General features: G+C 43.2%; 7 protein-coding genes and 1 long non-coding RNA gene across 16 annotated transcripts; 4 read left to right on the top strand and 4 right to left on the bottom strand.

Moving 5' to 3' along the window:
- Positions 1 to 1,038: 1,038 nt before the first annotated feature.
- Positions 1,039 to 2,304, bottom strand: opn4.1 (opsin 4.1). The gene has a single exon (XM_041993296.1). It carries the CDS (start codon positions 2,233 to 2,235, stop codon positions 1,039 to 1,041), a length of 1,197 nt encoding a protein of 398 aa, XP_041849230.1. The 5' UTR covers positions 2,236 to 2,304.
- Positions 2,305 to 6,398: 4,094 nt separating this feature from the next.
- si:dkey-154p10.3 (histone-lysine N-methyltransferase PRDM9) lies at positions 6,399 to 18,373 on the bottom strand. Of its 2 annotated transcripts, none has more exons than XM_041991552.1 (8): positions 18,254 to 18,373; positions 15,708 to 16,222; positions 10,121 to 10,652; positions 9,979 to 10,039; positions 7,546 to 7,677; positions 7,028 to 7,161; positions 6,824 to 6,947; positions 6,399 to 6,722 (listed from the first exon to the last, which is right to left on the bottom strand). In XM_041991552.1, exons 2-8 carry the CDS (start codon positions 16,125 to 16,127, stop codon positions 6,569 to 6,571), a joined length of 1,557 nt encoding a protein of 518 aa, XP_041847486.1. In that variant the 5' UTR covers positions 16,128 to 16,222; positions 18,254 to 18,373; the 3' UTR covers positions 6,399 to 6,568. The 2 variants fall into 2 exon arrangements, with proteins under 2 accessions (XP_041847486.1, XP_041847487.1); XM_041991553.1 differs by having other exon boundaries at positions 18,291 to 18,343.
- A 23,678-nt stretch (positions 18,374 to 42,051) lies between these two features.
- Positions 42,052 to 46,519, top strand: ccr9a (chemokine (C-C motif) receptor 9a). Its single transcript, XM_041991557.1, has 3 exons — positions 42,052 to 42,408; positions 43,748 to 43,813; positions 43,922 to 46,519. The coding sequence occupies exons 1-3, from the start codon at positions 42,406 to 42,408 to the stop codon at positions 44,999 to 45,001; spliced, it is 1,149 nt and encodes a 382-aa protein (XP_041847491.1). The 5' UTR covers positions 42,052 to 42,405; the 3' UTR covers positions 45,002 to 46,519.
- An 11,435-nt stretch (positions 46,520 to 57,954) lies between these two features.
- Positions 57,955 to 60,037, top strand: LOC121643934 (high mobility group nucleosome-binding domain-containing protein 5-like). The gene is made up of 2 exons (XM_041991561.1): positions 57,955 to 58,042; positions 58,698 to 60,037. The coding sequence occupies exons 1-2, from the start codon at positions 58,035 to 58,037 to the stop codon at positions 59,353 to 59,355; spliced, it is 666 nt and encodes a 221-aa protein (XP_041847495.1). The 5' UTR covers positions 57,955 to 58,034; the 3' UTR covers positions 59,356 to 60,037.
- Positions 60,038 to 60,606: 569 nt separating this feature from the next.
- bfsp2 (beaded filament structural protein 2, phakinin) lies at positions 60,607 to 84,250 on the top strand. Of its 3 annotated transcripts, XR_006011190.1 has the most exons (8): positions 60,607 to 61,533; positions 61,713 to 61,795; positions 64,801 to 64,957; positions 65,104 to 65,265; positions 65,341 to 65,472; positions 65,547 to 65,791; positions 77,664 to 77,831; positions 84,173 to 84,250. XR_006011190.1 is itself a non-coding variant. In XM_041991555.1 (7 exons), the coding sequence occupies exons 1-7, from the start codon at positions 61,093 to 61,095 to the stop codon at positions 77,740 to 77,742; spliced, it is 1,296 nt and encodes a 431-aa protein (XP_041847489.1). In that variant the 5' UTR covers positions 60,607 to 61,092; the 3' UTR covers positions 77,743 to 78,327. The 3 variants fall into 3 exon arrangements, 2 of the variants coding, with proteins under 2 accessions (XP_041847489.1, XP_041847488.1); XM_041991555.1 differs by lacking the exon at positions 84,173 to 84,250 and having other exon boundaries at positions 65,344 to 65,472; positions 77,664 to 78,327; XM_041991554.1 differs by lacking the exon at positions 84,173 to 84,250 and having other exon boundaries at positions 77,664 to 78,327.
- LOC121643938 lies at positions 62,228 to 62,598 on the top strand. The gene is made up of 3 exons (XR_006011200.1): positions 62,228 to 62,299; positions 62,462 to 62,497; positions 62,564 to 62,598. It is a non-coding gene; the product is annotated as an uncharacterized LOC121643938 (long non-coding RNA).
- A 647-nt stretch (positions 84,251 to 84,897) lies between the features above and the next one.
- klhl18 (kelch-like family member 18) lies at positions 84,898 to 100,398 on the bottom strand. 4 transcript variants are annotated; one of them, XM_041991540.1, is made up of 10 exons: positions 100,199 to 100,398; positions 98,768 to 98,898; positions 97,358 to 97,498; positions 97,047 to 97,245; positions 96,733 to 96,893; positions 88,751 to 88,887; positions 88,446 to 88,668; positions 88,070 to 88,174; positions 86,456 to 86,567; positions 84,898 to 86,371 (listed from the first exon to the last, which is right to left on the bottom strand). In XM_041991540.1, the coding sequence occupies exons 1-10, from the start codon at positions 100,325 to 100,327 to the stop codon at positions 85,985 to 85,987; spliced, it is 1,725 nt and encodes a 574-aa protein (XP_041847474.1). In that variant the 5' UTR covers positions 100,328 to 100,398; the 3' UTR covers positions 84,898 to 85,984. The 4 variants fall into 4 exon arrangements, with proteins under 4 accessions (XP_041847474.1, XP_041847477.1, XP_041847475.1 ...); XM_041991543.1 differs by lacking the exon at positions 100,199 to 100,398 and adding an exon at positions 99,928 to 100,174; XM_041991541.1 differs by lacking the exon at positions 100,199 to 100,398 and adding an exon at positions 99,460 to 99,516.
- A 3,526-nt stretch (positions 100,399 to 103,924) lies between these two features.
- On the bottom strand, positions 103,925 to 113,196 carry puf60a (poly-U binding splicing factor a). 3 transcript variants are annotated; one of them, XM_041991549.1, is made up of 11 exons: positions 112,687 to 113,196; positions 112,056 to 112,148; positions 111,823 to 111,909; positions 111,698 to 111,748; positions 111,430 to 111,621; positions 111,242 to 111,334; positions 108,086 to 108,299; positions 107,787 to 107,977; positions 107,000 to 107,111; positions 105,944 to 106,167; positions 103,925 to 105,113 (listed from the first exon to the last, which is right to left on the bottom strand). In XM_041991549.1, the coding sequence occupies exons 1-11, from the start codon at positions 112,705 to 112,707 to the stop codon at positions 104,814 to 104,816; spliced, it is 1,578 nt and encodes a 525-aa protein (XP_041847483.1). In that variant the 5' UTR covers positions 112,708 to 113,196; the 3' UTR covers positions 103,925 to 104,813. The 3 variants fall into 3 exon arrangements, with proteins under 3 accessions (XP_041847483.1, XP_041847484.1, XP_041847485.1); XM_041991550.1 differs by having other exon boundaries at positions 111,430 to 111,591; positions 112,687 to 113,188; XM_041991551.1 differs by lacking the exon at positions 112,687 to 113,196 and having other exon boundaries at positions 112,008 to 112,133.
- Between the last annotated feature and the right edge of the window lie 1,962 nt (positions 113,197 to 115,158).

The following is a 115,158-nucleotide window of genomic DNA, read 5'->3' as shown; positions in this document are numbered from 1 at the left end:
TTTGTTCATGTCGGGATCGGATTCTGTAAAGAAACAAATATTTGAATCCAACTTTATTTACAAACAAATCAATAATAGTGCTTTACCATCAGCTCCTCCTGATGCCGATCATCACCATCATCACCATCATCATCATCATCACCATCATCACCATCATCATCATCATCACCATCATCACCATCATCATCATCATCACCATCATCATCATCATCACATCATCATCATCATCACCATCATCATCATCATCAATCAATCAATCACTCATATGAAACTCAGCAATCAGGATGTAACCATGGTAACCACAATTAGCTGCAGAAAATTTACAACTCTGAATGTCATGATGTCATCACCCCCCTCCCCCCAAAATCCAGCTCCAAAGTCCTGATCCAGACTCCCCAGCATTCTGATCCGGTCCTCATTTTCGAAAGTGGTCTTTAAACTGGTCCCGCTCCAAAGTCCTGATCCACTGCATGTTGAAAGCAGCTGAAGAAAGTCTGGTATTTCCAGTCTCGGTACTGGACCATTTCCAGTCCAGTCCCAGATCCTAGAGAACGATTCTTGGAGACTACTGAAAGAAATGGCAGAAAGCTTCTCTGAGGGTCTGGACGGGTGTGGAGAATAATAATGTTCATTTCGTAGAAGTGGACCTGGTTCTGACTCAGTTTTAGGATTCATGCTGGAGCATGTTTCAGCTGTTCCTGTTTCGCTTAAAATATTAAAAAGTGAGAAATGGAACAGAATCTGATCTGAACTGGATCAGAACCGGTTCAAAGCAGGATCAGAACTGGGTCAGGACCTGACATTAACTGGATGCAGGATCAGAAACTGATCGAAACCAAATCGGAACTATAATAAATTCAGATTAAAACTGTATCAGAAGCAGAACAGTACCAGATTAGATGTGGATCAGAAACAGATGAGGACCGGGTCAGAACTGGATAAGAACTAGGCCAGAACCAGATGAGAATCTGATGAGAACTGGATCACAAAAAATGGAAAACCTCGGTGCGTGTTGGTGAGTTGTAGGAGCAGCAGGTGTCACGGAGGAAGCAGCAGAGGTTTGGTCTCCATGGCAACACCTCCATCAGGTACGTCCTTCTCCATCACCTCGGGTTGCTCCCTCTGCTTGTCAGTGGGGGGGGGATCAGAGTTTGAAGTTGGCTGCCGATTGAAAACGTTGGATCCGGCGCTGGACCCGTTGGCTTCGCTCTCCGTCCAGCAGGACTCCGTGTCTGAAGCGGAGGATAGCCGGCTTTTCCCCCAGCGACCATTGGTCCGCATCCCGGTGCCAAGGCGAAGTCCCAGTGAGCTGGTGAGGGTGGTGCGACGTGACGAGGGGGCGCTGGAGCCGAAAGGCGACCGTTGATCCTGGTCGTGAAGCTGGAACACGGAACGCAGCAGCGGGAAGTAGAGACTGATGGCCGCTCGGTACTTTGGGTGTGTGATGGCGTAAATTATTGGGTTGTGGATGGCGGAAGCCTTGGCGATGACGGCAGGGACTGAGTTCATGTAAGGAGTCAGCAGGTGGGCGTAGCCGGCGGTGGCCGTCAAAGCCACTGCAGAGTACGGCGACCAGGACAGGATGAAAAGCAGAATCACAGCCAGAGCTACTTTAGCCATCCGCCACTCGCTGCGTAGCCGCTCAAACGCCTTGTTGGTTTCTCCACAGTTCAACTTTGCCACCTCCTGCCCCGCCTTCCGGACTGCCCTGAAAATGGCGAAGTAGCAGCTGGCGATGACAGCTAGCGGGAAAAAGAAGACAAAGACGAACAGCAGGATAGTGTAGGTACGCACGGCAGCTGTGAAGCTCATGTAGTCCCAGCTACATGAAGTCTGCAGGCCTTCGGGGACGTAGGCGCTCCACCCGAAGAATGGAGGCAGACTCCAGCCCAGGGAGTACAGCCACAACCCCACTACCACCGCGTACACCCGCTGGTGGCCAGCCCCACCTACCACTACCAGCGGCCGAGTGATTGCCAGGCAGCGGTCTGCGGCAATGGCTGTAAGTGTCATCATGGAGGTGATGCCGAACAGAGCGCCACAGAAGGCGTAAAGTTCACAGGCTCGCTCCCCGAACACCCAGCGGCGGTGCAGACTCGCCACGAAGAAGACCGGGGACTGCGTCACTGACATAAGGAAGTCGGCAGCTGCCAAGTTGACCACCAGAACGTTGCTAGGAGACCGCAGCGTCCGACTGCGACAGAACACGTAGATGACCAGAGCGTTTCGCAGCATGCCCGTCACCCCCACCAATAAGATGACAGAACCAATAATATAATGGGCATGGTCAGGGACATCCACAGTGGGCAACAACTGTGGTTGTAGATGGGTGCTATGTGTGGAGGACTGGCCAGGCGGCTGGAGACGCTTAGACATCCTGATGTGCTGATGGTCATTCGTACAGTTTTCTCCCTGAGAACAGAAAGACACCATCTCACTCAGGATCGGTGATGGTCAAACGGTCGAGATGAGGGCCAGACAACAGATGGACGTGGTTGGTTGAATGTGAGATGAAAGTTGGATAAAGGTTGGCTGGATGCTGGCTGAAAGTCGGCTGAAGGTTCCTTGGATGTTGGCTGAAGGTTCCTTGGATGCCAGCTGAAAGTCGGCTGTAGGTTCATAGGATTTCGGATGAAAGTTGGCTATATTGGAAGCGGATTTTGCAGGAAGTTGGTTGGTGAGTTTGAGCTGGCTCAGCTCTGTTGGCCGTCTCTGCGGTGTCTCCATCCTGCTGGAACTCTTTATATTGGACGGATCAATGGGTGACGTGGAATTATTGAGTCGGCTGTCGTCCAATCCAATAATTTCCAGGGAATAAATCAAAATCTGGACCAAATGCAACCTGATTGTTGTAGGATAATGGGGATTCTTTTGTACACTAATGAGTTTCAAACTCACAACTTTGGCAAAAACAGGGTCAGACGGTTTTATAGGTCAAGTCCCAGATACAAAGTGAAGCATGTAATTAGGGACTGCTTCTGCTGTGCAGACAAATTATAGGCCAAAATGAGGGAAATGCTGAGTCTCCATGACAATGAGTAGCTAGCAGGAAGACTTCTGAAAAGGATGTCAAAACGTCAGATTCACCTACCGTCATTATTGGGCTTCAGGTGGAGTTCGGGTACAGCGGTTATAACGTGGTCATTTTTGGATCGCGCTGAAATTGATGTGACAGACTCATGGGGGCGGGGGGGGGGGGGGGGGGGGGGGGGGGGGGGGGGGCTAGGAACATAAATCTGGAGTTTCATCCGTTTTGGTCCAGGAATAATAGAGTTATTAGCCCAAACGTGACGGCCGCCATTTTGTAATGAGTATAGGTCGAAAATACACACTTGGCTATCTTTTTCTGCTTGTCTGATCCACCCCAAACTTCTCACACTTGTGGTACATGGTATAAGGACCCCCATATTATCAGTACATTTCTGAAATTAAGTTCTACTTCTAACTGAAATACAACCTTCCCTTCTCCACCTGTACTCTCTTCACACAAAATGTGGAATTGACCATTCTGTACTTAGAAATGTTGTTAAATCTGAGGACGTGTTGGACCTGCGTATGTACAGAATCTAGCGGTGGAGCATCTCCGACTTGCATATGTACAGAAGCTAGAGGCAGACTAGGGTGGCCCAGAGACCTGACGATCAGCAGCAATCCCGGAGCATGAACCCAAGCCACCGCACCACGATGACTATCCGACCGAGAGCGGATGGGTCCAGGGTGGGAGAGCCCCCAGCCAGAGACTCCCGTGATCACGGGGCACAAGCTCCGATGGGCCAAGACCGGCAGTCGCCGACCCCACCAACAGAATAAAACGATGGAACATCTCCGACCTGTGAATGTACAGAATCTAAAGGTGGAACATTTCCAACCTGCATACGTACAGAATCCAGCAGTGGAACGTCTCCGACCCGCATACGTACAGAATGTAGTAGTGGAACGTCTCCGACCCGCGTATACAGAATCCAGCAGTGGAACGTCTCCGACCCGCGTACGTACAGAATGTAGTAGTGGAACGTCTCCGACCCGCGTACATACAGAATCCAGCAGTGGAACGTCTCCGACCCGCGTATGTACAGAATGTAGTAGTGGAACGTCTCCGACCCGCGTACATACAGAATCCAGCAGTGGAACGTCTCCGACCCGCGTACGTACAGAATGTAATAGTGGAACGTCTCCGACCCGCGTACGTACAGAATCCAGCAGTGGAACGTCTCCGACCCGCGTACATACAGAATGTAGTAGTGGAACGTCTCCGACCCGCGTACGTACAGGGTCCAGCGGTGGAACGTCTCTGATCTGCGTACATACAGAATGCAGTGGTGGATCAGAGAAACTTCTTCATTTCAGCAGGTGTTGCAAAGATATCAGCATCAACATCTTTTATTTAATTAAAGCAATAATTACTTAATTAGTAAGATTGTAGTAAAAAATACACAGATGTGTTGTTTCATTGCTTATAAAACTTACTAGGAAACCTTTGACAGATAAGTGGGAACTGAGCATCATTAATCTGATGTTATCAAAAAATATTGGTTGAATGGCTCATCGGCCTTGGGAGAGGATCGGATGCTGTTTCTTTAAAGGTGCAGCAGCTGATTTTCTCCTTTTTTGTTTAGATTTGATTGCATTTGTTGTGGTCTGGGGGACATGGGGTTCATCAACCCCGCCAGGCACCTGACCCCCAAACATCAGTTAGGGATATAATCCTGGAGCCCGCGTTCCGCCCACAGTTCTGCGAAGACCTGGACCAACACCCAGCAGGGTAGGGCCAGCCTAGACAGCCACATCAGCCATGCACAACCCCACCTCATCCATTCTGTCCATCCATATCAACAATAAGACACATGCAGCCCTTACCTGTATTCAAAATAGATGCCCAGTAGTCTCAGTTTTAGCCTGTCTCCGTATTTATTGTTTTATTGTTAATTAATTCATGTATGTATTTGTTGTGTATTCCAACGACCTCATGGCTACTGATGATGTCTGACACATAGCACTCTGAATGCTGACTGGTGCTGAGCTAATGGATTACCCGTATGGGACGAATAAAGTTTTCTTAATGTTGTTTATCTTCTACTGGCAATAAAAAAAAGTTGATGAAATTCTGGTTAATTAATATTTTACACAGAAACAAAGTTGCTGGATTTGGGTTTGTACATAATAAATATTAGCTAATAATTCTTTGAGGTTCGATGGTTGAGTTATTTACAGCTGTTAAAATGTGGAGCAGAAATTGACTCTTTCACACAGGAAGCTGTTTTTAACTAGAGTTTATCAGCTTTCCATCCATCAAGTCATGGATCGATGGAGTGATCTCGGGACAGGAACGCGAGCGGAACATTTCCTTCACAGCAGTGACCTCCATTTACGTCATGAGGTGTCCTATAGGGGACAGTTCTGGGACTGGCCTGCTTTTTGCCTTAAATAAACTCTATTTCTTTATTTTCTGTAGGGCTAGAGGTGTCTGGAACTGGAACTAAATGGTCTTTTAAAGGTTAAATAGAAGATGGAGGCTAAACTTTATTGGCATGTTACAGGGAAATAAAAACCAACCAAATGTCACCATGAGACCTAACATTCTGACCTGTCATCACGTAGAAAAAAACCATCAACATCCAGGTGGACTCAGGTCTGGAGAGCAATTTTGAACCAGATCACTGACTCAGACTCGACTGATCTGGTTTCAGAGCCAACGTCCCATGTTTCCAGGTCTGACTGCAGATGTTTCATCACATCAAACAACAAAGGACAATCTTTCAAATCCTGGTGGCCCACAATCAAAACAGAGAGAGCCTGGGACGTCCAGTCCTCTCGGGGACGTCCAGTCTTGGATATGTTCTCCTCTCTGGGACCAGTTCTCTTCTTTTGGACCAGATATCTTCTCTGGGACTGGTTTGTCCACTCTTGGGAAAGTTTTCCTCTCTGGGACCGTTCTCTTATCTGGGACATCCAGTCCTCTGTAGGACAATCAGTCCTCTCTTGGACCCATATCTCTTCCCTGGGACCAGTTCTCCTCTCTGGGACCAATTCTCCAATCTCGGACCAGAGCCCCTCTCTGGAACCAGTCAACAACCAGTCTGATCTGGGACTGGTTGTCTGTACTGGGACCGGATGTCCACATTGGGACCAGATGTCCACCATGGGACCGGGTCTCCACTCTAGGACTGGTTATCTGATCTGGGACCGGATGTCCACTTTGGGACTGGTTTTCCGACCTGGGTCTGGATGTCCGCTCTCAGACTGGTTGTCCGATTTGGGACCAGATGTCTGCTCTGGGACTGGTTGTTTGATCTGGGACCGGATGTCTGATCTGGGACCGGGTGTCCGCTCTGGACTGAGTTCAGGACTTCATTCTTTGCATCACCACAGCAGCAAAAAGAAGCTCTTTGAGAAATTAAAATTTTAAATTTTTTTTAATAAATCTCAAGAAAACTGAACCATCACTGGAACATACTGACAGATTAACTGGGACAAAGCAGGGTCCAAACCGCCACCCTTTCAGTTATTGGACGACCTGCTGTGCTGCTGCTGTCCCAAACTTCTGACGTCGTCATCACTAACAGGCCAATCAGAGCCCGGCCTGCTGGGAGGGGCTGTGGTGTCTGCTGATGTGCTTCAGCAGCAGCTGGCGGTCTGGGCTCGAGTACTCACACTGCTGGCATGGAAACACCTCACCAGTGTGATGGCGGCGAGCGTGGAGGTCCAAACTTTTCTTCTGGATACTGCAGGGAGAAAAAAACAGCATCATCATCATCTGTTACTACGGCAACCTGCAGCCACCCTACAGACAGCATGGGATCAGCAGCTGCATGTCGTCAGTTACCTGCTGTAGTTACAGAGCTGGCAGCTGTACGGTTTCTCCTGACTGTGCGTCCTGCAGTGTCTCAGCAGAGAGCTGCGATCTATGGACGCGTATGGACATTCAGAACACCTGTATGGCTTCTCACCTGGACACATGCACAGTCAGTCACATTGATCTGGATGACAAATTTACTAATACATGTGTGATTCCTCAGGTGTCATCTACCTGTGTGAGTCCTCAGGTGCTGCAGCAGAGAGGCCTTTAGTCTACTGTTGTAGGGACAGTGAGGACAGGTGAAGGGTTTCTCTCCTCCGTGTACGCCCCGGTGACGTCTCAGAGTCAGATTAGAGGAGAACTTCCTGTAGAGAAGAGACAACAGTTGAGTGGTTGGATGGGCTTGTAACCTGTAACACCTGCTATGATTGTGATCTTTAACCTGAGCTGACAGACCTGTGACTACTTAGGTGAAGATGATAATAAATCTGCTTCAGGTTTTTATCACTAGTTTACTGACCAAAGAATAAAACTCATGTTTCCACATAGTCTTCATGTCTGACACAAACTGACCATTTTCTACAATTCTCACCTGTCCTCCCTTGTCCTAAAGTGTCTTCCTGTTTTCCTCTGTCCTGACTACAGTTCTTGTCATGTGATCCGTTTGTGTTCTGCAGTACTGGAGACATATCTGAAACCATCTGCATCAGCTCAGGTGACCTGAGTGCTGAGGCATTGTGGGTAATTACCTGTAACACAGAGAGCAGCTCAGACTCTCAGCCTCCACTTCTTCATTCTTCTTCCTCCTGGACTTCTTCATCATCTTTGAGACACTCTGAGGAGGACCAGTTTGAGGTTTACTGGTCAAACTGGGAACCAACCTAATGACCACGCACGTGTGCACACACACACACACACACACATACATTCACACACAGAGCTCAGCCACATTTCACTTCTTCATCACTTCATCACATTGCTGCACGATAAGGCCCAGCAAATGTTTGCAGACAGCAGGAAGCAGCAATGCTAAAATGTAGCAATGCTAACATGTAGCATAGCAACATGACTAGCAGGAAGCAGCAATGCTAGCATGTAGCACAGCAACATGACTAGCAGGAACCAGCAATGCTAGCATGTAGCACAGCAACATGACTAGCAGGAAGCAGCAATGCTAGCATGTAGCATAGCAACATGACTAGCAGGAAGCAGCAATGCTAAAATGTAGCAATGCTAACATGTAGCATAGCAACATGACTAGCAGGTAGCAGCAATGCTAGCATGTAGCATAGCAACATGACTAGCAGGAAGCAGCAATGCTAGCATGTAGCACAGCAACATGACTAGCAGGAAGCAGCAATGCTAGCATGTAGCACAGCAACATTACTAGAAGGAAGCAGCAATGCTAGCATGTAGTACAGCAACATGACTAGCAGGAAGCAGCAATGCTAGCATGTATCACAGCAACATGACTAGCAGGAAGCAGTAATGCTAGCATGTAGCACAGAAACATGACTAGCTGGAAGCAGCAATGCTAGCATGTACCACAGAAACATGACTAGAAGGAAGCAGCAAGGCTAACATGTAGCAATGCTAGCATGTAGCACAGAAACATGACTAGAAGGAAGCAGCAATGCTAACATGTAGCAATGCTAGCATGTAGCACAGAAACATGACTAGAAGGAAGCAGCAAGGCTAACATGTAGCAATGCTAGCATGTAGCACAGCAACATGACTAGAAGGAAGCAGCAATGCTAACATGTAGCAATGCTAGCATGTAGCACAGAAACATGACTAGAAGGAAGCAGCAAGGCTAACATGTAGCAATGCTAGCATGTAGCACAGAAACATGACTAGAAGGAAGCAGCAAGGCTAACATGTAGCAATGCTAACATGTAGCACAGCAACATGACTAGCAGGAAGCAGCAATGCTAGCATGTAGCACAGCAACATGACTAGCAGGAAGCAGCAATGCTAACATGTAGCAATGCTAGCATGTAGCACAGCAACATGACTAGAAGGAAGCAGCAATGCTAACATGTAGCAATGCTAGCATGTAGCATAACAACATGACTAGCAGGAAGCAGCAATGCTAACATGTAGCAATGCTAACATGTAGCACAGCAACATGACAGGAGAAACTCAGCTAAAAGACTCTAGCAAGCATCGGCATCCAGACCAAACACAGTCCAGACCCCAGTGGTTCTACGGTAATGTAGAAACCAGGAGAACAGCTCTGTCTATTTTAGAGCTTTTTCTAAACACAAACCAGGAGTCACATGACAGCAGAGACGCTGCTGGCTCCAGAGACGTCTGTCTCATCACGGTGGGACTGAAACTCTGGAGCTAGCAGCCAGAACCAGAAACCAGGTCTTACTGTTGCTGTTTGTGGTGAAAAGTTTGATTCCAGCTCTAAAAACTCTGCTAATGTGTTCTCCTATGACTCTGCCTTTGATTGACATGAACCTGCTGGTTTCCATGGAGATGAAGGAGGTTTGTAGTGAAGGATTCCCTCTTCCTATCAAAGATTATGTTGGACTTCACTCCTATCAGGATCCTCATGCTGGTTCTAAGGTGAATGTGGGGCTATCCCTGGATCCTCCTGACTCTGACCATTGATTGAGGTGTCCATCATCATCATCATCATCGGCCAATGGCTTTATGAGATATTTACTTGTGTAACACCTTTATTCCTTTATTAACACCTGGAAACCTGCTCGGGTTAACTTTTACCTTTTACTGTAGCACAGTTCCTCACCAGATATTACTTCACTCATTCCTAGGAAAACTTGATTCATTCCTAGGAAAACGTGACTCATTCCTAGGAAAACTTGATTCATTCCTAGGAAAACTTGATTCATTCCTAGGAAAACGTGACTCATTCCTAGGAAAACTTGACTCATTCCTAGGAAAACGTGACTCATTCCTAGGAAAACCTGACTCATTTCTAGGAAAACGTGACTCATTTCTAGGAAAACGTGACTCATTTCTGGGAAAACGTGACTCATTCCTAGGAAAACGTGACTCATTCCTAGGAAAACTTCACTCATTCCTAGGAAAACGTGACTCATTCCTAGGAAAACTTCACTCATTCCTAGGCTTACTCTACTGGTTTCTGTAAAGGCCAAGATTATACATAGAGCCCTTGTGGTTGTGAAGATAACAGCTGATTTCAGACTCACCTTTCAGGAAGCTCCACCTCCTTTTCTTTTACTTGTCCAATCACAGGGCTCCTCCACTGCTCTGAAACAATCAATCGTCAGTTTTCAGGTGAGTTCAGGTGAGACTAAAAAGTAATGATTACAATCATAAGATTAGGCTGACCTAAAGACCTGGTAGCTGTCCTCCTCTGTGAGACCTCCTGCTCCGTCCTCCTCTTTCTTCTCTGTGAGACCTCCTCCTCCTCCCACCTCCTCCTCCTCCTCCTTCTCCTGCAGTGTCTCCTCCAATGAGACTCCAGTTCTTCCCAGGTGTCGGATGTCCAGCTGCACCGGATGCAGCTGAACCCCCCCGCCCTGTGAGACCGGACATGGACGTCCAGCAGGCGACGGGATGGCAGCGTCAGAGGACACAGGAGGCAGAGAAGGCGGCGGCCTGTGTTACGCTGCAGGTGGGCGGGGTCAGCCGGTGCAGGCGGGCAATAGTCAAGTGGGGATGCAGCCGGGGGAGGAGGAGGTTTGACGGCAGAGGTTCTACACAATCCCAGAGTCATGAGGTGAGCCGACTGATCCATGTCTTCCTGGATGGAGGCTGTCTGGACAGGACCGGACAGATCCATGGCATCCTGCTTTAGAGGGAAGATGGAGGCGTGCTCCTCTTCCTCCTCCTCTTCCTCCTCCTCAAACAGAGTGCTAACCTGCAGAGAGAATCAGGAACGGGTCAAATGTGGAACGATCCAGATGTCAGATTCTTCACTTTTCATTTTAACCGATTCCTGACAGACCCGATCACCTGGACCCTCAGTTCGGTTTTATGTGTCAAACCAGAAACTGAGCATCAGAAACTGGGTCAGAACCAGACTGGAGGCTGAAACCCAACTGTAAGAAGAACCATCCTATTCTATTCTATTCTATTCTACAGTCATGTAGCAGACGCTTTTCTCCAAAGCGACTTACATCTGAGCAGAACAACACCAGCAGAAACCAGCCAGGAGGGACGTCGTCATTAAGTGGTAGTCAGACTGCTGGAGTCCAGGTGGACCAGGTGCTGCATGTAGAGCTGGAGGCGGGGCTTTATCTTCCCTTCCCTCCCTACAATAGTCCTTTGTTTAAATACAAGATCATGATTTCATCAAACAACATCATCTTGGACATAAGTGCAGCAGCTTCTTCAGTACCAACTTCAGTTGAACCAAAGATCTGGACAAATCTTTCTACCTCATTCTGAGTAGAAGAGTTAAGCTAAGTGTGGAAATGCTCCTTAAACAACGGAGTCTTTAGCTTGCATTTAAAAGTGGATAAGGACTCTGCGGATCGGACGGAGTTTGGTAGATCGTTCCACCACCGGGGAACAACAGAGGAGAAGAGTCTAGCTCAGGCATGTCAAACTGGTCCAGCAAAGGGCCGTGTGGCTGCAGGTTTTTGTTCCAGCCAGCCAAGAGCACACAGTTTGACCAATCAGCTGTCTGAAGACTGAGATCAGTTGATTGAATCAGTCAAATCTGGTGTGCTGCTGCTTGGTTGGAACAAAAACCTGCAGCCACACGGCCCTTTGCTGGACCAGTTTGACATGCCTGGTCTAGCTACTGATGTGGCGCCACCTTGTGGTGGGAGCACTAGGCGTCTTTCACTGGCAGAGCGTAACCGTGGAGAGGGAGTGTAGCTCTGGATTAAGGCAAATTTATTTGTATAACACATTTCATGTACAAGACAATTCAAAGTGCTTTACATAAAACATGAAGTTTTGAGTTAAGATAAAATGCAGGAACTAAAGTTCCAGTGTGGATAAAAACAGAATTAAAACATGATCCAGTTTAAAATTCCAGCTTAAAGAACCAGATCCAGATCTGGACTCTAAATAAAAACTTGTCCATTTTTAACCTGGATCTAAATAAACTGAGTGTCTCAGCTGATCTGAGGCTTTCTGGGAGTTTGTTCCAGACATGTGGAGCATAGAAGCTGAATGCAGCTTCTCCATGTCTGGTTCTGACTCTGGAACTGGTAAGAACCTGGATCCAGATGACCTGAGGGTTCTGGTAGGTTCATACTGGGTCAAGAGGTCACTGATGTATGTTGGTCCTAAACCATTCAGAGCTTTCTAGACCAGCAGCAGAACTTTAAAGTCTATCCTCTGACGGACCGGCAGCCAGTGTAAAGACCTCAAAGCTGGACTGATGTGGTCCACTTTCTTGGTCTTAGTGAGGACTGGAGCAGCAGAGTTCTGGATCAGCTGCAGGTGTCTGACTGATGTTTTAGGTAGAACCTGTAAAAACACTGTTACAATAATCAAGCCGACTAAAGATGGAAGCTGGACTAGTTTTTCCAGGTCCTGCTGAGACATCAGACCTTTTACCCTTGATATGTTCTTAAGCTGATAGTAGGCTGACTTTGTGGTTCCCTTCATGTGGTTCTCAAAGTTTAGGTCTGAGTCCATCACTAGACCCAGATTTCTGGCCTGGTTGGTGGTTTTTAGGGGTATAGACTGAAGCTCTGTGGTGACCTTTAATCATTTCTCTTTGGCTCCAAAGACCATCACCTCAGTTTAGTTTTTGTTTAACTGGAGAAAGTTAAGACACATCCAGTCATTAATCTCCTCAATAATTCATAATTCAAGTATTTATTGTCATTGTCACAGAAGAACAACGAAATTACGTTTGGAGCATCCACATGCATAGTTTATAACGTGAAATACCTATGTAACCCCTAAATACCCTAGTGTAAACATTTAGCACAGTATGACATTAGTACAGCAGGTACATTTACCAAGAACCTGTACGGGGTCTCGGTCTCCTGGTGACATTATAATATAAACCTGTGTGTCATCTGCGTAGCTATGGTAACTAATGTTGTTCTTTATGGCCTGTGCCAGTGGGAGCATGTAGATGTTAAACAGAAGCCCCAGGATGGAACCTTGGGGAACTTCACATGTAATTCTTATCTGCTCAGATGTAAAGTTACCATCCATCCATCCATCCATCCATCCATTTTCTGCTGCTTATCCGGAGCCGGGTCGTGGGGGCAGCTGCCTAAGCAGGGAAACCGAGACTTCCCTCTCCCCGGCCACATTCACCAGCTCATCGAGAGGGATCCCGAGGGTTCCCAGGCCAGCCGAGAGATGTAGTCCGTCCAGCGAGTCCTGGGTCTTCCCCGGGGCCACTTTCCGGTGGGACATGCCTGGAACACCTCACCAGGGAGGCGTCCAGGAGGCAACCTAACCAGATGCCCGAGCCACCTCATCTGGCTCCTCTCGATGTGGAGGAGCAGTGGCTCTACTCTGAGCCCCTCCCGGATCACCGAGCTTCTCACCCTATCTCTAAGGGAGAGCTTGTGATCTTGTTCTTTCGGTTACTATCCACAGCTCGCGACCATAGGTGAGGGTAGGAACGTAGATTGACTGGTAAATCAAGAGCTTTGCCTTTTGGCTCAGCTCCTTCTTCACCACGACAGACCGATGCAGAGTCCGCATCACTGCAGACGGCGCACCGATCCGCCTGTCGATCTCCCGCTCCATCCTTCCCTCACTCGTGAACAAGACTCCTCCACTTGGGTCAGGACCTCATTGCCATCCCGGAGAAGACACTCCACCCTTTTCTGGTTGAGGACCATGGTCTCAAACTTGGAGGTGCTGATTCTCATCCCAGCCGCTTCACACTCGGCTGTGAATTGCTCCAGTGAGAGCTGAAGATCACAGCCTGATGAAGCCAACAGAACCACATCATCCACAAAGAGCAGAGACCCAATCCTGAGGCCATCGAACCGGATCCCCTCAACGCCTCGGCTGTACCTAGAAATTCTGTCCATAAAAGTTATGAACAGAATCGGTGACAAAGTGCAGCCTTGGCAGAGTCCAACCCGCACTGGAAACGATTCTGATTTACTGCCGGCAATGCGGACCAAGCTCTGGCACCGGTCGTACAGGGACCGGACAGCTCTTATAAGCGAGTCAGGCACTCCATACTCCCGGAGTACCCCCCACAGGAGTCCTCAGGGGAGATGGGAAATGAAACTCTTTCTGACAGGGGACTCTGCCAGACGTTCCCAGCAGACTCTCACAACACGCTTGGGTCTGCCAGGCCTGACCGGTATCCTCCCCCACCACCTGAGCCAACTCACCAACAGATGGTGATCAGCTGACAGCTCCGACCCTCTCTTCACCCGAGTGTCCAGAAAATGCGGCCGCAAGTCCAATGATACGACTACAAAGTCGATCATCGAACTAGAGTGTCCTGGTGCCAAGTACACATGTGGACACTCTTATGTCTGAACAAGGTGTTCGTTATGGACAGTCCATGACGAGCACAGAAGTCCAACAACAAAACACCACTTGGATTTAGATTAGGGGGGGCCGTTCCTCCCAATCACGCCCCTCCAGTTCTCGCTGTCATTGCCCACATGGGCACTGAAGTCCCCCAGCAGAACGAGGGAGTCCCCGGAAGGAGTACTCTCCAACACCCCCTCCAAGGACTCCAGAAAGGGTGCTGTTTGGTGCATAAGCACAAACAGTTAGGACCCGTCCCCCCACCTGAAGAGAGGTGACATTCCACGTCCCTAGAGCTAGCTTCTGCAGCCAAGGATCAGACAGCCAGGGTCCCCGCCTCTGGCAGCCACCCAGCTCACAATGCACCCGACCCCTATGTCCACGTGAGATGTAAAGTTACCTACTGACACAAAGTACTTCCTGTTCTCTAAATAAGATTTAAACCAGTGCAGCACCAGAGAGGCCACCCAGTTCTCCAGTCGGGAGTAATATATTGTGGTTGACTGTATCAAATGCAGCACTGAGGTCCAGTAAGACTTAGACTGACATTTTTCCATCGTCTGTATTCAAACATATGTCATTAATGACTTTGGTCAGAGCATCTCGGTGCTGTGGTGCCGTTTAAAACCTGACTGGAAGACATCGTAGCAGTTGTTCGTGTTAAAAAGTCGTTTAGTTGATGAAAAACAGCTTTTTTATGATCTTACTTAGAAACAGAAGATCTGAGATCGGCCTGTAGTTGCTCATTTGTGTCTAGATTTTCTCATGGAAGACGCCCGAAATTAAAGACCAGTTCACAACCTGGACCAGATCCAGAGTCTTTGAGACCTTTCTGAAGAAACCTGTGGGCAGGATGTCCAGTCAGCAAGAGGAGTTCAGCTGACGTAAGATGTCGTCCAGATCTTTGCTGTTATTGGATTAAACTGTGTCATGTGGTTAAACTGGTTTTCATGGACCAGTATGTCTCCTGAACCTGCTGCTGATGAACCTACTGCTGATATTCTGGATTTTTCTGTGAAAAATTTGGTGAACTCATTGCAGCCTCAGTGAAGTTCAGGTGCTACTGACACAGGAGGGTTTGTTATCCTGTCCACAGCAGCCAATAAGACCCGAGTTTTATGATAGTTTTTGCTAATAATGTCAGAGAAACAGGACTTCCTGCTTTCCTCAGGTGTAAATTACAAGAGTGAAGTTTCTCTTTAAACATGTCATAATAAACCTGTAGATGTGTTTTTCTCCATCTGCGCCCGGCTTTCCGACACTTTCCATTTTTCACAGTGTGGAGTTTCTCCATGGAGACTTTTTCCTCCCAGAGACAACTTTCACCTTAACAGGAGCAGTAGCATCCATAATATTTAGCATGTTAGCATTAAAACAACGTTGCACTGAAAATGGATAGAATGATGGATGGATGCATAGATAGAGAGATAGATAGATGGATGAATGGACGGACAGGTTGTACTGAGAATTTGGTGTATGTGCATGTGTGTGTTACCTCACAGGTGTGTGCTACATGCAGCCCCTCTTGGCTGCTGATGTCACAGGTGGGCGGGCTCATGTTGTCCAGCATGTTGTAAAGCAAGAAGTCCTCATCTTCATCGCTTTGCTTTGTATCTGCATTCAGCTCCAGCTGATAGGGTGACATGTCCTCCTGAAGCCCCGCCCTGTCCCTTCCGTTGGTCCCCAGGCAGGTGAGGGTGAGGGGGCGGTGCCTGAGCAGCATGTGGCTGTTAATTGCGGTCATGAGGCCACATGTGAACTTACAGAGTTTACAGCGATACAGCTCCACCAGGTAGGACTCCACCAGGGACAGACCCTCCACCTCCCCACAGTACAGGCTGGAGCTCATAGCTCCGCCCACTACCTGGAGGGTCACAGGGCTGATGTTTTGGTAACGCTGCTGCACCCACGACATCGTCAGCCACTGCTGTCATCTGACTGGATGTCCTCTGTCTCCAGGTGAAGTGCTGCAGGTGTCCAACTCTTTGACCAGGTAACTGTCTTCCACACCTGTAACCATACACAAGCCCGCCCACTTATTTCAGTCCACGCCCACTTCTCGTTCCACCATCTGATCGAGTTCAAAGAGAAAATCTGAAGTGAATGTTCAACTAGCTGAGACACCGTCTCCATCTGACCCACACTCCCCACTTAAAACGACAGAATAAAAACTATTACATTTTATTTTAAAAAGATGGAAATCTATTTTAAAATATGAGCTAGCATGAAAGTAGAAATTCTAGCCAGTCACATGAAACAAAGTAGCAACGTATGCAGACAATGCTTTGCTATATACGTCATCCATAAAACCGCCTTCCTATCATGTCAGACCCCATATTACTGCCCTACCATCATTTCAGACTGGAAATAACTGCCTTTCTGTCCTTTTAGAACCCGGGACTCGGTTGTTCAAAAGATTTAATCTGGATAAAAGTTTTCTGGATTGGATCAAGCTGTTAAAAAAAAAAAAGGATTCTGTAATCCGATCCGATCATGTAATCCAGATTTTATCTGGATCAAACCTTCATCGGTGCTCTCATGACAGCACCTGGTCCAACTGGACTCAAAGCAGTCTGACTACCACTTAATGATGACGTCCATCTTGTTTGAATTCATGCTTGTGTTGTTCTTCCTCTCAAATGTAAGTCGCTTTGGATAAAAGCGTCTGCTAAATGACTGTAGAATAGAATTGTGTTCTTCGAAACTTTCTGGTAGGACTGGGACACATTTGATCCTAAAAACCCTGAATTATTCTGATGACAGGATCCAGGTGGATCCAGGTGGACTCCAGGTGGACTCAGGTGGATCCAGGTGGACTCCAGGTGGACTCAGGTGGATCCAGGTGGACTCCAGGAGCAAAATGTAATCAAATGAAGTGAAAACTGGTCCAGTAACATATTGTATCATAGTGTTTATACACACATTCAGTTTTAATCTGCAGCTGGGTCGTTCAGTCGTGACAAAGACTAATTAGATGGAGGAAGAAGGCGGATCCTCCCTGGGAGAGCCAGTTGTCATGGCAACAGGACCCCTGAAAAGATGCTCAAAGAGTTCTTAACAATCAAACATGATGATGATGATGGATGACGGACGGGCAGACAGACAGACGGACAGTTCTGCTCTGGTGAGCAGCATAGAAGGTAAGTTAAGGCATCAGACTCCCGACAGAAAGGACATGGTAGATAAGGTTTGTCCTGAAGCTGCCGCTGATGCCGGGACCTGCATGATGAAGCCGACATGAACGACATGAACGACATGCTGTTCAGGGGTGAAAAGTCTCTGCTGGTGCTACTGTAATGGATGGGTAGTAACGCAGCAGCTCAGCTGGAACCACTGCCTGACACACATTAATTTTATTTCATTTTCTTTTATTTACTTTCTAAAACTTCAGGAAGTTATTATGGATTGAAATGTTCAGTTTGCTGCTGACCCAGAACTTCCTGCACTTTGTCTCTGTTAAATAAACGTATGCTTAAAGGCATTTAAACCAAATGTTGGAATTTAATATATAATAATATAATATTTTCTTTTTTAAATATCTCTTATCAGCCTTGACTACTAATGATCGCACCGTCTCCTCTAAACGTTCCCAAAGCAGAACCGTCTCCATTCAGGAAGCATAAGAACGGACCCGGTGAGACGTTAGCGACTCCGGTTCAACATACGGATGGCGCTGTGGAGCGTCATTTATTCCCAGCGTGAGCCGGTGTTACACCCTCTCTAGATGAGCAGCTACAGCCACCAGGGGGCGCTCCGCTCGGTGGCTTCCAGATGGGAGCAGACTGCCTCCACATCTCCACCAGCTCACTCCTCTCTGATGTCAATAAAGTTTGGCGTGAACAGGAAAAGATGAAATGTGCATGTGTAGACCCCCGAGCAGATCTGGTTCCTGCACCGGATCTGGCCCAGACTCAAGGACTGTCCTCGTGGACCAAAAACGGTATAAAACCTGTTGTGGTTCTGATTCTGCTCCAGCTCATAAGGCTGGTCGGAAGCAGAAGCTACGAACGCTGCGAGGGGGGTGAACACACGAACAGTTACCATGGTGACGACGCAGGTGAAACGGACCGGTACGTACGTCTCAGTCAGCACCGAACCGGAACTGAGCGTCGGAGGACGAACCAAGCTCCGCCGGTGCGCTCGTGCATGTGCGTGTTAGAAGAAAAGAAAGCGCTTACCTGCTAGTTATTTACTAGTTCACTTCCTCTCTCCTTCTCCTCCCTCCACTTCCTCTGGAGCCTCTGGTTGGCGCCCTCTGCTGGCCGGAGTGTGTACTGAGCTGAACTCAGTCTGAGCAGGAAAACACAAACAGGACCATTAATCTTTCATTCCACAGATTCCATGGAAACCAATATAAATACAGACCATTATCAACATAAACCCATGATGATAATGATAATAAAAATAATAATAATAATAATAATAATAATAATAATGAAATAAAAGGGCTTCTTTTTTTTTCTTTTTTTTTTTTTACAGAACTTGTCCTGTCCAACACGGTGGGGGCAGAATGATGGTCTGGCTGCTGTGTTGTGCAGAACAAATTTGCTTTGCCAAGAGGAGCTTTATGGGTATAAGGCTCCTCTTGAAAATCTCATTTTTAAATTTCTTTATTTGTTTAAATATATTATATTATATTATTAGTTTAATCTTATTTATTTATTTTAAATTATGCAGATTATGTAGTCTTGCTGGACCTGACTGGAAAAGACAGAAACAAAAGGAGAACAATGAAGAGACGTAATAAGGAAAGTAGAAACAGGAAGAGGAGACAAAGATCCAGGAGATATAAGAAATGAGCTTCAATCCAACCTAACACCAGACCACCAGCTGCTACACCTGTACAGAGACACAGCAGAGAATTTGGAGGGATCAGAGATGAAGCCACGCCCCCACAAAAGATGAGGAATAAGGAGGGATCAGAAATGAGACCACGTCTCTAAGGAGGCTAGAGGCAGACAAGAATTTGTAGTAAGAAAAAACAATGTATTTATTACCTGATTGTGTACCTTGTGTATTTTAGATAAGATTACTTGACTGACAGACTGTTTTATGGCTTTCTGGTTTAAAAATGCGTGTTATCGTTGTTATCGTTGGTGTAAAAATGCGTGTTATCGTTGTTATTGTTACTGTGAAAGGTTCAAAGGTTCAAAGAGGTTTTATTTGTCACATGCACAGTTATACAAGTACAATTGTACAGTGAAATGTGTTTTCCAGTACAACCCATCCAAGACTAGACAAAACAACATATAACACAAACAGGAACAGGCAGCCCGTCGGAGCAGCCATTTAACAGCGCTCCTTGTCTTAGATATAGGTGAAAGGTAACATTAGGGGGGTAAGATGTAGCTGGAGAGGATAAAAAAAGGCATCTCCACACTGGGCCTAAGGGCCCACTATTGAGATACAAAAAACACTCCTCAGTACATAAAGAACAAAACTCAGACAATCACAACATCAGAAACACGTGGCGGGGGGGGGGGGGGGGGGGGGGGGGGGAGAGGGGTCTCCCATCACAGCAAGTCCGGACGCAGCTGACACGAGCGCAGTCCAGTCGACCCGCCGCAAGGGAGTGGAAGGAGCGGGGTAAGGAGCAGCCCCAGGCAGTGAATCACGGGGGGATGTATCTGTAGTGGTGTACTTGAGTGTGGTGCATGTATGTGTGTGCGTAGAAGTGAGCATATGAACTATGCCCCAGTTCTCCCTCACAGTCTCTGCCACCTGATGATAGTGGGGCATCCTTGAGGGCTGATCCAGGTTGAAGTCCATCGCCCATGAAGAGGGTGAGGGAAGGGTGGGGGGGTGGCTGAGCATCCATCAACAAAACATTCCAGGGAGCTTTCAACCAGCCATCCAAGGCCAGCACAGGGAGCCGAATTTCATAACAGCGAAAATGCGTGTTATCGTTGTTACTGTTGGTGTAAAAATGCGTGTTATCGTTGGTGTAAAAATGCGTGTTATCGTTGGTGTAAAACTGTGTGTTATCATTGTTATCGTTGGTGTAAAATTGCGTGTTATCGTTGGTGTAAAAATGCATGTAATCGTTGTTATTGTTGGTGTAAAAATGCGTGTTATCGTTGGTATAAAAATGCGTGTTATCGTTGGTGTAAAAATGCGTGTTATCGTTGGTGTAAAAATGCGTGTTATCGTTGGTGTAAAAATGCGTGTCATCGTTGTTATCGTTGGTGTAAAAACGCGTGTCATCGTTGGTGTAAAAATGCATGTTATCGTTGGTGTAAAAATGCGTGTTATCGTTGGTGTAAAAATGCGTGTTATCGTTGGTGTAAAACTGTATGTTATCATTGTTATCGTTGGTGTAAAAATGCGTGTTATCGTGGGTGTAAAAATGTGTGTTATCGTTGTTATCGTTGGTGTAAAAATGCGTGTTATCGTTGTTATCGTTGGTGTAAAAATGCGTGTCATCGTTGTTATCGTTGGTGTAAAAATGCGAGTTATCGTTGGTGTAAAAATGTGTGTTATCGTTGTTATCGTTAGTGTAAAAATGCGTGTTATCGTTGTTATCGTTGGTGTAAAAATGCGTGTTATCGTTGTTATCGTTGGTGTAAAACTGTGTGTTAACATTGTTATCGTTGGTGTAAAATTGCGTGTTATCGTTATCGTTGGTGTAAAAATGCGTGTAATCGTTGGTGTAAAAACGCGTGTTATCGTTGTTATCGTTGGTGTAAAAACGCGTGTTATCGTTGGTGTAAAAATGCATGTTATCGTTGGTGTAAAAATGCGTGTTATCGTTGGTGTAAAAATGCGTGTTATCGTTGGTGTAAAAATGCGTGTTATCATTGTTATCTTTGGTGTAAAATTGCGTGTTATCGTTATCATTGCTGTAAAACTGCGTGTTATCATTGGTGTAAAAATGCGCGTTATCGTTGTTATCGTTGGTGTAAAACTGTGTGTTAACATTGTTATCGTTGGTGTAAAATTGCGTGTTATCGTTATCGTTGGTGTAAAAATGCGTGTAATCGTTGGTGTAAAAATGCGTGTTATCGTTGTTATCGTTGGTGTAAAAACGCGTGTTATCGTTGGTGTAAAAATGCATGTTATCGTTGGTGTAAAAATGCGTGTTATCGTTGGTGTATAAATGCATGTTATCGTTGGTGTAAAAATGCGTGTTATCGTTGTTATTGTTGGTGTAAAAATGCGTGTTATCATTGGTATAAAACTGCGTGTTATCGTTGGTGTAAAAATGCGTGTTATCGTTGGTGTAAAAATGTGTGTTATCGTTGTTATCGTTGGTGTAAAAATGCGTGTTATCGTTGGTGTAAAAATGTGTGTTATCGTTGTCATCGTTGGTGTAAAAATGCGTGTTATCGTTGTTATCGTTGGTGTAAAAATGCGTGTTATCGTTGTTATTGTTAGTGTCAAAATGCGTGTCATCGTTGTTATCGTTGGTGTAAAAATGCTTGTTATTGTTGGTGTAAAAATGCGTGTTATCGTTGGTGTAAAAATGCGTGTTATCGTTGTTATCGTTGGTGTGAAAATGTGTGTTATCATTGTTATCGTTGGTGTAAAAATGCGTGTTATCGTTGGTGTAAAAATGTGTGTTATCGTTGTTATCGTTGGTGTAAAAATGCGTGTTATCGTTGTTATCGTTGGTGTAAAAATGCGTGTTATCGTTGTTATTGTTAGTGTCAAAATGCGTGTCATCGTTGTTATCGTTGGTGTAAAAATGCTTGTTATTGTTGGTGTAAAAATGCGTGTTATCGTTGGCGTAAAACTGCGTGTTATCGTTGTTATCGTTGGTGTAAAAATGCGTGTTATCGTTGGTGTAAAAATGCGTGTTATCGTTGGTGTAAAAATGCGTGTTATCATTGTTATCGTTGGTGTAAAACTGTGTGTTATCATTGTTATCATTGGCGTAAAATTGCGTGTTATCGTTATCGTTGGTGTAAAAATGCGTGTAATCGTTGGTGTAAAAATGTATGTTATCGTTGGTGTAAAAATGCGTGTTATCGTTGGTGTATAAATGCGTGTTATCGTTGGTGTAAAAATGCGTGTTATCGTTGTTATTGTTGGTGTAAAAATGCGTGTTATCATTGGTATAAAACTGCGTGTTATCGTTGGCGTAAAAATGTGTGTTATCATTGTTATCTTTGGTGTAAAATTGCATGTTATCGTTATCGTTGGTGTAAAACTGCGTGTAATCGTTGTTATCATTGGTGTCAAAATGCGTGTTATCGTTGTTATCATTGGTGTAAAAATGCGTGTTATCGTTGGTGTAAAAATGCATGTTATCGTTGGTGTAAAAATGCATGTTATCGTTGGTGTAAAAATGCGTGTTATCGTTGTTATCATTGGTGTAAAACTGCGTGTTATTGTTGGTGTAAAAATGCGTGTTATCGTTGTTATCGTTGGTGTAAAAATGCTTGTTATTGTTGTTATTGTTAGTGTGAAAATGCGTGTTATCGTTGGTGTAAAAATGCGTGTTATCGTTGGTGTAAAAATGCGTGTTATCTTTGGTGTAAAAATGCGTGTTATCGTTGGTGTAAAAATGCGTGTTATCGTTGGTGTAAAAATGCGTGTTATCGTTGTTATCGTTGGTGTAAAAATGCGTGTTATCGTTGTTATCGTTGGTGTAAAACTGTGTGTTAACATTGTTATCGTTGGTGTAAAATTGCGTGTTATCGTTGGTGTAAAAATGCGTGTAATCGTTGGTGTAAAAATGCGTGTTATCGTTGTTATCGTTGGTGTAAAAACGCGTGTTATCGTTGATGTAAAAATGCGTGTTATCGTTGTTATCGTTGGTGTAAAAATGCGTGTTATCGTTGTTATCGTTCGTGTAAAACTGTGTGTTAACATTGTTATCGTTGGTGTAAAATTGCGTGCTATCGTTATCGTTGGTGTAAAAATGCGTGAAATCGTTGGTGTAAAAATGCGTGTTATCGTTGTTATCGTTGGTGTAAAAATGCGTGTTATCATTGGTATAAAACTGCGTGTTATCGTTGGTGTAAAAATGCGTGTTATCGTTGGTGTAAAAATGTGTGTTATCGTTGTTATCGTTGGTGTAAAAATGCATGTTATCGTTGGTGTAAAAATGCGTGTTATCGTTGGTGTATAAATGCGTGTTATCGTTGGTGTAAAAATGCGTGTTATCGTTGTTATTGTTGGTGTAAAAATGCGTGTTATCATTGGTATAAAACTGCGTGTTATCGTTGGTGTAAAAATGCGTGTTATCGTTGGTGTAAAAATGTGTGTTATCGTTGTTATCGTTGGTGTAAAAATGCGTGTTATCGTTGGTGTAAAAATGTGTGTTATCGTTGTTATCGTTGGTGTAAAAATGCGTGTTCTCGTTGTTATCGTTGGTGTAAAAATGCGTGTTATCGTTGTTATCGTTGGTGTAAAACTGTGTGTTAACATTGTTATCGTTGGTGTAAAATTGCGTGTTATCGTTATCGTTGGTGTAAAAATGCGTGTAATCGTTGGTGTAAAAATGCGTGTTATCGTTGTTATCGTTGGTGTAAAAACGCGTGTTATCGTTGGTGTAAAAATGCATGTTATCGTTGGTGTAAAAATGCGTGTTATCATTGGTATAAAACTGCGTGTTATCGTTGGTGTAAAAATGCGTGTTATCGTTGGTGTAAAAATGTGTGTTATCGTTGTTATCGTTGGTGTAAAAATGCGTGTTATCGTTGGTGTAAAACTGCGTGTAATCGTTGTCATCGTTGGTGTAAAAATGCGTGTTATCGTTGTTATCGTTGGTGTAAAAATGCGTGTTATCGTTGTTATTGTTAGTCTCAAAATGCGTGTTATCGTTGTTATCGTTGGTGTAAAAATGCTTGTTATTGTTGGTGTAAAAATGCATGTTATCGTTGGTGTAAAAATGCGTGTTATCGTTGTTATCGTTGGTGTGAAAATGTGTGTTATCGTTGTTATCGTTGGTGTAAAAATGCGTGTTATCGTTGGTGTAAAAATGTGTGTTATCGTTGTTATCGTTGGTGTAAAAATGCGTGTTGTCGTTGTTATCGTTGGTGTAAAAATGCGTGTTATCGTTGTTATTGTTAGTGTCAAAATGCGTGTTATCGTTGTTATCGTTGGTGTAAAAATGCTTGTTATTGTTGGTGTAAAAATGCGTGTTATCGTTGTTATCGTTGGTGTAAAAATGCGTGTTATCGTTGGTGTAAAAATGCGTGTTATCGTTGGTGTAAAAATGCGTGTTATCATTGTTATCGTTGGTGTAAAACTGCGTGTTATCATTGTTATCATTGGCGTAAAATTGCGTGTTATCGTTATCGTTGGTGTAAAAATGCGTGTAATCGTTGGTGTAAAAATGTATGTTATCGTTGGTGTAAAAATGCGTGTTATCGTTGGTGTATAAATGCGTGTTATCGTTGGTGTAAAAATGCGTGTTATCGTTGTTATTGTTGGTGTAAAAATGCGTGTTATCATTGGTATAAAACTGCGTGTTATCGTTGGTGTAAAAATGCGTGTTATCGTTGTTATCGTTGCTGTAAAACTGTGTGTTATCATTGTTATCTTTGGTGTAAAATTGCATGTTATCGTTATCGTTGGTGTAAAACTGCGTGTAATCGTTGTTATCATTGGTGTAAAAATGCGTGTTATCGTTGTTATCATTGGTGTAAAAATGCGTGTTATCGTTGGTGTAAAAATGCATGTTATCGTTGGTGTAAAAATGCATGTTATCGTTGGTGTAAAAATGCGTGTTATAGTTGTTATCATTGGTGTAAAAATGCGTGTTATTGTTGGTGTAACAATGCGTGTTATCGTTTTTATCGTTGGTGTAAAAATGCGTGTTATCGTTGTTATTGTTAGTGTGAAAATGCGTGTTATCGTTGGTGTAAAAATGCGTGTTATCGTTGGTGTAAAAATGCGTGTTATCTTTGGTGTAAAAATGCGTGTTATCGTTGGTGTAAAAATGCGTGTTATCGTTGGTGTAAAAATGCGTGTTATCGTTGTTATCGTTGGTGTAAAAATGCGTGTTATCGTTGTTATCGTTGGTGTAAAACTGTGTGTTAACATTGTTATCGTTGGTGTAAAATTGCGTGTTATCGTTATCGTTGGTGTAAAAATGCGTGTAATCGTTGGTGTAAAAATGCGTGTTATCGTTGGTGTAAAAACGCGTGTTATCGTTGATGTAAAAATGCGTGTTATCGTTGTTATCGTTGGTGTAAAAATGCGTGTCATCGTTGTTATCGTTGGTGTAAAACTGTGTGTTAACATTGTTATCGTTGGTGTAAAATTGCGTGCTATCGTTGTTATCGTTGGTGTAAAAACGCGTGTTATCGTTGGTGTAAAAATGTGTGTTAACATTGTTATCGTTGGTGTAAAAATGCGTGTTATCGTTGTTATCGTTGGTGTAAAAACGCGTGTTATCGTTGGTGTAAAAATGCATGTTATCGTTGGTGTAAAAATGCGTGTTATCGTTGGTGTATAAATGCGTGTCATCGTTGGTGTAAAAATGCGTGTTATCGTTATTGTTGGTGTAAAAATGCGTGTTATCATTGGTATAAAACTGCGTGTTATCGTTGGTGTAAAAATGCGTGTTATCGTTGGTGTAAAAATGTGTGTCATCGTTGTTATCGTTGGTGTAAAAATGCGTGTTATCGTTGGTGTAAAAATGTGTGTTATCGTTGTTATCGTTGGTGTAAAAATGCGTGTTCTCGTTGTTATCGTTGGTGTAAAAATGCGTGTTATCGTTGTTATCGTTGGTGTAAAACTGTGTGTTAACATTGTTATCGTTGGTGTAAAATTGCGTGTTATCGTTATCGTTGGTGTAAAAATGCGTGTAATCGTTGGTGTAAAAATGCGTGTTATCGTTGTTATCGTTGGTGTAAAAACGCGTGTTATCGTTGGTGTAAAAATGCATGTTATCGTTGGTGTAAAAATGCGTGTTATCATTGGTATTGTTGGTGTAAAAATGCGTGTTATCATTGGTATAAAACTGCGTGTTATCGTTGGTGTAAAAATGCGTGTTATCGTTGGTGTAAAAATGTGTGTTATCGTTGTTATCGTTGGTGTAAAAATGCGTGTTATCGTTGGTGTAAAAATGTGTGTTATCGTTGTTATCGTTGGTGTAAAAATGCGTGTTCTCGTTGTTATCGTTGGTGTAAAAATGCGTGTTATCGTTGTTATCGTTGGTGTAAAACTGTGTGTTAACATTGTTATCGTTGGTGTAAAATTGCGTGTTATCGTTATCGTTGGTGTAAAAATGCGTGTAATCGTTGGTGTAAAAATGCGTGTTATCGTTGTTATCGTTGGTGTAAAAACGCGTGTTATCGTTGGTGTAAAAATGCATGTTATCGTTGGTGTAAAAATGCGTGTTATCATTGGTATAAAACTGCGTGTTATCGTTGGTGTAAAAATGCGTGTTATCGTTGTTATCGTTGGTGTAAAACTGTGTGTTATCATTGTTATCTTTGGTGTAAAATTGCGTGTTATCGTTATCATTGGTGTAAAACTGCGTGTTATCATTGGTGTAAAAATGCGCGTTATCGTTGTTATCGTTGGTGTAAAACTGTGTGTTAACCTTGTTATCGTTGGTGTAAAATTGCGTGTTATCGTTATCGTTGGTGTAAAAATGCGTGTAATCGTTGGTGTAAAATTGCGTGTTATCGTTGTTATCGTTGGTGTAAAAACGCGTGTTATTGTTGGTGTAAAAATGCATGTTATCGTTGGTGTAAAAATGCGTGTTATCGTTGGTGTATAAATGCATGTTATCGTTGGTGTAAAAATGCGTGTTATCGTTGTTATTGTTGGTGTAAAAATGCGTGTTATCATTGGTATAAAACTGCGTGTTATCGTTGGTGTAAAAATGCGTGTTATCGTTGGTGTGAAAATGTGTGTTATCGTTGTTATCGTTGGTGTAAAAATGCGTGTTATCGTTGGTGTAAAACTGCGTGTAATCGTTGTCATCGTTGGTGTAAAAATGCGTGTTATCGTTGTTATCGTTGGTGTAAAAATGCGTGTTATCGTTGTTATTGTTAGTCTCAAAATGCGTGTTATCGTTGTTATCGTTGGTGTAAAAATGCTTGTTATTGTTGGTGTAAAAATGCGTGTTATCGTTGGTGTAAAAATGCGTGTTATCGTTGTTATCGTTGGTGTGAAAATGTGTGTTATCGTTGTTATCGTTGGTGTAAAAATGCGTGTTATCGTTGGTGTAAAAATGTGTGTTATCGTTGTTATCGTTGGTGTAAAAATGCGTGTTGTCGTTGTTATCGTTGGTGTAAAAATGCGTGTTATCGTTGTTATTGTTAGTGTCAAAATGCGTGTTATCGTTGTTATCGTTGGTGTAAAAATGCTTGTTATTGTTGGTGTAAAAATGCGTGTTATCGTTGTTATCGTTGGTGTAAAAATGCGTGTTATCGTTGGTGTAAAAATGCGTGTTATCGTTGGTGTAAAAATGCGTGTTATCATTGTTATCGTTGGTGTAAAACTGCGTGTTATCATTGTTATCATTGGCGTAAAATTGCGTGTTATCGTTATCGTTGGTGTAAAAATGCGTGTAATCGTTGGTGTAAAAATGTATGTTATCGTTGGTGTAAAAATGCGTGTTATCGTTGGTGTATAAATGCGTGTTATCGTTGGTGTAAAAATGCGTGTTATCGTTGTTATTGTTGGTGTAAAAATGCGTGTTATCATTGGTATAAAACTGCGTGTTATCGTTGGTGTAAAAATGCGTGTTATCGTTGTTATCGTTGCTGTAAAACTGTGTGTTATCATTGTTATCTTTGGTGTAAAATTGCATGTTATCGTTATCGTTGGTGTAAAACTGCGTGTAATCGTTGTTATCATTGGTGTAAAAATGCGTGTTATCGTTGTTATCATTGGTGTAAAAATGCGTGTTATCGTTGGTGTAAAAATGCATGTTATCGTTGGTGTAAAAATGCATGTTATCGTTGGTGTAAAAATGCGTGTTATAGTTGTTATCATTGGTGTAAAAATGCGTGTTATTGTTGGTGTAACAATGCGTGTTATCGTTTTTATCGTTGGTGTAAAAATGCGTGTTATCGTTGTTATTGTTAGTGTGAAAATGCGTGTTATCGTTGGTGTAAAAATGCGTGTTATCGTTGGTGTAAAAATGCGTGTTATCTTTGGTGTAAAAATGCGTGTTATCGTTGGTGTAAAAATGCGTGTTATCGTTGGTGTAAAGATGCGTGTTATCGTTGTTATCGTTGGTGTAAAAATGCGTGTTATCGTTGTTATCGTTGGTGTAAAACTGTGTGTTAACATTGTTATCGTTGGTGTAAAATTGCGTGTTATCGTTATCGTTGGTGTAAAAATACGTGTAATCGTTGGTGTAAAAATGCGTGTTATCGTTGGTGTAAAAACGCGTGTTATCGTTGATGTAAAAATGCGTGTTATCGTTGTTATCGTTGGTGTAAAAATGCGTGTTATCGTTGTTATCGTTGGTGTAAAACTGTGTGTTAACATTGTTATCGTTGGTGTAAAATTGCGTGCTATCGTTGTTATCGTTGGTGTAAAAACGCGTGTTATCGTTGGTGTAAAAATGTGTGTTAACATTGTTATCGTTGGTGTAAAAATGCGTGTTATCGTTGTTATCGTTGGTGTAAAAACGCGTGTTATCGTTGGTGTAAAAATGCATGTTATCGTTGGTGTAAAAATGCGTGTTATCGTTGGTGTATAAATGCGTGTCATCGTTGGTGTAAAAATGCGTGTTATCGTTGTTATTGTTGGTGTAAAAATGCGTGTTATCATTGGTATAAAACTGCGTGTTATCGTTGGTGTAAAAATGCGTGTTATCGTTGGTGTAAAAATGTGTGTCATCGTTGTTATCGTTGGTGTAAAAATGCGTGTTATCGTTGGTGTAAAAATGTGTGTTATCGTTGTTATCGTTGGTGTAAAAATGCGTGTTCTCGTTGTTATCGTTGGTGTAAAAATGCGTGTTATCGTTGTTATCGTTGGTGTAAAACTGTGTGTTAACATTGTTATCGTTGGTGTAAAATTGCGTGTTATCGTTATTGTTGGTGTAAAAATGCGTGTAATCGTTGGTGTAAAAATGCGTGTTATCGTTGTTATCGTTGGTGTAAAAACGCGTGTTATCGTTGGTGTAAAAATGCATGTTATCGTTGGTGTAAAAATGCGTGTTATCATTGGTATAAAACTGCGTGTTATCGTTGGTGTAAAAATGCGTGTTATCGTTATCGTTGGTGTAAAACTGTGTTATCATTGTTATCTTTGGTGTAAAATTGCGTGTTATCGTTATCATTGGTGTAAAACTGCGTGTTATCATTGGTGTAAAAATGCGCATTATCGTTGTTATCGTTGGTGTAAAACTGTGTGTTAACATTGTTATCGTTGGTGTAAAATTGCGTGTTATCGTTATCGTTGGTGTAAAAATGCGTGTAATCGTTGGTGTAAAAATGCGTGTTATCGTTGTTATCGTTGGTGTAAAAACGCGTGTTATCGTTGGTGTAAAAATGCATGTTATCGTTGGTGTAAAAATGCGTGTTATCGTTGGTGTATAAATGCATGTTATCATTGGTGTAAAAATGCGTGTTATCGTTGTTATTGTTGGTGTAAAAATGCGTGTTATCATTGGTATAAAACTGCGTGTTATCGTTGTCATCGTTGGTGTAAAAATGCGTGTTATCGTTGTTATCGTTGGTGTAAAAATGCGTGTTTTCGTTGTTATTGTTAGTGTCAAAATGCGTGTTATCGTTGTTATCGTCGGTGTAAAAATGCTTGTTATTGTTGGTGTAAAAATGCGTGTTATCGTTGGTGTAAAAATGCGTGTGATCGTTGTTATCGTTGGTGTGAAAATGTGTGTTATCGTTGTTATCGTTGGTGTAAAAATGCGTGTTATCGTTGGTGTAAAAATGTGTGTTATCGTTGGTGTAAAAATGCGTGTTATTGTTGTTATCGTTGGTGTAAAAATGCGTGTTATCGTTGTTATTGTTAGTGTCAAAATGCGTGTTATCGTTGTTATCGTTGGTGTAAAAATGCGTATCATTGGTATAAAACTGCGTGTTATCGTTGGTGTAAAAATGCGTGTTATCGTTGGTGTAAAAATGTGTGTTATCGTTGTTATCGTTGGTGTAAAAATGCGTGTTATCGTTGGTGTAAAACTGCGTGTAATCGTTGTCATCGTTGGTGTAAAAATGCGTGTTATCGTTGTTATCGTTGGTGTAAAAATGCGTGTTATCGTTGTTATTGTTAGTGTCAAAATGCGTGTTATCGTTGTTATCGTTGGTGTAAAAATGCTTGTTATTGTTGGTGTAAAAATGCGTGTTATCGTTGGTGTAAAAATGCGTGTTATCGTTGTTATCGTTGGTGTGAAAATGTGTGTTATCGTTGTTATCGTTGGTGTAAAAATGCGTGTTATCGTTGGTGTAAAAATGTGTGTTATCGTTGTTATCGTTGGTGTAAAAATGCGTGTTATCGTTGTTATTGTTAGTGTTAAAATGCGTGTTATCGTTGTTATCGTTGGTGTAAAAATGCTTGTTATTGTTGGTGTAAAAATGCGTGTTATCGTTGTTATCGTTGGTGTAAAAATGCGTGTTATCGTTGGTGTAAAAATGCGTGTTATCGTTGGTGTAAAAATGCGTGTTATCATTGTTATCGTTGGTGTAAAACTGTGTGTTATCATTGTTATCATTGGCGTAAAATTGCGTGTTATCGTTATCGTTGGTGTAAAAATGCGTGTAATCGTTGGTGTAAAAATGTATATTATCGTTGGTGTAAAAATGCGTGTTATCGTTGGTGTATAAATGCGTGTTATCGTTGGTGTAAAAATGCGTGTTATCGTTGTTATTGTTGGTGTAAAAATGCGTGTTATCATTGGTATAAAACTGCGTGTTATCGTTGGTGTAAAAATGCGTGTTATCGTTGTTATCGTTGGTATAAAACTGTGTGTTATCATTGTTATCTTTGGTGTAAAATTGCATGTTATCGTTATCGTTGGTGTAAAACTGCGTGTAATCGTTGTTATCATTGGTGTAAAAATGCGTGTTATCGTTGGTGTAAAAATGCATGTTATCGTTGGTGTAAAAATGCATGTTATCGTTGGTGTAAAAATGCGTGTTATCGTTGTTATCATTGGTGTAAAACTGCGTGTTATTGTTGGTGTAAAAATGCGTGTTATCGTTTTTATCGTTGGTGTAAAAATGCGTGTTATCGTTGTTAATGTTAGTGTGAAAATGCGTGTTATCGTTGGTGTAAAAATGCGTGTTATCGTTGGTGTAAAAATGCGTGTTATCTTTGGTGTAAAAATGCGTGTTATCGTTGGTGTAAAAATGCGTGTTATCGTTGGTGTAAAAATGCGTCTTATCGTTGTTATCGTTGGTGTAAAAATGCGTGTTATCGTTGTTATCGTTGGTGTAAAACTGTGTGTTAACATTGTTATCGTTGGTGTAAAATTGCGTGTTATCGTTATCGTTGGTGTAAAAATGCGTGTAATCGTTGGTGTAAAAATGCGTGTTATCGTTGTTATCGTTGGTGTAAAAACGCGTGTTATCGTTGATGTAAAAATGCGTGTTATCGTTGTTATCGTTGGTGTAAAAATGCGTGTTATCGTTGTTATCGTTGGTGTAAAACTGTGTGTTAACATTGTTATCGTTGGTGTAAAATTGCGTGCTATCGTTATCGTTGGTGTATAAATGCGTGAAATCGTTGGTGTAAAAATGCGTGTTATCGTTGGTGTAAAAACGCGTGTTATCGTTGGTGTAAAAATGCATGTTATCGTTGGTGTAAAAATGCGTGTTATCGTTGGTGTAAAAATGCGTGTTATCGTTGTTATTGTTGATGTAAAAATGCGTGTTATCATTGGTATAAAACTGCGTGTTATCGTTGGCATAAAAATGCGTGTTATCGTTGGTGTAAAAATGTGTGTTATCGTTGTTATCATTGGTGTAAAAATGCGTGTTATCGTTGGTGTAAAAATGTGTGTTATCGTTGTTATCGTTGGTGTAAAAATGCGTGTTCTCGTTGTTATCGTTGGTGTAAAAATGCGTGTTATCGTTGGTGTAAAACTGTGTGTTAACATTGTTATCGTTGGTGTAAAATTGCGTGTTATCGTTATCGTTGGTGTAAAAATGCGTGTAATCGTTGGTGTAAAAATGCGTGTTATCGTTGTTATCGTTGGTGTAAAAACGCGTGTTATCGTTGGTGTAAAAATGCATGTTATCGTTGGTGTAAAAATGCGTGTTATCATTGGTATAAAACTGCGTGTTATCGTTGGTGTAAAAATGCGTGTTATCGTTATCGTTGGTGTAAAACTGTGTTATCATTGTTATCTTTGGTGTAAAATTGCGTGTTATCGTTATCATTGGTGTAAAACTGCGTGTTATCATTGGTGTAAAAATGCGCATTATCGTTGTTATCGTTGGTGTAAAACTGTGTGTTAACATTGTTATCGTTGGTGTAAAATTGCGTGTTATCGTTATCGTTGGTGTAAAAATGCGTGTAATCGTTGGTGTAAAAATGCGTGTTATCGTTGTTATCGTTGGTGTAAAAACGCGTGTTATCGTTGGTGTAAAAATGCATGTTATCGTTGGTGTAAAAATGCGTGTTATCGTTGGTGTATAAATGCATGTTATCATTGGTGTAAAAATGCGTGTTATCGTTGTTATTGTTGGTGTAAAAATGCGTGTTATCATTGGTATAAAACTGCGTGTTATCGTTGTCATCGTTGGTGTAAAAATGCGTGTTATCGTTGTTATCGTTGGTGTAAAAATGCGTGTTTTCGTTGTTATTGTTAGTGTCAAAATGCGTGTTATCGTTGTTATCGTTGGTGTAAAAATGCTTGTTATTGTTGGTGTAAAAATGCGTGTTATCGTTGGTGTAAAAATGCGTGTGATCGTTGTTATCGTTGGTGTGAAAATGTGTGTTATCGTTGTTATCGTTGGTGTAAAAATGCGTGTTATCGTTGGTGTAAAAATGTGTGTTATCGTTGGTGTAAAAATGCGTGTTATCGTTGGTGTAAAAATGTGTGTTATCGTTGTTATCATTGGTGTAAAAATGCGTGTTATCGTTGGTGTAAAAATGTGTGTTATCGTTGTTATCGTTGGTGTAAAAATGCGTGTTCTCGTTGTTATCGTTGGTGTAAAAATGCGTGTTATCGTTGGTGTAAAACTGTGTGTTAACATTGTTATCGTTGGTGTAAAATTGCGTGTTATCGTTATCGTTGGTGTAAAAATGCGTGTAATCGTTGGTGTAAAAATGCGTGTTATCGTTGTTATCGTTGGTGTAAAAACGCGTGTTATCGTTGGTGTAAAAATGCATGTTATCGTTGGTGTAAAAATGCGTGTTATCATTGGTATAAAACTGCGTGTTATCGTTGGTGTAAAAATGCGTGTTATCGTTATCGTTGGTGTAAAACTGTGTTATCATTGTTATCTTTGGTGTAAAATTGCGTGTTATCGTTATCATTGGTGTAAAACTGCGTGTTATCATTGGTGTAAAAATGCGCATTATCGTTGTTATCGTTGGTGTAAAACTGTGTGTTAACATTGTTATCGTTGGTGTAAAATTGCGTGTTATCGTTATCGTTGGTGTAAAAATGCGTGTAATCGTTGGTGTAAAAATGCGTGTTATCGTTGTTATCGTTGGTGTAAAAACGCGTGTTATCGTTGGTGTAAAAATGCATGTTATCGTTGGTGTAAAAATGCGTGTTATCGTTGGTGTATAAATGCATGTTATCATTGGTGTAAAAATGCGTGTTATCGTTGTTATTGTTGGTGTAAAAATGCGTGTTATCATTGGTATAAAACTGCGTGTTATCGTTGTCATCGTTGGTGTAAAAAATGCGTGTTATCGTTGTTATCGTTGGTGTAAAAATGCGTGTTTTCGTTGTTATTGTTAGTGTCAAAATGCGTGTTATCGTTGTTATCGTTGGTGTAAAAATGCTTGTTATTGTTGGTGTAAAAATGCGTGTTATCGTTGGTGTAAAAATGCGTGTGATCGTTGTTATCGTTGGTGTGAAAATGTGTGTTATCGTTGTTATCGTTGGTGTAAAAATGCGTGTTATCGTTGGTGTAAAAATGTGTGTTATCGTTGTTATCGTTGGTGTAAAAATGCGTGTTATCGTTGTTATTGTTAGTGTCAAAATGCGTGTTATCGTTGTTATCGTTGGTGTAAAAATGCTTGTTATTGTTGGTGTAAAAATGCGTGTTATCGTTGGTGTAAAACTGCGTGTTATGGTTGTTATCGTTGGTGTAAAAATGCGTGTTATCGTTGGTGTAAAAATGCGTGTTATCGTTGTTATTGTTAGTGTCAAAATGCGTGTTATCGTTGTTATCGTTGGTGTAAAAATGCTTGTTATTGTTGGTGTAAAAATGCGTGTTATCGTTGGTGTAAAACTGCGTGTTATCGTTGTTATCGTTGGTGTAAAAATGCGTGTCATCGTTGGTGTAAAAATGCGTGTCATCGTTGGTGTAAAAATGCGTGTTATCATTGTTATCGTTGGTGTAAAACTGTGTGTTATCATTGTTATCATTGGCGTAAAATTGCGTGTTATCGTTATCGTTGGTGTAAAAATGCGTGTAATCGTTGGTGTAAAAATGTATGTTATCGTTGGTGTAAAAATGCGTGTTATCGTTGGTGTATAAATGCATGTTATCGTTGGTGTAAAAATGCGTGTTATCGTTGTTATTGTTGGTGTAAAAATGCGTGTTATCATTGGTATAAAACTGCGTGTTATCGTTGGTGTAAAAATGCGTGTTATCGTTGTTATCGTTGGTGTAAAACTGTGTGTTATCATTGTTATCTTTGGTGTAAAATTGCATGTTATCGTTATCGTTGGTGTAAAACTGCGTGTAATCGTTGTTATCATTGGTGTAAAAATGCGTGTTATCGTTGTTATCATTGGTGTAAAAATGCGTGTTATCGTTGGTGTAAAAATGCATGTTATCGTTGGTGTAAAAATGCATGTTATCGTTGGTGTAAAAATGCGTGTTATCATTTTTATCGTTGGTGTAAAAATGCGTGTTATCGTTGTTATTGTTAGTGTGAAAATGCGTGTTATCGTTGGTGTAAAAATGCGTGTTATCGTTGGTGTAAAAATGCGTGTTATCTTTGGTGTAAAAATGCGTGTTATCGTTGGTGTAAAAATGCGTGTTATCGTTGGTGTAAAAATGCGTGTTATCGTTGGTGTAAAAATGCGTGTTATCATTGTTATTGTTGGTGTAAAACTGTGTGTTATCATTGTTATCGTTGGCGTAAAATTGCGTGTTATCGTTATCGTTGGTGTAAAAATGCGTGTAATCGTTGGTGTAAAAATGCGTGTTATCGTTGTTATCGTTGGTGTAAAACTGCGTGTTATTGTTGGTGTAAAAATGCGTGTTATCGTTGTTATCGTTGGTGTAAAACTGCGTGTTATCTTTGGTGTAAAAATGCGTGTTATCGTTGGTGTAAAAATGCGTGTTATCGTTGGTGTAAAAATGCGTGTTATCGTTTGTGTAAAAATGCGTGTTAAAGTTGTTATTATTGGTGTAAAACTGCGTGTTATCGTTGGTGTAAAAATGCGTGTTATCGTTGGTGTAAAAATGCGTGTTATCGTTGGTGTAAAAATGCGTGTCATCGTTGTTATCGTTGGTGTAAAAACGCGTGTTATCGTTGGTGTAAAAATGCGTGTTATTGTTGGTGTAAAAATGCGTGTCATCGTTGGTATAAAAACGCGTGTTATCGTTGGTGTAAAAATGCATGTTATCGTTGGTGTAAAAATGCGTGTTATCGTTGGTGTAAAAATGCATGTTATCGTTGGTGTAAAAATGCGTGTTATCGTTGGTGTAAAAATGTGTGTTATCGTTGTTATCGTTGGTGTAAAAATGCGTTATCGTTGGTGTAAAAATGCGTGTTATCGTTGGTGTAAAAATGCGTGTCATCGTTGTTATCGTTGGTGTAAAAACGCGTGTTATCGTTGGTGTAAAAATGCGTGTTATTGTTGGTGTAAAAATGCGTGTCATCGTTGGTATAAAAACGCGTGTTATCGTTGGTGTAAAAATGCGTGTTATCGTTGGTGTAAAAATGCATGTTATCGTTGGTGTAAAAATGCGTGTTATCGTTGGTGTAAAAATGTGTGTTATCGTTGTTATCGTTGGTGTAAAAATGCGTTATCGTTGGTGTAAAAATGCGTGTAATCGTTGGTGTAAAAATGCGTGTTATCGTTGTTATCGTTGGTGTAAAACTGCGTGTTATCGTTGGTGTAAAAATGCGTGTTATCGTTGGTGTAAAAATGCGTGTTATCGTTGGTGTAAAAATGCGTGTTATTATTGGTGTAAAAATGCGTTTCATCGTTGGTGTAAAAATGCGTGTTATCGTTGTTATCGTTGGTTACCTCATCCCACTGCGTGCATAGAGCCCATTGGTTACACATTTGAATTCTTTTAAAGTGTTTAAACATATTTGTGACCATTTATCTTTATTAAAATTACTGGATAAGTCAACCTCCCATTTTGAAGTTGGAAGACAGATTGAGTCTTCTAGTTTGGATAATAGTCTATATGTTTTTGATAATAGCTTTGGGGCATTGAGATTCATGAATTCTGCCACCCTAATAGGTAGCTGTAAGTTTAATTGATTAATGGTATATTTTTTACATATAATAGATTTAAGCTGGTGATATTCTAAAAAATGTTTTGCTACTGATTCCATATTGTGAAGTGAGAATATTAAATGATAAGAAGTTTCCATTTTCTATTATATGTTCTAACTGTTTTATTCCTTTATTTCTCCATTGAGTGAAATTGATCAGCTTTTTGCTTTGCAGGATGTCAGGGTTGTTCCAGAGGGGTGTAAACTTACATGGAAAGAGTGAGGATTTGGTTATTTTTAGAAAATCCCACCAAGCCACTAAGGAGGAACTGATATTGATGCTTTTAAAACACTTATGTGTTTTGATGGTTGAGCTGATGAATGGCAGGTCAGAGATAAACAGATCCTCACACAATGCTTGCTCTACATCTAACCATGATTCATCCAGACTGCTAAGTTTAAGCCATTTGGAGATATACTGCAGCTTGTTAGCTAAGAAAACATGATTAAAGTCGGGTAGCTCCAATCCGCCTCTATCTTTAGTCTGTTGTAAAGTTTTTAGACTGATATGTGATGGCTTATTTTTCCATAAAAATTTAGATATATGTGAGTCCAGGCTGTATGTGTGTGTGTGTGTTCTATTCGAATATTAAACAAAGTCTCTCTGTGTCTGTGTGTGTGTGTGTGTGTGGGAGTCTGCTGTCTGTCCTGCAGCTTCAAGGCTGACAGATAAGTATTCTCTTCTGTCCCTCCACTCCCCACCTCTCACTACACCACTCGTTATTGATGATTTATATATGATTACACCCTTCCTTTACCTGACTCCGTACGTCTCACCTGTCTAATTTTTCTCATCCTCACAACATCAGTTTTGGGGGAGCGTCTGGGATGAAAGGAATTTAGAGGTTTAGAGGTGATCAGCCAATTTATACTCATCTGGAACTCCGCGGGGCGGTCCAATGTCATCTGTGTATGTAGAGCTACTCAGGGTGGGGTCACCTGCACCACCTCTACACAATGCATGCCTCCGTCTTCAAGATTCAAGAGTCTTTATTTGTCATTATACAAGTGCAGGACACAGGAAATGTCTTCAAGTACAACCCATCCAAGAGTAGACAGCAACGACATGTAAACACAACCAGGATCAGGCAGACTGAGGCAGCAGCTACATCAGGGTTAGATATCGATGGAAAAGATAACATGAGGGATAAGATGGGGCTAAAAAAAATGGCATCTAAGGGCCCAGCATGGAGACACAAAAAAAACACACCTCAGTACACACACGGGGGGGGTCTCCCATCGCAGCCAAGTGTGGACGCAGCTGAACATGAGCGCATCCAGTCGACCGCAACCAGCTTGCTGTTCTGAGCTAGAATAGCCTCCAGTTTACGATTAAGCTCCTGCAACGCCATAGTCTGATTGTTCACAGCTTGACACACACCGGCTTGCCAGGGGCCGCCAACAGTGTCCGAATGTTACGATACGCCAGGAAACCGCCCGCTCCAAACAGCAGAAAACCCAGTTATCATGAATCCGAATGTGTAGAAGTCCTCTGCATCCTCAACAGAAAGAAGCGACAGAAACATGACCTTCCGCACCCCCAGGAGTCCATCACGTATCCTGGTCGTCAAAGTTCTGCCAAGTCCAAGCCAACCCGCACAGGAAAATCCCCCAGTAGAGGACAAACTTCGGCGTCCCTGCGTCCCACCACTGTGTTTGATGTTACTAAGAAACTGATCAATATTCTGCTGTGTTAAAAGTGTTATTTATCTTGTCAGGGTCGTGGCTGATGTTTCCTTCTGGATTGCTGGCAAACAGGAAAATGTTTTACAGATTATCCATAATTTAAACCAATAACCTGCTATGTCAGTATTACAAAATTACCAGCATCACATCACAATATCACATTTCATACAGGAGACAATTTAAGGGTTAGGGCTTCAATAAAATATGCAAACATTACAGCAGCGTGCAGGAGACATTAACAGCAAGACACATAGAGACAGACAGACAGACAGCGAGACAGACAGAGAGAGAGACAGACAGGCAGAGAGAGAGAGAGACAGACAGACAGAAAGACAGACTGACAGACAGATAGAGAGACAGACAGGCAGAGAGACAGACAGACAGATAGAGAGACAGACAGACAGAGAGAGAGACAGACAGGCAGAGAGAGAGCCAGATAGAGAGACAGACAGACAGATAGAGAGACAGACAGGCAGAGAGACAGACAGACAGATAGAGAGACAGACAGGCAGAGAGAGAGACAGATAGAGAGACAGACAGACAGAGAGACAGACAGACAGAGAGACAGACAGAGAGAGAGACAGATAGAGAGACAGACAGAGAGAGAGACAGATAGAGAGACAGACACCCCTGGCGGGGCGATCCCATCGTGGTGGGTTTCATATCAAACAATGATGAGACCACTACAGAGAAGAGGTCCAGAGTTTCACAGAATGTTGGTCCAGGAACAATCTGGTTCTTATCAACAAGACCAGGGAGGTCCTAGTAGATTCCAGGAGGTCCAGGAAGACTGAGCATGCTCCTCTCTGCATCATGAAGTTCCTGGACATCCACATTTCCTCTGACCTCTCCTGGACTGAACACTTCCTACCTGGTGAAGAAGCCCAACAACAGCTCCTCTTCCTCGGGAAGGTGAAGCGACGGGACTCTCTTCTCAGCTGCTGGTGAACTTCTACAGAACCTCCATGGAGAGCTTCCTGTGTCTCAGAGTGACGGTACAGCAGCTGCACAGGACCAGAGGAGCTTGTCCTGCAAATGCAGCCATCTTTACTTCTGCTCACATGATCTGTCCTTCATGTCCAACCCACGCTCAGCCAGAAGCTCATCAGCTGGAGAAGCTCCGAGGACACCACTCAGAGAAAAGATGAAAAACTAGTCAGAAACTCAGGAAAAGATGGTTCCAACATGGAGGACCGATCCCACTGTTTTTCCCTTTTCACTGACTGACAGGTGAGTGTTGGGAAGTACTTCCTGTGTCTGTTATCGCTGATTGGTGTGCTGCAGTGTGTCCTGCCAGGAGGAAGCAGTAACCATGGCAACTGTCATCTGAATGACAGCAGCAGTCGGGTCACATGACCAGCTTGTTTTGCTTTTCTGACAGGAAGTGGTGTTGCCACATTGCGTGACAGCGTGTTAACACCGCGCAGTGTTGCATGTCAAGCTGTAACCGCACACACACACACACACGTCTGTAGCTGTATCTGTGAGGATCACAGTGTTCTGTGTCTGACTGATTATTGATTTATTGACAGCTTATTGATTCTGGCTGTTTCACCACAGAAAGCTTGTCCTCCTGGTTTCAGATCTCTGCAATGCACATCATGTAGCCAGACTGGAAGTTTGTCCTACCTGCTTCTGATCATCTTCATGAGACATTATTAATTATTAATAATGCTGGAAACAGTTGGATGATAAACCTACTTTTTTTCTGTAAATCAGTTCACACCATGCACCATCTACAGAACAAACAGATTTAAACTTCAGCCATCTTCCTGGACCGGTTTCTGAAACACAGGACGAGATGTAAACCAGCCATGAAGAGCGAGTACGTACTGGACTCTGCTGACACAGTTCTAGTTCTTAAAGGGCACTTTCACATGGAGGGTGATTTAGGGTACACATCTTCAGTAGTAAACTCCAGCTATTATTGGACTTTTCGGCCATGACAACTATACACCCTCGGCTGAGAAAGGCCCTACTGGGGTGATCAAATCCCAGCAATGTGTCCCCAGATCACCCTCTCAGCCAGGGACCCAGGATATTGTTCACCATGGAGCGTTGAGGTTTATAATCTCAGAGCTCTAACTCATCGATGTATTTTATATGAAAGAGCAGGCTGGCCCTTGCTGTGTATTCGGAGACGAAACCATTGGCACATCTTTATTTAAAAGGCAATATTAAATCTGCTTCCCTCATACTTATGTAATGCTGTCCAATCTAAAAGAAACAGTAGCTTCAATCTTCGTTCTGTGACTCAGGATTTATTTTTGCTCTCTACCCAAAGATAAGCTGCTCCAGCAGCTTGGAATTTGCTGCAGGATCAGCTGTGTCTCCTTACACCTTTATAAAAGTAAGTTAAGAGCATTAAATGAGGAGTCTTTAGGTTGTAAATGTTTTGACTAATATTATTTTGTGACTTGAAATGTTGATGCATGTTTGTAATTTCGTTGGTGGTTTGATTGACTTGTAACTTGGGTTGCTGTCTTGGCCTGGACACTCATGTAAATGAGATTCTTAATCTAAATGAGGTTTTTCCTGGTTAAATAAATAAAATAAAATAAAGTAAATAAATAAAGGAGGAGTCTTGCCTTTTAATGCAGAGCCATTGGCTACCTCTTGCCTCTCTGGCCTGTACTTCACAGCGCTCTCGCTAGCCTGATGGTGGACGCTGCTACCAACCCTCTGGGCAGACGTTAGCGTAGCTGCCCCGCTGTTAGCATCAGCAGCTACGTCTCTGTATCTGAGCTGCTTCTAAGCCAGAGACTGCTGAGAAAGAAGAAGAGAAACACAAATCAATGACAACAGTGTCCGATGTTTCTACATGGAGAGTAAAGACAGCCAGGTGACGTCCCCCTGCAGCCTCGGCCTATAGCAGCAGGACTAAAAGCTGGATCAGGGTCACCAAGCCAGACCTGCTATAAGACTTATCAGGAAGGAAAGTCTGAAGATGATCTGAAGGTAGAGAGGGGGTCTGATACCTGGAGTTAAATTAGGAACTGGATACACAGAGAGGGGTCTGAGAAGTGAAGGTTCTGGTTCCCGGGGCCAAACCGGCGAGCCGGTTCCACAGAGAGGGGTCCGAAAACTGAAGGTTTTGGTTCCCGGAGCCAAACCAGGATCCAGTTCCACAGAGAGGGTTCCGAGAACTGAAGGTTCTGCTTCAGCGTGCAGATTGTGTGAGGGCATTGAAATGACCTGATCCAGATCTGGAGGGACGGCTTTAGTCCAGCAGTTTAATAAGTGAATTTCTGGAATGATGGTGTTGAACCACAAGCTCCTCCATTATTGCTACTCTGTCTGGTTTCGGTAGATCTAGGACTCTGGGATCTGGAGGAAGACCGACTCTGATGAACACTTTGTTAGGGACCGTTTCTGGTTTTAGATAAAGGTGAAAACTCACCTGCTGCAACTCAGCTTGACTTGAGATTTATTTAATTGATCTGGTGTTGCTGTGAGAGAAGGTGTGTGTTGTAAACACATCAACGTTTATGGCGGAAAGACAGCAAACAAGACACTGTGTGTGAACAGGAAGTGGTGTGTGTGAACAGGAAGTGGACTCAGACTGAGAACACGATGTTCAGACTGTAACCACCCACACCTCGGTACGCTGAAACTACTCCAGTAGCTTCTGGTCTGACTGTAGAGAGCAGTCAGGGTGAATCCCAGCAGAACTCTGGACCAGAACCTTTTCTAGACCAGAACCCGTTGCTGGTACTACAGGCAGTAAGACTGGACCTCACTCACTGGTTCTGACTTCAGTAACTAATGAGCAGCATGATGATCAGAAGCAGGTGGTTCTGCAATGTTCTAATGGAGGGAAGCTGTTTTACTGGTCTGCGTGGTTCCTGAAGCCTCTGTCTCCTCCCCCGACGGCTTACGTAATGTCTGCGTGCCTTCTTCCTCTGACGCTTCACTTTGTGGTTTAACGGACAAAAACTGAGACAAGCAGCAAACAGAGAGACACTGCAGAGACGACAGGACATCTGATGGTGAGTCTGTCTTCGGTCCGTACAGTCTCATGTGCTGGACCCTTCCTGGTCCTTTCATTTCCGTCTGTAATGACCTGCTGTTAAACCGCTCTGCTGCTATAGAACACTTGATGCAGATGATGCAGTTTTATATCTATATGCAGCCACGAGACACCACATCACGCTGCTGGCATCATGTCTGTGTGCATGCTTGATATCCAAGAGCAATTTTTCTGAATCATCCACTCCTGAACTGAACAAGCCGTTTCTATGAGTTTCTCAGCTTTTTAGGTCAATATTAAAAATGAAGATATCAGTTCAAGATCCAAAGTATGTTGGAGTCGTGTCGTCAGCTCAGTTTAAACCACCATATAAAGATTTTTAAACTATTCTAACAAATCTCAACCATCAGAATTAAGTATGTAGATATATTGTCATCCTGTCCTCAACACCAAGTCTCATTATACAGCCTAATTTATTCTCATCACCATCATTTACCAAAAACTTTCATCTATTAGTTTCTAAAGCTTCATTTATCTTACTGGTATTTTCAGATTATTTACTAATGAGCACCCCTATGGTAACCTAAAACCAGCAGAATCCCCGGGAAAACCTCCTCCTGTAGACCCACAGCGTTTTCCTTAACTTTGATATAAACTTCAGATTACTTTCAGATTACTTTCAGATAACTATTACATTCATATAAATTCAGATGAACTTCAGATTCGTTACCAGAACTTCTCAGACGGTTCCAAACAGAACGGTTTTAAACTGAATCTGCTAAATTCTTGAGAAGTATAACTTGCTAAATTTTGTAAGTTTTGGTGATTTGTGCTTTCTCAAATTATTGTACAAATGTGTAAACGATTTAGCAGCAAAGCCACTCAGTTCATCTGTTCAGAGGCAGAATAGCAGGAGATTCACCAGAACTGGAAGCTTCCACCCTGCAGAACTTCGTCTGGTCCGATCTGAGCTAGAAAACTTCACCTCTAGGCTTCAGTCTTGGCTGAAAACAAACCAAAACTATTTGTAAATAGCACTGTGTGTGTTTGATTGAAAGGTTTATAGATTTTGTATTGAGTTTTGTACAGGTTTGTAATGTATTGTTGTATTTTAATGTGGTGTAGAGCGGCCCAGCTGGGAATCTGCCCTGGCTGCTGTTTGCATGGATCAGCTACTAACTGCTGTGATTATGTGCAAACGCAGAAAATAAATAAAGTTCCTGTATTTCCCGTCAGTGAAAAAGCAGCATGACTTCATTCAAGCACAATCAGTCAACAGGAAGTGATGTAATGTCCCCACCATGTGACCATCGTGTGACACCAGCAGCTCTAAACATGTTTGTATTTATGTTTTAAAGATGGAAGACCTTATCAACATGAACACGACTTCAATGGACGACATTGTGTTAGCGGGGACGACTGAGGTAATCAATAATTACTGACACTTACTGATTAGCTATTCGTCCAGCTGTGTGTTCCGGTATGTCCAGGTGATATCAGGTGTGTGTTCAAGTGTGCCTTCTCTCTTCCAGGACCCGTTCAACAGTTCTTACTTTACCACAGAAGAAGACTACTCCTACTCAGACTTCCCAAATCTGATGTGCGACCGGCAGTCAGTACGGGAGTTCCGAGGCCAGTACGAGCCGCCACTCTTTTGGATGATCGCTATTGTGGGCGGAGCTGGAAACCTGGCGGTGGTGTGGATCTATCTGAATTTCCGCCGCCGGCTGAAGACCATGACAGATGTGTACCTGCTGAACCTGGCGGTGGCTGATCTGCTGTTCTTGGTCACACTGCCTCTGTGGGCCGCTGAGGCGTCTTATGGCTGGATATTTGGCCCCGTCCTCTGCAAGCTGAACTCCACCCTCTACAAGGTGAACCTGTTCAGCAGTATGCTACTCCTCACCTGCATCAGTGTGGACCGCTACATCGTCATCGTGCAGACCACCAAGGCTCAGAACTCAAAGATGGAGCGCCGGCGCTGCAGCCGGCTGGTATGTGCAGGAGTGTGGCTGCTGGCGCTGCTGCTCGCCACTCCTGAGCTGGTGTTCGCCACACCTGCCCAGGGGGACCTCAAGTCCTACTGCAGGATGGTGTTTCCAGCCAACCTGGGGAACCGTACCAAGATCCTGGTACTGTCGCTGCAGGTGAGCATGGGTTTCTGCCTCCCCTTCATCATCATGGCCTTCTGCTACAGTGTTATCGTCGGTACTCTGCTCAAGACCCGCAACTTCCAGAAGCACAAGGCCATGCGTGTCATCCTGGCGGTGGTGGTGGCATTCGTCGTGTCGCAGCTGCCCTACAACGGCATGCTGGTGATGGAGGCCATGCAGGCCTCCAACATGACCCAGACGGACTGCGAGAAGATGAAGGCAATCGACAAGGCGGGGCAGGTGCTCAAGAGCCTGGCCTACACCCATGCCTGTATCAACCCCTTTCTCTATGTGTTTGTGGGTGTGCGCTTCCGCCGCGATGTGATGCAGCTGCTGCGCTGCTGCCGCTGCCTGCAGCTCACCGGCAAGAGTCCACTGGGGAAGACCAGGAGTCCTCTGAACTCCACCAGGGCCTCAGTTCTGTCCGACAGTGACACCTCGCAGGCTCTGTCACTGTAGAGACACTTCTTCCTGGTTAAGTGGACAGACGGGTGACAGAAAGAGCTGCTTTCATGGGTTATCGAAACGCAGGCAGCTGGACCTCAATGTTCAAAAGATCTTCAAGCAATTCAGTTCTGATGAATAACAAACTTTAAAGTCATTCAGAGACTTCCAGGTCGTTTCATCTTCACTTCACTGTGAGAGGAAAAGACCTCATCCCTTCCTCGCTTCAAAGATCCGCTTTGTTCAGACTAATGTCCGGGTTGACGTGCCGTTGAGATTGGACCTCCAACCTGGACCTCCAGCCGTGGAGAATGTGTCCACAAAGGGTCTGAACGCACTCCAGATATTTCAGAACTTTCTGAGGACAAGTGAAGGTCTGAACTACGACTTTTCACAATGTTTGATGAATGTTTCTGAACCTTTCAGATAATTGTTATCAGGACTGCAGAACTTGGTTTTAAACCAGAAAATGGGATTCTTTAGCTGCTTGTCAGAAAAACGTGTTTCTGTTTTTCTCACATGACCACTGAGCATTTGATCACAAGACCTGTTAAACTGAGCCACAAAATTAAATAATTGTTTTCCTACACCACTGCTAAAACAGGCTAAGACATGCTAAAACAGGCAAAGACATGCTAACACATGCTAAGACATGCTAAAACAGGCTAAGACATGCTAAAACAGGCAAAGACATGCTAACACATGCTAAGACATGCTAAAACAGGCTAAGACATGCTAACACATGCTAAGACATGCTAAAACAGGCTAAGACATGCTAACACATGCTAAGACATGCTAACACAGGCTAAGACATGGCAAAGGATTATGGGTAATTGTCAGAGCAACAGAGGATTTATCATCGAGAAATGTGTCTAAGAATGTATAATTGTTGTACAATCACTTTAAAAGTAGAACTGGCTTTGTCTCATTATATTGGGTATGCCATAGATTAATCTCTGACATGTTTTGCATTAATTTTATGTTTAATATGTTTCATTGCCATTGAAGAATTTTGTAGCCTAGCTACCTAGCCTAGCCACAGAGTGATTGTCTTTTCTGACAATGTGTTTTCCACATTAACTGACGATCCACTCTGTTGTACATTGTGAAAAGCAGCGTATCAGTGTGGTAATATGTCAGTGCTCTGTTCGCTTTTCCTGTGCTCTGTATGTTAATGGTTGGCATAGCAGTTTATTTTGCTTTCTAAAATGGTGAAAAGGTAATGTGTTGGAAAGGTAAAAGGTAAGGTGTGTTTTAGGTGAAAGTGTATTTCTTTGTATTCTGTGAAACCCTTAGCCTTTCCTTCATCCCATGCTGACTTAAAAAATGTGTTTTTGTTTGGTGCCTTTTTATTTTATACTGTACGATCACAATTAGTCACAATTTATTGTACAGGGAACGCTGTTATGGGTAATCCTGAGAGCAACGTTGGATTTACTGCTGAGATAGACCATTTGCTGTCGACTCTATTGTCCTTTGTTATAAATGCAGATGCTGTTTGTTACTGGAAATAAATTGTTACTCCAGATCTGATTCAAGTGTCCTGTGAGTGAAAGATGTACATTTCAAGTTATACTAATGCAGGTTAACACATGCTAACACAGACAAACAGAGGCTAACACATGCTAACCCAGACAAACAGAGGCTAACACAGGCTAATGAAGGCAAACCGAGACTAACAGAAACAAACAAACTAACAGAGGTTAATACTGGCTAACAACGGCAAACAGAGAGTGACGCAGGGTAACAGGCAAATAGAGGCAAACAAAGGTTAATGCAGGCTAACAAGTGCTAACACACAAAAACAGAGGCTAATACAAGCTAAAACAGGCAAACAGAGCATGTGTCTCAATCAGCGCCCTGTTTCAAACACTATGTATTCACACAAAAACCTGGATGCTGCCCTAAACTCAGCCAAAAATCTAGGGTGAAATGATAAACAATACCCACATTAAACGGACACCATCTTGCTGGCGTAGCGGAAGGGGAGGGACTTTCTACTACTTTTCCAGAGCAGAATAACGGCGGCCAACAACTCGGCAGTGTTGGTCCAGGCGGCTGTTTTGTACAGATGTAAGTATGAAGTTATTGGATCATAATTCTAATGTCAACGGCAGCATGTTTCCTATTTCTTCTATCCCTCACCACAGTGATGAATCTGATCGTTTGTTGGAGGCTGCGGTTATAGCGAATCAGGAGAGTTCGCACATGTAAATGTTAGCAGGTTTTTAGTCAGTTTCATGGACGTAGATGGGCTATAAGTGTTACAAGATAAAACAAGATGAGATAATCCTTCATTTGTCCCACAGTTGGGAAAATTCAGTATGAAAACAGCAAATGTGATAGTGTAAAACCAGTGTAAAAAAATAGCATTAGAGATGAGAACGAGAACAAACAAAACTATAAAAAAAAGTCTATAAAATCTATATAGACGTTTATATAAAATCTATACAGAAGTTTCTATGAAATCTACATAGAAGTCACTATAACATCTATATAGAAGTCGCTATAAAAACTACATAGAAGTCACTATAAAATCTATATAGAAGTTTATATAAAATCTATGTAGAAGTCTATAAAATCTATATAGAAATTGCTATAAAATTTATATAGAAGTCTCTACAAAATCTGTATAAAAGTCTAAAATCTATATAGAAGTCTCTATGAAATCTATATAGAAGTCTCAATAAAATCTGTATAAAAGTCGCTATAAAAACTATATAGAAGTCACTATGAAATCTATATAGAAGTCTATAAAATCTATATAGAAGTCTCTATAAAATCTGTATAAAAGTCTAAAAACTATATATAAGTCTCTATAAAATCTATATAGAAGTCTATAAAATCTATATATAAGTCTCTATAAAATCTATATATAAGTCTATAAAATCTATATAGAAGTCTCTATAAAATCTATATAGAAGTTTATATAAAATCTATATAAAAGTCTATAAAAAACTATATAAAAGTCTCTAAAAAATCTATATGGAAATCTCTATGAAATCTATGTAGAAGTCTCTATAAAATCTATATAGAAGTCTCTTTAAAATTTATATAGAAATCTCTATGAAATATATGGAGAAGTCTCTATAAAATCTATGTAGAAGTCTCTATGAAATCTATATAAAAGTCTGTTTAAAATCTATATAGAAATCTCTATAAAATCTATATAAAAGTCTCTAAAAAATCTGTATAAAAGTCTAAAAACTATATATAAGTCTCTATAAAATCTATATAGAAGTCTCTAAAAATCTGTATAAAAGCCTAAAAACTATATATAAGTCTCTATAAAATCTATATATGTCTCTTTAAAATCTATATAGAAGTATATAAAAACTATATAGAAGTCTCGATAAAATCTATATAGAAGACTCTATAAAATCTATATAGAAGTTTATATAAAATCTATATAAAAGTCTATAAAAACTATATAGAAGTCTCTATAAAATCTATATAGAAGTCTCTATAAAATCTATATAGAAGTCCTTTTAAAATCTATATAGAAGTCTATAAAAACTATATAGAAGTCTCTATGAAATCTGTATAAAAGTCTAAAATCTATATAGAGGTCTCTATAAAATCTATATAGAAGTTTATATAAAGTCTATATAAAAGTCTCCATAAAATCTATATACAAGTCTCTATGAAAGCTATATAAAAGTTTATATAAAATCTATATAGAAGTCGCTATAAGATTTGTTTAAAAGTCTAAAATCTATATAGAGGTCTCTTTAAAATCTATATAGAAGTTTATATAAAATCTGTATAAAAGTCTATAAATACTATATAGAAGTCTCTATAAAAACTATATAGAAGTTTATATGAAATCTATATAAAAGTCTATAAATACTATATAGAAGTCTCTATAAAAACTATATAGAAGTCTCTATATAATCTATATAGAAGTCTCTTTAAAATCTATACAAAAGTCTATAAAAACTATATAGAAGACTCTATAAAATCCATATAGAAGTCGCTATAAAATTTGTATAAAAGTCTAAAATCTATATAGAAGTCTCTTTAAAATCTACATTGAAGTCTCTATAAAATCAATATAAAAGTTTATACAAAATCTGTATAAAAGTCTAAAATCTATGTAGAAGTCTCTTTAAAATCTATATAGAAGTCTCTATAAAATCTATATAGAAGTTTATATAAAATCTATATAAAAGTCTATAAAAACTATATGGAAGTCTCTATAATATCTGTATAAAAGTCTAAAATCTATATAAAAGTCTCTTTAAAATCTATATAGAAGTCTATAAAAACTATATACAAGTCTCTATAAAATCTGTATAAAAGTCTAAAATCTATATAAAAGTCTCTTTAAAATCTGTATAAAAGTCTAAAATCTATATAGAAGTCGTTATAAAAACTATATAGAAGTCTCTATAAAATCTATATAGAAGTTTATATAAAATCTATATAGAACTCTCTATAAAATCTATATAGACGTTTATATAAAATCTATATAGAAGTCGCTATAAAATCTATATAGAAGTCTCTATAAAATCCATATAGAAGTTTATGTAAAATCTATATAAAAGTCTATAAAAACTATATAGAAGTCACTAAAATCTATGTAGAAGTGTCTATAAAATCTATATAGAAGTCGCTATAAAATTTGTTTAAAAGTCTAAAATCTATATAAAAGTCTCTTTAAAATCTATATTGAAGTCTCTATGAAATCTTTATAGAAGCTTTTATAAAATCTATATAAAAGTCTATAAATACTTTATAGAAGTCTCTATAAAATCTGTGTTGAAGTGTCTTTAAAATCTATATAGACGTTTATATAAAATCTATATAGAAGTCGCTATAAAATTTGTTTAAAAGTCTAAAATGTATATAAAAGTCTCTTTAAAATCTATATAGAAGTCTCTTTAAAATCTATATAGAAGTCAATAAAAACTATATAGAAGTCTCTATAAAATCTATATAAAAGTCTATAAATACTTTATAGAAGTCTCTTTAAAAACTATATAGAAGTCTCTATAATATCTATATAGAAGACTCTATAAAATCTATATAGAAGTCGCTATAAAATCTGTATAAAAGTCTAAATCTACATAGAAGTCTCTTTAAAATCTATATAGAAGTCTCTTTAAAATCTATATAGAAGTCAATAAAAACTATATAGAAGTCTCTATAAAATCTGTATAAAAGTCTAAAATCTATATAGAAGTCTCTTTAAAATCTATATAGAAGTCTCTTTAAAATCTATATAGAAGTCTATAAAAACTATATAGAAGTCTCTATAAAATCTGTATAAAAGTCTAAAATCTATATAGAAGTCTCTTTAAAATCTATATAGAAGTCTATAAAAACTATATAGAAGTCTCTACAATATCTATATAGAAGACTCTATAAAATCTATATAGAAGTCGCTATAAAATCTGTATAAAAGTCTAAATCTATATAGAAGTCTCTTTAAAATCTATATAGCAGTCAATAAAATCTATATAGAAGTCTCTTTAAAATCTATATAGAAGTCTATAAAAACTATATAGAAGTCTCTACAAAATCTGTATAAAAGTCTAAAATCTATATAGAAGTCACTATAAAATCTATATAGAAGTCTCTATAAAATCTATATAGAAGTCTATAAAATCTATATAGAAGTCGCTATAAAATCTGTATAAAAGTCTAAAATCTATATAGAAGTCTCTTTAAAATCTACATTGAAGTCTCTATAAAATCAATATAAAAGTTTATACAAAATCTGTATAAAAGTCTAAAATCTATGTAGAAGTCTCTTTAAAATCTATATAGAAGTCCCTATAAAATCTATATAGAAGTTTATATAAAATCTATATAAAAGTCTATAAAAACTATATGGAAGTCTCTATAATATCTGTATAAAAGTCTAAAATCTATATAGAAGTCTCTTTAAAATCTATATAGAAGTCTATAAAAACTATATACAAGTCTCTATAAAATCTGTATAAAAGTCTAAAATCTATATAAAAGTCTCTTTAAAATCTGTATAAAAGTCTAAAATCTATATAGAAGTCGTTATAAAAACTATATAGAAGTCTCTATAAAATCTATATAGAAGTTTATATAAAATCTATATAGAACTCTCTATAAAATCTATATAGACGTTTATATAAAATCTATATAGAAGTCGCTATAAAATCTATATAGAAGTCTCTATAAAATCCATATAGAAGTTTATGTAAAATCTATATAAAAGTCTATAAAAACTATATAGAAGTCACTAAAATCTATGTAGAAGTGTCTATAAAATCTATATAGAAGTCGCTATAAAATTTGTTTAAAAGTCTAAAATCTATATAAAAGTCGCTTTAATATCTATATTGAAGTCTCTATGAAATCTTTGTAGAAGCTTTTATAAAATCTATACAAAAGTCTATAAATACTTTATAGAAGTCTCTATAAAATCTGTGTTGAAGTGTCTTTAAAATCTATATAGACGTTTATATAAAACCTATATAGAAGTCGCTATAAAATTTGTTTAAAAGTCTAAAATGTATATAAAAGTCTCTATAAAATCTATGTAGAAGTCTCTTTAAAAACTATATAGAAATCTCTATAATATCTATATAGAAGTCTCTTTAAAATCTATATAGAAGTCTCTTTAAAATCTATATAAAATTCTATAAAAACTATATAGAAGTCTCTATAAAATCTATATAGAAGTCTCTTTAAAATCTACATTGAAGTCTCTATAAAATCAATATAAAAGTTTATACAAAATCTGTATAAAAGTCTAAAATCTATGTAGAAGTCTCTTTAAAATCTATATAGAAGTCCCTATAAAATCTATATAGAAGTTTATATAAAATCTATATAAAAGTCTATAAAAACTATATGGAAGTCTCTATAATATCTGTATAAAAGTCTAAAATCTATATAGAAGTCTCTTTAAAATCTATATAGAAGTCTATAAAAACTATATACAAGTCTCTATAAAATCTGTATAAAAGTCTAAAATCTATATAAAAGTCTCTTTAAAATCTGTATAAAAGTCTAAAATCTATATAGAAGTCGTTATAAAAACTATATAGAAGTCTCTATAAAATCTATATAGAAGTTTATATAAAATCTATATAGAACTCTCTATAAAATCTATATAGACGTTTATATAAAATCTATATAGAAGTCGCTATAAAATCTATATAGAAGTCTCTATAAAATCCATATAGAAGTTTATGTAAAATCTATATAAAAGTCTATAAAAACTATATAGAAGTCACTAAAATCTATGTAGAAGTGTCTATAAAATCTATATAGAAGTCGCTATAAAATTTGTTTAAAAGTCTAAAATCTATATAAAAGTCGCTTTAATATCTATATTGAAGTCTCTATGAAATCTTTGTAGAAGCTTTTATAAAATCTATACAAAAGTCTATAAATACTTTATAGAAGTCTCTATAAAATCTGTGTTGAAGTGTCTTTAAAATCTATATAGACGTTTATATAAAATCTATATAGAAGTCGCTATAAAATTTGTTTAAAAGTCTAAAATGTATATAAAAGTCTCTATAAAATCTATGTAGAAGTCTCTTTAAAAACTATATAGAAATCTCTATAATATCTATATAGAAGTCTCTTTAAAATCTATATAGAAGTCTCTTTAAAATCTATATAAAATTCTATAAAAACTATATAGAAGTCTCTATAAAATCTATATAGAAGTCTCTTTAAAAACTATATAGAAGTCTCTATAATATCTATATAGAAGTCTCTTTAAAATCTATATAAAAGTCTATAAAAACTATATAGAAGACTCTATAAAATCTATATAGAAGACTCTATAAAAACTATATAGAAGTCTCTATTATATCTATATAGAAGTCTCTTTAAAATCTATATAAAAGTCTATAAAATCTATATAGAAGTCTCTATAAAATATATATAGAAGTCTCTATAAAATCTATATAGAAGTCTCTTTAAAAACTATATAGAAGTCTCTATAATATCTATATAGAAGACTCTATAAAATCTATATAGAAGTCGCTATAAAATCTGTATAAAAGTCTAAATCTACATAGAAGTCTCTTTAAAATCTATATAGAAGTCTCTTTAAAATCTATATAGAAGTCAATAAAAACTATATAGAAGTCTCTATAAAATCTGTATAAAAGTCTAAAATCTATATAGAAGTCTCTTTAATATCTATATAGAAGACTCTATAAAATCTATATAGAAGTCGCTATAAAATCTGTATAAAAGTCTAAATCTACATAGAAGTCTCTTTAAAATCTATATAGAAGTCTCTTTAAAATCTATATAGAAGTCACTAAAAACTATATAGAAGTCTCTATAAAATCTGTATAAAAGTCTAAAATCTATATAGAAGTCTCTTTAAAATCTATATAGAAGTCTCTTTAAAATCTATATAGAAGTCTATAAAAACTATATAGAAGTCTCTATAAAATCTGTATAAAAGTCTAAAATCTATATAGAAGTCTCTTTAAAATCTATATAGAAGTCTATAAAAACTATATAGAAGTCTCTACCATATCTATATAGAAGACTCTATAAAATCTATATAGAAGTCGCTATAAAATCTGTATAAAAGTCTAAATCTATATAGAAGTCTCTTTAAAATCTATATAGCAGTCAATAAAATCTATATAGAAGTCTCTTTAAAATCTATATAGAAGTCTATAAAAACTATATAGAAGTCTCTACAAAATCTGTATAAAAGTCTAAAATCTATATAGAAGTCACTATAAAATCTATATAGAAGTCTCTATAAAATCTATATAGAAGTTTATATAAAATCTATATAAAAGTCTATAAATACTATATAGAAGTCGCTATAAAATCTATATAGAAGTCTCTTTAAAATCTATATAGAAGTCTATAAAAACTATATAGAAGTCTTTATAAAATCTATATAAAAGTCTCTTTAAAATCTATATAGAAGTCTATAAAAACTATATAGAAGTCTTTATAAAATCTATATAAAAGTCTATAAAAACTATATAGAAGTCTTTATAAAATCTATATAAAAGTCTCTTTAAAATCTATATAGAAGTCTATAAAAACTATATAGAAGTCTTTATAAAATCTATATAAAAGTCTCTTTAAAATCTATATAGAAGTCAATAAAAACTATATAGAAGTCTCTATAAAATCTGTATAAAAGTCTAAAATCTATATAGAAGTCTCTTTAAAATCTATATAGAAGTCAATAAAAACTATATAGAAGTCTCTATAAAGTCTGTATAAAAGTCTAAAATCTATATAGAAGTCTCTTTAAAATCTATATAGAAGTCAATAAAAACTATATAGAAGTCTCTATAAAATCTGTATAAAAGTCTAAAATCTATATAGAAGTCTCTTTAAAATCTATATAAAAGTCTATAAAAACTATATAGAAGTCTTTATAAAATCTATATAGAAGTCTCTTTAAAATCTATATAGAAGTCAATAAAAACTATATAGAAGTCTCTATAAAATCTGTATAAAAGTCTAAAATCTATATAGAAGTCTCTTTAAAATCTATATAGAAGTCTATAAAAACTATATAGAAGTCTTTATAAAATCTATATAAAAGTCTCTTTAAAATCTATATAGAAGTCTATAAAAACTATATAGAAAACTATAAAATCCATATAGAAGTCGCTATAAAATCTGTATAAAAGCCTAAAATCTATATAGAAGTCTCTTTAAAATCTATATAGAAGTCTATAAAAACTATATAGAAGTCGCTATAAAATCTGTATAAAAAAGTCTAAAATCTATATAGAAGTCTCTTTAAAATCTATATAGAAGTTGCCATGAAATCTATATAGAAGTCACTATAAAATCTGTATAAAAGTCTAAAATCTATATAGAAGTTTATATAAAATCTATATAAAAGTCTATAAAAACTATATAAAAGTCTCTATAAAATCTATATAGAAGTCTCTATGAAAACTATATAGAAGTCTCTATAAAATCTATGTAGAAGTCTATAAAATCTATATAGAAGTCTATAAAATCTACATAGAAGTCGCTATAAAATTTATATAGAAGTTTATATAAAATCTGTATAATAGTCGCTATAAAATCTGAATAAAAGTCTAAAATCTATATAGAAGTCTCTATAAAATCTATATAGAAGTCTCTATAAAATCTATGTAGAAGTCTCTATAAAATCTATATAGAAGTCTATAAAATCTACATAGAAGTCGCTATAAAATTTATATAGAAGTTTATATAAAATCTATATAATAGTCGCTATAAAATCTGAATAAAAGTCTAAAATCTATATAGAAGTCGCTATGAAAGTATACAGAATGACTTTACAGTAATGCACGTCTGTGTTTTTAGTTTTTGGCTGTGTGGCGACTGGCAGCAGTGCAGATTGTAGAGTGTGAAGCAGCAGGAAGGAAGGACTCGGCTATCTACGCTGAACGTTCTGTATGTTCATTCCTGGTGGTTGAACCTTCGGATTAAGCATTGTGGTGCTTGCTGACATGTTTTCTAAGACAGCATGGAAGCAAAACATGGAAACATCATGAGATGAAATAATGTGTTTGCTTGACATGAAGGCCAATACAAGACACATGTTCACTTTATGACATTATCTGGAGTCAGATCTGAGCTGAAAAAATAGAGATGAATGTACAGGTAGCTCTTACAGTATTGATTAATAACTGTACTAAAGTGCACTAGTATAATTACTGTTAATGTGTAAAAGGTTGAGTTGTGTAATTTTCTTCTACGTGGCTCCACCAGGTTTATTTATGTATTTTGATTTTTTAGGTATTTAGGGAATTTTTTTATGGCATTTTACCGAACCATACATAGCCAACCATGCCAGGACAAAAGATCCAGCTCCAATCCTTGCCAGATTATCTCTCATGACTGCATGGTAATCAGGTCTCTGGTAATCTGGTAATCTGGTGGTCCCCCTCGTCAAAAAAGGGGGATCGGAGGGTGTGCTCCAACTACAGGGGGATCACACTCCTCAGCCTCCCCGGTAAAGTCTAGTCAGGGGTGCTTCAGAGGAGGGTCCGTCGGATAGTCGAACCTTGGATTGAGGAGGAGCAGTGTGGTTTTTGTTATGGTTGTGGAACAGTGGACCAGCTCTACACCCTCTTCAGGGTCTTTGAGGGGGCATGGGAGTTTGCCCAACCAATCTACATGTGTTTTGTGGAATTGGAGAAGGCATTCGACTGTGTTCCCTGGGGACTCCTGTGGGGGGGTACTCTGGGAGTATGGAGTGCCGGACCCCTTGTACAAGTACAAGCTGTCTGGTCCCTGTACAACCGGTGTCACAGCTTGGTCCGCGTTGCAGGCAGTAAATCATTAGTTTCGGTGAGGGTTGGACTCCACCAAGGCTGCCCTTTGTCACCGATTCTGTTCGTAACTTTTATGGACAGGGTAAACAGTGGTTAACGCAAGGTAAATAGAGATTAAGGCAGGGTAAACAGAGGCTAGCACAGGGTAAACAGAGGCTAACGCAGGGTAAACAGAGGCTAGCACAGGGTAAACAGAGGCTAGCACAAGGTAAACAGAGGCTAGCACAGGGTAAACAGAGGCTAACGCAGGGTAAACAGAGGCTAGCACAGGGTAAACAGAGGCTAACGCAGGGTAAACAGAGGCTAGCACAGAGTAAACAGGCTAGCACAAGGTAAACAGAGGCTAGCACAGGGTAAACAGAGGCTAACGCAGGGTAAACAGAGGCTAGCACAGGGTAAACAGAGGCTAACTCAGGGTAAACAGAGGCTAACGCAGGGTAAACAGAGGCTAATGCAGGGCAAATAGAGGTTAGCACAGGGTAAACAGAGGCTAACGCAGGGTAAACAGAGGCTAGCACAGGGTAAACAGAGGCTAACGCAGGGCAAATAGAGGCTAGCACAGGGCAAACAGAGGCTAACGCAGGGTAAAGAGAGGCTAGCACAGGTTAAACAGAGGCTAACGCAGGGCAAACAGAGGTTAACAAAGCGTAAACAGAGGCTAATGCAGGTTAACTGGCAAAACAGTGGCCTGTAAGCTGGATTTTCTCTTATCAGGGTAACTTTAGGGTAAACTCTGGGTTTTCTGTACTACGACGCTGGTTCACTTCTTACCAAGCTGTATCACCGCAGCAACAGACGCTCCAGAGCAGGTTATGTTCTGGATAAGAGATCAGCGAGTATAAAAGCTCCACCTCCTGACCAATCAGATCTCATGAAAAATGGCCTGCCCATTTTTAGAAGATCCCGTTGACACTGGTGCACGGGTAGTAAAGGAGAGAAAGAGTTTAGGGACAGATCCAACCTGTTGGACTTTCCTGATGACATACTGCAGCAAAGGTGGAGATTTTCAACAAATGGGCTGAGATACACGTCAGCTGGAGCCGTCTGTAGTAAACATCGTAGTCGGGCTCTTACTGTCCCACAGACAGTGTTCATCACAGATGAACCGTGCTCCTTTCATCCATACAGCAGGTACAGTAATAAAGCCTGGTCACCGACCGCTCTGAATTATGTTTTTATATTTCTTCTTTACTTGCTCCCAAGTCCTTTCAGCTCCACCAGGGTTGCTTCTGACATGGAGGTTAATAATAGAGATAATTCCTTTTCACACATAAGGACAGAAGCATTGAGTAATGGAACCTACAACTATCCGTACGTTCATGGTGGAGGAATTGATATCCCAACATATAACGCGCTCACATGGGATCCTTTAAAGAACTGGGAAATATGACGTAAATGAAGCATTCCCAGGAATGTTGGTGCTGTAATACAGGGATCTGAGTGCTGTCAGTTTATATCGTCCCATTAATTAATATGAATAATCTGACGAACTTACGCATTAACGGAGTCGGGAGTTTCCTGCCTGCATTCCTTCCTGCTTTTGCTGCAGCAACCGTGTTGCTTTTAGCCTGAATTTTATGTTTAAATTCTTCGTATTTTAGAAGAAGAATAATCTGCTCCTCCACGATAAAACACGGCTCTGCAGTTTCGTCCATGTTTGTGATTGGTCAGAACCTCCAAACACCACCCTTTTATGTGAACGCACACTAATCTTAACTGGAAAACCCTGGGTGGAGTTACCAAGTTGATAACCAGCTTCCTACTACAACTTATCCAGATCCTGAATGTCTGGGTAAGTCAACCAGGTACGGAGAGAAATCCGGGGCATGTTTACCCGCTTCGTGGTGCAGGCCTCTGGTCTCTGTTGGCTTTTCACGCCTCTCTCATGTGTGTGATTGTAAACATGTTAAACTTGGTGAATAAAGTGTCTCAAGTGTATTCTGAGTGTTAAAATCAGGAGGAAGTTGAAACGCAGCCACATGGTTTTCTTCACATCCTGTTTGTGTTTTCATGCTGAACTTTGTTCTGTAAAATCATCTGAACACCTGCAGAACTTCATTCAGTCTTTTATTGTTTTTGTTTCACACAGAAAAATAAATAAATGCATTAAAGGTTTAAAGGGAAACGTGTGGAAAGCTTTATGGTGAACTTTTTATGAAAAGCACGTCATAACATTAAAAAGAAAGAACATATTTTTACATTTATTATATTTTATATTTTAGTTATGAAGATGTTTCTAACTAGTTTTTGTGGAAAAGGTCTGGACAGGGTTGTTAATAAAACTGGACCATGAGGACCAGAACTGATTTGGACTTGGAGTCTGGACGGAGACAACATGTCTCTTTTCATCATATCACCTCTGTGATGATTGCCATGGTAACAAAACAGAAAGAGGAAACTGACCTCAGATCTGTGGTTTGATCTTTTCTGTACGTCACTAAAAACAGACAAAACAAGAGACGTCCACACAGAGACAGCAGAGAGGACATCCACACAGAGACAGCAGAGAGGACGTCCTTACAGGGACAGCAGAGAGGACGTCCTTACAGAGACAGCAGAGAGGACGTCCACACAGGGACAGCAGAGAGGACGTCCTTACAGGGACAGCAGAGAGGACGTCCTTACAGAGACAGCAGAGAGGACGTCCTTACAGAGACAGCAGAGAGGACGTCCTTACAGGGACAGCAGAGAGGACGTCCACACAGGGACAGCAGAGAGGACGTCCACACAGAGACAGCAGAGAGGACGTCCACACAGGGACAGCAGAGAGGACGTCCTTACAGAGACAGCAGAGAGGACGTCCTTACAGGGACAGCAGAGAGGACGTCCTTACAGAGACAGCAGAGAGGACGTCCACACAGAGACAGCAGAGAGGACGTCCACACAGAGACAGCAGAGAGGACGTCCACACAGGGACAGCAGAGAGGACGTCCTTACAGGGACAGCAGAGAGGACGTCCTTACAGAGACGGCAGAGAGGACGTCCACACAGAGACAGCCTGCAGAGGAAGCTGATGTTTGTGTAACGATACTGACGTCTGGTTCTGCCACATGTGGACCCGTCAGACTGGAACCAGCAGAAAAAACCTCGTGTGGCAGCAGCTGAGAAAGTTTTCACTGCTGTGTTCACCACTTCCTGTTGGTGCACTCAGCACTTCCTGTTGAGATTGAACACAAACAATCTGAGCGTGCGTGACGGTAAATCTGCAGACACGCCACCTCAACGACTCAACAAGGGGGTTTCAGAAAAAAGATCTGCTGGAGCTCAGTAAGAACAAACATGACGGTTGTCATGGTGACGTCAGGGGAAAGTTCTGGACTTTTTAACAAAACTTTAATTTCTCAGGAAACTGAACAAACCTGTTTGTGTTCTGGTTCCTGGAGCCAAACTTGAATCCAGACCATCTGGAATCACACGTAGTGAAACTGTGACACTATATTTACCAGCAGCACTGAAAGTGGAAAATAAATAATAAATAATAAAATAAGGGGACTGTTGGTGACTGACGTCTGAGCATCCAGCAGTTTTTATAAAGAGGTGGATTAACTCAGCTGAAGAAAACCGTCGTAGTGACTGAAGAGGCTGCTCATGCATTTAAAAGAGGATTAATGGAACAAAATTAGGACGATGTTTATGTGGATAGCATAAAAATGGCTAATGAAACATTCCTGAACATCTTTACTGCTCTTTATGGAAACGTTGTCCTCTTGTTTAGAAAGAATAACACAGTAGCTGAAAAACAAGAAAAAGATCGACTGTACAGAGATTTCCTGAAAAAGAACAACAGAGCCTGAGTGTATTTAGAAAAGTAGGATCACATCAAGTCAAAGGAATTCTTTTAATGCTGCTAATAGAAGTTCTATTAAAAACACATGAGGTGTATTAAATAAAAGAATCACAAAGTAAATCAAACTGCTGATTGTTTTACTAATACGTAGCGACCTCCGTCAGGCAGGTGATGCTCGAAGTAACACACTGAATTCTGGTAAAACCATATTCATTCAAGCCCTGATGAAAATGAAATGCTGCAGATCAAAGTCAGCTGACTGGGATAGGGACGTGATGTCAGACCAGCCACCTGTCCCTGACTCAGGTGTGTGATGAAGATCGCTAAAGTGTTTCCTGTTCACAAGGCTGGTGATAAACAGCCATTTACTAATTATACATGCTTACACAGAATCACACACCAGCAACATGGCGGCAGCGTTGGGTCCGTTATTTATTTTGAATATAAATTTCATGTTTAGTTTAATAAAGTTACATTTTGTCTTATTTGCTGATGATACTAATAAACTTTTCTGTGGTCACAACTTCAGTCAGAAAAGAGTTTAAAAATGGTTTGGAGCTGGTTCCACAGAGGGGGTCCGAGAACTGAAGGTTCTGGTTCCAGGAGCCAAACTCGGAGCCGGTTCCACAGAGGGGGTCCGAGAACTGAAGGTTCTGGTTCCTGGAGCCAAATTGAGAGCTGGTCAGTCAGTTTCTGGTTCAAATTACTGAAGTGGGGCCTCTGGTTTTAGCATCAGCTCAGAGGAACTGAGTCAGACCAGAACCAATTATTGTGTGTGTGCGAGTGTGTGCATGTGCGTGCGTGTGTGTGTGTGTGTATATGTGTTCATTGTGTGCTGAGTGTGTGCAGGTGAGCTCTGGGCTTCAGGACCCTTCCTGAGCCCCTCCCCCCCTTGCTGATTCAGCTGAAATGCTGCTCTGTGTTTCCACGGGAACAAAAGCTTCCAGGACAAACAGCTCCAGAACAAAGCGGCCATGTTTCCAGAACTCCGTCCGCCCATAAAACCCGGCTCTGAGCGGCTCTGAGCGGTTTCACACTGGGACCTGCTGAGCGTCATGCCTCTGCCCCGACGCCGCTCATCCCTGCTGGGACAGCCGTCCACCGAGCGCACAGCCTCCTCCTCCCCCTGCGGGAGGATGACTGCGGCCAGCACCGCCTCCCCCCGCGGGGTCTTCATCAGCTCTGCACCCTCAGTGGGTGTGGCCTATGGGCTGGGGACACGGGTGTCCCGCAGGGCTCTGGGAATCAGCAGCGTGTTCATGCAGGGGATGAGGAGCAGCGCAGCGCCGGTGCTGCCCCAGGCTGGGGATCGAACCACCGGAGTGGCAGCTGCCAGCCTGAACAGCTGCCTAATGGAGTACCGAGACAAAGTGAGAGCGTTGGAGCAGCTGAACCAGCAGCTGGAGGAGCAGATCCGGTTCTGTCTGGACCGCAAGGCCTCCAGTGCCGGAGCCTGGGGGGGGCTCAGGAGAGAGTGGGAGGATGTTTACAGACAGGTGAGGATGGGGGGGGGACACAGTCAGGTGGGGATGTCTACAGACAAGTGAGGATGATGGGGACAAGGACAGGTGAGGACGGTGGGGACATGGACAGGTGAGGACTGTGAGGACATAGACAGTAGAGGACGTGGGGGAGACAAGCCTCCTGATGCTGTGGTTTCCTGCGGTCTGTGCAGGTCAGTGAAGCCATCCTGGACAACGCTCGGCTGATGCTGCAGACGGAGAACATTCAGGCCAACGCAGAAGACTTCAAAGAAAGGTCCTGATGATCACTTTTACTGAACCCATCATTGATCAAGTTCTGGACGTGGTTCAGGCCTTGATGTTGGATCTGGATCTGGTTTTAGACCTGGTTCTGGTTCTAGTTCTGTTACTGATGATGTGGGTCAGAAAAGAAGCTGAAGATACTATAAGTTCATCTTTATTAACTCCTCCTGAACGTTTCCATAACAGCAGTGAGATCTGCAGATCATGGTCCATCAGATGGCGCCCCCTGGTGGCCATAAGGAGTTTAGACTGGAACTAATGGAGCCAGACAAAGAATGAGGAGGTGCAGTAACTCTAGCTCCACCTGTAGCAAGAGGAGGTGCAGTAACACTAGGTCCACCTATAAGAGGAGGTATAGGAGGAGGAGGTGCAATAACACTAGGTCCACCTGTAGGAGGAGGTATAGGAGGAGGAGGTGCAGTAACACTAGGTCCACCTGTAGGAGGAGGTATAGGAGGAGGAGGTGCAGTAACACTAGGTCCACCTGTAGGAGGAGGTATAGGAGAAGGAGGAGGAGGTGCAGTAACACTAGGTCCACCTATAAGAGGAGGTATAGGAGGAGGAGGTGCAATAACACTAGGTCCACCTGTAAGAGGAGGTAAAGGAGGAGGAGGTGCAATAACACTAGGTCCACCCGTAGGAGGAGGTATAGGAGGAGGAGGTGCAGTAACACTAGGTCCACCTGTAGGAGGAGGTATAGGAGAAGGAGGAGGAGGTGCAGTAACCCTAGGTCCACCTGTAGGAGGAAGTAGAGGAAGAGGAGGTGCAGTAACACTAGGTCCACCTGTAGGAGGAGGCAGAGGAGGAGGAGATGCAGTAACACTAGGTCCACCTATAGGAGGAGATGGTGCAATAACACTAGGTCCACCTGTAGGAGGAGGTATAGGAGGAGGAGGTGCAATAACACTAGGTCCACCTGTAGGAGGAGGTATAGGAGGAGGAGGTGCAGTAACACTAGGTCCACCTATAAGAGGAGGAGGAGGTGCAGTAACACTAGATCCACCTGTAGGAGGAGGTATAGGAGAAGGAGGAGGTGTAGTAACACTAGGTCCACCTGTAGGAGGAGGTGCAGTAACACTAGGTCCACCTGTAGGAGGAGGAGGTGCAGTAACACTAGGTCCACCTGTAGGAAGAGGTGCAGTAACACCAGGTCCACCTATAACAGGAGGAGGTGCAGTAACACTAGGTCCACCTATAAGAGGAGGTAAAGGAGGAGGAGGTGCAGTAACACTAGGTCCACCTGTAGGAAGAGGTATTGGAGAAGGAGGAGGAGGTGCAGTAACCCTAGGTCCACCTGTAGGAGGACGTAGAGGAAGAGGAGGTGCAGTAACACTAGGTCCACCTGTAGGAGGAGGCAGAGGAGGAGGAGATGCAGTAACACTAGGTCCACCTATAGAAGGAGATATAGGAGGAGGAGGTGCAATAACACTAGGTCCACCTGTAGGAGGAGGTATAGGAGGAGGAGGTGCAATAACACTAGGTCCACCTGTAGGAGGAGGTATAGGAGGAGGAGGTGCAGTAACACTAGGTCCACCTATAAGAGGAGGAGGAGGTGCAGTAACACTAGATCCACCTGTAGGAGGACGTATAGGAGAAGGAGGAGGTGTAGTAAAACTAGGTCCACCTGTAGGAGGAGGTGCAGTAACACTAGGTCCACCTGTAAGAGGAGGAGGTGCAGTAACACTAGGTCCACCTGTAGGAGGAGGTATAGGAGAAGGAGGAGGAGGTGCAGTAACACTAGGTCCACCTATAAGAGGAGGTATAGGAGGAGGAGGTGCAATAACACTAGGTCCACCTGTAAGAGGAGGAGGTGCAGTAACACTAGGTCCACCTGTAGGAGGAGGTATAGGAGGAGGAGGTGCAGTAACCCTAGGTCCACCTGTAGGAGGAGGTATAGGAGGAGGAGGTGCAGTAACACTAGGTCCACCTGTAGGAGGAAGTAGAGGAAGAGGAGGTGCAGTAACACTAGGTCCACCTGTAGGAGGAGGCAGAGGAGGAGGAGATGCAGTAACACTAGGTCCACCTGTAAGAGGAGGAGGTGCAGTAACACTAGGTCCACCTGTAGGAGGAGGTAGAGGAGGAGGAGGTGCAATAACACTAGGTCCACCTGTAGGAGGAGGTATAGGAGGAGGAGGTGCAGTAACACTAGGTCCACCTGTAGGAGGAGGTATAGGAGAAGGAGGAGGAGGTGCAGTAACACTAGATCCACCTGTAGGAGGAGGACGTGCAGTAACACTAGGTCCACCTGTAGGAGGAGGAGGTGCAGTAACACTAGGTCCACCTGTAGGAGAGGGAGGTGTAGTAACACTAGATCCACCTGTAGGAGGAGGTAGAGGAGGAGGAGGTGCAGTAACACTGCGTCCACCTGTAGGAGGAGGCAGAGGAGGAGGAGGTGCAGTAACCCTGGGTCCACCTGTAGAAGGAGGAGGAGGTGCAGTAACACTAGGTCCACCTGTAGGAGAAGGAGGTGTAGTAACACTAGATCCACCTGTAGGAGGAGGAGGTGCAGTAACATGAGGTCCACCTGTAGGAGGAGGAGGTGCAGTAACATGAGGTCCACCTGTAGAAGGAGGAGGTGCAGTAACATGAGGTCCACCTGTAGGAGGAGGAGGTGTAGTAACATTAGGTCCACCTGTAGGAGGAGGAGGTGCAGTAACATGAGGTCCACCTGTAGGAGGAGGAGGTGCAGTAACACTAGGTCCACCTGTAGGAGGAGGAGGTGCAGCAACATGAGGTCCACCTGTAGAAGGAGGAGGTGCAGTAACATGAGGTCCACCTGTAGGAGGAGGAGGTGCAGTAACACTAGGTCCACCTGTAGGAGGAGGAGGTGCAGTAACACGAGGTCCACCTGTAGGAGGAGGAGGTGCAGTAACACTAGGTCCACCTGTAGGAGGAGGAGGTGCAGTAACATGAGGTCCACCTGTAGGAGGAGGAGGTGCAGTAACATGAGGTCCACCTGTAGGAGGAGGAGGTGCAGTGACATGTTTCTCTCTGCAGGTACGAGAACGAGCAGCCCTTTAGGAGGGCTGTGGAGGAGGAGATCAGCTCCCTGTACAGAGTAATTGAGGAGGCGAACGTGACAAAGGTGGAGCTTGAGGAGCAGATGGACAACATGAGGGCGGAGCTTCGCAGCCTGGAGTTTAACCATGAGCAGGTCCCACATGATTTTAGAGTAGATGCCAGCACACAGCTGTAGAGGAGAGCAGCTCCTCCTCCTCACACTTGTCTTCATAGCGAAGTCTGACTGCGAACTCACTGACTAGCATCCAGTCATGTGACCTAACAGCCGTGTCCCTGCAGGATGTGCGTGTCCTTTACAACCAGATGGCAGGACGGGAGGTGGATGAACCTGACGCCCCCATAGAAACAAGCCTGGAACAGATTCTGGCCTACATCCGGAGCCACTGGGAGAAGGTGATGGAGAGGAACCGAGCAGAGACCGACAGTTACATGGAGTGTAAGGTGGGGAAGCACTACCTTCAGGTGTCCTCACAGGTGTGCTAGCTCGATGTCTGAGCTTTTTGTGTGTGTGTCCAGCAGGAGGCGCAGTGTGTGAGCAGCAGGCTGAGTCCTGAGGAGGAGCAGGTGGAGGCACTGAAGGTGGAGTGCAACGACGCCGGCTGTAAGATACAGAGCCTGCAGGCTGAGACCGAGTCCATCAGAGCGCTGGTGAGGTGTGGAGGAAGAGTTCATTCGGCTGGTCGGGACCTAACAAACTGACCGCAGCATCCTGTTCCCCACAGAAACGTGGTCTGGAGAACTCGATGAGCGACGCCCGCCACTGGCACGACATGGAGCTGCAGAACTTGGGTTCTGTAGTGGCAAAGCTGGAAACAGAGCTGGCGGATGTGCGCGGTGAAATTGAGCAACAGCGCCGTGACTACGACACGTTGCTTAGCAACAAGCAACGGCTGGAGCAGGAGATTGGCCTGTACCATGGGATCCTGGATGGAGAGGAGAGCCGTTTTCAACCAGCCACCCAAACACCGTAAGTCTCTAACACAAGACAGCTCACAGTGCATGGTAAGCCATGACCCTGACATCATCACCTTCATCATCATCATCATCATCAACAACACCATCAACACCATGAACATCATCAGTTCAACTCAATTCAGTTCAGTTCAGTTCAATTCAATTCAATTCAATTTAATTTAATTCAATTCAATTCAACTGGAGAACTACGATCTTTCTGCCAGTTCTCATCAGAACCCTCGCTGCAGCATCCTGGATCAGTTGGAGACTTTTCAGGACATATCTGGGACAGGACAATAATAAGGAACTGGAGTAGTCCAGTCTGGAAGTAACGAAAGCACGGACTAGTTTTTCCTCGTCACTGTGAGACAGGATGTCCCTGATTCCAGCAATATTATGTAGGTGGAAGAAGGCGGTTCTAGAAACCTGCTTTATATGCGAGCTTAGGGACAGATCCTGGTCCTGAATAACTCCAAGGTTCCTCCCTGTAGTGCTGGAAGCCAAATTAATGCCATCCAGACTAATTACATAGCTGGACTGTTTGTCCTGAGTTCAGTCCAAAGACAACAACCTCAGTCTGTCTGAGAAACTCCAGAGTCATCCTGGTCTTTATGTCTTTAAGACATCTCTGTAACGTAACACACTAATTGCTTTCACCAGGCTTCATGGAGAAGAAATCTGAGTATCATCTGCATAGAAATGAGAGCTTATACCACGCTGTCTAATGATAGCACCAGGGAAGCATGTATAAGGTGAGACGTATTGGTCCAGGTACAGAACCCTGAGGAACTCCATGACTTACTCTGGTGTGTGAGGAAGACTCATCGTTGACATTAACAAACTGAAATCTATCAGATAAATGTGGCATAAACAGTGTTGGGAACGTTACTTTATAAAAGTAATTAGTTATAGTTACTCACTACTTTTTCAAAAAAGTAACTGAGTTAGTTAAAAAATTACTTGATAATAAAAGTAACTAGTTACCAGGGAAAGTAACTATTGGGGTTACTGTATGTTGCTTTATCTCGAAGAGTTTTTTTTTTCTGAGTAGTTTTCAAAATTTACTTGAAATGAGTCCGGGTTTGTTTGTTAAAGCACTGGCTCTGATTAGCTGCCGTGAAACATGCCTGCTTTAACTGACAATGACATCAGCCAATCATTTTGCTTATCTCGCTCCAGTTCATCCAACCGGAGCTCTCCCAGTCCCAACCAACAGCCTTGTTGTGGAGCCGAAGCGTGTTCTGATTTTGCAGTTCAGTCAGTTTATTGTAACGCACTGCCTTTACTGTACAATAACTATAACGGCGTTACAAATATGGGGAAAATAATTAGTTAGATTACTCCGTTAGTGAAAAAAATAACGGCGTTACGTAACGCCGTTATTTTAAACGCCGTTATTACCAACACTGGGCATAAATCGGCCTGATCCGGTTCCTTTAATCCCAATAACATGTTCCAGCCTCTGTAGCAGAATGTTGTGATGAATGGTGTCGAATACAGCGCTGAGGTCTAACACCTTGAGTCCAGACCAGAGTCCTTTATCTGAGACCATGAGGAGATCACTGGTAACCTCCACCAGGTCTGTCTCTGGGCTATGATGAGGTCTAACACGATGAGTCCAGACCAGAGTCCTTTATCTGAGACCATGAGGAGATCACTGGTAACCTCCACCAGGTCTGTCTCTGGGCTATGATGAGGTCTAACACGATGAGTCCAGACCAGAATCCTTTTTATTTATATATTTTATTAACGCTTTTACCCAAAGAACTTGATATCATTCACACACACGCATGGCGGAAGCTGCCATTCAAGGCGCTCAACCACGACCCATCAGGAGCAATTTGGGGTTCGATGTCTTGCTTAGGGACACCTCCACATGAGCTCTCTGGCCGGGGATCAAACCAACAACCCTTGGGCTGTGGGGGCGACCACTCTACCCACTGAGCCATGCCTCCCCCCTTATCCAAAAGGTCTCATAACATCTGCATCTCTAAACAAGTTTTATTTAGCTGGGCTGAAGGAAAAATGGTTCTTTGGATTGGAAGGTCCAGCTGCTTCCTTCTAAACACAGAAGGAACAATATGTGATGAATATCAGCATCAGGTGAACAGACAGAAAGCAGGATGAGAATCTCACAGCTTCTAGATGGTGAGGAGAGAGAAATATTCACAATATGCACAATAACTTCCATCCATGCACCTTCACTGCTTCATTATCCACATTTCTGGATATAAATTCTCTAAACTTTCATTCTTAGCTTGACTGTTTAGCTTCACCTCTGCACCTGCAGCCTCCGCTACCGGGAGTTAAGGGTTAACATCTCATTTCCGGGTGTAGCGTCAGGTCTGTAGATGTAACTATAAACATGTGTGGTGTCCACAGAAAGTCCAGAATCTCAGCTACCAGCTCAGCAAAACCATTTCTATCACCAACAAACACAGTTAAGACAACAATAGTTAAAAGACCATTATCAACATCATCATCATCATTATCATCACTATCCTCATCCTCACTATCCCTTGAAGGCATAGAAAGCCACGCCCACCAATGTAAATGAAGGGATGTGAGCTTATCTGGTCTAGATCTGCTAGTTTCAGGCTTCTGTTCTTCCACAGAGTTGCTGATAAAATCTTCCTGCAATGGGACGGATTTGTGCTTCTGAGGGTGTAAAAGTAACACCGGACTTTATTCTTTACCTGCTGATCCTCATCTGGCGACAGACAGCAGCTCAAATCGTAGCAGCAGCAACTTCCACCAGCTCTTCCTGCAGCTGCAACAACCTGCCGCGAGTCTCCACAGCTTTCCAGAGCTGCTGGAGCTGCTGACAGGCAGCTAACAGCTAACAGCGCTAACGGCTCACACTGATGCGTTCAGGACCACCTGGTTCATGTGTAGCTGAGGAGGTTCAGGAGGGAAAGTCTTCCTCATCAAAGATGCTCTGTGGCGTAGCTGCTTTGTGAATCTGGCTTTTCATCTTCCCAGTGAGCTGAGCGGCTGTCTGTCAATCATTTCTTCCTGTATGTCCCGCCCACTCTCCGCCCCCTGATCCCCCCACACCTCCCACCCAACCCCTGCAGTTTCTGGCATTTTTCAAATTCAGCAGTGAGCAGAGTTATGCAGAAAGTAGGGGGTGGAGCTACACTTTAAAGTGGTTGGAACACAGCCTGAAGACCGGCAGGTATTAAACAAGGACAACATAACAGGCCCGATGGAGCTGAAGGTACTTTCAATTAGCGCGGTGAGAGCTGTCAAAGGGGCAAAAAGAAGGTTTTAAGTAAAATAACACGTTTGAGAGTTCACAGTGACACCTATTCTATTCTATTCTATTCTACAGTCATGTAGCAGAAGCTTTTCTCCAAAGCGACTTACATCTGAGCAGAACAACACCAGCAGAAACCAGCCAGGAGGGACGTCGTCATTAAGTGGTAGTCAGACTGCTGGAGTCCAGGTGGACCAGGTGCTGCATGTAGAGCTGGAGGCGGGGCTTTATCTTCCCTTTCCTCCCTACAATAGTCCTTTGTTTAATTACAAGATCATGATTTCATCAAACAACATCATCTTGGACATAAGTGCAGCAGCTTCTTCAGTACTTGGTTGAGCCAAAGATCTGGACAAATCTTTCTAACTCATTCTGAGTAGAAGAGTTAAGCTAAGTGTGGAAATGCTCCTTAAACAGCTGAGTCTTTAGCTTGCTTTTAAAAGTGGATAAGGACTCTGCGGATCGGACGGAGTTTGGTAGATGGTTTCACCACCGGGGAACAACAGAGGAGAAGAGTCTAGCTACTGATGTGGCGCCACCTTGTGGTGGGAGCACTAGGCGTCTTTCACTGGCAGAGCGTAACTGTGGAGAGGGAGTGTAGCTCTGGATTAAGGAGTGGAGGTAGACCGGAGCCGTTTGGGTTATTGTTTTGTAAGCCAGAAGCAGAGCTTTGAATAAGTTTGGTAAGGCTGAGTTGGTCAGGCTCAGTGAATTGGTTACTGATGGTAGCAACCTTTTCAGTGAAGTAGGAAGCAAACATTTCTGCAGTCAGCACAGTGGGAGGCTGAGCAGGTGGTGGAGATAGAAGAGAGTTAAACACCATGAACATGTCGTGTGTTGGGAGCATTGCGGATCTTGTTCTGATAAAAGGCCATCTTGGCCGCCTTTAGGCTGGATGTGAAAGTTTCAGGTTTTTGCTGGTACTCAGACAAGTCAGTGTGTTCTTTAGATTTGCGCCACTTTCTTTCTGCAGCCCTGAGTCCGGCTCTGTGCTCCCTTAGGACCTCAGTGAGACATGGACTGGGAGAGTTTTGTCTGGTTGGTTTTGACACCAGAGGACAGAGTTTGTCCAGAGAGGAGGCGAGAGAGGAGCAGAGTGTTTCTGTAGCCTCATTAACAGACAGTAAGGAGAAGTCTGAGTGGGAAGGGAGGGTAGAGTAAACCTCATCAAACAGCTGTGTAGGTCTGAGGGAGCTCAGGTTTCTGCGGTAGGACACCATTTTAGGAGCCGCTTGATTGACATGAGGAAGGAAGACAGAGAATTTAACCAGGAAGTGGTCTGAGAGGTGCAGCGGGGTGACAGACAGGTCGGCTGTGGAGCAGTTTCTGGTCAGCACCAAGTCAAGAGTATTACCAGCTTTGTGTGTTGGAGGAGTCTGAACCAGTTTGAGACTGAAAGAGTAGATGAGAGCCAGAAAGTCCGTCGCTGTGGTTTGTCAATGTGAATGTTGATGTCTCCCATGACAATTAGTGGTGTGCCATCATCAGGAATGTCAGAGAGAATCATGTCCATTTCAGAGACAAACTCATCTATACTGCCACCTGGAGGCGGTAAATGACCAGAATGTATGCAGTGATGGTGTAGAGACCTTTACTGGTGATACTCAGGTGATGAGCAGGTAGCCATAGGATGGAGAGGTAAAGTTCCACTTTTTAGAAATAAGAAAGCCTGTTCCACCTCCTCGTCCAGCTGAGCGAGGTGTTTGGGTAAATTCTGCATTGACAGAAAGGGCAGCTGGTGTAGCTGTGTTTTCTGGACGGATCCAGGTCTCAGTCAGGGCTAGGACCTGAATGTCAGAGACATTTATCAATGAACTGATAAATTCTGTTTTGTTCACCGCAGACTGAAGGTTCCAGAGACCAAAGGTAACAGAGGGTGTAACAGACGTGCATGCCATTGGAAAGGACGGGTTTTGTGGATTGCAGTTTCTATGGGTGACACGTCTTGGTCTGGACCACGTCTGACAGGGATGGTTTGAAGCACATTGTGCATTGACTTTGTAGTGAGGGGGTTTAGGCTCGTGCCCTTGCTTGGTGGACTTGGACAGGTAGACACGCAGGTCTTTACCCTTTGTGGTCTTAACCCAACTTGGGCTGACACATCATGTGTGGTAAGCTCACTTTGCTTGACTGAAACCGGCTGAAATCGCCTCTATCTGCTTTACCTGAGCACACAGTGGGTGTGGCCTGCATCACGGCCTCAACTGGTTGTAGAGAGAAAGACAGACCCCACACAACACCATCATCATCAAAAACATCATCACTATCCTTAACACCATCATCATTATCATCATAAATACCATCATTGTCATTATTTTAAACATCATCGTCATCATTATCATCATCACTGTTATCAACACCTTCATTACCAACATCATCATCATCATAATCATCATCAATATCCTCAAAATCACCAGCGTCAACACCATCATCATTAAAAACATCATCATCATTATTAACATCATCATCAGCATCACCAACATCATCATCATTGTTATCAACATCATCATCATTATTAACACCATCATCACCATCACCAACATCATCATCATTGTTATCAACATCATCATCATTATTAACATCATCATCACCATCACCAACATCATCATCATTGTTATCAACATCATCATCATTATTAACATCATCATCACCATCACCAACATCATCATCATTGTTATCAACATCATCATCATTATTAACATCATCATCACCATCACCAACATCATCAACATTATAACACTATCATTATCATCACCATCATCGTTATAATCACCATCACATCATCATCATCAGCATCATCATCATAATCATTACAGACACCACCATCATAAGCAACATTACCATTAACACCATCATCATTAAAAACATCATCATCAATATTATCATCATCATCAGTATCATTGTTATCAACAATTCATCATCATCATCAACAACATCATCATCAGCAGCATCACCATTAACACCATCATCATAATAATCATCATCATCACCATCACAGACATCATCATCATTGTTATCAACACCTTCATCATCATCATCATCATCAACAATATCCTCAAAATCATCAACATCATCATCATTATAAACACCATCATTATCATTACCATCATCATTATAATCACCATCACATCATCATCATCAATATCCTCAAAATCACCAGCGTCAACACCATCATCATTAAAAACATCATCATCAATATTATCATCATCATCATCATCAGTATCATTGTTATCAACAATTCATCATCATCATCAACAACATCATCATCATCAGCATCACCATTAACACCATCATCATTAAAAACATCATCATCAATAACATCATCATCATTATTAACATCATCATCACCATCACCAACATCATCATCATTGCTATCAACACCTTCATCATCATCATCATCATCATCATCAACAATATCCTCAAAATCATCAACATCATCATCATTATAAACACCATCATTATCATCACCATCACCATCATCATTATAATCACCATCACATCATCATCATCAGCATCATCATCATAATCATTACAGACACCACCATCATAAGCAACATCACCATTAACACTATCATCATTAAAAACATCATCATCAATAACATCATCATTATTAACATCATCATCACCATCACCAACATCATCATCATTATAAACATCATCATCATCATCAGCATCATCATAATCATTACAGACACCACCATCATAAGCAACATCACCATTAACACCATCATCATAATAATCATCATCATCAGTATCAAAATCATCAACATCATCATCATCAACACCATCATTGTCATCATTATAATCATCATCACATCATCATCATCAGTTTCATCATCATAATCCAAATCATCAACATCCAACACCATTATAATCATTACAGACACCACCATCATAAGCAACATTATCATTAACACCATCATCACAATAATCATCATCATCACCATCACAGACATCATCATCATTGTTATCAACACCTTCATCATCATCATCATCATCATCAACAATATCCTCAAAATCATCAACATCATCATCATTATAAACACCATCATTATCATTACCATCATCATTATAAACACCATCACATCATCATCATCAACATCATCATCATCAACACCATTATTGTCATCATTATAAATACCATCATTATCATCACCACAATTATTGTCATCACTATCAACACCAACATCATCATCAAAATCATCAACATCCTCATCATCACCATCATTGTCACCATCATCAAAATAATCATCATCATAGACACCATCATCATCACCAACATCATCATCATTAATATCCACACCAACATCCTCATCCACACCATCGTTATCTTCATTAAAACATCATCATCATTAACACATCGTCATCATCATCACCAACACCATCATCATCAACATCATCATCATTCTCATCACCATCATCATCACCATCATTATCATCATTATCATCATCAAAAAATTCACCATCATAGACACATCATCATCAACATCATCATCATTAATATCATCACCAACATCATCATCATCATCATTAACACATCATCATCATCATCAGCAACACCATCATCATCAACATCATCATCTTCTTCACCATCATCATCAAATTAATCATCATCATAGACACATCATCATCACCATCATTATTATCATCAAAAACATCACCATCATCATTATAATCATCATCATCACCATCATCATCATCAAAAACATCATCATTATTAACATCAATGCCATTAACATCACCATCATCATCTTCATCACCATAATTAACACTATCAACAAAGTCATCATCATCATCATCAAAACCATCATCATAATCATTAACACCATCATCATCATCATCATCATCAACATCATCATCATCAACACCATCATCATCATCACCAACACCTTCATCATCAACATCAACATCTTCGTCACCATCATCATCAAAATAATCATCATCATAGACACATCATCATCATCATCACCATCACCATCATCATCATCAACATCATCATCATTAATACCATCATCATCATTAACACCATCATCATCAACATCATCATCATTAACACCATCATCATCATTAACACCATCATCATCAACATCATCATCATTAACACCATCATCATCAACATCATCATCATTAACACCATCATCAGCAGCAGCAGCAGCAGGAAATCCACAATAACATTATCAACATTATCATTAACACCATTAACATCATCATTAAAATCATCATCATAGACACCACCATCTTCATCAACATCATCGTCATTACCATCATCATCATCGTCACCATCACATCATTGTCACTATCATTATTATTATCACCATCATCATCAAAATAATCATCATCATAGACACCATCATCATCATCAAAATCATCATCATTAATACCATCATCGTCATCTACATCATCATCATTAACACCATCATCATCATAATCATTACCATCATCATCATCATCATCATCAACATCATCATCATTAACACCATCATCATCATCAGCAGCAGCAAATCTGCATCGTCATCAATAACATTATCAACATTATCGTTATCATTAACACCATTAACATCATCATTAAAATCATCAACATCATCATTTACACCATCATCACCATCACTAAAATCATCATCATCATCATTACTATAATTCATCATGTCATGATGAAGATATTATGATGCAAATGATGATGTGATGATGATGATATTGATGTGACAAAGACAAGGATGTGATGAAGATTGCCATATGACGATGAAAATATGGGTTTGATTTTAAAGATGTGATGATGATGATGTTATGAAGAATCGGATATGACGATGAAGCTGATATTTTGATGATGATGATGAATGACTTAGATGTAATGATGATAATGTGGTGATGTTATCGATTAAGAGAGGATGATGCTGTGGGTATGACAAAGAGGATGCGATTATGCGGTGAGGATGAAGAGGATGTGAAGATGATAATAATCAAATCAAATTTTATTTATAAAGCATTCTAGAACAACCATGGTTGATCAAAGTGCAGGACAGAGATGAACAGAAGAATGAAAACATAGCACACTTATAGATTATAACCATCACACGTTTCTCAGGTGACACCATCATGTGTCAAAGGCTGATCTTTCTGATCTGTAGACGGTGCAGAGAGGCCTGGTTTACTGTGGGGGACGTTGCAATAGTCCAAGCATGAACTGATAAAGACGAGGATTGTTTTTTCAAGGGCAACAAGGTGAAGCTGAAAGAAACTAGCCCTGACCACTCAGTCTGTTTGGTATTGAGTTTGAGATTATTGTCCAAAGTCACTCCAAGAATCCTGACTGCATGGCTGAGGTGGGTGGTTGTTACGTAAGGACCCCTTGAAGACAGAAGACACGTTAACAAACTTTATTTTCATAAGGATGCCAGGAGCAAAAGTCTTACTGCCCATGTGAGAAGACGAGAAGTCCTGGAACCATGGAGCTGGGAAGGGAGAGAGAACAAGTCTTTACAGGAGCAAACGTTAAGGTCCGACAGGGAATGACTGCGGTGCTGGAGTAAATATGGATGGGGAGAGGAGATTGGGTGCAGGTGTGGCTGATCAGGGTGTGGTTAGATGAATTATCCAAATCGTGGTGGCTGTGGTACCTGGCTGGACCAGGTGAGGATGTGACAGTGGTCAGTGGTGTGATATCTGGAGCTGTGTTTGTTGAGCTGGAGGCACCAAATAAGATGAATTCAGTCACTGACTCATTCAGAGGAAGTTCTGTGGCAGCCAGTGTTTAATGTCACACAGACACATTTGGATGGACTGTGTGTCTGGGGAGTTCTGGACAACCGGCAGATAGATTTGTAGATCGTCTGCATACAGATATCACACAACCTAAGGGCAGCTTGTAGAAGGAAAAAGATCAGGGCTTTACAGAGAAAGTTATATCTATTAGGTAAGACCTACCCACTGCAGCACAGGTCCCTGAAGGCCCATCTGCAGGGCCAGGTGGGTCAGGAGGATGGAATGGTCCACTGTGGTGTAGTGAGGTCCAGCATTACCAGCAGCACGGGTGTTTTAGCAGATAATGATGGCTTGATGATGAAGAGGATGTTATGATGACGTGGTGATTATGATAAACAGGATCTGAGAATGATGATAATGATGAAGGGGATGTGAAGAAGATGATGATGTGGTGGTGATGATGATGAAGAAGAGGATGGGAAGATGATGAGGATGATGTGATGAAGATAAGAACTTACCTGAGTGTTTATGTCAGTGAAAACCACAGACTGTATATAAAAGATGGGCGGAGCCTCCATGACGTCACTTGTAGGTCTCTGAAATGCTAAAGTGAAGCTCGTTGGGCATTCCCACCGTTTCCATCTTTGTAGTATCAAGTGTGTCGTCACACCTGGAAAATCCACAAATTAGCAAAAAGGCGGAGCTGAGAGGGGGACTGTAAAGGTGGGGGTGGATGATTGACATCCATCAAACTCCGAGCTGCCTGTAGCTAAGAGCTAACCAGAGTGCGAACCATACCGTGGGCTTAGGGGGAGCCGCTTTTTTGCATTTTCTATCTTTTTTCGGCAAGTAAGAACATGATGCCAGCTGATATTACAGCTTGCCCCACAGAACATAGGCGTACCAATACATAATGGTTAACAACTCTTATGCAACAATAATACATAACAGGTGCAAATGTCCCTTGCAAAAAAAAATTTTACCACTCTTTTTGCGAAGATCAACTTACATAGTTAATATTCCCCACATATCACACACGTACACAGCAATGCTTGCCATACACAATATAATGAGCAATGATAGTTTCCCATATTGTAAATAGTTAAAGCAGGTCTTACCTTACCTTTTACGCATTTACTTCTTTTATTTTGTATTTAACGTAGATCTACACGAAGTTTAACTTGGAGCACCACCACGCTTCAGTGGTCACAATAATTATAGCATCCATAGTCATACTTTAGGCTACAGTGAATTTGTGAGCAATCAGCATACATTTTATTGTCAGTATTATATAGCTCCCCCAACATTTCATAAATCCTGTTTCTAGGGGAGCTCATGTTTCATTAAGGGGAGCTATAGCTCCCCCAGCTCCCCTGTGGTTCGCACCCTGGAGCTAACCAGGAGCTAACAGTAGTTAACAAGCAAATTAAGGTAGGCAGGCTAAAGCTAAGGCGCGCTGTTAGCCGGCTAAAAACCGCGCTTGTGCTGCACTCTCCCTTCTTTCCACGGATACTGGATACCTGTCAGTCAAAAGAACACACACCTAATTATGCTGAGATTCAAGGTTAAATAACATCCGACCGGATGAGTTAAAAAGAAAATCATTCCCCTCACAGTTGTCCTGAAGGTAAACTTGACCTTTTAATCCTAAAATGGATTTTTGTACCAGGCTTTAAACATGTTTATTTCTGCTGTGAAGTTGGTTTTGTTAACATGGGAGTCTATGGGGATTTGCTCTGTTTTGGAGCCCCTAGTGGACGAGGTGGGAACTGCAGTTTTTGCACTTCTGCACAGGCTTCACATTTCACCGCCGAGGTTTCAGCTTGGTGAAAATGTGCACCTGTCCTGAAATCAAACATGTTTGAAAAACACCAACCTGCAAGTCGTTGCTGAATGGTCTGACCTCAACCCTCTCCTTCCTCCTCAGGGTTTCAGGTCTTCATTCAGATCTTGAAGGACCTGCTCCAGACTCCAGAACTGATGCTCCAGGTTCTCCAGGACAATGATCTGGGTGCAGGATGTTGGTTGACTGAGCCAGCAGAGGTTTTATGGATCTTTGTGGTGGACCTGAACAGCATGTGCTAGAGCTGTACAGGTAAACTAAACCAGAACAGGACCACCTGGACCAGGTCTACACTGTACAGAGTTCTGGATCTGTTTCAGATTGGAATCCGTTTCTAGTTAAATTACAAATATTTTCTGATTGGTATTTATAATAAAACTAAATGAAAGTGAAGGTGATGGTGCGTTCAGGTGCTTCTTATTCCACAGTTTGTGCTTGGAAACATCAGAGATAAGAGACAAGGTCTCCCTGAGGCCCTACACATGACCTTACTTTACCCATGCAGGGCTTTAGCTCTAGATCCAGATGTTTCCTCAGACTCCAGGGCTGACGCTCCTGGACCTCCAAAACCTTCCTTTGGACCAAGAGTTTTTGTAATCATGATGCATTTGTTTCCCTGCAAACACGAGGCATTCAAAGATACCTTCACCAGATGAACATGAAGATTTTTACTTTCAGATCCTGAATAAAGACGAGGACGTCCACAGGCCAGAGACGTTGGTTGGTTTCATTCTGATTACTGATTAAAGGAAATGCAACATGAAGCAGATCCGTGTGGCTCATTGGATATGAATGAACGTGTGAAACAAAATGAAAAAGACAGAAAAACCACAGCTCTCTTAGTTTCTGTTTTCTGGCGACATGAGGCAGCAATCGAGTTTCTCAAGACTGGGTTCACTTTTTACCTGAAGGTATGAAGTCGTGATTTCTGGTCCTCATCAGATCTTTTCATTTTTACTGCACAATAAAATCTTTATTTTTATTTAAAATATACACGGGGTTGTTCAAAGATGAGGAGTTTTCTGAATCAGAGGTGCAACCAGCCGCTGTGCTGGTCCCTCTGGTTCTGCTGGAAGTCAGGGTCATCCATTCTCTCTATGGGGAGCCAAGGTTCAAAATTCAGTCTGAAAGTTATAGTCATCACACTTTCATCAGCTTTAGCATGTTTCTCATGTTTAGGATGGAAAAGATCTAAAAATAAGATTTAATATTTATAAATAACTTTAAGGGTTTAGATATTCTATTCTATTCTATTCTATTCTATTCTACAGTCATGTAGCAGAAGCTTTTCTCCAAAGCGACTTACATCTGAGCAGAACAACACCAGCAGAAACCAGCCAGGAGGGACGTCGTCATTAAGTGGCAGTCAGACTGCTGGAGTCCAGGAGGACCAGGTGCTGCATGTAGAGCTGGAGGCGGGGCTTTATCTTCCCTTCCCTCCCTACAATAGTCCTTTGTTTAATTACAAGATCATGATTTCATCAAACAACATCATCTTGGGCATAAGTGCAGCAGCTTCTTCAGTACCTGGTTGAGCCAAAGATCTGGACAAATCTTTCTACCTCATTCTGAGTAGAAGAGTTAAGCTAAGTGTGGAAATGCTCCTTAAACAACTGAGTCTTTAGCTTGCTCTTAAAAGTGGATAAGGACTCTGCGGATCGGACGGAGTTTGGTAGATGGTTCCACCACCGGGGAACAACAGAGGAGAAGAGTCTAGCTACTGATGTGGCGCCACCTTGTGGTGGGAGCACTAGGCGTCTTTCACTGGCAGAGCGTAACTGTGGAGAGGGAGTGTAGCTCTGGATTAAGGAGTGGAGGTAGACCGGAGCCGTTTGGGTTATTGTTTTGTAAGCCAGAAGCAGAGCTTTGAATCTGATGCGCTGCAACTGGAAGCCAGTGGAGAGCGATTAGCAGCGGAGTGACATGAGCTCTTTTGATATAAAATCTAAGATTTAGATTTAAACATATAACTGGACAACCATAGCGATCATGAGAGACCTACATGAAAACCTCTAGAGAACATAAAGAGAAAAATGACCTTGTGATAACTCAGGAAACATCCTCAGGAGGTGAAAGTCCGAGAAGCTGCTGGTCCTGGCGTCTTCTGTGACATCACAGCTGATGTCACAGCTCAGTGGTTACACATCTCTTTGCAGTGGGATGAGGGATGATGAGGACATTTTTATCCTGGAAAATGCAGATTTCTCTTCTGTCTTAAAATGCAACAACGTGGAAGACCTAGCATCTTATTTTAGCCTCTGAGCTGATCTTACCATCACTTTTAAATGCTTTACCAGGTTTTAGAGAAAGAACACATGTCTGACTGTCATCTACAGCCCAGGTTCGACCATCTCGGGTTTGGCCAGCAAATCAAATCAAATCAAAATTTATTTGATAGGGACAAGTATGTTTCATGAGTCGTGTCACACACTACAGCATTTTAGCCAAAGCTAACTCTCAATGCCCGTCCCTAGTTAGGCTTTTACACAAACCACAGACAACAGTGGCTGTACACAATACATTACAATGCAAAACAATAAAACATCACAAAAACAACATGAGATGTTCACATGTCTCACCCCTCTATAAAAAACTATAAGAAAAATAGGCTAGGCTCTAGGCTGCAGGTTATCTGTCATTCATTCATTTAACACCCACACAGGAAATTACAATCCTCCCTGAGCCGCAACCTTTTCATGGTGGAGGAGTTTGCGCATCATGATGACTCTAGTGGCTATGTTGTCGGGGGCTTTATGCCCCTGGTAGGGTCACCCATGGCAAACAGGTGTCTAGGGGAGGGACCAGATGAAGCGCAGCTCAAAGAACCCCAGTGATGATGACAAACCGTGGACCAGGGTTTCCCTTGCCCAGAGTTAGGTTACCGGGGGCCCCCTTTGGAGCCAGACCTAGAGGTGGGGCACGGAGGTGAGCGCTTAGTGGCCGGGCCTTTGCCCATGGGGCTCAGTTGAGCTCAGCCCGAAAGGGTGACATGGGCCTCTCCTTCTGCACCACCTGCAGGAGGGGCCAAATGAATCAGATGCAGTTTGGGCTGGGTGGTGGCCAAAAACGGGGACCCTGGCGGTCTGATCCTCGGCTGCAGAAGCTAGCTCTAGGGACATGGAATGTCACCTCTGGTGCGCAAGGTTGAGTGGTTCCGGCTTGATATAGTTGGACTCAGCTCGACGCACGGCTTGCGCTCTGGAACCACTATCCTTGAGTGGAGCTGGACCCTCTTCCATTCTGGAGTTGCTTTCGGTGAGAGACGCCGAGCAGGTGTGGGCATGCTCATTGTCCCTCGACTTGGCGCCTGTACGTTGGGGTTTACCCCGGTGGATGAAGGGTAGCCTCCCTCCGTTTTCAGATGGGGGGGATGGGTCCTGACTGTTGTTTGTGTTTATGCACCAATTAGCGGTTCAGAGTACCCACCCTTTTTGGAGTCCTTGGGGAGGGTGTTGGAAAGCACTCCTTCCGGGGACTCCCTCGTTCTGCTGGGGGACTTCAATGCTCATGTGGGCAATGACAGCGAGACCTGGAGGGGCGTGATTGGGAGGAACGGCCTCCCCAATCTAAATCCGAGTGGTGTTTTGTTGTTGGACGTCTGTGCTTGTCATGGACTGTCCATAACAAACACCTTGTTCAGACATAAGAGTGTCCACATGTGCACTTGGCACCAGGACACTCTAGGCTGCAGTTTGATGATCAACGTTGTAGTAGTATCATCAGATTTACGGCTGCATGTTCTGGACACTCAGGTGAAAAGAGGGGTGGAGCTGTCAATTGATCACCACCTGGTGGTGAGTTGGCTCAGATGGTGGGGGAGGATGGCGGTCAGGCCTGGCAGACCCAAGTGGGTTGTGAGGGTCTGCTGGGAACGTCTGGCAGAGTCCCCTGTCAGAAAGAGTTTTAACTCCCATCTCCGGCAGAGCTTCAACCATGTCCTGGGTGTCCAAGGGACATTGAGTCAGAGCGGGCTGTGTTCCCTGCCTCTATTGTCGAAGCGGTCAGCCACAGCTGTGGCCGTAAGATGGGTATCGGCGGGTTAAGCGGAGCGCAGCTTTGGCGGTCGCTAAGGCAAAAACTTGGGCATGGGAGGAGTTTGGAAAGGCCATGGAGAATGACTTCCAGACGGCTTCGAGGAGATTCTGGTTCACCATCCGGCGGCTCAGGAGGGGAAACCAGTGCTCTATCAACACTGTGTACAGTGGGGATGGGCGGCTGCTGACCTCGACTCACGACGTTGCGAGGCGGTGGAGGGAATACTTTGAAGATCTCCTCAATCCCACCAACACGTCTTCTGATGAGGAAGCAGAGTTTGGGGACCCTGGTGTTGGCTCTCCCATCTCTGAGGCTAAGGTCGCTAAGGTGGTTAAAAAGTTCCTCGGTAGCAAGGCCCTAGGTGTGGATGAGGTCTGCCCAGAGTTCCTTAAGGTTCTGGATGCTGAAGGGCTGTCTTGGCTGACACGCCTCTGCAGCATCGCGTGGACATCGGGGACAGTCCCCCTGGACTGGCAGACTGGGGTGGTGGTCCCCCTCTTCAAAAAGTGGGACCGGAGGGAGTGCTCCAACCACAGGGGGATCACACTCCTCAGCCTCCCCGGTAAGGTCTATTCAGGGGTGCTGGAGAGGAGGGTCCGTCGGATAGTCGAACCTCGGATTGAGGAGGAGCAGTGTGGTTTCCGTCCCGGTCGTGGAACAGTGGACCAGCTCTACACCCTCTTCAGGGTCTTTGAGGGGGCATGGGAGTTTGCCCAACCAATCTTTGTGGAATTGGAGAAGTCATTCGACCGTGTCCCCCGGGGACTCCTGTGGGGGGTACTCCGGAAGTATGGAGTGCTGGACCCCCTTATACAAGATGTCCGGTCCCTGTACGACCAGTTTCAGAGCTTGGTCCGCATTGCCGGCAGTAAATCAGAATAGTTTCCAGTGCGGGTTGGACTCCGCCAAAGCTGACCTTTGTCACCGATTCTGTTCATAAACCTTTATGGACAGAATTTCTAGGCACAGCCGAGGTGTTGCGGGGATCCGTTCCGGTGGCCTCAGGATTGGGTCTCTGCTCTTTGCAGATGATGGGGTTCTGTTGGCTTCATTGGGTCGTGATCTTCAGCTCTCACTGTAACGATTCACAGCCGAGTGTGATGCAGCTGGGATGAGAATCAGCACCTCCAAATCCGAGACCATGGTCGTCAGCCGGGAAAGGGTGGACTACCTTCTCTGGGTCGGTAATGACATCCTGCCCCAAGTGGAGGAGTTCACGTATCTCGGGGTCTTGTTCACGAGTGAGGGATGGATGGAGCGGGAGATGGACAGGTGGATCGGTGCAGCGTCTGCAGTGATGCGGACTCTGCATCGGTCTGTCGTGGTGAAGAAGGAGCTGAGCCAAAAGACAAAGCTCTGGATTTACCGATCGATCTACGTTCCTACCCTCATCTATGGCCACGAGCTGTGGGTAGTGACCGAAAGAACAAGATTGCGAATACAAGTGGCCAAAATGAGTTTTCTCCGCAGGGTGGCCGGGCTCTCCCTTAGAGATAGGGTGAGAAGCTCAGTGATCCGGGAGGGGCTCAGAGTAGAGCCGCTGCTCCTCCACATCGAGAGGAGCCAGATGAGGTGGCTCAGGCATCTGGTTAGGATGCCTCCTAGACGCCTCCCTGGTGAGGTGTTCCGGGCACGTCCCACCGGAAAGAGGCCCCGGGGAAGACCCAGGACACACTGGACGGACTACATCTCTCGGCTGGCCTGGGAACGCCTCGGGATCCCTCTGGATGAGCTGGTGAATGTGGCCGGGGAGAGGGAAGTCTGGGTTTCCCTGCTCAGGCAGCTGCCCCCGCAACCCGACTCTGGATAATGAGTAAAGTCCTGGTTTGTCTTTAGCCAGTTCTTAAGCCTGGAAGTAAACCTTTTAAAGTCAGAAATGGTCTTAACGTCAGATGGTAGTGAGTTCCAGAGCTTAGAGCTCTTAACAGAGAAGGCTGTCTGTCCAAAGCTAGTCCTGCAGTACGGGATTTTACAATTGTGATTTGTGGCACTCCTTGTGACTCTGCTGCTGTTTTATCTCTCAGTAAATGTACTTAGTGGCTCAGGTACTAAATGACTAATACATTTGTGAATTAATTTAATGAGACAATAATTGCTAAAGCTATCAAAGTTCATTAGATTATATTTCTTAAGGATGGTACGATGATGATGGCGGATTTTTGTCCATAATTTTTAGTGCTTGATTGTATAGCAAGCTTATACGTTTGGTTGCAGTAGGAGTGGCCTGTGCCCATGCTGTCATGCAGTATGATATATGACATCCCCGATTCGGTTATCTCAGCTCCTTCAGATTCTGTCTCACGGCATGGAGGCAATAATCTGTATGAGACAGAAACTAAGGTAATGAGAAGTGACTTCAGGGAAAAACCTTCAAAGCATGAAGTCCGTATCATCAACGGAGAAAAGGTCCAAACTGTGGACACCTACAGATATGTGGAATTTGATAAAACGCTGAGGCTGTGGCAGGAAAAGACCACCAGCACATCTACATGCTGTTCTTTCTGAAACCATTTTGTGTGTTTCAATCGTTGTTTTATTGAGTCTTTTTTGTGTTGCAGGTTGGTTTTCTGGGAGGTCATTGAAGGGCAAAGACAGCTTGTCCAGCGTTGTAAAAACTCCTGCCAGGGTCATGGGTGTGCCGGCAGCTGCTCCAGAAAGGAGAGCATGACTGGTCACCCACATCATGTCCTGATAAGAGGTTTTCCTTGACGTCCTCTGGGGGGGCATCATCTCACTCCCAGCAGGAAAACAGATACCTCTTTTATTCCTCCGTCATCAGGCTTTTAATGTGAAGGGTTGCAGGTGTTTCCAGGTTTTATTCTGTTTATTTCCACTGTTGCATACTGTCACTTCTGGCTGCTGATGTTCAGTCCTGAACCTGGTCTACATGGGTCACATGGACTATGTCCTGAACCTGGACTGGTCTACGTGGAACAGGTGGACAATGTCCTGTCTTCTGAATCTAAAATTTCATGTTATATTTAACATTTAGATTCACTTTTATACATGCAGGATCAGTATTTAAAATTTATATTTGGACAAACCAGAATTGAATCCAAAAACTGAACCCAGACCAGAACCAGTTTTTGTCACCAGGACCTTCAGCCTCCATCCTTTTTTCAGGTCTGGAAATAAAACCTGGTTCAGCTCAGTCCCAATAAACAACAAAATATTCCATTTTCATTTTGGTCAACCAATTAAAAACCTTCCTGATGATGATGCTGATGTCAGTGATCAGTGATCCCGATCAGTTTATAAATTGTAAAGATGAAACTCGGCCATAAACATGAACAAATCCTCTTTAATCATCCACATACAAGAAAACAAATCAATCATAAATTAACCGATAAAATTAAGTGATTGATCACTGACGAGGTTCTGTTGAGGTCCAGGAGTCACATGAATGAAACATCTCCATGACAACCACTGGAAAAGCCCACCATCTGCAAGGATCTTTAAATTTCCTCTTTTAGAGATGTCAATCAAAAAAAATCTGGTTCTGAGCAGGAGGTCCGGCCTGGTCCACAGCTCCAACCAGCTGCAGCCCTACGGCACACCACAAGGGACAAAACTGTGAGGGATGGCCGGCTGGTGGATGGTGTGCAGGGTTCTGTCAGCTCATCAGTGACAGGACAGGAAAACTGGTTGTAACTGGACCGGCTGGTTTTGATGAAGATCAGAACTGATCTCTAGCAGCGGAGCTGGAGGAAGCCTGCTGTCTCTGAGTCTGTGATGGATGAGGGAAACCTAAAATCAGACAGATTCTCAGGCAGTTTCACACCTGAGCCGTGACTTTTGGGAGGGCGGGGCTTATGTCCACTTCTTGCCGGATAAAGCGAGGACGATGATCAGATCATCAGCAGGTTGGTCAAACGTTCGTCTCCTCAGGTGTTCATTATATCACCTGCTGCACTGTAAGGTCAGGGATCACCCGAGCAGCAGCGTACAGAGCGAGGATCACGGTGGCCTTCAGGGGGCGCTGCTGCTCTACAGGAACATCTCAGAAATGATGTCACATCCTGTTTGAGTCCTTTTCAAAGCTGACCCATGTGAGAGGACACAGAGCGCTCATCCTGTCTACAGCAGCCTTGTTTGGTCATCAAGTACAAATCAATACTAAACAACAATCAATCCACACGTGTGCTAATAGCAGAATGCTAATAGCAGGATGCTAGCAATTGGATGCTAACAGGAGGATGCTAGCAGCAGCTAACTCTAAAGTTTTTTTTCCCAGAAGGCTGCAGGCCTGGCATCAGTGTGCAGGTTTGAGCCCGGCTGTCGTACCCAAAAACTCAGTGGATGCCACTAGAGGGCGCCGTCTCTGCCAGCCACCTCAGTAATGCACTGGTCCTCGGCTGTGACTGGTGGGTTTAGGCAGGCTGCAGGGGGATGCAGCCGACTCCCACTCCACCCTCATGACTCACCATGGGGGCCATGAAAGTCCAGCGGTTGGTGTCGGGGTTGTACATCTCCACGGAGCAGAGATTGGACTGGCCATCATACCCGCCCACAGCGTACAGGCGGCCTGACGTGGACACCAGTGACACCCGGCTGCGCCGCGTGTTCATGGCCACCAGGAGGCTCCACTGTCCCGATGTGGAGCTGAACACTTCCGCGCCACTCAGGAAGCCAGAACCGTCGTACCCACCAGCCACGTACATGTGACTCCCCAGGGCCGATGCCCCGTGGCGACATCTCTTGTTAAGCATGGCGGGGGCCGGGTGCCACCGGTTGGTGTGGTGGTTGTAGTACTCCACCTGCAATGGCCGAGGCATCAGACACACAGGTTAACATCAATCAGCTGGTCCCCTGTCACACCTGAATCTACGAGTTCTACTGACCGTGTTGAAGATCTGCAGACCGTCATGGCCGCCTGATACAAAAATCCGACCATCAAACACAGTTACACCGGCAGCACTGCGGCTAGCGCTCATCTCCGTCACCACTGTCCACCTGCAGAAAAACAACACGGTCACATGACAGGATGTTTCGTCGGGAAGTCATACTGGTCAAACAACAGGAAGTCACGCCAGTCAAACGAGAGGAAGTCAAACCTGTCAAACAACAGGAAGTCACGCCGGTCAAACGAGAGGAAGTCACGCCGGTCAAACGAGAGGAAGTCACGCCGGTCAAACGATAGGAAGTCATGCCAGTCAAACGACAGGAAGTCACGCCGGTCAAACGATAGGAAGTCATGCCAGTCAAACGATAGGAAGTCATGCCAGTCAAACGACAGGAAGTCACGCCGGTCAAACGATAGGAAGTCATGCCAGTCAAACGACAGGAAGTCACGCCGGTCAAACGAGAGGAAGTCACGCCGGTCAAACGAGAGGAAGTCACGCCGGTCAAACGATAGGAAGTCATGCCAGTCAAACGACAGGAAGTCACGCCGGTCAAACGAGAGGAAGTCATGCCAGTCAAACGAGAGGAAGTCACGCCGGTCAAACGATAGGAAGTCACGACAGTCAAACGATAGGAAGTCACGACAGTCAAACGAGAGGAAATCACGACAGTCAAAAGAGAGGAAGTAACAGCGGTCAAACGAGAGGAAGTCACGCCGGTCAAACGATAGGAAGTCGCGCCAGTCAAACGAGAGGAAGTCACGCCGGTCAAACGAGAGGAAGTCACGCCGGTCAAACGATAGGAAGTCATGCCAGTCAAACGACAGGAAGTCACGCCGGTCAAACGAGAGGAAGTCATGCCAGTCAAACGAGAGGAAGTCACGCCGGTCAAACGATAGGAAGTCACGACAGTCAAACGATAGGAAGTCACGACAGTCAAACGAGAGGAAATCACGACAGTCAAAAGAGAGGAAGTAACAGCGGTCAAACGAGAGGAAGTCACGCCGGTCAAACGATAGGAAGTCGCGCCAGTCAAACCATAGGAAGTCACGCCAGTCAAACGATAGGAAGTCACGACAGTCAAACCATAGGAAGTCACGCCGGTCAAACGATAGGAAGTCATGCCAGTCAAACGACAGGAAGTCACGACAGTCAAACGAGAGGAAATCACGACAGTCAAACGAGAGGAAATCACGACAGTCAAAAGAGAGGAAGTAACAGCGGTCAAACGAGAGGAAGTCACGCCGGTCAAACGATAGGAAGTCGCGCCAGTCAAACCATAGGAAGTCACGCCAGTCAAACGAGAGGAAGTCACGCCATCCAATGAGAGGGAAGTCCCTCCGGTCAAACAAGAGGAAGTCCCTCCAGTCAAATGAGAGAGAAGTCCCTCCGGTCAAACAAGAGGAGGTCCCTCCAGTCAAATGAGAGGAGGTCCCTCTGGTCAAACAAGAGGAAGTCACGCAAGTCAAACGAGAGGAGGTCCCTCCGGTCAAACAAGAGGAAGTCACGCAAGTGACAGGAAGTCAAGCTGTCGGGAACGTGACAGGAAGTCATGTTGTCGGGAGAGTGACAGGAACTCTCACCGGTCACCTGGGGGTTCTAGGCGGAACTCACCTGTCAGTCTCAGGAGAGTAACACTCCACTGAGTTTAACGATGATTTCCCATCGTAGCCGCCGCACACGTAGATTAGTCCATCAATGACAACCGTTCCCATGGCACTGCGGACAACATGATGACATAAGCATTAAAATATTGATCAGAGTAAAGACCTTTTTTTAAACACAATTTTTATTGAGTTTACTACAGTGCAAGGTGAAGATATGAATTCTAATAGAATCATTGGGGGTCCAGTGGAAGACTCACAAACATAATCTTTTGAATGTTATCAGTTACCTCCTTCCAAAATGTTTAAATCTTGTCAACTGATCTTAGTATTGATCAGAGTTTTAATCACAGTACTGATGAGAGTATTGGTTGCTGTGTGCTGACCTGCGCTGGCTGTTCATGCTTGACACCTGTGTCCAGCTGTCAGTTTCTGGGTTGTACACCTCTACTGTGCTGAGCCGTGATTGGCCGTCATATCCACCCATGGCGTACAGTAGTCCATTTACGACAGCCACACCCACCCTGCTGCGAGCTGTCCTCATTGGCTGACATCGCTCCCAGAAGTTCCCCACTGGATCAAACACCTCGACCACATTTAAGGAGTCACCTGGAGGGGAGTGATAACTGGATCAGGTGCACCCTGCACACAGGTGCCTTCCGTCATATAACAGGTGAGAAAGCAGGTGTACCTGAGCTGTTTAATCCTCCCACAGCATAAATGAGTCCTGAGATGGAGGTACAGCACCTCTGTCGGGTCTTGAAGGCGGGAAGGTGGGGACGCCGCTCTGGCATCAGGTGGAAATCTTTGGCTTCATCCACCAAGTCTCTGAAACAAAGAAGGTTCCTATAAGCAAACAGGTTCCAGTTCTGGACCAGAACCAGAACTCCACTCAGAACAGAAAGAACTGGTTGTGGAAGTTGTTGTGCAGTTGGAATTGAAAACATTTAGACCAACGGACTCACTTCAATCATGTACAAGTTGGATGAAATGCAATCATGAGGAACCTGGTGCAGATTTTCTTTCCAAACTATATCTATTTGGTTTTAGACAGCAATTACACAAGGTCATCACGATGTGTCGCACCACATGAAGTACAGCACAATATGCTTGAGGAAAGGAAGAAGACAAGAAAGAGAACACATACCCCAGAAAAAATCCTCCAACCACATCCATTTTAGGATAGCGTTAAGACTATGTGCAACAGGGACATAGTAGTGAAAATATTATTAAAGCACAGACATAAAAAATAAGTAAATAAGTATAAATGACCTCCAAAGGACCAAAGGAGATAAAGAAGACTAAACTAGTCAGGGAAAAAAGGAAAGTTCCCCCGTCTGGCTATCCTTTGCAATAGTCGCCACGTTTGTAAAGATTTACCAGCGGATCCCTTTTAGGATAGCCTGATCGTCTCATGTTTGAGAAAGTAAAGAGCATCCCTGAGCCAGTGGATAGGAGAGAGGGGGGAGGGGTGATATGATGTTCATAAAAGCTAAAGAGTTTTTCTTGGAGGACGTTAGGAAAAACTGCCCTGAAAAGACCCCTAACAGGGCTCTCAAGGGGTTTGGGTTAAACTTTCCTGCCTACCACATCTGACAAAACATTGAACACCTCATTCCAAAAAGTATGGAGCTGAGGACACGACCAAAACATATGCATGAGGTTCGTGGGGACTGTTGGCACCTATCAGAGGCTGAAGAGACAGTCTTTTAGATCTTGGATAAGCAAGCGTTAGTGTAGAACACATGGTGCACAAGCTGGACTGAATGAGGCAATGTCTTGCAGAGATGGAGAACTTATGTACTGGCATCAGGATCTCTGACCAGAGCTCATCAGATATAGTGCACCCCAGATCCTCCTCCCAGAGGGCCTTGACTGGGCCTAACGACTATCCGACTGTAGAGAACTGAAGTGGAACCTTTCAGTACAGAAGTTGGAGTAGAGTCCTCAGGTAGACTGGGAAAAGTGGGAAAGTTGCTATGAACAAAGCTCCCCTAAGGAGATGATTACTGACTATGGGAGGACCCAGCAGAGCATTTCCTCCCTTTAACAAGCTTCATATCTAAAACCAAGTGGATAGGAATTGTAAACGAGATATATATATATATAACATGGAAAGAATAACCTTCTCCCTGAACCTGAACATAGATAAATTCAATGACTACTGGAAGAAATGGAAGACTTGCGCACCCTCACAATGAAAATGAAATATACATACAATGATATGACTATAAACCAAGGTGTGTGTTGCATATCACACTGATGTAGATGTTGATACTGTATGTGTTTTTTGTCTGTGTAGGTAATGGAACGGGAAATGTAGCTATCCTCTGAAGCTGATATAAGTAAACCTACTCTCTAATCTTAACAAAGGGATACAGTCCATAACTATACCAAAATAAAAATTCACTTCACCCTATGTATAAATCTACAAATGCCAAGCTACTCTTAGACCACACTGTTATTTATTGATGGTTTCTCTTAACAGTCTGTGCCTGTTCTGATTGTTTCTGTTTGTTTACTGATCTATACTGGTGTTGTTTGTATGTATGAAAACAATAAAAAATAAAATATTAACAAGCTTCATATCTGCTCCATTCACACTGGAAATATTCTGTATACATGTAGTCAGTCTGTACAGCAGCACATCGCTGCATGGTGGTGCATTAGATTTATATTTATTATCTTTTTAGTTTATGACAGTGTTGGTTTTTACTAACGGTGGATGGTTGTGCACAGCCTCAGATGCATGTACGACTTCACTGCCGTCTTGCACCTGACAAATAAGCAAGCTGAAAGTTGAAACTGGAAGTACCTGAAACATTGTGGTGGGAGAGCAGATTTAACTGAGAGTTGCTGATTGGTGGCAAAGATATTGTTAATATAAAGGTCCTTAAAGGTCTGAATTCCAAAGTTTGACCAAACTGAGGTTTTATTAATAAGAGACGGGGGAAAAGATGATTTGCTGCTAGAGATGCATGTGAGCATAAAGGCTGTAGACCAAAGTGGCGTCTGAATTGGGTCCAGATCTTAAGTGAGGTTTTGACCTCTCTATTCTTGGTATATGCAGCGATCAGGGATTAAACTGGTAAATACAGTAGTGCCATGGGAGGCCCAGGGTTTACAGAGTTCGACTCTATCAGTGTGAGCAACCAAAGACAATTTGAGTAAAGACCAGCGCTCGCAGTCTTCCTTAACTTTTGACACCAAAGTATAGAAGTTAGCTTTTAACAAGTCCTCCTGTTGGTGCGTAATCACAATGCCAAGGAATGAAAACTCCCATAAAGTCCTGCAGGGGAAAGGTCATAGCAGCCGTATTAATACGAAACAATTCACTTTTACTCAAGTCCAGCTCATACCCTGGAAGTCGGCCAAAGTCTGAAAGAACAGGCAAAACTGCAGGGACAGAGGTCTATAGGTCTGAGACATACAATCGTAGGTCATCAGCATAGAGCGAGGTCTTTGCCTCCAGACCGTATTGTTTTGTACCTGTAATCGTTGAGCTAGAACTGAGTGAATACTCGAGTGGTTTAATGGCCAGTGCGAATCATAAGGGACTTAATGGACAACCTTGTCTTGTTGAACAATAGAGGCTCAAATACGTTCAACGACTCGTATTGGTCCTAACTGAGGCCCGTGGACCACAACACAGCAATCTGAACCAAGAAAATTCTAACCAATTCCAAATTTCTTGACCATGTAAAATAAGGATGACCGCTCCACTCATTTGAAAGCCTTTTCGACATCTAAGCAAATAGGATGTGTACTGTTAGACGAGTCATTGTAAATAATATTAATCAGCCACCTCATATATTGTTAATAAAATAGAGAGCACCAGGTCTCTCATAAACCCTCCGACTCATGACCCATCCATTCCCCTCGTTGCCACTGCTGTTTTGAAGACTTTTTAGCAGTCTATCCTTTTTGGAGGAGCTGATAGGTCACATGAGATCCTCGGGTTCCCCAGCTGCCCCAGTCCCACCTAGGCTTCTTAAAGAAGTTTTTTCCCTCCATAGCACCGCATATTTTGGATATTTTAAATGGTAGCCTAATTACTGGGAATGTAGTAGTTAGTTTTAAACATGCAGTAATACAAGCCCTCATTCAAAAACATGGTCTCAACCTACAATCCTCCTTTTCTCTCCACGGTCCTGGAAAAAGTGATTTATGGTCAGTTAAAATGATTTTTAGAGGAACACAATATTCTTGAGGTGTTCCAGTCTGGTTTTAAAACTCAGCAGTTTTTAATGATGTGCTCCTAGCGACAGACTCTGGTTGGGTCTTGCTGGACTTAACAGCAGCCTTTGGCACCGTGGACCACTCCTGTCTGGTCTGGAGAACTGGTGGGAGTTCAGGGATGTGCCTTGCAGTGGCTCAGGTCTTACCTGATGGACCAAACTTTTTGGGTCCGTATCGGGTGCTGAATCATCCACAGCGCCTCTTACTTGTGGAGAACCCCAAGGTTCTATTCTTGGGCCTCTCCTCTTCTCTCTTTACCTCCACCAACTTGGGTCAGTTCTTCGTAAGCTTGGCATTGCTTTTCATTTTTATGCTGATGACAACCAGATATATCTGCCACTGAAGCAAAGTAAAGCTTACTACATAAAACCACTTTTCTATTCTACAGTCATTTAGCAGATGCTTTTATCCAAAGTGACTTACATTTGAGAGTAAGAACAACACAAGCATGAATTCAAACAAGATGGACGTCATAATTAAGTGGTCGTCAGACTGCTGGAGTCCAGGTGGACCAGGTGCTGTCATGTAGTGCTAGAGGCAGTGCATATAATTTTTTTTTTAAGTAATTTTGTTTAAATACAAGATCATGATTTCATCAAACAACATCATTTTGGGCATAAGTGCAGCAGCTTCTTCAGTACTTGGTTGAGCCAAAGATCTGGACAAATCTTTCTAACTCATTCTGAGTAGAAGAGTTAAGCTAAGTGTGGAAATGCTCCTTAAACAACTGAGTCTTTAGCTTGCTTTTAAAAGTGGATAAGGACTCTGCGGATCGGACGGAGTTTGGTAGATGGTTCCACCACCGGGGAACAACAGAGGAGAAGAGTCTAGCTACTGATTTTGCGCCACGTTGTGGTGGGAGCACTAGGCGTCTTTCACTGGCAGAGCGTAACTGTGGAGAGGGAGTGTAGCTCTGGATTAAGGAGTGGAGGTAGACCGGAGCCGTTTGGGTTATTGTTTTGTAAGCCAGAAGCAGAGCTTTGAATCTGATGCGCTGCAACTGGAAGCCAGTGGAGAGCGATTAGCAGCGGAGTGACATGAGCTCTTTTGGGCTGGTTGAAGACCAGACGTGCTGCTGTGTTCTGGATCATCTGCAGAGGTTTAACTGAGCATGCAGGCAGGCCAGCCAGTAAGGAGTTGCAGTAGTCAATGCGTGAAATGACCAGAGCCTGGACCAGGAGCTGGGCCGTGTGTTCAGTCAGGTAGGGTCTGATCCTCCTGATGTTGTAGAGAGCAAATCGGCAAGATCCAGCAACCGAGGCAACATGGTCCTTAAAGGTCAGCTGGTTGTCTACCATGACACCAAGATTCCTGGTAGAAGACGTAGACACAAGTGTGATGGAGTCAAGCTACACGCTTATCTGTGGCGGTAAGGAAGGATTGGCTGGAAAGACAATAAGCTCGGTCTTGGACAGATTTAGCTGAAGGTGGCGATCCTTCATCCATGTGGAGATATCAGCAACATGCTGATATTCACATTGAGACGTTGTGTCGTCAGGTGGGAAAGAAAGGAAAAGCTGAGTGTCATCTGCACTTTTATCCTGTACTGAAGAAGTTAAAGCCTGGTTGTCTTTAAATTTTCTTCATTTTAATGACGTTAAACCTGAAGGATGTTTCCTCAGCCTGCCTAGACCTGGGATACTTGCGTCAGTATCTCAGGCCTACAGTTACCAACCTTGGCGTGAAGGACTTTGACGCACAGATTAGCGCTGTCGTGAAATCCAGCTTCTTTCAGCTTTGACAACTGTCCAAAGCCAAGCTGTTTGTTTGTCGTCATGATTGAGATTTTAATTCAAGCTTTCATTACAAACCGCCGATATTACTGTTGGGCTCAGTCAGTCAACTTTAGTCCGACTGCAGCTTGTTCAGAACGCTGCAGCTCGGCTTCTAACTGGGACCAAAAAACAGGAGTGTCACTCCGGTTTTAAAGTCTTTACACTGGCTAGCGGTTCTGTTCCGTACTGATTTTAAAATCCTTTTATTTGTTTTTAGATGTCAACATGGCCTCGTCCCACAGCATGCTGCAGTCCTACACCCTGCACGCCCTCTCAGGTCGGCAGATCACTTCCTGCTAGTGGTCCCTAAATCTAAGATAAAATCCAGAGGGGTCTGCTCCTTTTCAGTTGTTCTGGAATGCACCGCCCCTGCACCTTAGACAGGCCGGGTCTCTTTCTGGTTTTAAATCCTCTCAAGATGAACCTTTTTTCATTGGCCTTTAACACAGCTTCAGTTGTTTACTTTTTTCATGTCTTATTTTATTCTCTTTTATTGTTTTATTGTAAGTTACTGTTACTAGTCTTTTTACTACTTTTTATTTCTTTTATTGCATTTTATAGTATATTTACTTTTTACTGTTTAGTATTGCAGTTATGTAGCTTTGCATACATTGCACATGCTAAATATACGTATAGATAGGAAATATTTATATGTGTACATATAATATTATTATTAGTAGCAGTAGTATAATTACCATTACTATTATTGTTTTTACTAATGCTATTATGTTATTAATATACTGTTATTATTACACTATTACTTTAACTATTATCCATCTATCTTTCTACACACGTGGATAAAACTGTTGGTTCCCTTCGGTTAATGAAAGAAAAACTCACAAAGGCCACAGAAATAACTTGAATCTGAATAAAGTAATAATAAATAAAAATTCTATGAAAGTCAGACGTTGCTTTTCAACCATGTTTCAACAGAATTATTTAAAAAATAAACTCATGAAACAGGCCTGGACATAAACGATGGTTCCCTTAACTTAATATGTTGTTGAACAACCTTTTGAGGCAACCACTGGAATCCAACGATTCCTGTAACTGTCAGTGAGACTTCTGCACCTCTCAGCAGGTATTTTGATCCACTCCTCATAAGCAAACTGCTCCAGTTGTCTCAGGTTTGAAGGAGCCTTTTCCAGATGCCATGTTTCAGCTCCTTCCAAAGATGCTCAGTAGGATTTAGGTCAGGGCTCATAGAAGCCGCTTTAGAATAGTCCATGTTTTCCTCTTAGCCATTCTTGGTGTTTTTAGCTGTGTTTTGGGTCTTTGTCCTGTTGTAAGACCCATGACCTGCGACTGAGACCAAGCTTTCTGACACTGGCAGCACATTTCTCTCTAGAATCCTTGATAGTCTTGAGATTTCATTGTACCTGCACAGATTCCAGACACCCTGTACCAGATGCAGCAAAGCAGCCCAGAACATAACAGAACCTCCTCCATGTTCCACAGTAGGGACGGTGTTCTTTTCTTCATATGCTTCATTTCTCCGTCTGGAAACATAGAGCTGAAGTGTCTTGTCTCGTCTGTCCATAGGACATTCTCCCAGAAGCTTTGTGGCTTGTCAGCATGTAGTTTGTCTTTTTTATGGTTTGTTTTTAACAATGGTTCCTCCTTGGTCGTCTCCATTAAGTCCACTTTGGCTCAAACAACGACGGATGGTTCGATCTGACACTGATGTTCCTTCAGCTTGAAGTTCACCTTTAACCTCTTTAGAGGTTTTTCTGGGCTCTTTTGTTACCGTTTGTATTATCCGTCTCTTTGGTTTGTCATCAGTTTTCCTCCTGCGGCCACGTCCAGGGAGGTTGGCTACAGTCCCATGGATCTTACATTTCTGAATAATATGAGCAGCTGTAGCCACAGGAACATCAAGCTGCTTGGAGATGGTCTTATAGCCTTTACCTTTAACATGCTGGTCTATAATTTTCTTTCTAATCTCCCGAGACAACTCTTTCCTTTGCTTCCTCTGGTCCATGTTGAGTGTGGTACACACCATGTCACCAAACAGCACAGTGACTACCTGTAGCCTATATATAGGCCCACTGACTGGTTACAAGCTTGTAGACACCTGTGATGCTAATTAGTGGACACACCTGGATTAACACGTCCCTTTGGTCACATTATTTTCAGTTTTTTCTAGGGGGACCATCATTTTAGTCCAGACCTGTTTCATGAGTTTATTTTTAAATAATTCTGTTGAAACATGGTTGAAAAGCAACGTCTGACTTTCATTGGTTAAATTAAATAGAATTTTTATTTATTTTTACTTTATTCAGGTTCAAGTTATTTCTGTGGCCTTTGTGAGTTTTTCTTTCATTAATCGAAGGGAACCAACAGTTTTGTCCATGTGTGTCTATCTAGTATCATACTTGTAATAGTGGTTAAGCCTCAGGCTGTGTTCAGCACTTTGATCAACTATGTTGTTGTAAAACTGGTATAAATAAAGTTGGATTGGATGTAACAAAATGAGTGTTTGTTTTGAACCAACCTGATCTCCAGTGCAGGTTTGATGTCTGACTCACTTTAATCTTGTAAAAGTCGGATGAAACGCGACATTATTGTTCAGACAGAACTCGACGCAGGTTTCTGACTCACATCGTGACTTAGTTTTGGTCTCAGGTGCATTTTTATCGTGGGTGCGTTTGTTTCTCACCTGCACTTGTGGCAACATCGTATGAGTTCATCCTGCTGGACTCGGTCTGACAGGAACTGAGGGCGACACAGAGGAAGTCTGATCTTTGACAGCAGCTCTGGCAGCATCGTCTCCCTCTGGTCCCGATCATGATAGACCCAGGTCAACACAGCCTCAAATACCTGTACAGGTACCGCACATCACATCTTCAACACCTGTTCTAATGTTGTTCCCTCAAGTGAAACTGGATCAAGGAGAAGGATAACCAGGTAATCCTAGATTAACAGGTACAGGTGTGGTTCCTTCTCTACCTGCATCCCGCACCGACATCTCACCTGCTCCTCTGCCTTCACATTGAGCTCGTCGCAGCCCACCAACTCCAGCACCTCCTCCGTCCTCAGACCCAGGAACTCCTCTGATAAGGACACCTCCACAAAGTGCTGGTGCAGGAAGCTGTTGGCCGAGTCGTACAGCGTTGTGCACATCATGGTCTCTGCGAACTGACGCACCCCCAGACAGTTCTTCGGATGTAACCTAAGGTCACACAGCAGGACGGTTAACAGCACAAACACTACCTCACATCACCTGTCTGTCAGGTGAACCCTCCCACAATGTAGAGTAACTGAGCGTGTGCAGTGGCGCTCACCTCTCCTGCAGGAAGGAGCAACAGGCGTCTTTAACGTTCTGCAGTTGCAGGAAGCTGGAGCCAATCAGGAGAGCCTGGACATTCTGCTGGTCGATGGCAACATGGCCGCTGTAGGCGAAGTTGATGAGAGCCTCCAGAGCGCTGACGCACAGATTCATACAAGTTAGACTGGTTAGCCCCAGTCAGAGTGGCCACGTACCGGTTTCTATACTGGTTAGCCCCAGTCAGAGTGGCCACGTACCGGTTTCTATACTGGTTAGCCCCAGTCAGAGTGGCCACGTACCGGTTTCTATACTGGTTAGCCCCAGTCAGAGTGGCCACGTACTGGTTTATGGTTAGCCCCAGTCAGAGTGGCCACGTACTGGTTTCTATACTGGTTAGCCCCAGTCAGAGTGGCCACGTACCGGTTTCTATACTGGTTAGCCCCAGTCAGAGTGGCCACGTACCGGTTTCTATACTGGTTAGCCCCAGTCAGAGTGGCCACGTACCGTTTTCTATACTGGTTAGCCCCAGTCAGAGTGGCCACGTACCGGTTTCTATACTGGTTAGCCCCAGTCAGAGTGGCCACGTACTGGTTTATGGTTAGCCCCAGTCAGAGTGGCCACATACTGGTTTCTATACTGGTTAGCCCCAGTCAGAGTGGCCACGTACCGGTTTCTATACTGGTTAGCCCCAGTCAGAGTGGCCACGTACCGGTTTCTATACTGGTTAGCCCCAGTCAGAGTGGCCACGTACCGGTTTCTATACTGGTTAGCGCCAGTCAGAGTGGCCACGTACCGGTTTCTATACTGGTTAGCCCCAGTCAGAGTGGCCACGTACCGGTTTCTATACTGGTTAGCCCCAGTCAGAGTGGCCACGTACCGGTTTCTATACTGGTTAGCGCCAGTCAGAGTGGCCACGTACCGGTTTCTATACTGGTTAGCCCCAGTCAGAGTGGCCACGTACCGGTTTCTATACTGGTTAGCCCCAGTCAGAGTGGCCACGTACCGGTTTCTATACTGGTTAGCCCCAGTCAGAGTGGCCACGTACCGGTTTCTATACTGGTTAGCCCCAGTCAGAGTGGCCACGTACCGGTTTCTATACTGGTTAGCCCCAGTACAGAAGATGCTTGCAGACACTAGGAAGCCGAAATACTAACAAGTAGCATAGCAATGTGACAACTATTTTCCTCATTCCTAGGACAACTTCACTTTTTCCTAGGATAACTTTACTCATTCTTTGAACTGTTCTAGTCATTCCTAAGATTAATTTACTCATTCCTAGTATTCTTTCACTCAGTCCAAGGACATGTGTCTCATATGTCTCAGCTTTCTTTCTCAGACAGGTTGCAGATTAAATAGAATTTATCAAGAAGACATTAATTATCAGGTAAATAATCATATTGGAAAAACAGTGAATTGTAAAACATACCTGGGGTCCATGCCCTGCATCAGGATTTCATCCTGTTTACACTCCACCATGTCGTTGGTGAACATGGCGTGGAAGTACGGGATGGAGGCTGCTAGGATGATACGATGAGCACTGAACTTATGGTCCCCAACCTGCAGGTAGAACACACACCGGTTACCTATTCTCAAGTGAAAAGATCAACCAGACCTGGTCCCAAGTCAGTTGGTCAGGCGGAGATCATAAGAAAAATAATAAGCCATTACACCTAAAAAAAGAAAATCAGACTCCATAAGCTACAGAGCTTAGAGGCAGAACTAAAGAGGTTTCAGAGGGCTCATTTAGAAACCTTAAATGAAGAAACCAGATCTTTAATTACAAAAGGGAGGAATAAATTAAAGAAATGTGTAAAAAACAGAAAAACTTCTTTTTATAAAGCTACAATACTATAAAGCGTTTATTGTTTAAGTTACAAAAACAACAAGCAGACAGAACCAAACACAAGATGAGAAGCTTAGAACCAAGGAAATGGGAACTTGACATCACAGTGGTCCACCCGTCCTCCGAGCAGGACGTGGGACATCACAGTGACCCGTGTCGTCCTCCGGGCAGGACGTGGGACATCACAGTGGTCCATCACAGTGGTCCGTCCGTCCTCCGAGCAGGACGTGGGACATCACAGTGACCCGTGTCGTCCTCCGGGCAGGACGTGGGACATCACAGTGGTCCGTCCGTCCTCCGAGCAGGACGTGGGACATCACAGTGGTCCATCACAGTGGTCCGTCCGTCCTCCGAGCAGGACGTGGGACATCACAGTGACCCGTGTCGTCCTCCGGGCAGGACGTGGGACATCACAGTGGTCCGTCCGTCCTCTGGGCAGGACGTGGGACATGACGGTGGCAAGTCCGTCCTCCGGGCAGGACGTGGGACATCATGGTAGCCCGTTTCCATGGTGATGAGATTAAGATCCTTGAACTTAGCCTGGTCTGGAGCAGGCTAGCTCCACAGAATACATCTCCATGGTAACTGATGCCACATCCTACTCTCCCCTATCCCGCTTTGGTGCACCTGGATCACGGACAGGATGATCCAGGATGACCAACAATCCGGACTAACGTCCCCTGGACACCACCTGATGAAACACTTCTTGTTGATTGGTAAGTGGAATCACTACCGGTGGTTACCTGTCGCCTCGAGCAGGTGTGGCTGACATCAGATCAGCTTATTAATGACGCTAATGGTTAACTTGACCCTCTGACTGATCGATAACAAATATCTGATCAATCAGACCACCCGATGGGGGTCAAAGATCACGTGTGCAGCATCCCTGACGGACATCATCACTAATCGGTTAATAATCCGCCGTTAGCCTGCTGTTAGCTTCCACTGACAGGACGCTAGTTAGCAGGCTAAGTACGGCCTCGGCTGGCGGTGCCTTTTTTTTTTTTTTTTTACCTTAAGCGTGACGTCACACAACTTCCCCTGACGTCGGATCTCTTCCATGACAACATAGCCTTGTGCTGGCAGATCGTGCACCGAGAAGTGAACTAAATCCTCAAGCTCTTCGCAGAGAACGTCTCCCATCGTCAGCAGGAGCAGCGGCGCGGTGCGGACTGAACCCTGCGAGCCACCGCACGCAGGGCAATGACGTCAACGCGTCCCAGTAGAAATCTTCATAATAAAAGCACCGTTTAAAATGTTCATCAGATTCATGATTTTTGTTCTTACTTCTGTCACACACTCATGTACATAAACACGTGTACACTTAATGAATGAATATATATATATATATATATATATATATATATATATATATATATATATACTAGGGCTGGGTGATTAATCGAATTTTAATCACAATTACGATCTGGGTTTTCAACGATCATAAAAATTAAATGGTCCGATTATTTTTGTCCTTCAGTTTCCTCCCGTGCTGTTTTCAGTTGCAAATCGAGCGCAGCAGGCATTGAAGCGCTCTGGTGCAGACTCCTCCCACTGCTGCAGACTCCTCCCACAGCTACAGACTCCTCCCACTGCTGCAGACTCCTCCCACAGCCCGACTGCTTTAGTTTTATTCAGCGCGAGTTGCAAACACCGCGCCAGTTATGGGCTGGACACACGGGAGGCGGCGTCGCTTCTTCTCCATCATTTTCTATCGAACTTGCGAGATGAGGCGGAAATCGTTGCCCTCCTCCAGCCAAGCGACAGTCGACAGTCGTGCATGTGAAATGTTGCGCTCGTGCACGCAGACGTGCACACGGGGGCTTGCGATGCGACACAAGAAAATAGAAAAATGTTCCATTTTTGTGAGTCGCGACTAAATAATCCACCAGCTCCCAGAGTCACAGAGAGACAAAAGTTATAAACAGAACTTTTTTCTTAATTAACACAGAGAACAATCCGGGATTTAAGAAACTCATCAACACTTTGGACAAACGGCATCACTGCTGTCTCACCACCATGTTAGTGGACTGTCTCTTTCTTCCCTGTATGATGAGTGTAGTGAGGGTGGTGGGAAAGACGTGGTGACAGTCCGATGTTTCGCCACCGCTACGGAATTGTGGTAAAGCCGTATAGAAATGTCTCGCTACCTTTTATTGACGCGGATTTCAACGTGAAAACGAAATGTCTTTTTTTTCCAGATCACACCGGGCAGAACAAAGCTGCTGGTCTGAGACAAACAATAGCTACAGGGACCTAGTAGAAAGAAAGTAGTCTGTATTACCACAGTAAACACTTCAAATGTCACAATGACCCCCCCCAACTCTCTCTTTCTCTAATCGTGTTAAATAATCGAGATCTCAATTTCAATCAAAATAATCGTGATTATCATTTTTCCCATAACCGAGCAGCCCTACTATATACATATACACACACACACACACACACATATATATACTATATACATATATACACACACACACACACATATATATATACTATATACATATATACACACACACACACATATATATATACTATATACATATACACACACACACACACACATATATATATACTATATACATATATACACACACACACACATATATATATATACTATATACATATATACACACACACACATATATATATACTATATACATATATACACACACACACACACACACACATATATATATATACATATATATATAAATATATATACACACATATATGTGTCTATATATATATATGTATATATATACATATATATACATTTATACACATATATATATATACACATATATATATATACACACATATATATGTGTGTATATATATATATATGTATATATATACATATATATACATATATACACATATATATATACATATATATACATATATATATAAATATATATACACACATATATGTGTGTATATATATATATATGTATATACATACACATATATATATATATACACACATATATATATACATATATATACATATATACACATATATATATACATATATATACATATATATATATAAATATATATACACACATATATGTGTGTATATATATATATATATGTATATACATACATATACGTACACATATATATATATATATTTGTAAAGCGGTTTTCTGGCTTAAAGCCCTACCTGGCCTAGTATGACCTGGGACAAGTTATCCATCTGCTCATTATGTCCAGCATCTCTACACTGACTGCAGCTGAAACGCTGCTCGGTTGCTTCCAGCAACGAGACGACGTGATCTCGCCTCCTCGCTTTGGCTTGCGGTGAGTTTTAGGACCCAGTACAAGACTTTGTTTTTAAAGCCTTCAGCGGTTTGTCGCCCTCGTACTTGTCAGAGTTGCTACACCAGCATCCTCCAGCAGGCCTCTGAGGTCCTCTTCAGCTCTTCCTGAAGTCTGCTAGACTCGGTCCGGGGGGGCAGATCTTTCTCTCATCAGGCTGTCTCTGGTTTAAGTCTCGACTACAGACCCACTTCTTCTCTCCGGCGTTTGAAGAAAACTGAGCTTGACATTCACGTTCTAGTGCAGCAGACTGGGTGACGGCTTTCAATCCTACCAGAGAAATATTTATATTTTCTAGATATCAGAAGATTAACCAGCAACAACCATATAGATCATATATGTTCCCACTAATCTAAAGCTTCACCTGTGAGTCTACAGATGTGGAGATAAATTAGACTTCATGTGTTGCTACATGAGGAGACGATGACGTGGAGGATCGGTAGTCAGATCAGTTTCCCTTCACATTGTTGGTGAAATCACTGAAAGCACCTTTAAATAAAACAAATAGGTGGAGGCCACCAGACATAAGGATTGTGCTGCTGTTACACATGACATTACATGATTGGAGATATTATATAATAGAACAGCTGATAGAACAGAAAGCTGGACTTCAGGAATTGATAGGTGGTTTTCCAGGGAGAAAACTCCATGTTGGCTCTTGGTGAAAAACACTGAGTAAGGACAGTGATGGGGAATGAGACTGCAAGCATGACTCAGCAATAATGCACCTTTACCTCTCCTTGATATCTTATTACACAAAGTTCTGCCTTTAAAATGTGATTATTTAACTTTAAAGACGCTTCCAGCTGTTGTTTGGCTGTAAATCTCCACAGAGGTTTGTTTCTGACCGTTTTACATTCAGTTCGTATTTTTAAAGTAGCCTGTCGTGTTTTTCTTTGCACAAATGTCAGTATGATGGTCAAAATATCATTTAAATGGCTCATTAATGTGTTACAGTATCAAACATTTCAGAAGGGGGGCCCACTTCAGTTTCTTTTCATGGGGCCCAAAATCTCTGGCAGCGCCCCTGCGTGTCCTCCGTGTGGATCCACCGTCTTCCACCAGCTCTGAAGCTGCAGGCATCAGAAGGTGCAGGTAAGAGCCGCAGTCACGTCCCTCATGGCTTCACATCACGAACTCTGGGACAGAAAACACTTTTCAGGACGTTCCTAAAATAATGTTCCTGGGACGGACGCCGGACGCCACGTCAACACTTCATACCTGCGTGTAAACAAGCAGAAGAAACACGTTGAAATGCCTCCAAGCTGCCATGAGAGGAACCTCTGAAAACCTGACGGAAGCAGGAACCCACACGAGACTGTGGACCATGTCCGAGCAGAACTTCGCTCCCTCTTCTCATGAGACCAGAAACAAGCCGCTGATACAGATTTTTTAGGTTTTCCTAAACAAACCCAAAGAAAAGAAAAAGAAATGCCAGTTTTGTATAAAAAGTTTGAAAAGCACGAAAACCGGCTCAACTAAACTTGGATCAGAACCAGAACACCTGCTCTGAGTTTCAGTCTTTTTATTATAAAACCCGGTTCTGTCAGCCAATCAAACAGCAGCAAAAACCGATTCGGTTTGGCCTCCAACAACCTGATGAGCACCTGAATGCAGCACTGGCCTGCTGAGGGTCGGTCCGGTCCTGACCGGCGGTTCTCCAAAGGGCTGGTTCAGACAACGTCACCGGACCAGAACCACACGGCACCGAGCAGACAGGCTGCCTTGCCATGCCGTGATGCGTTCAGGGACAGTCTGTCAGTTCTGGAGAAAGGACCAGACGGTTCTGATGTTCGTTAAATAACACAAACTTCGGACCAAACAAAAAAGACTCATCTGGACCAGAACCGCTCCACCTTTCAGCTTTCCATCCTGCACGCTGTTTCACAGTGTTCCTGAACGCACCATCCAGCATCCTGCTTCCTGCTGGGAAACCTGTTAAAAACCAGACCAGAACCCAGGTTCTCTGGGGCAGAGCACGACCACAACCTGGGCCCAGATCAGGCTCTGATAGCACCGTCTGGCCCGCTCCAGCTCCAGGATCAGGATCAGGATCTGACCACTGCTGGAGGTTGCAGTGATGTCAGAGCAGCAGGAAGTCGTGTTACATGGTAACAAGGAGGAGGAGGATGGAGAACAGACACGTAACCATGGTAACAGAGATCTCGCTGCCACTTGAAGCGAACTGAAAACAGAAAGTGGTCCAGGACCGGATCCAAGAGAAGAACGACGAGCAGGATGAAAAGACGTCTTCAGACGTTTCCATGGAGACGACACCAAGAACAAACTCTTGATGGGTGTTCTACGCAGACAGGTCGCTGCTGTCAAAGCGTTCCTGGTCGTAAACCTCGGCGACCACCTTACGTCCTCCGAACCAGCGGTTGTTGAGCGCCTGGATGGCCCGGTTCATCTCTGCAGCCTCCGAGAACTCCACGAAGATCTTCACGATGACGTCGGCATCATCCTCCTCGCCCTGACGCTCCTGGTAGATGATGACTCGCTTCACCAGGCCGAACTTCCCGCACTCCTCCGTGACCTCGCCCTCCAGGTCATCGTCAATGTCATCGGGACCGACCATGTTCCTGAGGACCATGACGGTGGACTGGGGGGAGGGGCAAGAGGGTTTAACATGTTAGACGCGAACATCTGCGCTCAACAGCTGTCACATGACTTCTGTTTACATCCGAGAACCAAACTTCATCGGAAACTTGATGCAATCACACACGAAACTTTCTGTTGCTAGGCAACAACAAAGCTTTCTGTTGCTAGGCAACGTGATAAGCAAAAGTCAGACTCCAACACAGTTAATGACATCACCGGTTCAGACTTCCTGTCAGTCCTGATCCTCGTCTTCCACCAGCCGGGCTGACAGGTTGAAACTCCACCAGATGTGAACTGGATCCACAAAATCCACTTTGAAAACCGATTCTGGCTTCGTTATGTTTTTATGTCTAAAAATGTTTCAATGAAATTAGGTTGGATCATGACCAGAGACCGGGAGTCCGGATCAAGACCCGAGACCGGGAGTCTGGATCAGGAGTCTGGATCAAGACCCGAGACCGGGAGTCCGGATCAAGACCCGAGACCGGGAGTCTGGATCAGGAGTCTGGATCAAGACCCGAGACCGGGAGTCCGGATCAAGACCCGAGACAGGGAGTCTGGATCAGGAGTCTGGATCAAGACCCGAGACCGGGAGTCCGGATCAAGACCCAAGACCGGGAGTCTGGATCAGGAGTCTGGATCAAGACCGGAGAGCCGGAGTCCGGATCAAGACCCGAGACCGGGAGTCTGGATCAAGACTGAACATAATCGGACCTGCAGAGACTTGATGCTGGCTGCTGTAGACCTGGTTCTAGGGTCTGTTTCCTGATGAAGTCAGTCTGAACATGTGTTCCTGGCTGCCTTGCTTCAGCAGCGGAGTGGAACCCTCACCTCCTGCTTCCGCAGCAGCTTCCTCATCACCATATGTCTGGCGCTGCTGCCACTGATGCTCATGTACTCCTGCTCGCTCAGCGGCTCCATGGCTCCGTCCTGCTGCACCACCTCCGCCTCCTCCTTCAGCTCAGCACCAAGAGAAGCGCCGATTGACGGCGGCGTCGCCAGAACCGGGTTCACCAACCCAACCTGAGGTAGGCCCGGTCGGGCAGGGGTCACGCCTGGAACCGCCAGAGAAAGAAAGCATAACGGGGAACATGATTGGTTCAGTCCTAGTCTACAGTTCCCATTCTGTGATTCCCAGTCCACCGTTCCCAGTCTACGGTTTCTAGTCTGTGGTTCCCAGTCCACCGTTCCCAGTCTGAGGTTTCTAGTCTGTGGTTCTCAGTCCGCCTTTCCCAGTCTGCGGTTTCAAGTCTGTGGTTCTCAGTCCGCCTTTCCCAGTCTACGGTTTCTAGTCTGTGGTTCTCAGTCCGCCTTTCCCAGTCTGCGGTTTCTAGTCTGTGGTTCTCAGTCCGCCTTTCCCAGTCTACGGTTTCTAGTCTGTGGTTCTCAGTCCGCCTTTCCCAGTCTGCGGTTTCAAGTCTGTGGTTCTCAGTCCGCCTTTCCCAGTCTACGGTTTCTAGTCTGTGGTTCTCAGTCCGCCTTTCCCAGTCTGCGGTTTCTAGTCTGTGGTTCTCAGTCCGCCACTCCCAGTCTGCGGTTTCTAGTCTATGGCTACTAGTCCACAGTTCCCAGTCTATGGTTCCCAGTCTAAGGTCCCCAGTCTGTGGTTCCCAGCCTACAGTTGTCAATCTAAGGTTACTAGTCTGAGGTTCCCGGTCCACTGTTCCAGGTCTACGGTTTCTAGTCTGTGGTTTCTGGACATGAATCCCTCCATTCAACAGTGTTTGACATCTGAATGAACCAGAACTCTGCGGACTTCTGGTTCAGCAGTGTCTTTTTGTTATCATGGGGCGGGGCCTATGTGAAGGCAGGGTTACTGTGTGTGGGTGGAGTTTGTGCTTATGGGTGGGGCCAGTGTATGTGCAGGCAGGGCTGAGGGTGTGTTACCTGTAATGACACCTGGGGCCTGGGCAGCCATGACAGCCTGAGGAAGTCCAAGTTGCTGAGAGAGGAGGGCAGGTCCGGCTAGAGCTCCCAGCACCGACGCTCCCACTGCTTCCTGAATGCACCACAAACCACAGATGAACATGACGAACATGAATCTATTTCATTACATCACACATCAAAGGTTTTAGAAGAAAGGATCAGGATCGTCCGAGATGATCCGGGTTCTAGTTTCACTGAAAATACCCAACACATCCAGAACCACAGAAACAACACAACCTAATTCCATAAAAGATGGGACGCTCTGTAAAAACATTAAAACAGAATCCCATCAACTCATAATTATCCCCAGCAGCAGATCAGCAACACGTCCGAGGAGGAAACGGAGACGTTTCACCATAACCTAACTCACCTCACTAACCAGGTTACCTGGCAGCAGGTCAGTAACATGACTGGGTATAAAAGGAGCATTTCAGAGAGGCAGAGTCTCTCAGATGGAAAGATGGACAGAGGTTCACCAATCTGAGACAAACTGGATCTAAAACTGGAACAGTGTTCCTCAGACTGAAGCTTCACCATCTGCAGTGTAGAACATCATCATTAGAGAATCAGGAAAATCTCTGTATGTCCAGACCTTCCACCAACATGCCTCACCTAAAACTCCAGCAACTGCTGTCCTAACCTCCCAGACACTTAGAGACAGCAGGGGGAATCAATGGGGACACGTTCCGGTTCGTCTGGGTTGTAAACAACACAAACTACAGACATTATGTCCACACAGGAAGTTGACCTGAGCAGTGATCTTGGCTGTGGCGGCTGCCGCCGCCACAGCGGCGGCAGCAGGGAGTCCTCCAGGGGTTGTTGGTGTGAGGAGGGGCATGGGAGGAGTCACAGCTTTCCCAACTCGCAGGTACTGCCCACCCAGATCGAACAGGTTCATGGAGGCCACAGCATCCACAGCAGACTGGGGCTTATCGTACTCTGGAGACCAGAAGACAGAACCAGCAGACCGCCATCAGCTCAGGTACAAATCTGTCGCCCCAGCTCCGGCCCCTTAAAACTCGGCCAGTCACTGATTAGCCAGCTCACCGACGAAGCCGTAGCCTTTGTGGCGTCCGGTTGTTGGCTCACGGGCTAACATGCAGGACTTGATCTTCCCGAAGGCCTCAAAGACGCTCTTTATGTCCTCATCCGAGAGGTCAGGGTGGACGGATGCCACGTAGATCCTGTTGAAGGCACGCGCTTCCTCTGCCAGCTGGTCGATGATTGGCTGAGCCTGACCAATGTTGCTGGGCCTCCCAACCTGAAGAACGATACAGAAGTATGGCAGGGCAAGTTTATTTGCATAGCTTAGCATTAAAAACAAAAGAAGAAGAAAGAACGGTTAAATACAGCATTACAAATAATCAAGTTTAAAAATTCAAGCTTAACAGAAACACATGCAGATTTGGATGTCTAAAAAAAAAAAAAAAAAAAAAAAAAAAAAAAAAGCCAGAAAATGGAGTGAAAACCACCTGAAATCGACTGGGAGAGCACTGGGACCAGGATTCGTCCCGCCGGTTAATGCAACATTTTAACGTGACATTCGTCCCACCGGTTAACGCGACATTTGTCCCACCGGTTAACGCGACATTCGTTCCACCGGTAAACGCAACATTTTAACGTGACATTCGTCCCACCGTGACCGCGACATTTTAACGCGACATTCGTCCCACCGGTTAACGCGACATTCGTCCCACCGATTAACGCAACATTCGTCCCACCGTGAACGCGACATTCGTCCCACCGGTTAACGCGACATTTTAACGCGACATTCGTCCCACCGGTTAACGCGACATTCGTCCCACCGGTTAACGCAACATTCGTCCCACCGGTTAACGCAACATTCGTCCCACCGGATAACGCAACATTTTAACGCGACATTCGTCTCACCGGTTAACGCAACATTTTAACGCGACATTTGTCCCACCGGTTAACGCAACATTTTAACGTGACATTCGTCCCACCGTGACCGCGACATTTTAACGCGACATTCGTCCCACCGGTTAACGCGACATTCGTCCCACCGATTAACGCGACATTCGTCCCACCGATTAACGCAACATTCGTCCCACCGTGAACGCGACATTCGTCCCACCGATTAACGCAACATTCGTCCCACCGTGAACGCGACATTCGTCCCACCGGTTAACGCGACATTTTAACGTGACATTCGTCCCACCGTGACCGCGACATTTTAACGCGACATTCGTCCCACCGATTAACGCAACATTCGTCCCACCGTGAACGCGACATTCGTCCCACCGGTTAACGCGACATTTTAACGCAACATTCGTCCCACCGGTTAACGCGACATTCGTCCCACCGGTTAACGCGACATTCGTCCCACCGGTTAACGCAACATTTTAACGTGACATTCGTCCCACCGGTTAACGCGACATTTTAACGTGACATTCGTCCCACCGTGACCGCGACATTTTAACGCGACATTCGTCCCACCGGTTAACGCAACATTCGTCCCACTGTTAAGACGACATTCGTCCCACCGGTTAACGCGACATTTTAACGCGGCATTCGTCCCACCGGTTAACGCAACATTCGTCCCACCGGTTAACGCAACATTTTAAAGCGACATTTGTCCCACCGGTTAACGCAACATTTTAACGTGACATTCGTCCCACCGGTTAACGCGACATTTTAACGCGGCATTCGTCCCACCGGTTAACGTAACATTCGTCCCACCGGTTAACGCAACATTTTAACGCGACATTCGTCCCACCGGTTAACACAACATTTTAACGTGACATTCGTCCCACTGTTAACGCGACATTCGTCCCACCGGTTAACGCAACATTCGTCCCACCGGTTAACGCAACATTTTAACGCGACATTCGTCCCACCGGTTAACACGACATTCGTCCCACCGATTAACGCGACATTCGTCCCACCGGTTAACGCAACATTCGTCCCACCGGTTAACGCAACATTTTAACGCGACATTTGTCCCACCGGTTAACGCAACATTTTAACACGACATTTGTCCCACCGGTTAACGCAACATTTTAACATGACATTCGACCCACCGGTTAACGCAACATTTTAACGCAACATTCGTCCCACCGGTTAACGCAACATTCGTCCCACCGGTTAACGCAACATTTTAACGCGGCATTCGTCCCACCGGTTAACACGACATTCGTCCCACCGATTAACGCGACATTCGTCCCACCGGTTAGCGCGACATTCGTCCCACCGGTTAACACAACATTTTAACGCGACATTCGTCCCACTGTTAACGCGACATTCGTCCCACCGGTTAACGCAACATTCGTCCCACCGGTTAACGCAACATTTTAATGCAACATTCGTCCCACCGGTTAACACGACATTCGTCCCACCGATTAACGCGACATTCGTCCCACCGATTAACGCAACATTCGTCCCGCCGGTTAACGCAACATTTTAACGCGACATTTGTCCCACCGGTTAACGCAACATTTTAACGTGACATTTGTCCCACCGGTTAACGCAACATTCATCCCACCGGTTAACGCAACATTCGTCCCACCGGTTAACGCAACATTCGTCCCACCGGTTAACGCAACATTTTAACGCGGCATTCGTCCCACCGGTTAACACGACATTCGTCCCACCGATTAACGCGACATTCGTCCCACCGGTTAACACAACATTTTAACGCGACATTCGTCCCACTGTTAACGCGACATTTTAAAGAGACATTCGTCCCACCGGTTAACGCGACATTCGTCCCACCGGTTAACGCAACATTTTAACGTGACATTCGTTCCACCGGTTAACGCAACATTTTAACGTGACATTCGTCCCACTGGTTAACGCGACATTTTAATGCGACATTCGTCATCAGTTAACGCTGGCGTCGATCTGAACGTTCTCCCTGTGGGAACGCTGGCGTCGGTCTGAACGTTCTCCCTGTGGGAACGCTGGCGTCGGTCTGAACGTTCTCCCTGTGGGAACGCTGGCGTCGGTCTGAAGGTTCTCCCTGTGGGAACGCTGGCGTCGGTCTGAAGGTTCTCCCTGTGGGAACGCTGGCGTCGATCTGAACGTTCTCCAAGTGGGAACGCTGGCGTCGGTCTGAACGTTCTCCCTGTGGGAACGCTGGCGTCGGTCTGAACGTTCTCCCTGCGGGAACGCTGCCGTTGGTCTGAACGTTCTCCTGCTGAGGTGCCTGGCATCAGTATAATTATTCTCCCGGTGGGAACCCACCTTGATGTTCCGTCCTCCCAGGACCACGGAGTTCATCTGCTCCAGAGCCAGCTGAGCTGCTTCTGGCATCTCGTACTCCACAAAGGCGAAACCCTGCAAAGATAAAACTGGACGTTCAGGCACTGATGTCAGAACTGAGAACCAATGAGACGTCAGAACTCTGCTGGTTCGAGGGAACCAGGTGTGACCTTGTGCTTCATGGTGACAGAGTCCCAAGACATATCGATGCTTTTGATTGGTCCAAATGGGGCGAAGGCCTGTCTGATGGTGTCCTCACCCAGCTCATAATAAATGGAGCCAACGTAGACCCGACACATGATGGCCAGAGCTCTCTGCCTCTGAGCTGCTACCTGGACAGGATCACATGACCACATAACCAGCTGCTGTCGCCAGGTGAGGCGTCATGATGCTGCGATGGGAAACTACATGTGGCACAGATAGCAGGATGATACTCACCGACTGCAGAGGAGACAGAGCGTCTCCCAACCCCATCGTGAGAGACGCCATCTGAGACAGAGACAGGGAACAGGTGGATAACATCACCATGAGAACGGATCAGAAGTCACCTGAGCAGACGTTACCTGCAGGCTGCTGAATTGCTGTTGCTGCGCCAGCGTCTGCTTCACCAGCACGCTTTTGATGCTCTGCTCCATGGCGTACTTCTTGGCCTGCAGACAGGAAACAGCCAATCACAGATCATGTTACAGGAGCTTCTCTGAGGTTCTGGACCAGATTCTAAGCAGGTCAGAGTGAACTGATGATTCACCGATCAACCAGCTGATCGGTGAGGATGAGCACCATGTGCGTGCGTTACCCTCTGCAGCGCCTCCTGCTGGTGGGGGGTCAGCGGCGGCAGCCCCAGCTTGGTAGTGCTCTGTCCGTTCTCCATGATAAGAGCCGGCCCTCCCTGTGGACAAAACAAACGCACCCTCACAGCTTTCTTGTCCATTTCCTGTCCGATCAATAACTTCCACAAAGATTCATGAAGCAGAGCTGCAAGAGGCTGGCTGATCAATAACACCGACCTGAGAGTGTGACATCATATGACAGGATCAATAAACCCAATCAGCGGATCTCCATCCTTCAGTTTAATACTTCCGCGTGCACACCGAGTCTGCGCAGTTCTCGCGCATCATTAACCTGAGCTTAACAGCTGATCTGATCAGTACTGATTCCGTGATCGATCCTCCAATTTCAGCAGGTGTTCTACCTGCATCGTTAGCTTGCAATTAGCTTAGCTTCTGTCAGCCTGTGGATCTGATCCGAACCAACCGACCCGTTCAGACCCGATCATCCGATCAGTGTGATCGATCACCTCAGTCTGAACGTGTAATGAAAACTGGTTTCAGAAACCCAGCAGGAATTTAAGGCCCGACTAGTTCCTGCTGTTAGCATTAGCTTAGCATGTTTCCTCCAGAGTAGACCGAGTCAGGGACGGTTCTTACCGCAGAAACAGCCGCCGCCATGCAGCTCCTGCCCGGTTCTGCCGCTCGTCGCTCCGTCTGTCTGCACGGCTTTCTGTCCGCAGTTCGCTTCTAATGAGTCCGATGTTACACAGGACTGACTGCCGAAAGCAGCCCGGAAGTTAGCGGCTAGCTCTCTGGCGTCACTTCCTCTCAACCGGGTGTCAAAATAAAAGACGCTGACAAGCGAGCTGAATGAACCCAAATTCTGACAGCAGCCACCAGTAGAAGGCTCCACCAGCGGGACCAGGGCCCCCCAGAACCAGGCTCTTCTGTTTCTATATGTGGTCCATATCAGGGTTCCTGAACCCAGGTCCTCAGGACCCACTGCCCTGCATGTTTTAGACAACACACCTAGGGTCACAAAATCCGGGGAATTTTCAAAGTTGGAAACTTTCCATGAGAATTAACAAAAAAAAAAATGGGAATTAACTGGAAATTTGCAAAATTTAGGTTTATTCACTTAACAGGGAACGTAAATATAGTTGAGGAAAATATACTGTAGCCTAATCTTGGCTAAAACAAGCAGATTTAATGCACAGCTGAATGTGCCATTCAATCACAGCGCACTACTTCCTGCAGGGGTTTCAGGCCACGCCCCCCACGTGCACCGTGCTTCCTCCATCACACCAGCTGGTGATTTCTCCAACCCTGCAGCGCTGAGGCCACACTTCAGCTTGCAGCTATAAAGTCAAATAAGTTTTCGTAATAGTATGGAGTAAATTTATTTTGTACATCGACTGTAAAATATTTTGAGGAGAACTCCAGGTGTTAGCTATAAGTCTGGCCTGCGTTAGTGTTTGTAAAACAGAAAAATGCCACGTTAGCCATCCGGCGTGTGGAGGCGTTTCACACAAACTGATGTTGAAGGAAAGTCTTCGTATGTGTGCAGAATGCAGCAGCATCTTGTTAAGTGCCAACAATTTCCTGAAGGCTCAAAACATTTATTTCCAAAATTCCCCAGCTTAACTTCCCATGGAATGTTTCTGGAAATTTATCAGAAATCTTCCTCCCTTTGCAACCCTAAACACACCTGATCCAGATCAATGATCTGTCCTTACCTGGCCTGGAAGGTGGTGATGTTCATCCTCTGGTCTCCCACATGGGCGACAGATGCTCTGCAAACTGAGCCAACCAGGCTCTATGTGTTCTGTTCTACGTTCTCCATGTGATCGGTTCTATGTTCTATGTTAGTGTCCTGCTGTCAGCGTCCTCTCTGTCCACTGTGAAGGTCTAGCAGCGGAGCGTCCGTCTCCCATGCGGGGGACCACAGTTCGATTCCCCCAGTGGACGAATAGTAACCTGTCCAGGTGGCTCCTGCTGGCCGCTGTAGGTCAGCTTGGATGACAGCGTCTGCTAACTGACTGACAGGTGGTTCTTTCTTCTCTCTGTAAAGCATCGGTCGTAAACGTGAGCGAAGCCTTTCTGTAGCCATGCTGGTATCTTTGCTGTGTTCCACGGAGCAGGACGCCGCCTGGACCAGGGAACAGTTAGTTAGCTCTGCCCCTACTTTCCGCACCGGCCGTGATTTTCCACCATTTTATTCGGCTCTCCATCTGTCTGATAGATCCACTTTCAATTTGGATGTATGCATTATTGTCCACATTAGGCACCATTTTCCTTATTTCTTCTACTTTGTCTATATTTTAAGATAATTAGCTAAATGTTCCATCTTCTTCTAAATGAGATGGAGCACAATTATCATTTTTCCTACTAATTCTTTTATAGGATTCTCTTTTGGTTGTTTTTATAAGAATTTATTTTATTTTTATTATTTAGTTTTGCAGCGGAACTTTCCAGCCAGACTGGTCCGGATGCGGGTCGGACCTGGAACCGCTTCACTCGGCTTGTTGAATGAAAACCTCATCCAAGGCCTGCAGAGCATCCTCGGAGTTCTTTCTGGAAAATACTGCAGCCCAACAACATTTTTAACTTTTCTCTTGGCCGAACATCGTGCGGTAAATCCGGGTTGCCGGTGCGTTCTGGGTTTGTTCAGTTCAGTTCTGTGTTGCTCGCTGGTTCACCTGATTGGCACCTCAGTGTATTTATACTCCTTGGTTTTCAGTGTCCTTGTGGTTTTTCCGTTGTTGGTTCCGGTATTTCCTAAGTTGGAATTAAATCCCGTTCCTGCGTTCTGCTGCTTGCCTCTGAGTTCTGCATCTGGGTCCTCGCACCGTGACATCTGGTTTATCTGTAGTTTTGCTTACAGAGGAAATGAAGTGGTGCAGCCTGCAGGGTCGGCGGTGCTGTGGCGCTTTGGCTGGGCGTGGCGGCAGCATCGCTTTTAACACGCGTCCTTGTACATTTGTTGAGTCGATCCACAAGCCATTAAAACGGCTGACAAGTCATTTCTTTCTGAACAATTCAGTTCTGTCAAATCCCCCATAAACATGTTTCAAAGCCTCACGTGGCTTTGCTATCAGATGGGGTCTAAACAGAAACTCTGCACCAGGT

The sequence above is a fragment of the Melanotaenia boesemani genome, chromosome 8 (assembly GCF_017639745.1).
Source record: "Melanotaenia boesemani isolate fMelBoe1 chromosome 8, fMelBoe1.pri, whole genome shotgun sequence".
NCBI classification, from domain to species: Eukaryota; Metazoa; Chordata; class Actinopteri; order Atheriniformes; family Melanotaeniidae; genus Melanotaenia; species Melanotaenia boesemani.
The sequence above is the reverse complement of the archived record's forward strand: the minus strand, read 5'-3'. Positions and strand labels throughout refer to the sequence as shown.

Bases quoted from the DNA above. Each gene is read 5' to 3' on its own strand.
- opn4.1 (XM_041993296.1), bottom strand. From the start codon at position 2,235: ATGCTGCGAAACGCTCTGGTCATCTACGTGTTCTGTCGCAGTCGGACG.
- si:dkey-154p10.3 (XM_041991552.1), bottom strand. From the start codon at position 16,127: ATGTCGTGGGTGCAGCAGCGTTACCAAAACATCAGCCCTGTGACCCTC. The intron at 10,653-15,707 runs GTAACACACACA...TTCTCTCTGCAG, and splicing joins ATGTAGCACACACCTGTGAG to GTTAGCACTCTGTTTGAGGA. The intron at 6,948-7,027 runs GTAGATGACACC...GCATGTGTCCAG, and splicing joins GCACCTGAGGACTCACACAG to GTGAGAAGCCATACAGGTGT.
- ccr9a (XM_041991557.1), top strand. The intron at 43,814-43,921 runs GTAATCAATAAT...TCTCTCTTCCAG, and splicing joins TGTTAGCGGGGACGACTGAG to GACCCGTTCAACAGTTCTTA.
- bfsp2 (XM_041991554.1), top strand. From the start codon at position 61,093: ATGCCTCTGCCCCGACGCCGCTCATCCCTGCTGGGACAGCCGTCCACC. The intron at 65,266-65,340 runs GTGGGGAAGCAC...GTGTGTGTCCAG, and splicing joins ACAGTTACATGGAGTGTAAG to CAGGAGGCGCAGTGTGTGAG. The intron at 65,792-77,663 runs GTAAGTCTCTAA...CTTCCTCCTCAG, and splicing joins CAACCAGCCACCCAAACACC to GGTTTCAGGTCTTCATTCAG.
- klhl18 (XM_041991540.1), bottom strand. From the start codon at position 100,327: ATGGGAGACGTTCTCTGCGAAGAGCTTGAGGATTTAGTTCACTTCTCG. The intron at 88,175-88,445 runs GTCAGCACACAG...TGTTGTCCGCAG, and splicing joins AGCATGAACAGCCAGCGCAG to TGCCATGGGAACGGTTGTCA. The intron at 86,568-88,069 runs GTGAGTTCCGCC...GTTTTTCTGCAG, and splicing joins TACTCTCCTGAGACTGACAG to GTGGACAGTGGTGACGGAGA.
- puf60a (XM_041991549.1), bottom strand. From the start codon at position 112,707: ATGGCGGCGGCTGTTTCTGCG. The intron at 111,622-111,697 runs GTGAGTATCATC...TGGCGACAGCAG, and splicing joins CTCTGTCTCCTCTGCAGTCG to CTGGTTATGTGGTCATGTGA. The intron at 111,335-111,429 runs GTCACACCTGGT...TTATCTTTGCAG, and splicing joins CTGTCACCATGAAGCACAAG to GGTTTCGCCTTTGTGGAGTA.